Genomic DNA, 121,896 nt, shown 5'->3' on the forward strand with positions numbered 1-121,896 from the left:
CATCGCATAATGAGCAAGTTGTGGTAATTTGTGTTTTTCAAAGAGTTGGTTTCTTTAACTAAGTTGTCAAATTTATGTGTGTAGAGTTGTTTATAGTATTCCCTTAGTAACTTTTTGAAGTCTTCAGGATCTCTTTGTATCTTTTTTTTTTTCTTTGTCAGTTTTGCTAGAGTTTTAATTGATCTTTTGAAGCAACCAGCTCTTCCTTTTATTGATTTTTCTCTATTTTTCTGTTTTCAGTATTATTGATTTCTGCTTTTACCTTCATTACTTCCTTCTGCTTACATTGGGTTTATTTTGCTTTTCATTTTCAAGGTTCTTGAAGATGGGAACTTAATTGATTTGAGCCTTTTTTTCCTTTTCTAAGGTGTGCATTTATTTCTATAAATTTCCCCCTCAGCACTGCATTAGCTGTGTTCCACAAGTTATGTTATATTTTCCTTTTCAAAAGTATATATTTTTTATTTCCTTTGATGCTTCCTCTTTGACCTGTGGATTTAGAAATATGTTCCTTAATTTCCAAGTCATCTATATGATTTCAATTCTCTTATTGTTTAAGTGTGTTCTATGGCCCACTATATGGTCTGTTTTCTTGTATTTTCCATGGGCACTTGAGAAGAATGTATAAACTGTAGTGGGGTAGGGTGTGTAAACGTTGACTAGATCCTTTTGGTTTATGGTATTTTGAGTTCTATATCTTGGCTAGTTTTCTGTCCAGTTGTGTGTATTTGTTGCTTATTGCTACTGTAACAAATTACCATGCATGGGCTTAAAACAACATAAACTTATTATCTTCCACTTTTGTAAGTCACAAGTGTGTGACACATGACTCTGTGGGTTGAGATGAAAGTGTTAGCCAGCCTGTGGTCCTCCGTGGAGGCATTTCCTTGTCTCTTCCAGCTTCTGTGGGCTGCCTACACTCCTTGGGTCATAGTCCCCTTTCTGTAACTTCACAGCAGAAACAGAGAATATAACACTGATACCAGGCGAGAGGGGCTATGATAGCATTCCCACTTGCCCCTCTATGGCTGAGACAATCCAGTAACATCGTGTATGAGGAAAAGATTTAAGCATTATGACCTGCTATATATTTATACAGCACTAGATAAAAAGGAGTCATTTTATTATGATTATGTTAAGAGTAGACTCTTGAAGACTAAACACTGTCAAAGAAGGGGTGAATTTTGGACCCCATGATAAGGAGAAGGGGATGGGGTTCCTATAGGGAGTCAGAGAGGGACCCCCTCTCTGTTTAAGCTTATAAAACGTTAGTACCTACTTTGTGTTCCTCTTTGTGGTCTCTGCCCTGGGGGATCCCTTTACTTTGACGAATGTGTGGAACGGGTTAAAAATGCATCTGTTTCCATGTGTGATGTGAAGGACACTTAGGCTGACCCTGCAACTGATGGAAAAGAAATCTGTCTGGAGTCTGTATTCTGTAACCATGCGGGATTTATTGAAAAACAAAAGAATGTTGAGAGATGGATTTGGGGAACAGAGAAAACAGAGGGCAGAGACGAGTGGGTAGGAGAGGCATGGTATGGAGCATCCAGTCTGACACTCAGGCAGAGGCACATGTGACTAGCTGTTGACTGGAAAAGAAACCAAATATAAACTGGGCCCAGTAGGTGGGTGGAGGATTTTTGCTGCCTGAGTCAGAGCCAGCAGCAAGGAAGAGCACCAGCTTCTAGGTCTTGTTGCAGAAAGATGCATCCCGACAGCAGATAAGTTGCATCCTGGTTCCATGGGAGAAGAGGCTCATCGACGGGCACATATTCTCACATCCCTGAACCATGAATTCAAGTTTTCCACCTGAAAGAAGCAGAAACAGACTGTAGTGAGCGAGCAGAAGCCTTCATCCCGTGGTCCCCAGTGTCCTCATGCTGGCACGAGTGAGACCTCCCGTTCCATTTGCCTCTGCTAGGCCCTTCCCTCCCTCTGTTGCCCACTCCCTCTGTTGAGGGACCAAACAAACTACAAGGGAAGTCAGGCAATGTGGTTTACAGGATGGAAGTAACCAAGATCCCTTATTTTGGGGATGAGGGTAGAGAGGTATAGCTGTATACTCTGACAGTTCTGGCAACCTACGGGCACAGACTGGTAGACAATTGTTTATTCATTTATTCAGTATTTACTAAATACCTACCATGTGCTGGACATTGTGCTACGTGCTGGGAATATATAGCCATGAACAAGATAGACACAGTCCTAAGATTACAGTCAGCGACTCAAGGGGCAACTCCTGTTTCTTTAATAAGAAGAGATAGTCATTCTTCCTGCCTCCTTTTAAGACCTGCTGGGAAGGGACTCTATCTCTCCATCAGTAGAGAGATAAGGGTTTGAAAGGATAAGGTTTTGTTGAATTTCCAAGTTTCTGGGAAGCACAGCTTGATTCCTCCACAGGCCCCTGTCCCCTCCCTGCCACCCAACTACTCCCCATAAATACTCAAGTTGGTTGATGTGTTTGCTGGCAAAGATCGCCTCATGAAGTCCCCACTATACCTTCAAAGATCTTCTTTAACATGCACTGCTGGGAATTCTGAATGGTGCAGGATCCCTCTCCACGAAGACATTTCGCTTCACTATTCATATAAGAGCATGTGTGGCAGTTTATCGCTGGGCCTGAAAATTTAAGATAAGCCCTGATGAAATTCTCTTGTGTCGCTTTGAGTCACACCTCTGGGGATGGATGATGGGCAACTTGGAGCCTGGACACAACACATTTCATTTCTTGGTTCTTGTTGGGGATCTCAGGGCCCTGTGTCTCATAGAGCATATTCTTTCTTCTCTACCAGTGAAATCCCTTCATTCTTTCTGCGTCATCTATGATGTTCATTGCTGATGAATCCCAAATTTATCTCTCTGATACTAACTTTTGCTCCAATTCATATCCCCATTGACTTCCTGGGCATTTATAATTAGATGTCTATTTATAGGTCTGCCATGTCTAACAATAGGAGCAAAGGAGAACTTATTACATGACTGATGCCCTTTAGTACGCTCCTCCACACTCTCACTTACCCACAGGCACAAACCCTTGGAGTAAAATTTGACTAATAAGCTACGTTAGAATGCTCTCATTTTGCTAACCCTATAAAGTAGTGGTTCTTAACCTTCTGGCCCTTTAAATACAGTTCCTCATGTTGTGGCCCAACCATAAAATTATTTTCGTTGCTACTTCATAACTGTCATGTTGCTACTGTTATGAATCGTAATGTAAATATCTTATATGCAGGATGGTCTTAGGCGACCCCTGTGAAAGGGTCGTTGGACCGCCAAAGGCATCGCGACCCACAGGTTAAGAACCGCTGCTATGAAGAGTCTGTACCATTCTCCATTTTCAAGTTGACCTTTATGAGAAGGTTAGTTTGTCACAAAGGGCATTCATTCTCTTTGAAAGGCTTCTCTGTTGCCTTTTGGACTCTCTCCACTGCCAATTCCCTAGTTAAGGAAGCATAAGAAGTGAAAAAAAATATATATATCACTTTGGAATCAGACCTAAGTTTGAATCCAAGGTTTGCTATTTTTTAACCATGTGATGTTAGTCTCACTTCTCTCATCTGAAAATTTGGGGTACTACTATTTATGCAATGGGGTAAAATATGAAGTATTTATGTCTGGTAATAACTTAAGGCCTCAAACCTTGGATCTAGTTTTTAATTCCTCGAACAACCCATTTTTATTAAGAGCCAAAGGATTGCCACTGTCCTGGGAACTTATTTTTGGATCTAACAGAATATCTTCATGCTCTACTTTTTATGTTCAAACAAACAAACAATCAAACAAACAAACAAAAACACACACCAAAGCCACCAGCTTGGAAGCTAGATATTTCTCTCTTTTTTTTAAAAAATATATATTTTTATTGATTTCAGTGAGGAAGGGAGAGGGAGAGTGAGAGATAGAAACATCAATGATGAGAGAGAGAATCATTAATTGGCTGCCTCCTGCACTCCCCCCGTCCCCTTATGGGGACCAAGCCTGCAACCCGGGCATGTGCCCCAACTGGGAATCGAACCGTAACCTCTTGGTTCATAGGTCGATGCTCAACCACTGAGTCATGCTTGGTTGGGCTAGATAGCTCTTTACAGGGTTTGCAAAGCATTCTAACAGTCTGCTAAGAGGCAGGTTTAGCACGAAGCTCTTGAAGATTAGTCTTCCAGAAGCCTCTTCCATGGGAGCTGTGAGCATTTGTAGTCACAATTTCTTATGTAAAGTGAGGTTGGAGGGCCTGCTGGCATCTTGCATCTGTGTTATTTTTCTTAAAAGAGGACCTTCCTAATGGGTTCGCCTGTAGAGAGAGTCCCTGGGAGAACGGTTTGCAAAGTGTTTGTGAACTATATTCTCTCTTCTATACTCTTGGGTCCCTTGATGTGTTGCCTCCTTCCCAACCGAAGGCAAGGCCTGGCACCCATCAGACGTGGCTCACCTGCACTAGTTGCCGCTGGGCTGCCTGAAGGCTGTCCCCCCGAAGCCTGTTCACCCGAAGGCTGTCCCCCCGAAGCCTGTTCACCCGAAGGCTGTTCACCCGAAGCGTGTTCACCCGAAGCGTGTTCACCCGAAGGCTGTTCACCCGAAGGTTGTTCCTTGGCGGCCAGTTCAGTTACAGCTTGTCCACCGGCAGCTTGTTCAGCCGGAGCCGGTTCAGCCGGAGCGTGTTCAGCTGGAGCGTGTTCAGCCGGAGCCGGTTCAGCCGGAGCCTGTTCAGCTGGAGGTGGTTCACCTGCAGCCTGCACACCTGGAGGTGGTTCACCGGGAGCGTGTTCACCCGCAGCGTGCTCACCTGCAGCGTGCTCACCCACACCGGGCTCACCTGAAGGGTGCTTACCTGAACTGTGTTCACCGGAAGCGCGTCCAACTAAAGCGTGCTCGAATGCAGCCTGCTTGCTGAAAGCGTCCCGGCCTGCAGAAGTGTCAAAGAAAGCCTTGCGGTCTGAGGGGGTTGCAAGTGAAAAGGGCTCACCTGAAAATTGCTGGACGGAAGCTTGATGATTCAAAGAGCCAGGAGGCTCGTCCAGCTGACTTGGTGCTCCTGGGATGGAGAAGGAACAGAAACAAAAGATGAGGAGGAGGAGAGAATGCGTGTCCGGGGTAAAGACTACTTTCCTGTGGAGGAAGGGTCCTAGGCTTCCTGTGGGCCTGTATCGGGTAACGGAAGATATTACAGATGCTGGAGGAAGCCAGCTAATGATACACAACGGAATGCTACTCAGCCATAAGAAAAGACGGAAGACTGCCATTTGAGACAGCATGGATGGATGGACCTTGAGAATATTACGCTAAGTGAAATAAGTCAGTCAGAAAAAAAGTGAAGAACCATCTGATTTCACTCATCTGTGAGTTATAAAACTGAAACTTGTGGACACAAACAACAGTGTGGTGGCTGCCAGAGGGAAGCAGGTGGGGGGATGAAGGGAGCCTTATATATGGTGAGGGAAAATGATTTGCCTTTGATTGGTGGGCACACAGTGCAATATACAGATCTTGGTATCATAGAAATACACACTTGAAACCTACATGATCCTGTTAACCAATGTCACCCTGATAAATTTAATTAAAAAATAAATGTCTACTGAACACAAACATTACCAGATGGAATTAAGACACCTTTATTTGGCAATTTCAACCTCTTCCCCGCACTCAATCCCCTATCTATGTGGGTTGGAGACTCAAAGCAAAGTTGCTATCAATCTTAAGATAAAAACATCCTTTCCTTATATATCTGAACTGAGATTCCTTGTGACATAACATTTACACCCACTTCATGGAGTTGTCATGAGTAGCCAGGAAGATAAATTGTGAAATGCCTAGTCCATTGCTAAAGTGCTCAATTCATTTTAGTTTCCTCTCCTCCCCTTACACTGGGAATTACAAAACTCTTAGCTGGGCATTCTCTTCTGGCCAGTCTCTTCTGCCTTTAGTCCATTTCATCAATGACTGTAGACAGATATTCCTTAATTATGACTTTCATTTTATCGAGTGAAGCACCCAATAGAATTTGAGTATTACTCTTTGAATTGACTGAGTAACCTAGAGGAGGGAGAGCAAACTACAAGGACTGAGTTATTAACCTAGCCAAAAGCTGAGAGGAATTACAAGATCTTTCAGACAGGTAGCCTAAGGCCCCAAAGTCCTCTAGCTCTGTAATATTCTGACTCATTTATTCACTCTGAGTGATCTGGAGTCCTTAAAATCAATGACTTCCTGGAAAAACTAAGCTCATAATATGTGGATAAAGGAGGAAAGGTAAGACTTAGTAAGGCTTTTATTTATTTATTTTTTTAAAATATATTTTATTGATTTTTTTACAGAGAGGAAAGGAGAGGGATAGAGAGTTAGAAACATCTATCAGCTGCCTCCTGCACACTCCCTACTGGGTATGTGCCCGAAAACAAGGTACATGCCCTTGACCGGAATCAAACCTGGGACCTTTCAGTCTGCAGGCCAACGCTCTATCCACTGAGCCAAACCGGTTAGGGCAGTAAGGCTTTTAGGAGGTTTTTATTTTTAAAAGGCCGTTACAGAATTATCTGCTTGACTGGTTCTTCAATAGTTAACAGAAGCTTTAACAAAGAGATATTTCTACTATAGAAAGGAAGCTTGAAAAAGTACACTGATTTCTTAGTCATCCTCATAGTTTCTGAGTCACTGCTTTGCCGTGGGGCTGACATATATTACCACCTGGTAGCTATGCATCTATGTTTCTGAGTCAACCTTTGAAAAATCTAAAAAATCCAAAAACAAAATGTCGGAGAACTGACGTTACGGGAAAACGCTTTGTCATTTAACCAACAGCTCAGAGTTCATGGCCTCTCTCTTCTCCCGGAGGAAGAAGGAGGGAACACAGCCCGCCATGAATGTGGGTCCTAAAGAGGAAATACAGACACCTGGAAGGCAGGAAAGAGAGGTGGGCCAATAAACTCCGGCCCCAGCCCTGCTGTGTCCTGACACGGCTTTCTGGCACTTTTCATTCCCGCCTCCTTGTAGCTTTCCTTGCTACATTAACGGCACAAGGACCTCTTGTGTTCAGTTCACAGGAACAAGCCTTCATTAGACTTCCGTAGAAGCCTAGACCTATCTTCTCATCTCACGGAGCATCAAGTACAAGAATCGAGTGGCTGAACGAAGTAGGAACAGGCCTGGGCCACACCAGTGGGCTCCTCTGACGGTAAAGCCATAACTAGAAGGAGTCAGCTGGCTCAGAGTTGAAGTTGTTCAGCTTTTCCTCATTATCAGTCAGACTGATTTCGGTAATAAGACACCGGTCTTTCTTCTTCAAGGGCTGAAACAAACACCTTAAGATCTACCCGGAGCTAAGGTAGAGGACTCACCTCTGGCAGATCCAAGCAGATAAAGACTCATGAGCAAGAGAAACTTCATCTGGATTTTGGGAAAGAGGGAACCCTGGTGGAGGGCACCCGAGAGCTGTGAAGAGAAACTGAGCAGAAGCTCCCAGCGCTGAGTCACTGCTTCTGGGAGTTCTAGAACCTCAGCATCAACCCATGTTTGCTAACAATGGGCTGTGCTCTGAGGTTCTCCAACAACCCATCAAACTGTGCCAGTGCGGGTTATGCGTTTGCCACGTGCAAGGCGATGTGTTGGGGCCCTCTGCCCTATTTTTAAAAATCTTATTATCAAATAACATATAGCCTTTGTAATAAAATTTAAAAGCTATATCCTCTCTTCTTCAAGTGTTCTTGGGAGTGAAGTGTGGCTGACTGGTTATTTTCTCTTTGGCTCTCTAAATCAGCCCTTCATTGACTCTGTACCCTGTTATGCCCAGATTTCAAGATCCCCCAAAGAACGCCACCAGGGAGCCAAGTCCGATGCAAGATGCAAAAGAGTCTTTATTCGAGCTAGCTCGGGCTCCCCCACGCTTGCCGACGCAGTGGCAGGAAGCAGAGAGCTTTGTGTGGAGTGGGGTTTTATAGGGGGGTTGGAGTAAGGGGAGGAGAGGACTGTGGGCCCTGCCGATTGGCCAGGCGCAAGTCGGGGTCTTGTTACACAGGATGTGGTTGTATCTATGGCGCGCACTTCCCTTGATTATCATTGGTTAGTTTAAAGAAATCCTAGGTGTGGCTAGCAGAGGCTTGGGCTTCCGGGAAGAAGCTCCTTGCTGACCACATGGCTCTGCCCAAAAATGGAGGATTCGGGGCGAGATGGAGGGTGTAGCCCTCACCCTTTCATACCCCAGAAGACTGACCTCTATTAACTTGATTCCCTGAGTGCTGATTGGGTTTGGATTCAGATTGGGTTTAGCCAATGGAAGATTGGAGGGAGGAAACATACACATACACATACAGAGGGAGAGGGAGAGAAAGAGGGAGAGGGAGAGGGAGAGGGAGAGGGAGAGGGAGAGGGAGAGGGAGACGGAGAAGAAGAAAAGAAAGGAAGAAAGGAAGGAAGGAAGGAAGGAAGAAAGAAAGAAAGAAAGAAAGAAAGAAAGAAAGAAAGAAAGAAAGAAAGAAAGAAAGAAAAAAAGAAAAGAAAAGGAGAAAAGAAAAGAAAGAGAGAGAAAGAAAAGAAGAAAGAAAGAAAGGAAGGGAGGGAGGGAGGGAAGGAAGGAAGGAAGGAAGGAAGGAAGGAAGGAAGGAAGGAAGGAAGGAAGGAAGGAAGGAAGGAAGAAAAAGAAAGAAAGAAAGAAAGAAAGAAAGAAAGAAAGAAAGAAAAGAAAAGAAAGAAAGAAAGAAAGAAAGAAAGAAAGAAAGAAAGAAAGATTGAGATTGAAGTACTTGTTATTCCTATTCCTGCCATTCTTTCCATGATGGAGCTTCTGTTGAGTGTCCTCTCCTTCATGGTTCCAGCTCTCAGCCAGGCTATTGTAACATGTTTTTCTTCCCCTGCCCCCTTAGGCCTAAGGACAATGATAGTTTCTTTCTGTGCTAAAATCTGGATGCCCCAACTCCCTTCCCTTCCTTCCTTCCTTCCTTCCTTCCTTCCTTCCTTCCTTCCTTCCGTTTCCTTAACCCTGCCCACTTCTGTAAATAGTCTCATCATAAAGGTCTATATCAACCATGGTTTTGGCAGGAAGCAGATGGCAAACTGAAATGGGTAACGAGAGAATTTACATGCTATGGGCACAGAAAAGGGATCAACAAGGGATAGTGGAAAGCTGTGCCTTGAGCTCTATGTTCTTTCTCAGGAGTAGCCAAGCTGAGGGGACAGATGCAGTGAGGCATCCCCCTGGTATAAAGCTGGAACTTTGGGGGAACTGGGTGGTAGAGAGCCCCCAGCCTTCATCTACTTCTTCCCTGCCTGCCTCTCTTGGACCACAGTGTGCTGGATCTAGAGTAGATGATATTCATCACTCTATAATTATCTGTCCAGTGTGTGTTTCCTCCATTAGACTCTAAGCTCCTTGAAAGAAGGTTCCTGCCTGAGTCACTGTTGTATCCCCAAATATGCTTAGCAGCATATTTGCCACATTAAAGGTCCATAATACATTTTCTTCTGAATGAAGGAATGAATGAATTGCCTTTTCTGGGCCTCTCTCTGCCTCCTGGACGAGAATCTATACAGAGCATCTAGAATGGGCTGGCTGAGGATGCTGGGTCAGTTGGAGAAGCAGGATCACCAGGGGACAAAAGCTGCAGAGGAGGCCTACACAACTTGGCTTGAGCTGGAGGACAAAACTAGGATTTCAAGGTCAGAGGCTGGGCTCATTTGGAATAAAGAAGAGCAGGAAAAAACACGCTACCAATAGTTCCTTTCTTTCATGCGGAGTAAGTTTGGAGAAACCACTATGAGGTCACATTGAGTCACACTTTTGATGCCAGAAGCAGTGGAAATTAGTGGAAAGGAAGAGGTGCTGTGGTCTACACCACCCCCCAGTTTAAAGTTTAGCAGCACCCCTCTTTGCAATTAGTATTCCTTTCCGGGTCATCCCTGTCTCACCCCTCCCCCATATTGAGAGACAGGACCTTAAAGCCTGATTGTTCTCTCCTTAAACCCTGTGCTCCAACTTTTTCCTCCCTCTTTTTTTTTTTTTTTTTTTTTTTTTTTTTTTAGGTTGGCTTTATGGGACTATAGCCCAGTCCCACCCAGGGTGGCTTTCCCTGAGTTCTCCTTTGGAAATCTCTTTCCTATGTCCAGCAGCCTGGCACTTCTAAGCCAAACCTGTGAGTGTCTGAGCACACCGTATAAGAAAACATGATGATGGAGAATTCACTGTGGAACTTGGAGCTTTCTGGAACTAAGACATCCAGAGGTGCTCCAGTCCCCGCCTCCTTTCTCTCCCGATCTCTTTCGTCCTAATGTTCCAGTTCCAGTGCCCCTAAATGAACCCAAGAATCAGCCAGCTCAGCCCCTATAATGTTCGTGGCCCGGCTGAAAAAGGTGAGCTGGGCCAATCAGAGTCTTCTCCCAGGAATTTGCCGTTGAGTCACAGGAAGACAGAGATAATTTGCGAAAGATCATTTAGCCTTATGTGCTGAGGCCACTATTTGGGGCCAAAAGGAGGGTGAGCAAGCTGAGAAGTCCAGGAGACGGTAACAGAGAGAAAAGAACACAGAAGAGATGGGAGACACCTTGCCTCATTCAGTAAACCTTAACTAATGGGAAATTACATAGATGTCCACGCAGGGAATACCCACCACCCGGACTGGGCCACGTGGAGACCTGAACACATCTGTGACCTGAGATGGGGTTCTGGCTACACGGCCGTGCTAGTTGTAGTTATCTTGTAGGACTTCGGTTCTTACAGTCTTCCTCCCTATGTCCCTACTGCTCTTGTTCTGAACTCACTTTCCTCTATTCCTTCTATTTTGAGACTTCTGCTTACTCACAACTCCTACTGATACATAACTTTTGCTTACTCACAGTCTCTGAATGTTCATTACATCTGCTTACCCTTGACTTCTGAGGCGTGCCTTTGTCTATCTTTTGATCCTAGTGTGCGTTGTTGACTCTCCTCACATTTGGTTTTTTTTGTTGTTTGTTAATCTGCCCCCCGCGCCCCTGCCCCCCCAAGGATATTTTTCCATTGATTTTTAGGGAGAGTAGAAGAGAGAGGGAAAGACAGATAGAAAAATCAATGTGAGAGAAACACATTGATTTGTTGCCTCCTGCACGATCCCCAACTGGGGCCTGGGCCAGGGAGGAGCCTGCAACCAAGGTACATGCCCTTGCCCTTGACCAGAGTTGAACCCGGGACACTTTGGTCCACAGGCCGAGGCTCTATCCACTGAGCCAAACCGGCTAGGGCTCACATTTGGTTTTCAAGAGAGAATCTCAGTGGTAGACTCTCACTGTCATCTCTTTTGCACAAAATTCCAATGCCAGGCTACCTCGTAGGCCATTTATGTGATTCACATGGCCAGAATGGAGGGTATCTGTGATCCCTAGCATGGCAATCCCCATAAAAAGACCTAGGAAAGGGGTTGTAGCCATGGCAACCATTTTCAGGCTTCCCAAAAGTTAGAGGGGGCGAGGGTGCAGTAAAATTGGAAGGCATGTTGCTTCCCCTGGGCAGTGCTACCACCAGGACCTTCTGCAACCTGTCCCCACATATACTTCCTTAGGCTCATCTTTCTGCTCCACCCCCTCTCCATCTGCATCGCAAGCTCCCTCCCAAGCCACAGGCATACACAGCTGCCAGTGTTTTCCTGAGTATGCAGCACGCCTCTGCACATGCATGGTTCTCTCCTCTCTTTTCCTGAAATCATACTGCTCCACCTCATCTTCCTGATGAGAATGAATTCTCAACTCTTCACACACTCCCTGGTTCATCTTATCCATGCCAGTCACCACCTACAAATGGAGGACTTCTTGACTCTATCCATCTGGCCCACAGACACCTGGCACAGGGGCCGGGTGTGGAGGGACTGTGCTACGATGAGACTGTGCTGTCCCATGAGCTGGGCCTGGGCCAGAACTGAGGCTGCTCTCTGCAACCTCCCTTAGGGACTGATGGTAATCGACGTTCCTTCGGAGAAGTCAGCATCCCTTCCAGGCCTGCTGCTATGTGCTGGTTCCTGGAACAGGCTGTTGTCCTGACCTGGTCAAGCACGTACTAGTAATCTGCCCTCCGTGGTGACATTCCCATTCGGTACTAGTGCCCATGCCTGTCTCCCCCTTTACCCTATGTAACTTGCTGGCGTCCGCCGAGCGGTGCCAGGTTCCATTTTTTCTCCCATTCATCTAAGACACTCCTTGTATGTAATATTCCCTTAATAAACTCGTTAATGACCAGACTGGAGGGGCCAGACTTTTTTTTTCTTTCTTGTTTTTCCCTGCCCTCAACTTACCAAGGTAAATTTTCCATCTCAGGGCTTTTCCCTGGGTCTGCGTGTACAAACACAGGGTCAACCGAGCCTGTAGATCCGGGTTTGATTCTGCCATGTGTCCTCTGTCACTTGGGACCGATGACTTCCTTTTAGTTTTCTCATCAATAAAATGGAGATCATAATGACACCTATATAGGCCCGTGTTTGAGAGTCAGCCGGAAGAACCTTGTCTGGCATACGGTAATCTCTCAATGTCACGTGTCCTTCTGGGATGGAGTATGTGACAACCTCCTCAGACTTCAGAGCTGGGCTGGGGAGTGTTGTACCCTGTGGAGCTGGCCCCCCATTTCAGTGTGTTTCCTGTTCTTTCTTAAGCTGGGGGAGAAGGGCCGTGCAGAAGGGGTGGGAGGATGTATTTGCTCCTGAAGTCTGGCACTTGAGGAAGGGTGGACCCCACGTTATGATATGTGCCGAGGGCTGCAGAGGAGCCTGAAGCCAAAGCTACAAAACATGTCCTCCAGATCAGTGTTTTAAAATGACATTTATTGCCCTAGCTGGTTTGGCTCAATGGATAGAGCGTCGGCCTGTGGACTGAAGGGTCCCAGGTTCGATTCCGGCCAAGGGCACATGACTGGGTTGCAGGCTCGATCCCCAGTAGGGGGCGTGCAGGAGCCAGCCAATCAATGATTCTCTCTCATCATTGATGTTTCTATCTCCCTCTCCCTTCCTGACTAAAATCAAGAAAATATATTTTTTAAAAAATGACATTTATCAAGCGACAAACAAACAAAACTCTCTGTCTTATCTGAAATGCAGCCTTCCTGAAAAATAACCCTAAATATTCGGGGTTCAGTGTGTTATTAGCAACAGTCTAGGCCCGTGGTCGGCAAACTTCGGCTCACGAACCACATACGGCTCTTTGGCCCCTTGAGCGTGGCTCTTCCTAAGCCTTAGGAGTACCCTAATTAAGTTAATAACAATGTACCTACCTATATAGTTTAAGTTTAAAAAATTTGGCTGTCAAAAGACATTGCAATCGTTGTACTGTTGATATTTGGCTCTGTTGACTAATGAGTTTGCTGACCACTGGTCTAGGCGCATATCCATTCCCGTGAAATCAGGAGATTGCCATAGCTGGACTCACACGTTTAGGGACGAAGTCCCATAAGTAAGGAAGATCATGTGTCGTGAGCCCCACCCAGGTTCATCTCTCACCTGAATCTCCCAAGTCCCGGAGCTGAGTAAGGCAGCCACAATTCTCCCATTTAAGAGCTGATAGGGCCAGTGAGGGGTGCGGAACTCCATGCCCTCAGGTCCTGGGGAAGGGCAGCCCTCCCTCTGCCTCGGCTCCCATTGGCTGCTCGTCCCGTTATAAAGCTGGACAGATTCTCAGGGGTTGGTGCCTGCAGCGAGCTCTGTTTTACCTTCAGCTACTGCCCGGTCCTGGGATGGAGATGGGTACCAGCCTTTCACCGCGGCTGCTGTTGCTGCTGCTGGGCCTCTCTTTGCTTTGGGGCTCCCTGCAAGGTGAGCCCCTCCAGGGCTTCTGGGGGGACCCTGGGTACTGGGTCTAGGTGAGCAGACCCACAGGGGTGCTGCGGATCAAGGGGCATGGGGACACGAGTAGCAAGACATAAGGACCTATCCTCAACATCAGGGGTGACCGCAGGCTTCCCCCCACCCTACTGTCCCCCCCTCCCCCGCCTCGGCTTCCTCCCCTTTGCTTCTTCCACTTTGGGCCCCCACTCTGCTCCTCCTCCCTTTCTTCTTCCCCCTTTTGTCCTCATTTTACATAAGCCTCCACCTCCCTTCCAGCTCATTTCTAACCTTGATGCTCCCCAATTCCTCAAGCTTCCTTGCTGAGAGCCTTACATTTGAGTATAAAGACAGTCTTCTATCGGTGGACGGTGGACGGTGGTCGGTGGATGTGGGCTCCTACGGGGAGGACTGGGAGGAACGACATGGGCATTGCAGTTGGGGTCAGGCAGACTGCGGGGTAGAACTTGACCTGCTCCAGCAGCACAGTCCAACCCTGGGAGGTGAGGAAGGCCCTGTCTGTTCTTGGGCACAAACCCTGCACCCAGAGAAACCCATGCCTCCCCCCAGGTCCCTCAGAAGTCACCTGCTGTCTGCATGCATCAGGTGGGGCCGTCAGTGTCCATCATTGTCATTGCGCGGCCTGCGTCCAGGCCAGGGGCTGTGCTCTCCCTCCTGACCTGCAGGAGGTAATGGGCCGGACGAGCCTCATGATGTTGGTTTTGCCTTTTCAGGTCTAACTTGTTTCAAGTGTGATGTACTCAACGCCACTGGTGTCTGTGAGCGTGGGGAAGGGTCCTGCCAGGCCAAGGGCAGCCAGGAGTGCTTCCTGAGGAAGGTGTATGAAGGTAGGTGGGCCTGAGCCGCCTCCGGGTGCACTTGGCCCCACCTTGAGGGCGGTGGCTCTCTCAGGAGCCCTGGGGGCAGAGGCAGAGAGGGTGGAATTTTTTCCCCCTGAGAAGTTGGGCAAGTGTCTGGATCTGGTGCTGGATGGCCTCTGACCCTTGACCAGATAAAGAGACTTGTCAGGAGACAAGTGCTTGTGGGGGAGCCCCTGGGTCCTTGTGTCGTCCCCACACACACTCAGGGATGACAGGAGTTGGACTCTAAATTCTGCGGGAGCTTGTTTATGGTATTGATTTGGGGAACGGGAGGCCCTGGTGAGGGCAAGATTAGGGGCTGGGGGAGGGATGGCTCCTGGCAGTCTGACTTCTCAGAAGCAATGTGCTGTTTGCTTCTCCATATTCATTGAATCACGTATTTTTTTTAAAAAACAGTTATTTTTTGCTTCTTACGTGGCGAACACGTGTACTTGGAGGCCACAGATCAAAGATTCCTGTGTTGTTTTTTTTGTCTTTCTTTCTCTCCAGATGACAGGTTCCAGTATGGATACCAGGGCTGCAGGGACCTGTGTATCTCCATGTCCATCTTCAAACCAAATACTCTAGTGACTATCGAATGCTGCCATGACGTGTCGTTCTGTAACCGGCTTTAGAGACCTGGCCCCTCCTTGCTCCGATCTGCTGTTCACTAGCCTGGGCTTCCCATGTAGCCCTATTTTATACCCCTGTAGCCTCTCCCCGTCCCCAAACCTGCTCCTACTCAGCTACAGATGGAAGCTTTCCCCTGCCCCCGACCCTTGCTGCTCCCTCTCAGATCCTTGTCTCCTCCTGTTCCTCCCTTTCTCCCGCCCTTCTTCCCCCATCATTGGCTGCACATAGCAAGACCCATCATCCTCTTTTCAAAAAATATTTTCTGATTGCTTACCCCTGAATTAGGAGCTGATCGTAGAGCAAAGAATAAGATATGGTCCCTCCTGTCAATGAGCCTTCAGTTTAGTGGCTCTTATTCTGCCAGGTTGACCAGGGTCACAGTGGCTTCAATCTTGCCTCCCTCTTATTCACAGGTCTTAGGGCTGGAAGTTTTAAAAACACACACACACACACACACACACACACACACACACACATATTCCCTCTCTCTCTCTCTCTCTCTCTCTCTCTAAGTCTTTCCCCCTTTCTACTGTTTAGCTTTTCCCTAATAAATTTCATACATTATTTTGGTTGGTGTGCTTGGAATTTTTGTTTTTATGTGTGTTTCTTAATCGTCACCCAAGGATATTGTTATGCCCAGATTTCAAGATCCCCAATAGACCACCAGGGAGCCAGCTGAGTCCAATGCAAAAGCAAATCGTGTTTATTCAAGCCCGGGCTTGGCTCCCCTACCCTCCTTACTGACGCAGCAGCAAGTGGCAGATAGAGAGCTAGCCCGGTGGGAAGAGGAGTTTTATAGGGGGATGGAGTAAGGGGAGGAGAGGGGACTGTGGGCCCTGCCAATTGGCCAGGCGCAAGTCGGTGTCTCGTTACACAGGATGTGGTCATATCTATGGCGCGCACTTCCCTTGATTGTCATTGGTTAGTTTAAAGAAATCCTGGGTGTGGCTAGCAGAGGCTTGGGCTTCCAGGAAGAAGCCTTGCCGAGCACATGGCTGCCCAAAAATGGAGGATCCAGGGTAAGATGGAGGGCATAGTCCTCGCCCTTTCAGATATTTTCCCATTAAGTTTTAGAGAGAATGGGAGGGAGAGAAAAGTGGGAGGGTGGTGAAACATTGATGTGAGACACATCAATTGGTTGCCTCCGGCATGCGTCCTCAATAAACCCTGATCCAGGCTGGGGGTGGAACCGGCAACCCAGGTACGTGCTCTTGACTGGGAATCGAACCCCTGACCTTTCAGACCCTTCAGGCCGAAGGTCTAACCATGGAGCCAAACTGTTGTAATGTAGCCCGCAAATCACAGAAGGACACCTCAAGAAGTCGAATTAAAGAGTCACATTTATTGCAATCCGGGACTATGAGGGGCCATTCCCCAAATCTCATAGTGATAAGATGGTGGCAAAACCAGACTTATATAGGCAAAGATCACAAAGGTATCGATTACATCTCAAGGTTTGGAATGAGGAACCTGGTTTGCAAAAAAGCAGTTTACAGAAGCAGAATTAAGCATGTTAATTATAGTTTTGGGTCTCAGGGTCAAACACATTATCTAGAGCCCTGGGGTCTGGAATGAGGAACCTGGGTTAAACTTAGGCATGTCTCGAGACCACTGAGTTTCCAGGAATTCATTATCTAGAGCCATTGAGGTAATTTAGAGTAATTGCGCTGTCCTGGTCTTGGGACCACTGAGTCAACTGGAACGCATTATCTGTGGCCACTAAAACAATTTAGGATAATTGTGCTGTCCTATTTCCCAGGTACAGAAGAATGTGCTTTCTAAAACCAGTCAGATAACAATCAATGGGATATTCACATTACAATCAATAAGGCATTTAATCAAATGGGATGATTTATATAATTCAGAAAATCAAAATAACCTGTCCATTGTTAAACTAAGCAAATAGGTATCATGCTGCAAAACCAACTAGGGCTGTTTTTATGTTTTAACTGTATGAGTTAAATACAAATTCCATTTAGAAAAGTTTAAAATACTGGGAAAAGTATGTTAGTGTAGGTAGCTAAATATTCATAAAAGAAGGAAGCAAAGGGAACCAGATATTGAAAAGCCTAATGTGCTAGGAAGCTATAGCCTCACGCACTCCCCAGGGGACTCCAGCATTGCTCCCCCAAGGGGATGAACACCACTCCCTCCCCCATAAAAAGCTGGATGAGAAAGATCAACTTCTCAATCCCCCAGTCTACTCGCCCAGACTAGGGGGGGTTATGCCCAGATTTCAGGATCCCCAAAAGACCACCAGGGAGCCAGCCGAGTTCGATGCAAAAGCAAAAGAGTCTTTATTCGAGCTAGCTCGAGCTCCCCGTCCACCACACTCGCCGACGCAGCGGCAGGAGGCAGAGAGAGAGTGAGCTTTGTGGGTAGAGGGGTTTTATAGGGGGGTTGGAGTAAGGGAAGGAGAGAGGACTGTGGGTCCTGCCGATTGGCCAGGCGCAAGTCGGGGTCTTGTTACACAGGATGTGGTTGTATCTATGGCGCGCACTTCCCTTGATTATCATTGGTTAGTTTAAAGAAATCCTAGGTGTGGCTAGCAGAGGCTTGGGCTTCCGGGAAGAAGCCCTGCTGAACACATGGCTAATGGCTGCTGCCCAAAAATGGAGGATCCAGGGCAAGATGGAGGATGTAGCCCTCACCCTCTCAGGGGGGGAAGTGAGCACATGTACAACAGGAGCCAAGATGGTGACCACAGAGGCCTGTCTGTCTAGTTCAAGAAAAGCATCAGATTGGATAAGGGACACAGAACCGCAGGAGATCTAGGAAGTGTATTGGCTGGGGGAGGATCCAAGGGCAAGCCCGGGAAAGATTGGGAAGTTGATAGGTTACTTTGAAAAAGCAGCTTGCCCTTCCCAAGCCCAAGATAAGATAATCATCTTAACAAAGAAGTTCTCTCTCTCCCCGCTGCTAACACACACTTGCCTCATTCATGTGTGAGTTCTGGGGGCAGACTGTGCTGGCCTGAGCACAGTGCCAGCCAGGCACAGACTAAGCTAGCCGATCAGGACAGATATGGACTGAACCAATAATATAAAATGTCCAGACACCGGCCCTATTCCTGGGCCTGATGAAGACAAGATTGGACTTCTTTCAGAGCAGGATGGACGGAGTTGGGACATTGGGAACCTGGGGGCAGCCTTCTATTTTCACCCACATAAATCTTACCAACAAACCTCATCCTCCCTTGTGGGTTCCCGGAAATGCTTTCTTCAAGACACTGCAAGAACCCCACTTCTATCAGCAACAAGTAGACCTCACAACCCATCATATCACGCAAGGACTTACCTCGTTTACATTTTCAGATATCTTTCCAGGCTTTTAAAAGCTGAGGTAGGTCGTGATGTGTATCTCTGTGCATATTTAAATATAAATATATATACATTTACATATGTTAAAAATTATATCTTACTTTTTTTCTATGTTGCATCATGGATATCTTTCCAACTGCACATCTATAGTATGTTGCCATCTTTTATTGGTTGCATTATAGTGCATCCTCTGACCTATAAAATTTAGTTAACAAGTTCTTAAGTTATTTAGATGATTTTCAATAATATCAAGCTTTCACTCATGTGGGTATAAAACTGAAGTTCAGACACAGACAACAATATGGTGGTTACCAGAGGAAAGATGGTGGTGGGGGTAGTAAAGGGTAAAGGGGGCCAAATATATGGTGACAGAAGATGATTTGACTTTGGGTGGTGGGACCACAATGCAATATACTGATCATGTATCATGTGCACTTGAAACCTATATAATCTTATTAACCAACGTCACCACAGTACATTTAATGAAAAATAATATTTATTAAGTCATCATTGTCATACAGTAAGATTCATGCTTTTTAGGGGTACAGTTCTGTCAAATATGGTCAATTGTGTGTGTGTCTATGTTGTTTATTGGTGATAGATCTGATTATAATACAATTGGCAAAAAGGAATTTGCTTTTCTGTAACAATATTTTAAGATAACAGAATTACAAATGAAAATATTGTACCATGACTTTATAGAATCTTTGAGAGTTTTATATAATCTATTATACTCATTTTAGTAATAAAAATATATGTATACAAATACATCATAATTATTATTTATTTGGCAAAGCTTCCCATGTAGTTTTAGCATATCAAGTAAGTTTAATTAGTTTAGAATTTCTTTTTATAAGGAATGAGTGAACAAATCTTTGAGGTATTCCAGGGGCCCACTGGAATACCTCAAAGCTATTTCTAGCTTTAAAAGATTCTTTTAAATTTTGAATTCTGGGAAAGTTGTCAGACATACTTGACCAAAAATGATTCTATATCATTGTGAAACAACATTAAATTATTCATTTACTCAAAGTGGCAATAGAGGCATCAAACCTAAATATAAGTTAGCTATTGTTAGGATTGGGAATATATGGTGACAGAAGATGATTTGACTTTGGATGGTGGGACCACAATGCAATATACTGATCATGTATCATGTGCACTTGAAACCTATATAATCTTATTAACCAACGTCACCACAGTACATTTAATGAAAAATAATATTTATTAAGTCATCATTGTCATACAGTAAGATTCATGCTTTTTAGGGGTACAGTTCCCTCAAATATGGTCAATTGTGTGTGTGTTTCAACTCATTTCTGAATGAGTTGAAAAATCCTACACCCTAGGATCTGTATCAGAGAAGAAGTTGCTTCGGCATATGTCTGAGACTTTGTTGCCTTTGGATTCTTCTAGTATTTTTATGGTTTCCCGTCGTATATTTAAGTCCTTTATCCATTTTGAGTTTATTTTTGTGTATGGTGTAAGTTGGTGGTCTAGTTTCATTAGAATTCTTAACTCTAGAAACCTTAATTTCAATGACAACCAAAAAGTAGGCAATCAATATTCTGTAGATTGACAAATTTATAAATACATTTCATAACTTTAGAAACATAGGCTCATTTATCGGCAAATATATTCACAATTAAACATTTTTAATAAAGTACAAGATATATTCATTAACATCCAAATTTATTTCTTAGTTTTTCTGTAATAAAAACCAAATGTAAGTAAACTTAGACTTGTCTCGTAATTAATGTTTTTCGTATTTTTATGTTATTTCAAAATATGTAGATATTCAATAATTTTTTATTATGTAACTCATCTTGGAAAATTCTTAAGTTTCAAGTTACTAATAGATTTTGGAAAACTATGTTTAGGAATATATATTATATATATTATAACATAATTATCACTGAAAGTTTTTATCAAAAACCTTTTATTTTAATTCTAACTAATTATTAGTTCTTAATAAATCTGTGAGAGTCTAAAGTCTCTTACAAACTCAGAGACTGAAAATAACCACATAAGTGGTCTGAACATAAAAATTCCCAATTATAAGTGAGTCATGGCCTGGTAGTCACGTCTGAGGCCTGTAGCTTCCTTGACAAAGGTTAATCTTTACCTTCGGCGAGCCTTTCTGTTGTCCTTTTGCATCTAAGATATCAGATCTTTATAATTTCCGAGCATCTTTTCCAGACCCTTCAGGGCACAATAGCAGCTCCACCTCCAGAAGACAGATGCCATGCACAGTAGATTCTGGAGTGTGGGCTACGTGAGTAACTGCATGACTTTGCTGAGTTAACCAGGCACCTTCCTGTTCAGCCTGCCTCTCTAACAGTGGCAGTTGAATTCCAGGGGCCTCACAGTTCCCCAAGACTGCATCACCCCCATTATAACTGTGCAGAAAAAAGGGGTGAGGAGGAAGTAGAAATGAGGTAAATTATAAATAAACCCATTATTAGAGCTTCCAAGGATTACCTTACTGAAGAGACGCTGTTCTGTGCCAGTTGAAGAATGTAATAATGATGATACTACATAATGCATAACGTGATATTGGAAAGGGGCGTGTTATCCTGGGAGAACCTAGGAAAAGGGGGTGGGAAGGAAAGAAAAGAAGGGTCTGGTCAAATTTTCCTGTGGGAATGAATGCTCCACAAACATCCCAATGGTGTTTTCTAAGGCAAGCACAGTGGTGGGTCCTTTACTACGGAATTCTTTTAGCGTGAGGCACCTGATCTATCTAGGCTGCTCACATGGACAGAACTTCTCTGATGGATTTATGGGATGTAGCCCCACCAGAACTCAGGAGCAGAGCTTAGCTCCTGAGGTCCTCAAAGGGGCATGCCAGTCTGGATGCAACTTACCCATCAGGTTCACTCTGAACCAAGGGCAGTGGTACTAGTAATGCAGCTAATGCACTTCCTATTGGGTTGCTGGAGCCATCAACACAGTCACTTCAGAGAACAGTTGACATATCCTATATAATAAAAGGGTAATATACAAATCCACTAAGAGGAAAGACTGGTCGCTATGACACGCACTGACCACCAGGGGCAGATGGTCAATGCAGGAGCTACCCCCTGGTGGATAGTGAGCTCCCATAGGGGGAGCGCCGCTCAGCCAGAAGTAGGGCTCACGGCTGGGGAGTGCAGCAGCAGTGGTGGGAGCCTCTCCCGCCTCAGCGGCAGTGCTAAGGATGCCTGACTGATGGCTTGTATTAGTCAGACATACCCTGAGGGCTCCCGGACTGTGAGAGGGTGCAGGCCGGGCTGAGGGATACCCCCCCCCGCCCCAACCCGGTGCATGAATTTTGTGCACCTGACCTCTAGTCTTCTTATAAGGTTACAGGGGAACTAAGCTAGCAAATGAATCCAGGGTCAATTCATTCCCATTAAAGAAAGAACCGTCCCTTTGACCTTTGGTTGACTTTTTTAACTAGAGGCCTTGGCCTTTGCTGGCATAGATTTAACTTATGTCTCTAAGTCAGCGGTTCTCAACCTGTGGGTCACGGCCCCTTTGGGGGTCGAATGACCCTTTCACAGGGGTCGCCTAAATACATCCTGTATATCAGATATTTACATTACGAATCATAACGGTAGCAAAATTACAGTTATGAAGTAGCAACGAAAATAATTTTATGGTTGGGGGTCACTACAACATGAGGAACTGTATTAAAGGGTCGCGGCATTAGGAAGGTTGAGAACCACTGCTCTAAGTGGCCCATGCGTGATCTCAGATATACAAGTGGAGCCATTTCAGTCACACACCAGCTCCATGTTATTTGGCTGTAATTACATAGCCGGCACAGACATTGTCATCTGTCCTCAGAAGGATCCAGGTGGGTTGGCTCTGGGAACATTTCCTGGGCCTGGGTGCCAGCAAAACACCCACTGGCCAGTGTGCAAGAGGAAGCTTCTGCCCACAGCCCAGGAGCAGCTCGGTCCAGATCTCCACCCACTACCGTCTGCACCCCAGGGCAGCCTGTCCAGCCCTTCCCGGGACGCAGCTCCCTGCTCCAGGCCCCTCTGCATCTCCCTGCCATCCCGGACTGAGATGGACAAGCCTGTGCTCCTGCTGCTGCTGCTGCTGCTGGGAGGCTTCCCTTTCATGTTCTTCCAAGGAGTGGGTGAGGCCCTGGGCTAGCTGGGCAGGGGTGAGGACATGGGGGCAGGGGAGCACTCCCGGGATGATGATCTGTCCCCTTGAGAAGGAATGAGGTCAAGGATGAGGTTCTGGGATGATCACCAGCAAGGGTTTAAGGTCTCTCTCTGCTGTCCCACCCGAACTACCACTAGGGAAATGGTTCAGGTCCTTTCCAAATAGCCCCCGAGTGGGGTCAGTCACTCCCTTGGGACAGATTGGTCCTGGGGGCCCTTCTGCATTTGGGGCTTTGGGGCTGTGGGCTGCCTGGAATGAGCTCCAAGCTTTGCCCAATGGTTGCTTAAGACTTTCTCTAAAGCAGCAGCCTAGGGGCAGTGGTCTAGCTGGAAGAAGCAATTGGATGACTCCTTTTATTTTTATTTTATAAATATGTTTTTATTGATTTTACAGAGAGAGAGGAAGGGAGAGGAGAGAGAGGGAGAAACATTGATGAGCGAAAGAAATACCTCTTGGCTGCCAGCTGCAAGCCTCCCACCAGGGACTGAGGCCACAACCCAGACATGTGCCCCAACAGGGAATTGAATCAGGGACCTCTTGGTCACTGATGACGCTCAACCAACTGAGCCACACTGGCCAGGACTGGATGAGTTATTTTGAACCAATATTTTCACAGCTCTCTTTTCACGTCGATCCGTGTGTGCTTTGGATGACTTTGGTGCTGTGCTAGCAAATCTTTGGATACTAAAATCTGCCTCCTCATCTTCAAGCTGTGTAGTCCTTATGCCCTATCCATTTCCCCAGAGGCCCTGGCCCAGAGTGGCTGTACGTAGATGTTCTCATTGGGTTCTGCACAAGGCTACACAGCTAAAGGGAGAGGGTTTGCTTAGTGAACCTCTCCTAGATTTTATGAGCGTGTGAGCACAGAACTGGTACTAGGGAAAGTTCAGCCAGGTTCTGAGGGAACAAAAATTAAGGAGACACTATTTCTTAGAGTTTAGGGACAACGTTGGAAATTTCACTTGCCCCGTTAGAACCATATCTTTTCCCCTTATATCTCACCTCCCAGTATCTCCCACGTCGCCCGGCAGTAACATCTCATATTCTTGTTCAAAGTTTTTTATTTTTTTTTTAGAACAGCTTTCATGAGATATAATTCAGACCACGCAATTCACACAAAGCTAGTGTACCTTAAGTCATTTATCCTTGATGGCTTTTGAGATTCCCATGATCAAAGGCCCCATTTCCTTAAATACCGAATGGAAGTAATCCAGTGGGGACATTTCCTGCCCCAGATCATGTGTGGGAGAAGTATTTAGAGTCATGCTTTGTCCCTAGACTCCTGGGTCCTCAGGTGCTATAACCCACCGTGGTCCCAGCCCATTCAAGACCAGGCTCAACCTCCATGTCTACTTCTCCGTAGAGCCAGCCACATTGTGTATGGTCTGCAAGATTTTTAAGAAGGGCAAGTGTCTGGAAGGTAACGACACCTGCACTGTGGAGGAAGGCCCCGGATGCAGAACGCGGGATCTCTTCTTTGCCCACCTGAGAGGTAATGCTGTTGAGCCAGGATCTACGGTGTTGAGAGGGCCCCTGACTTCAGACACTGTGTTGGGCCTCTCCAGTCTGAGGAAGGCCTTGCCGAGAGGTGGTTGTGTCTGTCCTCTGGACCAGGCTTGGTGTGGTTGGGGAAGGTCCTCTTGAGCCCCAACCATTGTCCTCTGGCACTGAGTGTGAATTCCTTCTCTTCCAGATAGGTGGCGCTACAACCACACACAGTTGGACTGCTCTAATGAGTGTAGGGCTTGGAAGTTGTTCCGCGGGGACCTGAAGGTTTCAAGCTTTTGCTGTCAAGGTCAAGATTTCTGCAACATGTATCGAGGAAAATCGGTGCTTTGGAAGTCGCACTAACTGATGAATCCTTTGTCAGTGGTGCTGGCCACGGGCCCGCTCCTGTTCCTGGCGTCTCTGGTCCTATCTGCCTCCACGCGGGCTCCTGAAGAGCATGCCGGACCCTGCTCTCTCCTCCATGTTTCCCTCCTCACTTTCCTCCTGGCCACTGGCTCCTTCCCCGTGACACCAAACACTCTCAGCTCACCCTTGTCTCAGGGCTCTGCTTCCTGCACATCTGAGATCACCACCAGCCCCTCTCACCTTGCACATCCTGGTCTCTCACGATTATCACATTTCTCTGGCTGCCTGGCTGCCTGATCTGTAATCCTGCCAATTCGGAAGTGACTGGAATGTGCCCAGAAAAAGAGTGGGTTCCATCCTACACATCAGGCGTTTGAGGGTCAGAGGGAAAATTCAGGAAAATGTGTCCAAATGTCAGGTGGACAGAGAGGCCTCAAAGTCCAAGATGGTTCTGAACCCTGAGGCGTAATGATGGGATCATCAGCTTTAGATGCTACATACAAACTCGGGGCCTACTGAGAGCTTATGTTATGAGACTTAAGAAGGTTGTCCCATGAGAGGAAAAGGGAACGGGGGGAAGAATCTTAGGTCCTAGAGGCTGCCACCATAATAAGTGGGTGATGCCCGGCCAGTGTGACTCAGTGGTTGAGCGTTAACCCATTAACCAGGAGGCCACAGTTTGATTCCCAGTCAGGGCACATGCCCGGGATGTGGGCTCGATCCCCAGTGAGGGGCATGCAGGAGGCAGCTGAACAAAGATTCTCTCTCATTGTTGATGTTTTTATCCTTACCTCCCTCTCCCTTTCTCACTCTAAAATCAATAAAAACATATTTTTTTAAAAAAAGTGGGACCTAGCCGATTTGGCTCATTGGATAGAGCATCAGCTCGAGGGCTGAAGGGCCACTCGTTTGTTTAAGGCCAAGGGCAGGGGCACATGAGGGAGGCAACAAATCGATGTGTCTCTCTCACGTCGATGTTTCTTTCTCGCTGTCTTTCCCCCTCCCTTCTACTCTCTCTAAAAATCAACGGAAAAATATCCTCGGGTGAGGATTAACAACAAAAAAGTGGAGTTTCGACCTATAGTATGAACCAGGAGATCGCTATTCAATTCCCAGTCAGGGCAGATGCCAGGGTTGCAGGCTAGGTCCCCAGTAGGAGGCTTGCTGGAGGCAACCTATCAATGATTCTCTCTCATCACTGATGTTTCTATCACTTTCTCCTTCTCCCTTCCTCTCTGAAATCAATAAAAATATTTTAAAAAATTAAAAAGTGGGTGAAGGTCACTCTCCAAGAAGCCACATTACAGTGAGTTGAGAAATGGATGGACGATGATGGGAGGAAGTAGTGAGTATGGGCAACTCTTCCCAGAAGTTTTGGAAGAACTGAGGAAGTGAAATAGTATTTTTTTTGTAAGACGAGTGAGCTTAATATGTTTTTAGGCAAAGAAAGTTCTGTGTCTTCTCTTTAGTGTAAAATGGCTCTCATATAATGACTGTGAGAATACCTGCCACCATCTTATCATCTTTCTCAATGTACAGTTTAAAACTTCTCTGTCCAGCAAGAGTTAAGGGGTTACATAGGACAGGGCAGGATGGATGGGGGTACGAAGGGTTGACCTGCCCCAGGTAAAGGGGAACCCTTCACACGCTGTCCCAGGAACTAGCAGGCATGGGCCACAGGGAGGGGCCGGAGAGTCTCTGAGGGCGTCTACAGAAAGCAATCTGTTCTGCCCCGGATGTAACTGGATCTCGCATGAGGGGCTGGCAGTGGTCAGCCAGCGGTCACATCATGGAGCAGCCTGTCCTTCACAGGAGGGATGGGAGGAGTCAGGCATCCTACTCACAGCCTCTTCCTGGCCCCACAAGAACCATCAGAGCAAAGGCCTACCCATCCTTGCTCTATGTTGCATATTGTGCTAGAAACCTAACATTCATCCAGTATATAAATGTAGATACATACATTTCCTTACAGCCATTCTATGACTTAGGTAGAATGATTATCATTTCTCCTTAGTAGAGGAAATCTCTCCTCAATAGAGGACACTGAGATGCACAGAGATGATGTAACCTGCCATGGCCTCAACATTTTCAAATGCTGGACCCAGGCTTCCGACCTAGATCGGTCTGATATCTGAGTTTGTGCTCTGGCCAGGACACGCCCTTGTTGGGTCTGGGCCTGGACACATTACTGGCAGATCTGACGGGGGTTGGCGTGGGCCTGGAAGCTTGTGGTGGCTCCGGGTGCCCACTGTCTGGCTGCTGCAGAGAAAGAGGCTCCTACACAGGCAGAGAGATGGTGCCTGACGACCAAGTAGGTGGGCCATGTGATTTATTTCCTGGACTGGAACACTTAGGTAGTAAATGGGCACTTATTAATATTTAACTTGGAATAGAGGCATGGATTTGTCTAAATATTAGATCTCTGCCAACTTGTGAGTCTGGCCAGCACTCATGGGCACAGAATGAATTTAATACATGCATCCATCATGCTTCCAATTCCTCATTGACCTCCCCTAGACTCCCTACTTCAATTCTACCATTAAAAATGACCTTCCCATCCAACCTGCGGTAGAGACCTTATGGAATGGTGTTCAGGAAGAGTGGATGAAGGTAGGCCAGAACCCTTGGCGTCTCTCAGTGACCCATGTGTGGTATCAGACATGTAAATGGAGCCATTTCAGTCACACACCGACTCCATTTTATTTTGCTATGATTACATAGACATCACAGACCTTTATTAATAGGGCCTCAGCCCATAAATCTGTCAAAGTTTGTTCATTGTGAGCAGCCTAGATAGATCAGGTGCCTCTCGCTAAAAGAATTCCGTAGTAAAGGACCCACCACTGTGCTTTCCTTAGGAAACACCATCAGGATCTGTGTGGAGCATTCATTCCCTCGGGAATATTTGACCAGACCATTCTTTTCTTTCCTTCCCACCCCCTTTCCTAGGTTCCCCCAGGATAACACGCCCCTTTCCAATATCACGTTATGCATTATGTAGTATCTTCATTATTACATTCTTCAAGTTGGCACAGAACAGTGTATCTTCAGTAAAATAACGCTACGGAAGAGCAAATCAGCTCCTTGGAAGCTCCAATAATGGGTTTATATCTAATTTACCCCATTTCTACCCCATTCACCCCCTTGTTTGCACAGTTATGATGGGGGTGATGTAGCCTTGGGGAACTGTGAGAACCCTGGAATTCAACTGTCACTGTTAGAGAGGCAGGCTGGACAGGAAGATGACTCTGCGACTCAAAGTCACTCAGTTACTCACACACCCCACACTCCTCCAGAATCTACTGTGCATGGCATCTGTCTACTGGAGGTGGTGAGGGGAGCGCTCATGTGTGATCGCTCTGCTCTCCAGTGTGGGATGCAGCCAGACTCTCTGTCTGTGGGTGCTTGGCCCTTTCCCTCTCCTGGTGGCTGGCTGAGCCTCATGCACTCATTCATTTGTCCCATCAATCCTTGTTTAGCTGGAAATGCTTACCGTGTGCACAGCCTGACCAGGCATTGTGCCAAGTTCTTCTGATTTCCTGGTGAGTATGACTGTCAAGGTCTGTGTCATGAAAGGGTGTCTAGATGGAGAAGGAGAGAGAGAGAGAGAGAGAGAGAGAGAGAGAGAGAGATGCCCTGCACCCTGGAAAGTTTTCTCTAGTGTGCACTCTGCACTTTGGGATCTCTCTCTAGCTTCTTTCTCCTTCCCTTGACTGGATCTCCATGTATAAACACTCTGTTGGAGGCTTGGCTATTTGTAGTAGGCACGATCAGTGAGCTGAAGAGATTTACTTACAAAATATAAGTAGAAAATTTTAATAAAAATGGAGAAAAAATATTTAGAACCTGGTTTGTTCACACTGATGAAGAAGTGTCTGTACAAATTTTGAGCCTTCCAACCAAGTCCTGCAGCGATCGGCAAGAGCCGCTACCTATATACATCCTGCTTGGTGAACGTGGGTCTGTGTGTTGGCTACAAAGAATAAAAGAGTTGAACATAGTAGGAATTGTTTTATAGTTTGTAAAATAACATGGCCATCTAGCCATCTGTTAGGCCTCTATCCCTTGCTGTTCAGATAGTAAATGCAGTATATTTGATGTGTTTATGACAGACTGAAGGTGTATCTTAAATGATGTATTGTCTGATAGTAAGGGATGCAGATCTGGTTTATAGAAAGGACTAAGTAAGTGTTTTTTACTATGCATAACCAGGGCGGATTTTCAATACCAGTTTAGTACCGAGAGATGATAAAACACTCTACTTTCATCAAACAGGAGTCAAGGTCCTCTGAGTACTCTCTCTGACTAGTCCCAGACCGGTTCCTGATCTTGACACATTTTGTTCTTGTTTTAGCTATCACCCTGCTAGGTCAGTTTCGCAAAAACCCTTCACTTCGATATTTCATGTTTCCTCTTAGTGATGTTGCATGACTGACCCCCACGCTACTCCTTGGGTACAAATCTGCACTTGTCCTTGTAATCAGAGGTGAGATTGATCTCTCTCTCCTACTACCAAACCCCATTATCACCGGCCACTTGAATAAAGTCCACTTCACTGTCACTGACAAATGTCATGAATAATTTTTTCTCCAACACTGGGCCATGTTCCTAACTGTGAACACAATGGTGGAAGCATTGAACCTATGGGGAAAGCATCCTGAGCCCTGAGAGGGGATGTCGGCCAGTTTGTGGGCTGGCTTGGGCTGAAGGACGGGAGGGAAGATGGTCGCAAGGGGCACTGGATCTAGAAGAAATGGGCATTTTAGCACAGCCCTGTTCTTCGGCCTGGGCAGTGGGATGTCCAGACAGTAAAGGGTCAGACTAATGAGGGGTCCAGTCGATCTGGTCAAGAATCATGCCTCTATTCTTCAGGGGGCCAGACTCAAGAGAGCAGGAGGGGGCACCTAGAACATCCTCCGTCCTCAGAAGTATCCAGGTGGGTTGGCTCTGTGAACATTTCCTGGGCCTGGGTGCCAGCGAAACACCCACTGGCCAGTGTGCAAGAGGAAGCTTCTGCCCACAGCCCAGGAGCAGCTCAGTCCAGATCTCCAGCTCCTCCCATCTGCACCCTAGGGCAGCCTGTCCAGCCCTTCCTGGGACACAGCTCCCTGCTCCAGGCCCCTCTGCATCTCCCTGCCATCTCGGACTGAGATGGACAAGCCTGTGCTACTGCTGCTGCTGCTGCTGGGAGTCTTCCCTTTCATGTTCTTCCAAGGAGTGGGTGAGGCCCTGGGATAGCTGGGCAGGGGTGAGGACATGGGGGCAGGGGAGCACTCCCGGGATGATGATCTGTCCCCTTGAGAAGGAATGAGGTCAAGGATGAGGTTCTGGGATGATCACCAGCAAGGGTTTAAGGTCTCTCTCTGCTGTCCCACCCTAACTACACTCAGCAAAATGGTTCAGGTCCCTTCCAAATAGCCTCAGAGTAGGGTCAGTCACTCCTTTGGGACTGATTGGGGTTTTCTCCATTTAGGGTTTTGGGGCTGGCTGGGAAGGCCCTCAGAGGCAGAGCCAATGGTTGGTTGCTCAAGACGTCCTCTAAAGCAGCCACCAGGGGGCAGTGCTCCAGCTGGGAACAAGTCAACTGAAGGACTTAACTAGAACCAATACTTTCATGCTATGTGCATTGTCATCACTTAAATATGTTTGAACATCTAGTGAATTTTTTTTGGGTGGGGAGCTGTGGTAGTAATTTTGTGGGACTGCACCCCCACTTTGGAGCCAGCACGGTTGTTATGTCTCATGATATTCTAACAGATCTCTAGCTTCACGTGGATGTAAGCAGGTACTTTTATTGTACTCTGCACAATGACGCCAAGGTAAGGGGAGACCATGCCCTTTATTTTCTTTAAAAGTATTCTTTTAAATTGTTGATACTCTTACATATGTCCCCCACTTTTCTTCGTCTTCCCCCCTCCCCCTGCCTCCCCTCCTCCCCGTGTATTCACCACATTGTTGTCTATGCATATATGCATTTGTGTTCCTTGGCAAATCTCTTCCATACTTTACATCCCATGACTATTCTGTAACTGCCAATTTGTACGTCTAAATCCCTTCACCTTTTTCACCCATACCCCTAACTCCCTCCCATCTTATTCATTGCCATTTTATTGTCCATATTTTTATCTTTCTTTTTCTTTTTTAAAAAGTATTTTTATTTTGGAATTGTTCCTTTGTCTCCACAGTTTGTCAGCTTCCCTATGTCCCTGCCCCCTTCCCGCCCCCCCCCCCCCCATGTATTAGGTATTGCTGCTACATCTCCCAGACTTGGTAGAGTGACCTTGTGTAGTGTGTGTCCTGCAGGGCCCAGGGACACAGTGTCTCCAGTCACCCGAGCTGGGCATTCCAGGTGTGCCCCACTGTGGTTGTGTGCACTGTCCTGTCATAGTTGAGTCTTGAGTGCTGTTGGTGTCACTGGGACGGAAAGACCCCCACGCCAATGCTGTGAGGATTGGTTGCGACTATAACGAGGGAACTACTGCGCAGGAGTCGAACCTATGGAGCAGGGCTTGCTTTAGTGGGAGCTTTGGTGCTCATAGAGCCCATGCCTTTAGTGTGTCACTCATGGAGATAGGAGGGTGGTAATCTGACGTGGTATGAAGCTTTCCAACAGGTGCACTGGCTCAGGGGCCTCCCATGAGGTGCAAAGTCAGCCACCACTTGTGCCCTGCCTGGGGCCACCCAGCACAAGGGACAGGGCTATCTGCAGATGACTTCTACTTGTGTTGGGCTTGGAGGTTCCCAGGAGGAACTGAGCTGTGAACCAAGGCGGGGGAAGCTGCTAGTGCTGGGCCTGTGACCTTGCAAGAGGTAAGGGGTACACAGAGGACAGATGCTGCTAGTTTGAGAGATTTTAGGAAAGTCTAAAGCATGAAGCAAGAGAGGCCAGTTGTATGGAAAAGCCACTGGAAACAGCTTGGATGGGCCTTCAGGTTGGGTGGGATGGGTCCTCAGGGAATTACCTAGACAGGAGAAAATCAGGTTGATGGAGTCTCAGAAATGTCACCTACCAGTCTGCTCTGTCTGTGGGAGGGTGTCTCACAAAAGGAACAATGGCCTCTGCCAGTCCTTTCGTCTGTCAGAAAGCTACCCCCCAATTCTTGCCCTGATGTCTGATAATTCAGTTCCTCCCAGTATGTTCCTGGTTCCTTTCAAGCTGCTATCCCAGCACTGGAGCTCAGAGGGAGTGAGTCTAAGTAGTCTGTGCACTGGCCCTTTCAGAGGAACTGCCTGGGTCTCTGAGATCACTCATCCCACCAGCCACACACCCCTCAGGGTTTTAAGGGGACTTCTCTTGCTGGCACTGGAACCTTGGGCTGGGGGGTACGGGGGGCCTGGTGTGGGACTGGGATCTCTCGCTCCTCAAAATATCCCTCCTAATTTTAAATCACCACACGTGGGTATGGGGCCAGCCTGTTCTGCATCTCCATCCCTCTTACCCGTCTTGATGTGGCTTCTTCTTCAAATCCCTAGTTGTAGGACTTCCATTCAGCTCTATTTCAGGCAGCTCTGAATTATAGTTGTGCTGTCATTTAGCTGTAATTTTGATGTGGTTGTAGGATGATTTGAGTACTCACATTTACCTCCCAGCCATCTTGACTGGAAGTCTGACCTTTCACTTTATTTTTAATGGAATCAAGAACCTTGTGTTGAAGTCCCGTATACTTAAAGACTCAATGGACATCATCAGATGGGAATACCTTCAGGCTTTAAGAGTACACTAGAGGAGGTATTTTAGGCTGTACTTTACCCTTGAAATCCTCAGCCCTCTCATTGTCCTAGCCCACCTTGGTCTCATCCCATTCAATCCTGGGGTCAGCCCTCATTTCTATTTCCCACAGATCCGGCCACATTATGCATGGTATGCCAGAATTTTAAGCAAGGTCATTGTTTGAGGGGCAAGGGAAATTGCACCATGAAACAAGGCCCAGGATGCAGAACCAGAGATTTCTTCGTTTTCAATGAGAAAGGTAATGCTGTTGAGCCAGGCTCTACTGTCTTGAGCAGGCCCCCGACTGCAGACACCGCGTAGGGGCTCTCCAGTCGGAGAAAGCCCTTGCTAAGAAGTGGATGTGTCTGTAGCCTGGACCAGGCTTGGTGTAGTAGGGAAGTTCCTCTTACTTGAGTCCCAAGCATTGTCCTCTGGCACTGAACATGAATTCCTTCTCTTCCAGATGGGTGGAAGCACAATCACACCGAATTGGACTGCTCAGAATATTGTTTACCGATGTCTTTTCATTATGGGGACATGAAGATTTCATTATTTTGTTGTAAAGGTCAAGAGTTCTGTAATCGATATCAAGGAAAGGGACGAGAATACAAGTAATAGAATCAACGGATTCTTTGTGATGGTGATATCCACTGCACTTGTCTTTTCCCTGGCATCTCTGGTCCTAGTTCCCTCCACATGGGCTCCTGAAGAGCATGCAGGGCACTGCTCTCTCCTCCACGTTTCCCTCCCCACTTTCTTCCTGGCCCCACGGGCTCTCCCCCATGATGTGGAACACTCTCAGTTCACCCTTGTTTCAAGTCTCTGCTTCCTGCACATCTGCAATTCACCATCAGCCTTCCTCACCTTGCATTCCTGGTCCCTCACCATCATTGCATTTCCTTGGCTACCTGACCTCTACTCCCTCTCACTCAGAAGTGACTGGAATGTGCCCAGAAAGGAGTCAGGTTCCATTCTACACATCAGCAGTCTGAGGGGTCCGTGGAAAATGTGTCCAACTGGTAGATGGGCCGACAGGCCTCAGTGTCGGAGAAGGTTGCAAGGGCTAAGGCATGAAGATGGGATCATCAGCTTTAGATGCCGGGGGGGGGGGGGGGGGGGGATTTAGATGCTAAACTTTTGCATGCATTTCTCTTGTCTTTTGACCCCTTTTTCTTTCACCTTGTTGCGCTTCTGTCCTTATCCTCTTCCTTCATTCCATTTCCTTTATCAGTCTTGATACAAAAATAGAGAAAATTATTGTTGTGTTAAATTACTTATCAGCCCGGCCAGTGTGGCTCAGTGGTTGAACGACAACCTATGAACCAGGAGGTCACAGTTTGATTCCCGGACAGGGCACATGCCTGGGTTGTGGGCTCAATCCCCAGTGTGGGGTGTGTTGGAGGCAACTGGTTGATGATTCTCTCTCATGATTGATGTTTCTCTCTCTCCCTCCCTCTCCCTTCCTCTCTGAAATCAATAAAAATATATTTGAAAAAATTACTTATAAAATATAATCTTACATTTCTCAGTTATAAATTAAAACAAAGCGAGAAGGATATTTTGTGTCTCTTGTAGAACAAATTCTTTTTGTGTGATTTTTACGTGGTTGATTTTTTTGGGGGAACTCATGAGAGGACCTTTTAAAAATCTATTTTTATTTTCAGAGTGTCAAATGGAATTATATTTTATGGATTTACCTTTTTAAACTGAGGTCGGATATGAGCTAAAATGGAAGGCCATTTGGCTTAGCCACTGTGGACACAATCTAAATCGGGGCCTCTAAAACATCAGGAACAACGCCAGTCGTGATAAAACGTACCTCCAGCATTCCAGCTGACATTCAACTTGTCTAGATAGGTCTTGTTGTAGTAAAGAGAAGCCTGGGAGAGCCAGAGTAATGGAGGCAGGACAAGTAAGAGGCCTCTTTTATTTTAAAAACTGCCTTAACCCTGGCCAGTGTGGCTCATTTGATTGGGCGCCATCCCATACACCAAAAGACTGCCAGTTCCCTTCCAGGTCAGGGCACATGCCTGGATTGCAGGCTCAGTCCCTGCAGGTGGGATGGATGCAGGAGGCAGGCGGCTCTTGTTTCACTCTCACGTCGATGTTTTTCTCTCTGCCTCTCCTTTTCATCTCTCTCTCTCGCTAAAAAAAAAAAATCAATAAAAATATTTTAAAAAATGAAAATTGCCTCATTAGCCATCTTCTGATGGGCAATGTAAATCCTAACTACTGTTAACTATTCTAAAAAACACTAACCAAGTAATAGAAAAATTTTAAAAAGAATTAATGGGCTACACTCAATGATTTGCTTTCAGAAGGCACAATATGGAAAGGGGAAAAGTCGCTTTATTGTGGAGTCACCTGGCAAACAGTGTCAGCCAGGTGACCAAGGTCAACACCAACAGCAATACGGCAGGTGGACAGCATGTCCCTTTGACATGATGTGATGAGGATGGCACTTTGCCTCTGTGGTCCTCTCTTCATACCCACCACCCTAGTCGAAGCAGAAAAACATCAGATAAACCCAAATTGAGGGGCATTCTGCAAAATATCTGCACAGTCATCTTCAAAGTTGTCAATATCACAAAAACAACAACAGGCACAGTCCAGAGGAGGTGAAGAGACATGATGGGTAAAAGAAACACAGTTTCCTGGAAGAGAAAAAAGATACTGGGTGTGAACCGAAGGAAACCTGACTACCACACACTAGGCAATAATAATGAATATTTTTTTCCAGTTGTGACATATACCAATATAATGTGAACTGTGAGCAGTAGGGGAAACAGAGTAAGAAACTGCGTAAAATTTTTGTAAGTTTTCTGTAAGTCTAAAACAAATTTAAAATCCAAAATATTATGGAAAAAAAACACCCACCAAAGCAATGCTTAGAGATTAACATTTTACACGTTATGTGTGATGTGTGGACTTCTCATAAGCACGGATGCACACATGGAGATGTATACATATACACAGACATGAATTTTTATCCACATATTTTACGAGTATATTGAATGTTAACTGTTCTTTGGTGACCTGGGAAAGGCCACAGACAAAGTCTCAGACGCCTGATGTGTCTTAGACCAGCTTAGGTCTTGCTCCATCCTACCCTCTCACACTCCCTCACAGAGCAGCTCCTTCAGGGGAGGGGTTATGTCAGATTTCTTAGGGCTGAGAGATAAAAGAAAGAGTTGTCACACTCCAATACGACATTATGACTTTATTAAGGGAGCTTATATGCCTCACTGGGCAGCAACACAGCATGGATTTCCTCAGCACCACCCAGTAGGCATTAAGGGGTCAAGACAGGGCAGGATGGATGGGGGTACAGAGGGGTGACCTGCCCCAGGCAAGGGGGAAAGCTTCACACGCTAACCTGGGGAAGGGCAACAGCCTGTCCCAGGAACTAGCAGGCATGGGCCACAGGGAGGGGCTGGAGAGTCTCTGAGGGCGTCTACAGAAAGCAATCTGTTCTGCCCCGGATATAACTGGATCTATAGGGTGTTCCAAAAGTCACGCAAGAAGTAATTTTGATGGAAAACACAGGTTTATAATTAAAAATTGTAAATTTTTTATTGATTCGTAAAGTATACAGTATAGGGTTATGTATGGAATAGCACATCGGGTAAATGGCCTCCACGGCTTTGCTGGCACATATGCAAAGCTGTGGTTTTCATTGGTCTTCATTGTCCCTGCTCCGGCCATAATTGGTGCTTGGTAATGCTTATCAAATTGAAGGGATGAAATCAAAGGGGAACAGATATTAGAATCTGATTCAATAAACCAAGTAAAATTAGGCTTTTATTTCTTTGTTGTTGTTGTTAATGCTCACATAAAATTCAAATCTTGCGTGAATTTTGGGACATCCTATAGCAGGAGGGGTTGGCAGTGGTCAGCCAGCGGTCACATCATGGGACAGCCTGTCCTTCACAGGAGGGATGGGAGGAGTCAGGCATCCTACTCACAGCCTCTCCCTGGCCCTACAAGAATCATCAGAGCAAAGGTCTACCTGTGGCGAGCTGGCATGGCCATGGCATACTCAGCCCCACATTGGCCTTATGTGCCGCGCCAGCTCAGCCAGGTTCGGTGACCCTGAGAGGGGTGGTGAAGGATGGAGAAAAGACAGACAAGAGAATAAAAGCTGGGTCTGGGTGGGACGCTGTCCTCTCTGATGGAGAGCCTCTCTGATGGAGAGCTAGCGACAACGCCACGGCCTACAAGCCCTGTCTTTCTTTTATAGCCAGATTCCACGAGGCAAGTAAGGGCGTGGTCAAGATGTTTACAACATTTTGGTGGGTTTTGATCCTACTCAACTACATGCACCTGAACTCTATCAAGCCGACATCACTCAGACATGTGGGGCCACGTGTTTGGACCATAGGTTCAAGCTTACAATTCTAGCTGTTGGCTATCATTGTGCTGGGAGGGCTCTGCCCTCCAAGCTGGGACTTGCATGTGGCCATGAGAGGACTGTGCCCTCTCATTAGTCCATGGCTTGAACCTGTTCAAACACTGTAGCAGCTCTCCACACCTACCCATCCTTGCTCTGTGTTGCATATTATGCTAGAAACCTAACATTCATCCAGTATATAAATGTAGATACATACATTTCCTTACAGCCATTCTATGACTTAGGTAGAATGATTATCATTTCTCCTTAGTAGAGGAAATCTCTCCTCAGTAGAGGACACTGAGATGCACAGAGATGATGTAACCTGCCATGGCCTCAACATTTTCAAATGCTGGACCCAGGCTTCCAACCTGGATCGGTCTGATATCTGAGTCTGTGCTCGGCACGCCCTTGTTGGGCCCGGGCCTGGACACATTACTGGCAGATCTGACGGGGGTTGGCGTGGGCCTGGAAGCTTGTGGTGGCTCCGGGTGCCCACTGTCTGGCTGCTGCAGAGAAAGAGGCTCCTATACAGGCAGAGAGATGGTGCCTGACGACCAAGTAGGTGGGCCATGTGATTTATTTCCTGGACTGGAACACTTAGGGAGTAAATGGGCACTTATTAATATTTAACTTGGAATAGAGGCATGGATTTGTCTAAACATCTAAATATCTCTGTGAACTTTGAGAGTCTCCAGCAGTGGTTCTCAACCTTCCTAATGCCGTGACCCTTCAATACAGTTCCTCATGTTGTGGTGACCCCCAATTTCATTTTTACACATTGAACATAATTAAAGGATAGCGATTAATCACAAAATAACATGTAATTATATATGTGTTTTCCTATGGTCTTAGGCGACCCCTGTGAAAGGGTTGTTCGACCCCCAAAGGGGTCGCGACCCACAGGTTGAGAACCGCTGGTCTCCAGGAAGTCATGGGCACAGAATGAATTTTTTTAAAAAAATGTTTTTATTGCCCAGCCAGCATGGCTCTGTGGTTGAGCATCGGCCTATGAACCAGGAGGTCAGGGTTCGACTCCCAGTCAGGGCATATGCCCTGGTTGCAGGCTCCATCCCCAATGTGGGGCCTGCAGGAGGCAGCCGATCAATGATTCTTTCTCTCATCATTGATGTTTCTCTCCCTCTCTCCCTCTTCCTTCCTCTCTGAAATCATGTCTCTACTCTTCAGGAGGCAACCTCGATGGAGCAGGAGGGAGCACCTAGAACATCCTCCGTCCTCAGAAGTATCCAGGTGGGTTGGCTCTGTGGGAACATTTCCTGGGCCTGGGTGGCAGCGAAACACCCACTGGCCAGTGTGCAAGAGGAAGCTTCTGCCCACAGCCCAGGAGCAGCTCAGTCCAGATCTCCACCCACTACCGTCTGTACCCCAGGGCAGCCTGTCCAGCCCTCCCCGGGACGCAGCTCCCTGCTCCAGGCCCCTCTGCATCTCCCTGCCATCCCGGACTGAGATGGACAAGCTTGTGCTCCTGCTGCTGCTGCTGCTGGGAGTCTTCCCTTTCATGTTCTTCCAAGGAGTGGGTGAGGCCCTGGGCTAGCTGGGCAGGGGTGAGGACATGGGGACAGGGGAGCACTCCTGGGAGCAGGAATGAGGTCAAGGATGAGGTTCTGGGATGATCACCAGCAAGGGTTTAAGGTCTCTCTCTGCTGTCCCACCCGAACTACCACTAGGGAAATGGTTCAAGTTCCTTCCAAATAGCCTCAGAGTTGGGTCAGTCACTTCCTTGGGACAGATTGGGGTTTTCTCCATTTAGGGTTTTGGGGCTGGCTGGGAAGGCTCTCAGAGGCAGAGCCAATGGTTGGTCACTCAAGACTTTCTCTAAAGCAGCCACCAGGGGGCAGTGCTCCAGCAGGAACAGGTCACTGAAGGACTTAACTAGAACCAATAGTCTCATGGTGTGTGCACTGTCATCACTCAGATATGTTTGAACATCCAATTCCCTTTTGTGGGAGTTGTGGTAGGAATTTTGAGGGACTGCACCCCCACTTTGGGGTCAGCATAGTCGTTATGCCCCATGATTTTAAACAGATTTCTAGTGGAAGGCGGCCTTATGTAGATGATTTTATTCTATTCTGGGACATGACACCAAGGTAAAAATGGAGACATTTCACTTTATTTATTTTTTATTTTTTAAATTTTTCTTAAAACAAAACTTGTCATTCTATATATATATTTCTTTATTGATTTCAGAGAGGAAGGGAAAGGGGAGAAAGAGAAACATCAATGATGAGAGAGAATCATTGACCGGCTGCCTCCTGCACACCCCCCTACTGGGGATCAAGCCCCCAACCCAGGCATGTGCCTTTGGCCGGAATCGAACCTGGGACCCTTCAGTCCACAGGCCTACGCTCTATCCCCTGAGCCAAGCTGGCTAGGGCTCACTTTATTTTTAATGGAATCAAGAACCTTGTGTCAAAGTCCCATATACTTAAAAAAATCAATGTACATAACGTGAGGGAACATTTTCCAAGCTTTAAGAGTGTATTGGAGTGGCCAGGTGGCTTGGTTGGTTGGAGTGAAGTTCCCTGCACCGAAAGGTTGTGGGTTTGATTCCCAGTCAGGTCACATGCCTAGCCTGTGGGTTTGATCCTGCGGGGGCTGGGGTGCGGGGGGACTACATCCAGGAGGTAATCAACTGATGTTTTTCTCTCACATTGATGTTTCTCTTGCTCTCTCTCTCTCCCTTACTCTCTCTAAAATCAATAAACCTATCTTCAGGTGAGGATTTTTTTTTAAGCTGCACATATCGGAGGAGGAATTTGGGGTCAGACTTTTCTCTTGAAGTCCTTGGCCTTCTGTGTCATAGCCCACTTTGGCCCCAGCCCATTCAACCCCGGAATCTGCCTTCATGTCTATTTCTCCGTAGCTCCAGCCACATTGTGTATGGTCTGCAAGAGTTTTAATAAGGGCAAATGTCTGGAAGGCAATGGAAACTGCACCGTGTTGGAAGGCCCCGGATGCAGAACCAGAGATTTCTTCTTTATCAATGAGAAAGGTAATGCCGGTGAGCCAGGCTCTACTTGACTTCTTGAGCGGGCCCCTGACTTCAGACACCGTGTAGGGCCTCTCCAGCCTGAGGAAGTTCTTGCTGAGAGGCGGACGTGTCTGTCGTCTGGGCCAGGCCTGGTGAGTGGGGGAGGTTCCTCTTACCTGAGCTCCAAGCATTGTCCTCTGGTGATGACTGCGAATTCCTTCTCTTCCAGGTGGGTGGAGCCACGAGCACACTGAATTGGACTGCTCGGATCACTGCTCACCGGCACATTCCTATCATGGGGCCCTGAAGATTGTAACCTTTTGTTGTAAAGGTCAACGTTTCTGTAATAGAAATCAAGGAAATGAACGAGAATACAAGTTGTAGAAACCACCAGTTCCTTTGTCAGTGGCGATGGCCACGGGCCCTCTCCTGTCGCTGGCGTCTCTGGTCCTATCTGCCTCCACGCGGGCTCCTGAAGAGCACGCGGGACCCTGCTCGCTCCTCCATGTTTCCCTCCTCACTTTCCTCCTGGCCACTGGCTCCTTCCCCGTGACACCAAACACTCTCAGCTCACCCTTGTCTCAGGGCTCTGCTTCCTGCACATCTGAGATCACCGTCAGCCCCTCTCACCGTGCACATCCTGGTCTCTGGCAATCATTGTGTTTCTCTGGCTGCCTGGCTGCCTGATTGCTTCCTACCAACTAAGGAGTGACTGGAATGTGCCCAGAAAGGGCTTGGATTCTATTCTACACATCAGGGGTTTAAGGTCAGGGGACAACTCAGGAAAATGTGTCAAATGGAGAGAGAGAGCTCAGAGTTTAAGAAGGTTCCAAAGCCTGAGGCATAAATTTGCGATCATCAGCTTTAGATGCTACATACAAAGTTGGGATCTACTGAGAGCTTATGTTATGAGACCTAAAGAGGTTGTCCCAGGAGGAGAGAAGGGGACGGGGGTGGATGAATCTTAGGTACTAGAGACAACCACCTTAAAAAGTGGGTGTAGCAGGTCACTCCCCAAGAAGACTCATTGGTGATGGTCCCAGAAGCCACATTACAGTGAGTTGAGAGATGGATGGACGATGATGGGAGGAAGTAGTGAGTATGGGCAACTCTTCCAAGAAGGTTGGGCAGAACTGAGAAAGTGAAATAGTATTTTTTTGTAAGATGAGTGAGTTTAATATGGTTTTAGGCAAAGAAAGATTTATTTCTTCTCGTTTACATTTGTTTAATGTAAAAATCTTAGCGATGTGTATTTCTATATCTTTCTCCATATCTATAATAATAAAAGGTTAATATGCTAATTAGACTGGACATCTTCCCGGACCACCTTCTGGACAAAGCCGGGGCTGCAAGGGAAGCCCAGGTCCCGGGTGCCAGAGGGAAGCAGTGCAGCAGCTGGGGGAAGGAAGGCCTACTCTTGCACAAATTTCGTGCATCGGGCCTGTAGTATATACATAATGATTTCTGCTCATTTTGTTCATCTCTTGGCTTTTCTTTTTCTTTCCATCTCTTGTCCTTAGCCTTTTCTTTATCTTTTCCTTTGCTGTTTGCTATAGGAAAATGGAGATTATTTGTATTTTTTATTATTCATTGACTGTCTCCCACTCATAATTTAAAACAAACTAAATGGAATATTTTACCTTTCTTTTGGAAAGACTAACAAAATAAATTAAATTTATTTTCTGTGTGTTTAATTTAGGTAAAAATTTTTTTGAAGTCACCAGAAATAAACTCTAAAAATCAACTATTTTTAGAATATCAAATTTAAAATTTTTATAGATTTTTATCTACAAATCTGAGCTGAGAAAGGAGATAAAAGGGAAGACAGGTAGGATTAGCCATTGTGGGAGGCTTGTTATTAAATGCTAAAATGCCAACAACAACCCCTTTAAGATCAAAGCCAATAGAACCAAATATTGTAGTGTATATTAAGCTGGGTGTACTTATTATGTCTGATCTCATCAGAAAGAACTACAGATGGGTCATGATGATGGTGGCAGTATGTCCAATAAAAAAACAAAAAACAAAAAACCAAAAACCACAGAAAACAAAAGTTGGCAAGAATGTGGAGACATAAGAACACTTGGTCACTCTTGGTGAAATGTAAAATGGTGCAGCCAACAGCATGATTGTTCTTCAAAACATTAAAAATGGAATTGCCATATGATCCAGCAGTTCCACTCTTGGTATATAGCCACAAGGATTGAAAGTGGGTCTCAAAGAGATATTTGCACACCCCTGTTCATAGCAGCATTATTTACAATTGCCAAAATGTGTAAACAGCCCAAGTCCCCACCAACCAATGAGTGGATAAATAAAATGTGGTGTATACATGGCAATAAATATCATTTAGCCTTAAAATGAAGAAAATTCTGCCCGGCCAGCATGGCTCAGAGGTTGAGTGTCGACCTATGAACCAGGAGGTCACAGTTCAATTCCCAGTCAGGGCACATGCCGAGGTTGTGGGCTCAATCCCCAGTGGGGGGCTTGCAGGAGGCCGCTGATCAATGGTTCTCTCTCATCATTGATGTTTCTGTCTCTTTCTCCCTTTCTCTCTGAAATGAATAAAAATATATTTAAAAAATAAAATAAATATATATTAATAAATAAATAAAATAAAAATGACACATGGTACATCAAAGGTGAAACTTGAGAACAATAAGCTGAGTCAAACGAGACAGCCTCTAAATGCAAATACCGTATAATTCCACTTCTACGAGGGTCCTCCGGAGTCAAATTCACGGAAACAGGATGTAGAATGGCAGTTGCCAGGCGCTTGAGAGAAGAGGGGGTGGGGAGTTGTTATTTAATGGGCCTAGAGTTTTAGTTTTGCAACATGAAACATTGCTGGAGAGCTGTTTCACAACAATGGGAATTATACTTCACACTAAGAAACAGTACACTTAGAAATGGCTAAATTAGTAAAATTTATTTATGATTTACCATAATTCAAGATTTGGAAAACAAAAGAGGAAATGAAAGAAACACACTTTTACCCTTCTTTTTAAAAATCCTCACCCAACGGTATTTCTTCCATGGATCTTTAGAGAGAGAGTGGAAGATAGGGAGGAAGGGGAGAGAGAGAGAAACATGGATGTGAGAGAGACACATCGACTGGTTGCCTCCTGCACATCAGGGCTGGGGATCGAACCTGCAACCAAGGTACATGCCTTAGACCAGGAATTGAACCTGAGACCCTTTGGTCCAGGGGCCGACATTCTAACCACTGAGCAAACCAGCCAAGGTTACCCTTCTGAATAAAAATAAAAATAAGAGCAAAACAAACACCCAAATAACTCCTGGCTTTAATTACCCCCTCCACACTGCACTAATGACCAATGGGAAATCTGTGCCTATTGGCATCTCTGTATTCTTTGGAAAAATATCATGCAGGCCACGTGGCCATTTTTTAATTGAGTTGGTCTTTTTTTTGTTGCTGAGTTGTATGAGTTATTTACATATTTTTTAAAAATATATTTTATTTATTTTTTTAAAATATATTTTATTGATTTTTTACAGAGAGGAAGAGAGAGGGATAGAGAGTTAGAAACATGGATGAGAGAGAAACATCGATCAGCTGCCTCCTGCACGCCCCCTACGGGGGATGTGTCCGCAACCCAGGTACATGCCCTTGACCGGAATCAATCTGGGACCTTTCAGTCCACAGGCCGATGCTCTATCCACTGAGCCAAACTGGTCAAAGCTAAAATATATTTTATTGATTTTTTACAGAGAGGAAGGGAGAGGGATAGAGAGTTAGAAACATCGATGAGAGAGAAACATTGATCAGCTGCCTCCTGCACAGCCCCCTCTGGGGATGGGCCCGCAACCAAGGTACGTGCCCTTGACCGGAATCGAACCTGGGACCCTTCAGTCCGCAGGCCGACACTCTATCCAGTGAGCCAAACCGGTCAGGGCCCTATTTTTTTATATTAACCCCTTACCTGGGGAGTTGTTGTTTCATAGGGACAGTTTCTGTTTGAGATGATGAAAATGTTCTGGAAATGTATAGAGGTGAGGGCCAAACCGCAATGCAAATGTACATCACTGAATTGTACACTGAAAATGGTTAAACTGGTAAATTTTGTCATTTATAGCTTACCACAATCCAAACAATAACTGGCATTGTCTTGGTTTTCTGCTACTGCAACACTGAATTCTCTTTGATTTAGGATTTAAATCGTAATAGGACTGTGAATAATAATATAGTTACTTCCTATTGGGCAGTTAATAGGTGCCGGTCCCTACGTAAAGTCGTACGTTTTATCATTTGGTCTTCACAGCAGCCACACGAGGAAATTCTTCTCAGCCCAGTTTGCAGAGGAGGAAATGAAGGCTCAGGAAGCTTAGAAAATGTTCCCAAAGTTACATGCTACCCAGAGCCCAGGTCTCTCTGGGTGGGCAGAGCCTGTGGCCTACTTTCCTGCTTCCGTTTTCTTATGCTGAGTCGTTTCATGCCATCTCCTGGGAAGACGGAGCGGCGGGATTCAGACTCAGGCAGTCGGCAATCTCCTTCAGAATACGGGCTTTTTAACACTTAGGTCAGTGGTTCTCAACCTTCCTAGTGCCGCGACCCTTTAATACAGTTCCTCATGTTGTGGTGACCCCCAAATCCATTGCTACAAATTGAACATAATTAAAGCATAGTGATTCATCACAAAAACAGTATGTCATTATATATGTGTTTTCCGATGGTCTTAGGCGACCCCTGTGAAAGGGTCGTTCGACCCCCAAAGGGGTCGCGACCCACAGGTTGAGAACCGCTGGCTTAAGTCGTGCAGTGGCCAGAAAACTTCCTTCCCCCGCCCTCATCACCCAACCTGCTCCCAACCAGCCCTGAGAAGGCGGAGGGTCCCCCAGGGCAAACCCTGCCCTGCTGGTCAGGCCCTTCTTGTTTCTGGGACTCCCCAGACCTAGAAGGCCTGGTGGGATTTCAGATCCTATACATTTGATCCAAAATGTGGTCTATTTTTGAAAATGTCCCATGTGCACTTGAGAAGGACGTATATTCTGCGGCTTTGGGGTGAAATGTTCTGAAGATGTCAATTAAGTCCATCTGATCTAGTGAGTCATTTAGGATTGCTGTTTCTTTGCTGATTGTTTGTCTATTTATCCAGTGATGTCAGTGGTGTATTAAAGTCCCCTACTATGATTGTATTGTTGTCAATCTCTCCCTTGATATCTTCCAGGAGTTTTTTTTTTTTTTTTATGTATTTGGGTGCTCCTACATTGGGTGCATATATGTTTATCAGGGTTATATCCTCGTGTTGTATCGACGATCCCTTTAGTATTATGAAGTGGCCTTCTTTATCTCTTGTTATGGCCTTCACTTTGAGGTCTATTTTTTCCTATATAAGTATTGCTACCCCAGCTTTTTTTTTTTTTTTTCACTTCCATTTGCCTGAAAGATGGATCCTATACATTTGAGAGATGAAATGAAATGAAGTGACTTGGGAACCTTTGCCCGACTCTTCTCTGCCCTGCATCCCTTCCTTCTTAACGGGCCGCTAGGGAAACAGCCCATGGGCTGCCCTGCATCCGGTCTTGTTATTCATGAGAGTTGTTCTTGTCATCCATTCAGGGCCCCCAGATGTCCCAGGGCAGCTTCCCCCACTTCCTCACCCCACTTAGACTTGGGGTTTGGCCAGAACAGAAGAAACAGACTACCAGGCCTGGTGGGCCTCACTTGGCCCAGACGGCATTTCAAAGTTGTACCACAGTCCTTCCTCAGCCACAGTTCATTTCTCTTGGGCCTCTTGGCTCTCAAGACAGTGGGAGGTGGCGGGGGTGGGGGTGGGGGTGCGGTTGAGAGCAAAGGCTTTTCTGGATGTTGGGGTTTGTTCAGAAAGGATGGGCCTGGCGTAGTTGGGAGGAGGTCCCTGCCAGTCAGCTGAGTTGTAACTTCTCTGATATGAGGGGGTAGAATGGGACCTCATCCTTGACTGACAAGCTGTTGCAGTAGCTTTCATTGCAGCAGAGCAATACGTCTTTCCTCTTGTTGGTGATGCGTATATATTCCACACACCTTTTGGGGCAGCCCAGGGTGGAGTACTGGTAGACGTATTCTGAAGAGGGTGGGAAAATAGCAGAGAGGCCCAGGTTAGACTCGGGGTGTGCCAGGGAATGTGGCTGAGTGAGTAGCACCCCTCCACTCCCGTCCCCTTAGGAAGAGTCTGAGACTTGAAGACCCATCCACCAACGGGGTGGCCTTCTTCCAGGCTACCCCACTCCCACCCCCAACACCCACATGCATATGCAGCTATAATAGTTAGACTTGATTAGGGATTCAGTCCCTGGACGTCAGAGATGGATGGGATTTGGAGGTCATCCATTAAAACTCAATCATTGGCCAGCTGGTGTAGCTCAGCGGTTGAGCATTGACCCAGGAACCAAGAGGTCACCAGTTCGATTCTCGGTCAGGGCACATGCCCAGGTTGTGGGCTCAATCCCCACTAAGGGGCGTGCAGGAGGCAGCCAATCGATGATGTTTCTCTCTCATTGATGTTTCTTTCTATCCATCCCTCTCCCTTCCTCTCTCTCTAAAAATCAATATATATATATATATATATATATATATATATATGCCTAAGCAACCGTTATGACTGATCTAACGAATGACTGGTTGACCAGTTGCTATGATGAGTCACTGACCACGAGGGGGCAGACGCTCAATGCAGGAGCTGCCCCCTGGTGGTCAATGCGCTCCCACAGCCAACCTCCCACGGTCCCTCCCCGCTTCCTGCCGGCTGTCTCCAATCATGGCCAACCTCCTGCGGTCCCTCCCCCCCAGACCGAGGGACCCTACCCATGCACAAATTTGTGCACCAGACCTCTAGTAAAAACATATTAAACACACACACACAACTTAATCATTGTACAGATGAGCAATTTGAACTCAGAGAAGGAAAACCATGTGCCCTAGACCATCCGCTGAGTTCACGCTAGAGCTGGTGGGACTAAAGAATTCGAACTCCAGACCTAAGGCTCTTTTTGTTTGTTGGTTCGCCAGGCCAAGGCATAACATTCAATCTCCCATCCCTCCCTTCCCTCCAGCCCTCACCTCACCTCCGGTGTAATGTTGAGTGTACACTTCTCTGGTCTGGCAAGCAAAGTCAGGGTATCTGGATTTACAGGAACCTAAATTCTTTCTGCAGGTCTTGCCGACAAATTCATCGCAGGAGGTGCAAACTGGAATTCTCCTTGTAGGATCTGGACATTATGTGAGAACCGTGGGGTGAGGCCAAGGAACGCCAAATAGTTAGGGAAAGAGAAAAGGGCCCTGCTGCGGCGGGAAAGGACTTTCCAGGCTTCTTGTCCTCTCGGGAGACCCTCCCTGCACAGCCCACATTTATCTCAGGGAACCCGGTTCTTTGTCATGCAGGGTTACCAGAGAGCTCTCTCCCTTCTTTCTTTTCAGGCTCATCCTGCATCTGTGGCTTCTAGAGGGGACACTGAACTAGGCATTTTATTGCTGGTAGAGCCAGGTAAGCTTGTCTGAGAGAGAAGACCCAGGATCCCTTGGGGAAAAGGGAAGAGGGGGATCCCTATTCCAAGTTACTTATGAAGGCCTGGGGCTCAGTTGAGAGAAAAGGTGTATTGCTCTCTAACTTGCCCATGTACAGACCTCAGTGGTTCCTTCCCAGCCCTTCCCCTCACATCATCCCAGGAGTTACAGGCACAGCAGGGCCCCTCCCAGGAGGGTTTCCATGGTAGGGAAGGGAATTTGCAGCAGCCAAGGGCTCAGGGGCCTGGGCCCAGCCAACACTGTCCCTGCAGCTTCTGCTCCTCTTCCTCAGGACTTTCTAGGACATTACTCCCCGACCCCCTCCCCCTGCCCACGTTGACTCCCTGCTATGGGACTCACCGCCTGCAGAAGAGCAGCACAAGACCAGGAGGGCTCCTGGGAGCAGGAGGAACGGGAGCCAGCCCATATACGTTGGGAAAAGGATGATGCAGCAGGAAACCAAGCTCCAGGGAGGGCTCAGGGATGGTGTCCTAGACAGGCTGTGGGGTGGAGACGAAGCTGCATTTCCTCCCAGCCTCCCGCTCTTCCAGTTGCATCCTGAGCTCTACAAGGTGCCTTTCATTCCCTTGCATTGGGAGGCCCCGCCTCTAAGAGAGTGGGTGCTCGGCTTCCTCTCTCTATTCCTAGAGCCCACGCAGGGCCAGGACCAAGACATTTGCATATGAAAGAGGTGATCAAAGGAAGACTCTGGGATGAGTCACAAGCTCATCCCAGAAAAGGCAGGGGATCAAAGGGAAGCAGAGCTGGGAGCCACCTTCAGATTCCACACATTCTCTGCCTTGTCCAACCTTTGGCCACCTTTGGGTGTTCCGGACGAACTCTGTGTGAGGTTACCAACTAGTCCACTGAGCCCCGGTACCAGGCTCTACCCCACAGGCACACAAATGCGTGGCACACCCACGGATTGTGCTGGATTCCTTGATTCAGCCACATCGCCTAACACTGGGCTGGTCAAGGGGAGGACCATTCAAGTGAAGGTAAGAAAGGAGCTCACCTCAGATTCTCAGTATGTCTGATAAGAATGGAGTTGGAGACCAAAAATTCAGTTATCATTCAATAAAACATGTCTGGCATCATGCCCTCCCTCCGTGGCTCACGGGAGGAGCTGTAGCTGAAACTCGGTACCTACATTCCGGTGGAGACTGGCAGTGGTTCTGCTGTGGCCAGATAGGCCCTCCGATGTGAGCAGCAGGGCGAGTCCCCTGCTCCCATCCCACGTCCTCTAGGTCTGGGTGGCCGGGGTGGTTGATTCCTCAGTTCGTTCTGATGCAGGTCTTTTGAGGAAAACTCCGAGACCTTGACCCCAGGCCAAGGCAGTGTTATTTTTCTTTCTGACCCAAGACGTCACCATATCAGATTGTCCCAAGTGGTGAGCCAATTACAGGATAGGAAATCTCAGAGGAATATATACTATTAGTCCACAGCTGGGAGAAATTGGAGGCAGGAAAAGAAAGGAGTTCATTTACATTCTATTTTGCAACAATTCCATTTTTCCCCAGGCAAACAACCAGATTATATGTTAAGGAAACCATGGCACCTATTCAAAGGGAGGGGGGCTGCAACTTAAAGGTTGCAAGCCCCCCAACATGTTTTTTTTTCTCTCTTTATGCCCCTCTCTGCCCCTTCTGACAGCTCATTAAGTCCACTTGTTTTTCTTTCCCATGTCTCTTGACAAAGTTGTATTTCAGTGATGGCGAACCTTTTGAGCTCAGCGTGTCAGCATTTTGAAAAACCCTAACTTAACTCTGGTGCCGTGTCACCTATAGAAATTTTTTGATATTTGCAACCATAGTAAAACAAAGACTTACATTTTTGATATTTATTTTATATATTTAAATGCCACTTAACAAAGAAAAATCAACCAAAAAAATGAGATGGCGTGTCACCTCTGACACGCGTGTCATAGGTTCGCCATCACTGTTATTTGGACCATGACTAGGACACAATCCAAGTCTAAGCGTTAACTGCATTAGCCCGGCTGCTGTAGCTACCGTTGCTGGTCCCCCAGTTAGTTCCCTCGCTCTTTTTTCATATATTTCCGCCCCTTTGAGGATGAATTAAAAACAGTTGCCTTTGTCCAAGAAGCCTGTTCGGGGGTTCACTGCTATGGAACCCCATTCCTTTCCGAGAGTTTCGCAGTCCAGTCCTAATCAGACCAAAAGCTATTCAGTAGAGGAGTCAAACACCATTGACTAGAATAAGAGAACAACTTATGGAGAGTACAATGTAATGAATAGTAGGACTTGGCTAAGCAGAATCAAGATCAATGGCATTCTTTAAAGAGAGAAAGGTGCACGCCAAGTTCTAGAAGTTGAAAGCTATGTCACATATCAGAATCTTTTCTTAGAATGTCTTTATTTGGTTTTGGTATTAAGGTAATGCTGGGTCCATAAAATGAGTTAGGACACACTAACTCCTCCTCAATTTTCTGGAAGACTTTTTTGAGAATTTGTGTTATTCATTTTTTGTTTGTTTGTTTTTTTGTTTGGTTTGTTGTTTTTTTTGAGAGAGAGAGAGAGAGAGAGAGAGAGAGAGAAAGGAAGGGGGAGAGAGAGAGAAACATTGATGTGAGAGTGAAACATCCATTGGCTGCCTCCTACACACCCTCTACCAGGGATCGAGCTTGCAACCCATGCATGTGCCCTGACTGGGAATTGAACTGGCAACCTTTCAGAGGACAAGATAAATCATACTGGCCAGGGCAGTGTTATTCCTTTCTGAACTGTTCAATAGCGTTCACCTGTAAAGCATCTGAACTTTCCTTGTGAGAAGATTAATATCTTGAAAAGTATATTTCTTTCTTCTTGAGTGTCCTTCGGTAGTTGGAGTCCTTAATAATAATAAGCACCATGTGAGTGTGCTAATGCGAGGGTGGAAGATCATGTGTTTGCCAGACTGATGGGTGCCAGAGGGGAGGGGGTTTGGGGTTATAGGTGAAGGGATTGAGAAGTATAGATTGGTAGTTACAGAATAGTCCTGGGGATGTAAAGTTCAGCACAGGGAATATAGTCAATAATATTGTAATGACTATGTATGGTGTCAGGTGGGTATTGGAAATATTGGGGGAACATTTTATAAAGTATACTAGAGGCCTGGTACACAGATTCGTGCATCGGTGGGGTTTCTGTCCTGGCCTGTGGGGATTGGGCCGAAACCGGCTCTCTGACATCCCCTGAGGGGGTCCTGGATTGTGAGAGGTTGCAGACCAGGCCTAGGGACCCCACTGGTGCATGATCAGGGCTGGGGAGGGATCATAGGAGGGCCCCAGGGCGTGTTGGCCTGTCTGGTCCAGTCCTGATCGGCGGGACCCAAGCAGCAAGCTAACCTACTGGTCAGAGCATCTGCCCCCTGGTCATCAATGCATGTCATAGCGACTGATAGAATGGCCGAACAAATGGTCGGACACTTAGCATGTTAGGCTTTTATTATATAGGATGATTGTCTAACCACTATGCTGTAGACCTGAAACTCATACAAAATAATATTGAATGTAAACTGCAATTGAAAAAATTTAATATCTCAAAAAAAGATAATGTGTTTGCAGTGTTTCTAACAGAGCAGGTGCTTAGAAAATATATAGTCTTTATTATTGTTATCTTCTGAAGAGAAAAAGAACAGTCCCTGACTAAGACAAAAAAAGGTCACTAGATTAATTTCACTCAACAATCTATGCTATAGTCCTAGCTGGTGTGGCTCAGTGGTTAGAGTGTCAGCCCAAGGACTGAAGGGTCGCAGGTTCTATTCCAATCAAGGGCACGCACCTCGGTTGCAAGCTCGATCCCAGCCCAGTCAGAGCTCATGCAGGAGGCAACCAATCCATGTGTCTCTTTCACATCAATGCTTCCCTCTCTGCCCCCCTCCCTTCCACTCTCTCTAAAAATCAGTGGGGAAATATCCTCAGGCGAGGAATAACAACAACAAAACAAATCTGTCCCATAAAATGACAGGAATTCAAAAGCCCCAAATACTAACACTTTGGAAGAATAAAAGCATCAACATTGCACCCCAGGGGCTTTTCACCGCACCCCTTTCCTCTTTTAGAGATTATAATCTTTAAGCAGCCAGCAATCATTTTTTCTCAGGGTGACTCTACAGCTCACATATGGGTATAGAAAAGTCAGTTAAGTCGCTGCCACAGCTCAAGGGAACAGTGGGTGACTGGTTCTGCCCGCCCTCCATGGCTCACGGGAGGAGCTGTAGCTGAAAGTCGGTACCTACATTCTGGTGGAGACTGTCAATGGTTCTGCTGTGGCCAGATAGGCCCTCCGATGTGAGCAGCAGGGCGAGTCCCCTGCTCCCATCCCACGTCCTCTAGGTCTGGGTGGCCGGGGTGGCTGATTCCTCAGTTCGTTCTGATGCAGGTCTTTTGAGGAAAACTCGGAGAACTTGACCCCAGACTGTTTCCTCCTTGGGCATCCGTCTACCCAGTTTTTAGGTTTTGAAATGGAGGCGGGGAAAGGTTGAATGATTTGCCAGGGTCACAGTGCGAGGCGGCAGAACGGAGATTTCCACTTGGGCCACTAGCTATTTAAAATGTACATCATGGTGATTCGATACATATTGTGAAATTTGTACAACTACAAAATGAGTATCTTTAAAAGCGGATTATGACACGACCTCTCCCCCACCCCCAATCTAGTTAGTTAACACACCTGCCGTCTCACATTGCACTAAACAAAATAAGGCAGACAGAGAAAGACAAATAAAAACAGCAGCAGCAGCAGCAAGAGTAAAACTCATAGAAACAGAGATAGAAAAGTGGTTGCCAGAGACGGGGGTGAAGGGAATCGGAAGAGGTTGGTGTAAGGGCACAGACTCTCAGCTATAAGATGGATACAGTCTGTGACTCGAATGTACAGCGTGGTGACCCTAGTTGATAACAGAGTCTTGTAGAATGGAAATTTTGGCTATTTTCTCACCTTTGAAGTTATAGAGACCCGGCACTCCAGCGAACCCCAGCAGGGGGGTCCTCATCACAGCGTCTTTGGACATACCTGGCCGACTTGGGGGAGAACTTTTTTTGGGATGAGGGGGAGTGTGGAGGTATTATAAGAACCTCACTTCCTTATTCTATGGGTGAGCATACATTTTCAGAAAATTTCTAAGACATGGAGAGAGGCTATGTCCTCTTTCTCACCTGGCATTTTCAACACTTTGGCTCATGGTAAGTCTTTGAAATGATAAGAGCTGTGCTTTTTTCCCCCTTGAGTATGTTCATATCTGCTAAACGCACGGACACCCTTTCCCGTGTTCCTCACCCACCTCTGAATGGCACCTGGAGCTCCATCCTGCCTTGTTCTAATTAGTGCTCCTTGTTCCTTTCTCACCTGACTAAGCTCTTCACCCTTCATCTGCTGCCCACCTGGACCTTAATGATCAGAAACGAGCTCAGCTCAAGGCCCCAAGAAGAAGATGTTCTGTTCGCCTAACCCAGTGGTCGGCAAACTGATTAGTCAACAGAGCCAAATGTCAACGGTACAACGATTGAAATTTCTTTTGAGAGCCAAATTTTTTCAACTTAAACTATCTAGGTAGGTACATTGTTACTAACTTAATTAGGGTACTCCTAAGGCTTAGGAAGAGCCACACTCAAGGGGCCAAAGAGCCACAGTTTGCCGACCACGGCCCTAACCTTATGGGCTGACCCCAGGTTTCTCGGGAACTGCACACATAGCGTTAGTGCTCCTACCTCCTTGAGAGCAGAGACCCAACACTGTAGGTCATGACCAGTGGTGCATTTCTCTTGGGCCTCCTCCTCTCTCTCTTTTTTTAGAAAAAAAATATTTTTATTGATTTCCGGGAGAGGAAGGAAGAGGGGGAGAGAGGGATAGAAACATCAATGGTGAAAGAGAATCATTGATCAGCTGCCTTCTGCACGCCCCACACTGGGGATCAAGCCCGCAACCCGGGCACGTGCCCCGCTCAGGAGTCGAACAGTAACCTCCTGGTTCATAGGTTGACACTTAACCACTGAGCCACGCCGGCCTGGCTTTTTAGGTTTCCTTGAATCTCTGAGATGATGTTTTTCGCTGGTACTGGATAGTTCTCAGCTCTAATAGTCATCTAATGGAATACTATAGAGAAACAAAGCAAGCTTCATACGAAAACATGGATAATTTATAAAATGCAGACTGTTTGACTCCATTTATATTGATATTCAAAACCAAGCAAAAATATGGTGTGGTGACTATAAAACTATACATTTCGTAAGAGAAAGGATCATTTTCCCACTAGATGAGGAGACCGTGGTTAGGAAGGAGCACCTGCCGTGGAGGAGTTTTCTGTGGCCCCGGCGACACTCAATTCCTGACACGGTTCATAGTTATGTGTACACGTTAACACAATTTCAGATGTGCATTCGTGTTCTGCGCTCTTTCTTGGTATGTATGTTAGTTCCCACCAATATAAACATCCCACAGCTATACACACACAGGAAATAACACGGGGCATCTGCTTCAGTGAACTGGTCAGGGACAGTCTCTGTGAATACAGAGAGATTATTTTTATAATTATGACAGATGTAAGATTATTTTTATAATTATGGCCTATGTGATATTGCTTTTATAATGATGATATATGTAAGATTATTTTTATAATTATGACAGATGTAAGATTATTTTTATAATTATGGCCTATGTGATATTGCTTTTATAATGATGATATATGTAAGATTATTTTTATAATTATGACAGAGGTAAGATTATTTTTATAATTATGGCCTATGTAAGATTACGTTTATAATGATGATATATGTAAGATTATTTTTATAATGATAACATATGTAAAAACATGTCATAAACTTGCAGTACAGTGGGCTATGTGCCACGGTGGGAGTGCTGGCAGTTTGCAAAGAGGTCTCTGAGCAAGGCCTTCATGTACCATGAATTCACATTGGAGAGGAGAAGGGGAGTCCCGAATTCTATAGTACAGATTTTTGAATGAATCTCACTCTCTCTCTCCTACTCCCTTCCTCTCTGAAATAATTTTTAAAAAACTTTTTTAAGTAAAGAAAGGAATAATAACACTAATTCTCAAAAAAGTCTTCCATGCCAAAACCGGTTTGGCTCAGTGGATAGAGCAGCGGCCTGCGGACTGAGAGGTCCCGGGTTCGATTCCGGTCAAGGGCATGTACCTGGGTTGCGGGCATATCCCCAGTGGGAGATGTGCAGGTGGCAGCTGATCGATGTTTCTCTCACATCGATGTTTCTAACTCTCTGTCTCTCTCCCTTCCTCTCTGTAAAAAATCAATAAAACATATTAAAAAAAAAGTCTTCCAGAAAATTGAGGTCACCGGTGGGAAGAGTTCTTCTGGAGATAGCTGGGTATGCCGGCGGCATATTAAACGCACAGAACCTTTTATTTGTAACAGGACCAATGGCTAAGCTATTGGCTGCTCATTCTCCCTTGAATCCTAGACCTCCCTCCTTCGTCACTGCAATGGCCATGCTACCCTCTCCAGACCTCAGAAGTACAGGGAGGTGCTGTCTAGGGAACTGTGGGTGTTTTGAACAAGCCTGAGATTCCCAGAAAACCCTCAGGGGTGGCTAGTCTTAGGGTAGACAGGACGCACACAGGCTCCCAGAAACACTTCTCTTCTGTTCTTTATTGGATCTGCACGTGTTGTCTGAAAAGCTTCTGTTTTCACAGCCTTCACGATGGTAGAATTTCTCTGCTTTCAACAGGCCCCAGTAGCCCAGAGCTGTGCTCCTCCCTCGCCCGAGGGAAAAGAGGCCGCTCTGCTCTGACTGTTCTTTCAAACCCTGATGGAGAAGAGACTGTTCTTTCTGCTGGATCACTGGCATATGTCCTGTGGGTACTGGGACAAGCCAGGAGCCTGAGGCTAGCGGTGCCCATGGGGCCAGTGACTGTGCTTCTTCATCCCGTTGACTCGCCTCATCACCTGTGGGATCTGCCACAGCTGAGAGCTCTGTCCCCCGATCCGGTACTCACACCAGCCCCATTAACCTCTTCAGAAAGGTCCTTATGTGGAACTATCTGGATTAGCAGTAAATTTCAGGATATTTGGTTAAATCCCCTGTGGAGAGTCAATCTGTCTCCTTTAAAAGTAATAACTAGAGCCCTAATCGGTTTGGCTCAGTGGATAGAGCGTCAGTCTGCGGACTCAAGGGTCCCAGGTTCGATTCAGGTCAAGGGAATGTACCTTGATTGGGGGTGTGCAACAGGCAGCTGATTGATGTTTCTCTCTCATCAATGTTTCTAACTCTATATTTCTCCCTTCCTCTCTGTAAAAAATCAATAAAATATATCTTTTTAAAAAGTAATAACTAGAAAGCAAATGTCCATTCAAGAAATGTCATTTTTAGTATTTTGCCTAACATCGGAAATGCAAAGCAAAAATCCTAGCCCTGATCTAACAGCTTCTAATCTCACACATATGGACGCCACTGGAGACCTCCCTGGTTACTCTCAGTTGAGATAAACCCTGGCCTCACTTCCGGTCTAATTGCACGTCCGGAACGCTGTGATGGGGAGAGGGGCATCCTGATAAAGGGGCCGTGCAGACTTAGGTAAGGTCTAAAGCAACCCTGAGCACTTTTAAGTCATGGGTCTGAAATTTATGACATAAAAATAATTATTATGGGGTGAGCTAAGAGGATAAGAAAAAGGATTAGAGGCACTGAGAGAAGGAACAGAGTGGGCTCAGTAAGAAAATCAGGAGTATCGGCCCACGTGGATCAGTGGTTGAGCATCAACCTATGAACCAGGTTCAATTCCCGGGCAGGGCACATGCCCGGGTTGCAGTCTCGATCCCCGCTCTATTATTATAAAAAATATGGGGTGCGCAGGAGGCGGCTGATCAATGATTCTCTCTCACCATTGATGTTTCTACCTCTCTCCCCCCCTTTCCCTTCCACTCTGAAATCCATAATAAAAAAATATTTTTAAAAAGGAAAATCGGGCATTTTGAGATATTAAGGCTGGGAGTATGTGAGGAGATTTTGGGAGAAAAGTAAGTCAATGGAATGGGTTCATTAAGCAAAGAAAAGCAGTAAAGCAGGAGAGAGAAGTCTGTTCTTTAGGAGAAGTGGCATAATCACATCAGAGGAGGGTAATTAGTGAGGAGACGGTCCTGGCAGGCGCAGAAGGAGAGCCTGTCCGCCTTTCTGGTGGCTGCCATTGGCGAAAGAAATAAGGATGGAAGGAAAGAGGGAAGATCTCAAATTGTGGAAGAGAGGAATATAGAGAAACAGAGAAGACATGAAATGTCAGGGCGATAAGACTTAGCTTTGCACAGGACAAAAATCAGTCATGCCATCTGTGTGTGTGTGTGTGTGTGTGTGTGTGTGTGTGTGTGTGATGCACAAATACTTAATGGTGCTATTTCACAGCTTCCCCCGGGTTCTAGTTCATGGGTTTGCCTCTCTTCCTCCTTCTTCCCTTGAGGGAAGAGCTAGTGTGCTCTTTGGTAGGCAGTGGTAACTTCCAGTATGTCATGGCGAAAATCTCCTCGATGCATCACTCTTGTCCCCTGTCTCATCAGCCCACATCTGGCTGAGACCACCGCTCCCTTTGCTGTAGACCTACATTGTGCCCTAGGGCAGTGGTCGGCAAACTGCGGCTCTCGAGCCACATGCGGCTCTTTGGCCCCTTGAGTGTGGCTCTTCCACAAAATACCACGTGCGGGCGCGCACGGACAGTGCGATTGAAACTTCGTGGCCCATGTGCAGAAGTTGGTTTTTGGCCTGGGCGAGTCTATTTTGAAGAAGTGGCGTTAGAAGAAGTGGGGGGTGTCGGTCGGTCGGTTGGTCGGGCCGCGGAATACGCAGAGGGAGAGGCTCTCGATTCATGCACGAGTTGAGTGAGCCAGTCAGTCAGCAGTCTCATGTGCAGTGGTTAGTGCTAGTCGCGTCCACAAATCGAGCACGGGTGACAAAAGTACCTACTCGAAGCATAAAGTTACCTGTATTTTTCCAACCAGCTGCAAATCCTACAGGTATTTTTGTCATCAATTTAAGAATTGTAATTCTTTTGTGTTGGTGGCTTTATTACTATAAAATGAAACATTTTTTGAGGTGCCCTGTTTGAGATGGCTACAAAGAAGAAGCAAAGAAAAGTGGAAGACGAAGACCGTGAATTTAAAGTTGAATGTACCTACCTATATAGCTTAAGTTTAAAACATTTGGCTCTCAAAACAAATTTCCATTGTTGTACTGTTGATATTTGGCTCTGTTGACCAATGAGTTTGCCAACCACTGCCCTAGTGCAATCTGCTTCCTTCCAGGTGTTGTTTCTCCCCCTATATGGCTTTGCCCGAAGCATGGACACAGGCCTTACCCTCAATTCCTGGCAAATAACATCAGGGACTAAGTTGAGATTTCCATTATAGTTTGTCGAAGGCATAGGAATAACTGAGGGAAGCTAACAGAAAACATAGAATAAGATCCTGGCTATGGCTGTTCTTGAAATCCGCTGGCTCGGTCCCTCCATGGGACCTTGACATTCAGCCACCTACCTACCTGGACGCATAGTCCCTCTCAGACTTCAGGGAAAACCCACTAATACCCGGCCTGACCGCCAGGGGGAAGGACCAGCTGACCGCCCTCCAGGAGAAGTAATCCAAACCTTCTCTCTTCTAACAAAAGTCTACGTCTCACCCTGGCTGGGGTGGGTCAGTGGTTAGAGCGTTTGCCCATACACTGAAGAGTCATGGGTTTGATTCCTGGTCAAGGGTATGTACCTGGGTTTCGGGTTTGACCACCGGCCCTGGTTGGGGCAGGAGCAGGAGGCAACCAATAATGGATGTGTCTCTCTCACATCTCTGTCTCTCTCTCTCTCCTTCTTCCGCCATCCTTTCCAGTCTTTCTAAAAATGAATGGGAAAAATCTCCTTGGGTGAGGATCAACTCCCAGAGTGGGAAGCAGTTTCCTCCTCGACTCTCATCTCCTACCCTAGGGTTTGCTTCATTCCAGGATGACTGACAGCGGGGGACCACGCCCCTCAGGAGAATCCTCTGTCAGGGCCTCTGAGCCTAACCCTCCCCTTCTCTTCCCCATTCCCTAGAGCAGCGGTTCTCAACCTGTGGGTCGCGACCCCTTTGGCGGTCGAACGACCGACCCTTTCACAGGGGGTCGCGTAAGACCCCAAAACAGTAGCAACATGACAGTCATGAAGTAGCAACGAAAATAATTTTATGGTTGGGTCACAACATGAGGAACTGTATTTAAAGGGCCAGAAGGTTGAGAACCACTGCCCTAGAGGCATCGGCCATTCTGCCTTCCAGTTATCTGCATTCATGCTCTCCTTGCTTTAATGAGCACCTTGGTGAGGATGTCTGAGTCCTACCTGCCCAGCCCTGATCCACCCTGTACTCTCCACCGTGTGGAAGAAAGAAAAGGTCGTAGAACATGACATGGGACACCCTGAGTGGCAGGACTGAAATAAATCAGGGCCAGGATGTGTCTGTCCCTCTCCCGAAATGTGCCGAAAGGGAAATGACTGGTCCCTAGAGGCAGGAGAGTCTCCGAAGGACTTCCACAGTGTCCCCGCCCCTAGCCCTTCCTGGGGAAGCCCCACCTGGCAGGTGTATAAATAGGCACCTCAGCTCCTGCCCTAAGCTACTCCTCTCTCCCTCCACAATGGACAGGCCCCTCCTGCGGGGGCTCCCTGTGCTGCTCTGCTGCTTCAGAGGTGAGCCCCAGGGGTGACGGTTGGAGAGACGTGTGCAGGGTCCTGGAATGGGTCAGGGTTCCCACCACAGAGGTCCTCTTAGGGGAGCCCTGGGGCACCAGAAACTGCCATTCCAATGCCATGCCTTCCACCTCAGGGCATCATGTCCCTGGGATCTCACCAAGGCCATAGCTTCTGTCCGTGCCTCCCCCCTCCCCCTCCCCCCCCCCCCCCCCCCCCCCCCCGCCAGGAAAAAATTGATGGGTTATAAGGAATTGAGAGAATTTTCACAGAAGCTGGGAGGTGGGACTTGTTAAAACAAGGTCTGCAGAGAATGTATCTCTCTTCCCCCAACAGTACTATCTGGGTCACTTATGAACAGAGAATATGCAGGTGAGTAGAAATGGATCAGTAGTGGGGGAGAGGGAAGGTTAGAGGAGGGAGGAGATGAGAGGGGCAGGGCAGGCCTTGGGGATGGAAAGGAACCAGAGATAGACCCAGCCTTGGAACACCCGGCAACCTATTCCCACAGGAGGGGGCTGGGGTGGGAGCTGGTTTTAAGTTTGACTTCCTAACATGAACAGCAGCTGACAAGGCTTAGGGCGAGTTAATAAAGGACAAGGACGAGGGAAAGTGGAAAGGAAGATGTTCCAGGCACTAGCGGGCCAAATCCAAAGTGTAACTACTTAATGGCTATCAGATGCTTTTTCCTATCGTCAGCTTCCAGACAACACGTGGGTAAAAGCCACATAGGGTGGGTTAAAAAGAAGAGAGTGAGGTTTAAAAAAAAAAAAAAAAAACAAGTGTCTTTCCCTGTCTCCCCCTGATCTGCGCTGCGTCCTGGAAGAACGGGGAGGGGAGTCTGAGAGGCCCCATACACGTGAAGAGCATTCAAGTGGGGAAGGAGCTCGGAGGGGTCGTGAGATAGGTGTTCAGGCTCCGGAGGGACAGACATGGCCTAAGGTGGCTCCAGGTTAGAGAGAGGATGGACCCCGGGCCCGGCAAGGATGAAAAGGGCAGGTTTGCTTCACGTTCCATTTCTCTTTGCCAGCGCAGGCACTTACCAGCAGCACCTCTATATTGAAAAAAGCAAATTTTTTGGTGAGTATGAGGAGGACCTGAGCTGGTGGCCTCAGCCTTCGCTTTGTTCCTCTGTTTGTGTCTTTCCCCTCCTGTATTTGTCAGACTAAGGCTCTTGAGACCATAGGCCCCACAGCCTGTCTTGGCTTAACCTCTGCCGAATCCCAGCCTGAAAGGGGAGGTGGGTCCTCCCAGGGCATGCCAGAGCTGCTCTCGCTTCCACTTCCCTCCTCTCTGGTCCAAATTACAGACACTGTCCAGTGCAAGATGTGCCACATCAAGTTTCCGGGGCAGAGATGCTACAGAGGCAGGGGGATATGTCACGCCACACCGGAGGAGGCTTGCACGATTGGGAGGATTTATAAAAGTAAGTTGTGGGTTGCGGGGAGGAAAGAGGGGCGAAGGAAGCAGACAGGGAGGTGTCTGCCAGAGGAAAGAGGCGGGGCTCCTTTCACTCCCGGCGATCTCAGCTCTGAGTGGCTGGTACCTCCACCCCCATCATATGGCAGAATGAAACTAGATGAGGGTGACCATGAAGGAAGGGGTGGGTCTGTAGCCAGAGAGCCAGTATTTCGAGAAGCCCGAAGGGAGCAGGGGAGAGGCAACTGGCTGGAGAGCAGCTGGGCGTGGGGCGGGGAGGGCAGCTCCGTGTCTTTCTCTCTGCCTGCAAGTCCTCCTGGGTGGTTTTCAGCTGTGGAGACAGGAGCTTCGAGCAGCAGTAGCGACTGGCTTAACCGTTTGAGTCTCAAGCAGCGCAATCGCGCTGCTTGGTATTTCTCGACATAAAATAAAACAAGCGCTATCACGCTGTTTGGGTCTTTTCGTACTCATTTAGAGAAAGCGCGGTTTCGCTGTTTGGGATTCTTCGACAGTGTTTTTTCAATACCACCTGGGACTCAAACGAATCGTATGTTTTCTCGACATAAAATCTCAGCAGCGCGATCGCGCTGCTTGGGACTCAAACGGTTAAATAGCCCTCAATGGGTAAGACTAAGCATCGTGACTTCTCCGATCGCCTACCCTTCGTGCTCAGTGATCCCTTGGCATTTATCGGTCTTACTTACACCAGTGCTGATTCTCGATGGAAGCGGCGCTTTGGCAACCCCAGGATTGCTGCTGGCATTGTTTCTCCACCCCCAACCCTCTCTCCCAACTCCTCTGCCATTGCCTTCCGCCTGGGAAGCTTCCAGCCAGCAGCATCTTCCAATTCTCTCCATTTGAATAACACAGCCTTACACTAAGACCCGAGGTCGCTTTCCTGTGCCAGGGTGGTCTGGACAGAAGTTTCTGGGTAGGCGCCTCTGTGCTGATGTTTCTCCTCCCCCCTGCAGGTGACGGTACTCTGTGGTTGGTCTTCTCGGGCTGCCTGAAGAACTGTGCGAACGTGAACAACATCAGATGGAGCATCTACCGGGTAGAATTCCGGTGCTGCAGGAGCGCTGACTTTTGTAATGAACTCATCTAGAAATTCTGTGGCTCCACCTCTAGGGGGCATTGTTGCCACGGCCTCTTGAGAATGCTTTCCTAAATAAATACATTTCAGGTTGCAAACACATGGCTCTGTCTTCTTCATGGGTAAGAAAAAGCCCTTTCTCTTTTTTAAGTTAAAAAAATGTATCTTTATTGATTTCGGAGAGGAAGGGAGGAGAGAGAGAGATAGAAACATCAATGATGAGAGAGAATCATTGATTGGCTGCCTCCTGTACGCCCCCTACTGGGGATCGAGCCTACAACCTGGGCATGTGTCCTTGACTGGAATCAAACCTGGGACCCTTCAGTCCGCAGGCACTCTATCCACTGAGCCCCACCGGCTAGGGCAAGGTCTCCACTCTCAATTTAGTCCCTACATGGCTACCTGATTACCTGGCTAGGTAGGGCCATCATAACTGCACTCACACCAAACTGTCTCTCAAATCTTAGTGTCCACAAACTGAAATGCCCTCAAACATTTTCCTTGATGCTTTATCCCTATGCCTGCCCAGGTGTTCTAGCTTGATTCCTGCTCCCCTCCCACACACTCCGCCCCCCACCACCTCACCCCCACCACCAAAGAGCTCTCTACCAGAGAAAGATGTGGCTCACATTGCCAGCATATTGGGAAGCTAGAGTGAGTCCTCTTTTATCTCCATTAGACACTTCATAGTGAATGAGACTCAGCTACCCTCCTCTACTTCTTCTTATGACTGCTACCCTTTTCACTATCAGCTGGCTCTCTCACTCGCTGCCATTGTTCGAAGAGGAGAGCAAAATAAGGTCTGTGGGGAGGAAATAAAGGGAATGGGGAGTTGAAGAATGACCCCAAACCCAGGAGAGAGCTAGGATCCCTCGGGGAGGTTGCAATAGTTACTATGGTCGCAACAGAGGAGCTCTGTCCTCTTCTCAAAACCCAAGAAGTTGACGTCCTCACAGTTGGTCATACACGACAGTATTGAATAATAGTATATACTCTGCCCTGAGGAGGTGGAAGAGAGGGAATGCCACTGTAATGACGTTGTTTCCTCCTACCGTATTCCTAGGAACCACCTCTCTTCAGAGCCTCACTAATTTTTCCCTGAGCCCGGATGAGCCACCAAGCTGAGTCTCCTAACTACTGACCCAGATCATGTATTTCATTCCCTAACCAAGAAGGCACATCTGCTGCTTCGTCACTCACTGCTGTCTTCGGGAAAACCAATAATGGATGTGTCTAGGTGCCCCAGGGGCATTTGCCATCCCCTCTAGAGGTTCACCCCTTCCTTCCCCAGCCCATTCTCTCACACCCTCTGAGGGAGGGCAAAAGAACAGCGAGTGTCCAAGGGGGGGGAGGGGGAGGTGGGTCTTTCTCAGTCACACTGCACCCCACACTACCTTTTTTTGTGAGGATGTATATGTTCTCGATGGCACAGGACTGCTGGAACTTCAGGGTGCAGGAGTCCATGATGTCATAGCATAACCCAAGATGAAATTTCTTACATTTATAACATAGTACGGAAGGCTCTGCCAGACACAGAAAGAGGTGCTTAAGCAGAACGTACTCAGCAGAGGGTTCTCCAGGCTGGGGGGCTTCTCTACAGGAATGTACTGTTGCCTCATGGCTCCTACTCTTCCTCAGGCCATCGAATCCTTCAATAATCTCCGTGAAAGCTAACACGTACAGACATACATCAAATGTTGCGTATGATTTCAAAAGGTCAGAGTCCCTATAAAATTTATCTATGCGCCCACCCCAAAGATTTAGCCCCTTGTCAAGTCAAAATCTAGATGACTTTTGTCCAGTAAGGAGGAAAAGGGAGTAACAAAGGGGATTTTAGTCTCCTTACGGAAAGGAATAGACGAAATTGGTCTGGAGTGGACTAAATTGGTCTGGGAGAAGAGAAAAATCCTAGGACTCTATAGCAAGAATGTTTTCTAGCCCTCTCTGCAGATGGAGGGGAGGTTTACTTCTAAACACGTCACAAAAGACCTGTTTACCAAGGACTTCAGACTAGGCACGGTCGTACCTATGAAATACCCCTGAAGATCACCTGTGAAAAGAAGAAAAGTATTCCTTGAAATAATTTCACATAAATCTGCCCAAGTCCCAAAGCCAATTCTGGAAATCCACCCCCGCCCCCCGCCCCATGTCACCCATCTCCTAAGCAACAACCAGTGCCCCTCTGTTTTCAGGACTTACCATTATTGGTGCAGATCAGAGAGACCAGGCCCAGCAAAAACAGAGCAAACATCCTTGGACTTGGGTCGTGTGCACTTTCCTGAGGAACGTGCTGGTTAATCTCCTCCAGTGATCTGTCCTTGGGCACTTCTTCTAAATTATAGAATCATAAAAATTCCGAGACGGACAGTACCTCGATGTTCCCAGAACAAAACCACCCACCGGAGTCTCACTACCCCTAAGGCATCTAGTTTAAAATTCTCTTCAACAATGAGCCAACATCTATAATAATAAAAGCATAATATGCTAATTAGACCAGACAGCTGAACAACTTTCCGGACGAAGCTGTGACGAATTTCTTGCATCAGGCCTCTAGTATACATTGAGCTATGCAATAAAGTCAAATTTCTCTTTCACATTTTAACCTTTCAAATATATCAAGACAGGATTTGGACATCTTAGTTCCTTTTAGCTATTTTCACTAACCTAGTTGTTCTCTTTAGAATAATCGCAGACTTTTTTTTTTGTCTCACCTAATAAGCTCAGGATTCCAGGTGTAGTCTGCATGTGCGGGAGCATTGGGGTGCCCCTTCTGTGGTGTAGGGGAGGGAGACATCAGGGAAAAGGTAAGCCAACCTGAAATTTGTCTGGTTTGCTTTCAGGTGATTGGTTTTGTAATTAAATAATTACAAAATACAGACCAAATGACAATATCACAGGAAGAAAAGATCAGCGAACTAGGACACAAGTTAGTGGTCTCACAGACATTAAAGCTTTGTTTTAGGGACCACAGGTACATCAAGCAAGGCTGTTTATGAGGGCTGAGATGAGGGACACTCCAATTTGACTGTCTAACCAGGGAAGGTTTCCCAGAAAAAGAAGTGGTTGGACAGGACTTTTCGGGCTATCAATGTGCTAGCTAAAACAGGTGAGTAGGGCCCTGGCTGATGTGGCTCAGTTGGTTGGGTGTGGTCCCATGCACCAAAAGGTCTCCAGATCAATTCCAGACAGGGCACATGCCTGGGCTGTGGGCTCAGTCCCCTGTAGGGGACATACAGGAGGCAGCCGATGGATGTTTCTCTCTCACATTGATGTTTCTCTCTCTCTCTCTCTCTCTCACTAAAATCAATCAAAACTTTTTTTTTTTAAGAAGTGAGTAGGGACAGGCACCCAAAAGAACAGCATATGTCAAAGTACAGAGCTGTCAAAAGACCTGACACACTGTGATGGGAGCAGGTCATGCGGTTGCAGTGATATGGGTAAGCAGGAAACCAAGGCACAGAGGTGCATGTTGTTGGAGGTGATGGCATGTGGTAAAAAAAGGGGGACCATGCATTGGTCTTGCTGCTGAGTTCACTGTGTCCTAATCGTGTAGGAAGGAATTTCTCACTACCTGACTGTACGTATCTATTTGGTGACTTGCTTGACTCCTCTACTAGAACAAAGCAGGGGTTTGGTTTCATTGACCGCTGCACTCCCAGCATCTGGACGCTCCCCACAGAGGAGACACCCCATAAATACTGTATTTGTGGAACAAGTGAATAATGATTTTTCCACATCCTCTCAGGCATCCTTCTAGTCCATTTTTCACGTAGCAACCCGGTTATCAGATTGATTTTGGGGAAACTAAAATAAGGATGTAAAAAAGAAGCTCTTTTTACATTCCAGCTAGAGTCCTGAGATAGTAGGCGGCATGCATCTTGACACTTCAAAGTGAAGCGTTGTGTTACTTAGGAAGTTTACAAAGGCAATCATGAAAACCAGTTGGACTGTCCTGGGCCTTTTGGCCATCTTGGTTTTGGTATGGTGTCACAATTATGAACATGCCAAATATTGTTATACCGTACAGTCTAAATTAGTGCAGTTTTTGGAGGTCAATTATAACTCAATAAAGCTATGATAATTTTTAAAAAATAAAATGTAATGTATTTTTACATCCTCAGTGAAGAACAGATAGACATTGTGTGCCTCTAAATATGATACAAAGAAGAACACAATAGCACCCATGCAGTACTTCAGCCCAGAATGGACCATCTAACTCTAATCATGAGGAATTATCAAACACCCCCCAAATGAATGATGAATGCTGCATTTTAAAAGAGGGAGGACTGTTTAATATATATATATCACATCACGAAAGACAAGGACAGGCTGTAGAAATATTCCAGTTTAAAGGAAGCTGAAGAGACATGACAGCCCAGCTGGTCTGGCTCAGTGGTTGAGCGTCGACCTATGTACCAGGAAGTCAAGGTTCAATTCCCGGTCAGGGCACATGCCTAGGTTGTGGGCTCGATCCCCAGTAGGGGATCCCCCAGCAGGAGGCAGCTGATCGATGATTCTCTCTCATCATTGATGTTTCTACCTCTCTCTCCCACTCCCTTTCTCTCTGAAATCAATAAAAGCATATTAAAAAAGAAAAAAAAAAGAAATGTGCCAACCTTTTCAAACCAAGCTCTCTTTTTAGAAACTCAGATTAGCAGGTTGCTCATCTGTGGTATCACCAAGATCTCAGCCCCCATCCTGATGCCAAGAGAGACCATGAACACAAGGACACGATGTTCTGCTTTCATCTCCCCAGAGCAGGGCGAACGGCATCCATGCTGAGTGGCAGCTTCTTCGCATGGGAGTGCATTCATCTGGGCGCTGTGCCCCACTGACTCTCTCAGTTATGGAGACTGGAATCAGGTGAGATGGACACCTTCATCCGTTCACTTCTGCACTCAGTCACCATATGTTCAGCTCATCACCGTGTGCGAAGCAGAGTGCTAGGTCAAAATAACAGAATTGGTACCCATCCTCATGATGTACGTCATAGAGCCATAGAATGTTAAAGTTGTAAATGATCCTAAAAACGCTCGAAATCCCACTTCATAGATAAGTGGCTCGGTAGAGACACCATGAGTTGCACTGCAGTCAGCCACAGGTCTCCAGACTCCGAGGAAAATGCTATTTCTATTATACCACATTGCCTCTCCTAATAGGTTCTCATACCTATTCTCCCCTACTCCATGCTAACTGGAGAACAACATTGTTTTTAAGAGGAACTTGGATGGATGAGTTACTGTGGGAGAATGCAGAGCAGGTCAAAGGATCCCAGTGCCTGGGTGGAGTTGCAAAATTCCATAATCCTCCCTGGAAATAATACAGCAGAAAAGAGATTCAAAACTCAATGAGCCTTTCAGAAAGCATCTGCCATAGGGAGCCTTGAAGGAAGAAGAATGGGAACTGTAAACACTTCCTTGGCTATGGTTCTAGAGCAGCAGTTCTCAACCTGTGGGTCGCGACCCCTTTGGGGGTCGAACGACCCTTTCACAGGGGTCGCCTAAGACCATCGGAAAACACATATATAATGACATATTGTTTTTGTGACGAATCACTATGCTTTAATTATGTTCAATTTGTAACAATGAAATTGGGGGTCACCACAACATGAGGGACTGTATTAAAGGGTCGCGGCGTTGGGAAGGTTGAGAACCACTGTTCTAGAGTCATTGTCTTTAAACAGACAAAGCAGAGAAAACAAGTAACAAAGGAAATGCCCTGATAACCTTATCGACCCAGGCACCAAAGGCTCACGGGTTTGCCTGCTTGCTAATCCTTTGGAAAGTCCTGAGACATTCCATCCAGTTTGTAACATCCTCACCAGAAATATGGCAGAGTGGAGAAAAGACCTCACAATCTTTCTCTCCATTCTAGAATCAATTTTTTTCCCCAGACCCAATTCCCTCATATCTAAAGCCTATCTGGCTCTCGTCCCAGGCAAGGATGATTGTAAATTTGGGGGCATGTGAGCTCAGACCTTATTTCATGCAACCTATGCCTGATGTCTCAAAATGTCAGGCTTGATACGTTTTATTGGACATACTGTTCCTACAACTAAAGAGCATGTCATTGAGTTAGCTCAGTATGGAAGATTCTTGGGATCTCTAGCCAAAGTCCCATCAGCTCACTGACTGACAGGCTTAGCTTTAGAAAGCCACGGCTGGTCATCGTTTTCCACTGCTTGACCCCTGGTTAACCTTAACTGAGTTAACTTTCTTTCTTTTTTTAAAATATATTTTATTGATTTATTTTTCCAGAGAGGAAGGGAGAGGGATAGAGAGTTAGAAACATCAATGAGAGAGAAACATCGATCAGCTGCCTCCTGCACACCTCCTACTGGGGATGTGCCCGCAACCCAGGTACATGCCCTTGACCGGAATGGAACCTGGGACCTTTCAGTCTGCAGGCCAACGCTCTATCCACTGAGCCAAACCGATTAGGGCAACTGAGTTAACTTTCATAAAGATAGATACCTACATCATGGACAAAACTGGCCAGACTCACAATATACATTTGCTTAAGTTCAAGTTGTATCATTCTAGGGGGGATTTCATAGCCCTACAAATTTCACAGTCCCTGGCCAGGGAGCATGGATTTCTGGGAAGGTGAAGGAATTCTGGGCTGCGAATCACAAGTTCTAGGTTGAAGACCCAATTTGGTCATAGATGATACATCTTTTCATCTGATGTTCCTGTTTTTCACCCGCAAGGTAAGGAGCTAGGTGAGCTTTTCTGAGTTATGCACGCCTCTGCTCGCCTACATGGAAGTGTGTCTGGCACATAAATCGGTCATAAAATGTTTGTTGAATGTATGACTAAATCTCCAAGAGGCAGGGAATCGAGAGACCAGATAGGGTCTATGAACCAGAAAGTCTTGCTTTGAGGACTGGCACTATCAGTCACTAGATATGTGGCCTTGGGTCAGATACTAACCTTGGCTCAGTTTCTTCCTGTGGGAAATCAGAACAAGAGTTATAACATTGTAACTATAATGCTAATAATAATGACTATGATGGTTATATGAAAAAACAAAGTTGGTTTAGTGGAAAGCCCAGCATTTATCAGTGATCATTATTCTTTGCGGTGGGGTGGAGAAAAATGAAGTTGAGCTCCCCGTGGAAACCTTGTGTGATTGGTTCCCTTCTGCATGAATGATCCCTGCCCTGAGATGAAGGAAGTTTCCTCCCTGTAGCCTGGGGACCTGGCCTGGCAGGCCCTGGCTTCTTTTCTCCCGCGTCAGGATGGACAAACACTTCTTGTTGGTCTTCTCCCTCTTCTGCTGCATTGAGGGTGAGTCACACACCTGAGGAGTGGGCTCCAGAGATGGGACTTAGGAAGCCACCCCGCCTCTGTAACAGATATCCACGCAGGGCTGAGCCTTGAGTTTATTTATGAAGGAGAGGAGCTTAGCCTTCAAAACTCCCTTTGCTTCCAAGTTTCTGAACATTTCTTTTTTAAAAATAGAGTTTTTAACAGATTCCAGAGAGAGAGAGAGGGGCAGAGAGAGAGAGAGAGAGAGATAGAAACATCAATGATGAGAGGGAATCATTGATCAGCTGCCTCCTGCACGTCCTCCTCTGGGAATTGAGTCTGCAACCCCGGGCATGTGCCCTGATCAGGAATCAAACCGTGACCTCCTGGTTCATAGGTCGACGCTCAAGCCCTGAGCCATGCCGGCTGGGCATAACTTTCTGAGCTTTTCAACGTTCTGCCATTCCCCATCAGGGGCTCAAAACTCAATGGCTGCCCCTTCACACGGCTCCCTCTCTCTTTCCCTACTGTTCCCCATAATCCAAAATCCTAACAAGAGTTTCCTTGGGACATCCTTGCTATTCACAAGGGCATCCCTTCTTAGGAGAGCAAATGCTGGGTGCTCTGGTATCAGTCAGATGAAAAAATATGGTTCAGTCACCGTCTTAAATTTTTTGTACTTTTGGTTGCTCATCTGAGAAATGGGGGAAATACCGACTCACCAGGCTTTTGTGAGCATTAAATCAGATACAAGTTGAGAGAACATGGCCCAAATGAGATGCTCAATAAATACTACTTTCTTTTCTCATGGAGGTGTCCCAGGGAGAGGTGTTTTAAAAAGTTAAACCTGTATTTGGTTAGCTCACCCCACAAAGTATCCCCTAAAGCAGAAGTTCTCAACCTGTGGGTCGCGACCCCTTTGGGGGTCGAACGACCCTTTCACAGGGGTCGCCTAAGACCATAAGAAAACACATATAATTACATATTGTTTTGTGATTAACCACTATGCTTTAATTCTGTTCAATTTGTAAGAATGAAAATACATCCTGCATATCAGATATTTACATGACGATTCATAACAGTAGCAAAATTACAGTTATGAAGTAGCAACGAAAACAATTTTATGGCTGGGGGTCACCACAACATGAGGAACTGTACTAAAGGGTCTCGGCATTAGGAAGGTTGAGAACCACTGCCGTTGAGAACCACTGCCGTAAAACGTCACTGACTATGCTATAATTCATGAAACCTTCCCAAAGATTCAGTTTGAATTTCAAAATAACAGAGTATCTCACCTAACCATACCTAAGCAGCGAATGTCAGAAATCCCAGCATAGGAGCACTAGCTGGGGTGAACTGTTTTAAAGTGTTCAGCCTCATGAGCGCGCTCCTGTCTATCGGCAGTGCTGTGAAATAGGCCAGGCCAGCAGTAATCAAACCTTTTTTTTTTTAAATCCTCACTGGACGAATGAGGATATTTTTTCCATTGGTTTTTAGAGAGAGTGGAAAGGAAGGGGGAGGTAGAGAGAGAAACATCAACATGAGAGAGACACATCGATTGGTTGCCTCCCACTCGCGCCCCCACCATGGTCGGGGATTGAACCTGCAACCGAGGAGCGTGCCTTTGACTGCGGGTGGAACCTGAGGCATCTTTGGTCCTTGGGTCAATGCTCTAACCACTGAGGAAAACTGGCCAGGGCAAACCATTTTTAAGCTAGAAAAGGCAATGCCATGAAGGCTCATCTTTGCTCAGTTACCCAGGTTAGATTGCTTAAGTTGGGGCCAGAATCCTTTTATTCTCTTAACAGCATTTGCTCTGAGATGTGGAGTTGAGAGCTCTGTTTAATACCTGATGCCACCCGCTCTTCATCCACCTCCCATAGCCTGTGCAACCCCTGCCTGCTCCCCGGGACCTATAGATATCTAGCTCCTTCTAAGTTCATGCCTCCCCTTGGCCTCACACCAGCTCTGTACTCTCCAGTAGTGACACCGCTGAAGTGCGTAACGTGCCACCTTCACATGAACTCAGATCGTTGTAGAAGGGGCTTTGGTGTTTGTCTTGCTCAGAAGAGTGAGACATGCATGCTCTTAAATATCTACAAGGGTAAGTTGGAGGGCCGGGGTTGGGGGGGGGGGGGGTTGCTGTGAGATTCTTAGAACATTCTTGGGAGAGTACTTCAGCAGCTGTATATCTCAGACTAAGGCCAAGCTAAGAGAGGAACCAAAGTGCAGACGCACCTAGCTGGGGTCCCAGTGCACACAGAGATGATGATTTGGGACAATGAGACAGGAGGAAGAAGATGGCGATTCTATATTCCCAATAAAACTGACCAAACTCACTCCAACTCTGAAGACACTAAAGCGCTAGTTGCTAATCTTTGAGGGAAAGAGGAATGAAGCAGCTTCACGAAGAGCTGAGAGTCGTCAGGGAGCTCAAGCAACAACCCCATCAAGGGCCAGTGACCTCTACACCACCTGTCCAGGGCCTCTTGGGAAGTGTGTGCCGGGAAGCCATCCCTAACCAGACCCTGATGCCCAATTATGTTTCCACAGGCTGGGCTAGTGCCAGGCTTGACTTGTCTTCTGAGAACTTAGATCACTGGCTTATTTTCTATGTTCCTTCTTTATTGCAGAATATGAACTCCAGTTATCATATATGGTGTGTCAGAAGTTCTGCAGAAACTTGACATTTAATTACAACAATATGACTTACATTCATCACTGCTGCAGGTCTGATTATTGTAACATGAATCGCTAAGATATTTGCCATCCCGAGGCCTCGCTATAGAATGTTATTGATGTTTCTCCCTCTTCATACTTTGCCTATCCATGTTTCCTGCTTGGTCCATCCTGGAAGTAGCCCAGCTCTTGTTAATTCATGCCATCCTTCCCAGTGTCTCCAGCTTTTACGGATTTTTTTCTGCTATCTATGAGACATTCCATTGTACATACTAAGTGGTTATGGTACATGCAAAGGCAATTGGTAACTGAATATTAATTTTATGTCTCATTACTTTAATAAATCCTCTTATTACTAATATTAGTTTTTTTATTGATTCATTTGGTTTCATCTGGTACATACCCTTTAATTTGCAAAATAACTTAGTTTTGACTCTCCCTTTCAAGTGTTAAGTCCTTTAATTGCTTTATTTTGTCTAACTGCATTGGCTAATCTTTTAAAAAAATTTATTGACTTTATTGGGGTGACATTGGTTAATAAAATTATATAGGTTTCAAGAGTACAATTCTATAATACAAATCTATATATTATACTAGTACAAATCTATATATTATACTAGAGGCCCAGTGCACGACATTTGTACACTTGGGGGGGGGGGGGTGGTCAGGGGCGGGGGGAAGTCCCCTCAGCCTGGCCTGTGGCCTTTAGCAGTCAGGGAGCCCTCAGGGGATGTCCGATTGACAGCTTTAGCCTCTCCTGTCACCACTTCTGCACTTGCCAGCCATCAGCCCTCCTGTGGGAGCCCACTGATGACCAGGGCGCAGCTCCTGCATTGAACGTCTTCCCCCTGGTGGTCAGTGTGCATCATAGCGACTGGTTGTTCCGCTGTTTGGTCGATTTGCATATTACCCTTTTATTATATAGGATTGTGTGCTTACCACCCAAAGTCAAGTCTTCATTCATCATCATTTATCAACCTTTACCTTCTTCTAACCCCCCTCCTTTTCTCTGATAATCATCATACTGTTGTCTGTGCCTATGAATTTTTGTGGTTTTTTTTGCTTAATCCTTTCACTGTTTTTACCTTAGTCTTCCAACCTCCCTACCCTCTGACAGCTGTCAGTTTGTTCTCTGTATCTATGAGTCTGTTTCTATTTTGTTTGTTTATTTTGTTCATTAGATTCCACATATAAGTGAAATCATATGGTACTTGGCTTATTTCATTTAGTATAATATTATCCAGGTCCATCCATGCTGTCATAAAGGGTAAGATTTCCTTCTTTTTTACAGCTGAGTAGTATTCTACTGTGTAACTGTACCACAGCTGTTTATTTTAATCTCTCCCAAAGATATGTTTATTGATTTTAGAGAGAGAGGCTGGGAGAGAGAAAAACATTAATGTGAAAGAGAAACATTGACTGGTTGCCTCTCATACATGTCCCAACTGGGGATCAAACCCACAACCCAGGTATGTTCCCTGACTAGGAATCGAACCCACAACCTTTCAGTGTAGAGGAGGATGCTTCAAACAACTGAGCCACACTGGCCAGGGCTGTACCACACCTGTTTTACCCACTTATCCACTTGGGCTGCTTCCAAATCTGGGCTTTTCTCCACATCCTTGCTAAAGATTGTTGTTTGTTGATTTATTGATGATAGCCATTCTGACAGGTGTGAGGTGATATCTCTTTGTGGTTTCAATTTTCATTTCTCCGATGATTAGTGACGTTGAGCATCTTTTCATATGTCTATTGACCATCTGTATATCCTCTTTGGAGAAGTGTCTATTTTATATTCAGAGGTAAACAAGGTAGTGGTCACCATAGTTATAATGTTCTTGTGAGCTTCACTTGTTTTGGCAGCACTTGCTGCACTTCCCACAGTCCATTAACTACCCAGATAGGATCTAGGGAGAGAGAGATAGAAACACCAATGATGAGAGAGAATCATTTATCAGCTGCTTCCTGCAGGCCCCACACTGGGGATCAAGCCTGCAACCCCGGGCATGTGCCCTGTCCGGGAATCGAACTGTGATCTCCTGGTTCATAAGTTGATGCTCAACCACTGAGCCACGCCAGCCGGGTTCTGCCCATTTTTTAAATTATTTTTTTTGGTATTTTGGTGTTGAGTTCTTTATAACTTTTATATATTAATATCTCATAGAAGGTATCATTGGGAAATATGTTATCCTATACAGTGGGTTGTCTTTTCATTGTGTTGATGGTTTTCTTTGCTGTGCAAAAACTTTTTAGTTTGATGTAGTTTATTTTTTTCTTTTGTTTCTCTTGGTGAAGTAAATATATCCTTGTTAGGAGAAATGTTCGAGATTTTACTGCCGATGTTTTCTTCTAGGATTTTTATGTTTTCAAGTCTTATATTTAAGTCTTTAATTCATTTTGAGTTTATTCTTGTACATGGTATAAAAAGGTGGTCTAGTTTCTTCTTCTTTTTTACGTATCTGTCCAATTTCCCCAATACCACTTAATGAATATACCGTTTTTACCCCATTTTATCTTCTTGCCTCCTTTGTCAAATATTAATTGACCATAAAAGCATGGGTTTACTTCTGGGCGTTCTGTTTTGTTCCATTGATCTACATTTCTGTTTTCATGCCAGTACCATGCTGTTTTTATTAATATGGCCTTGTAGTATAATTTGATATCAGGTATCAGGATTCCTCCAACTTTGTTTTTCTTTCTCAAGACTTCTGTGCCTACTCAGGGTCTTTTGTGGTTCCATATCCTTTTTTTGGAATATTTGTCCTAGTTCTGTAAAATACACTATGGGTATCTTGATAGGAATTGCATTAAATCTATAGATTGCTTTGAGTAGTATGGACACGTTAGTCTTCTAATATATTAATTAGCTGTAGAGATACTGAACATCATTGTCTTATCCCTTATTTTAGCATGAAACCTAGTATTTCCCCATTAAGTAAATACTGGCTTTTGAGACTAAACTATAGATCATTTTATTATGTTAAATACACATTTATCAATTCCACTTTTGTTTTTTATATGACTGGATGTTAAATCTTGTCAAATGACTCCTTGTTTTCTATGGAAATAATCATCTGACTTTTCTAAGTTATTATAATTTATATTTTTTACACTGAACCAATCTTGTATCCCTAAAATAAAACTCACTTGGCAATGATGTATGGTATATTGCATCATCTGGCCCCAATTCTTCACCTTTCCTTTTGTCTACATCCTTTGACCTATAATTTTTCAATGTATTGCCATTATAGATGGGGTGACCTGTCCAGCCTGCTACCTCTAGCATTGGCCATATAACTTGCTTTGACCACTGTGGTGTTAGCAAACTTAATGTAAGCAGAGTTTGATGTACAATGAGCTTGGATCTTGCTCTCTTTGCTTCTGCCATTGCCACGAGTAAGATATATCTAAGCTAGTCCATGGGTCCAAGGAGAAGATAAGCTTGCAGAGCAGAGCTGAGTCACTCTACTCAAGGCCAGCCTAAACCAACCAAACTCTAGCTATCCACTAGATGTATGAATGAGTCTGCTCTGACTGAGTTTAGCAGAACTGCCCAGGTGAGCACTTGTAAAACTGTGCCAGGCCGGCAGAGCCAAGGGTTCAGTGAGCCTGAGGAGGGGCGGCGAAGGATTAAAGAAAAGGCAGACAAAGAGAATAAGCTGGGTCTAGGTGGATCTCCTGTGCCTGCCTGAGGCTACAGAGAGAGAGAGAGAGAGAGAGAGAGAGAGATCCAGACTGCAAGCTGATGCTTTATTTTATATTCAGAGGTAAACAAGGTAGTGGTCACCATAGTTACAATGTTCTTGTGAGCTTCACTTGTTTTGGCAGCACTTGCTGCACCTCCCACAGTCCATTAACTACCCACATAGGATCTAGGGAGTGTTATAAGGTCAAGCTTAATTATGCTAAGAGGGCTATGCCCTCTAAGCTGGGACTTGTTTGTGGCTTTGTCAACAGGTCAGTCGGGGGCTTAACCCTATAGTCACTCTGAGGCTTAACCCTATAGTCACTCCCTACATAAAACATTTGAATTCTTCAGACACAGAAAATAATTGCTTATTATTATTATTATTTTTAAAATATATTTTTATTGATTTCAGAAAGGAAGGGAGAGGGAGAGAGAGTGAATCATTGATTGGCTGCCTCCTGCACACTCCCAACTAGGGATCGGGCCCACAACTCGGGCACGTGCCCTTGACCAGAAGCGAACCTGGGACCCTTCAGTCCGCAGGCTGACACTCTATCCGTTGAGCCAAACCAGCTAGGGCTCATTGCTTATTATTTTAAGCCATTGAGTTTTGCAGTGATTTTTTTACTCAACAAAGATCACTGATCAATTCTATATCATCCTTTAATCTGCTATTGGCTGATATTTTGTTAAATATTTTTAAATTGATTTTTATAAGTGCTAGAGTATGCCCCACAAGCCCAGAGACAGAGTAATTGGCCAATACTCTGCCAAGTGCCCATCCTGATATACTTGGCTTTGGCCATGAGAGCAAGATAAGATGACCAGAAACATGGCAATCAAAGTGTATGTGGACACAAGTAGGTGTGATTGGCATAGTTTCCCAAAATAGTGGCAGACACTAAGCCTCTCATATTTGGTACGCTGACTATTGCTTTCACAGAAGACAGAATTTTCTAATTTCACATTGACTTTTTCAAGCGCCTGCTTAATACAAACCCTTCCCAGTCCTCACCAAATACCTCTTTTACTGTCCTCCCAAATAGTTCTAAAATCTCCTGTGATTTCTTGTCCCAATTTCTATCCAGTCGCTTTCTTCCTTCAGAAGCTCTACCAGAAAAATACTTTGTTCCCTTTGCCAAAAACGTTAGAACTCTGACTTTAGAACAGGGGTCCTCAAACTTTTTAAACAGGGGGCCAGTTCACTGTCCCGTTGGAGGGCCGGACTATAGTTTAAAAAAAAAGCTATGAACAAATTCCTATGCACACTGCACATACCTTATTTTGAAGTAAAAAACAAACAAAACGGGAACAAATACAATATTTGTATTTGCATGTGGCCTGCGGGCCGTAGTTTGAGGACCCCTGGGTTAGAACTTAAGGGCAAGTAAAGATTGCCAGGAGCTATCAGGTGGTAAAGACAGTGGAATCCAACCAGAAAGTAGAGATGGGATTCCTGTTACTGGAAACACTGACACAGGAAACATAGTGGTTCCATAGGTAGATCTACTGGCTTAAGAGGAAAGAGTGGGGTCTGGGGTTTGAGAAAATGTAAGATAATGTTGCCATCGGATAGGGGAAGGGCAAAGTTTGCTGAGAGATGTGGTTTAAAACTTAATTATTTTATTTTTTAACAATTCTGTCTACGTCATGTGACTCATATTCCCTTGTAATGTCTGGTATATCATTAGGGTCATTGCACCTGTCATCATCTGTACAGCAATATGTTTCTCTCAGGAGATCATGGAATACCTGGAACATTCCCTCTTCACAAGTTTCACATGATAGCGTTGTATAACGATACAGGTATCTCCCTAAAGAGAAGAAAAGCAAACATGATCACCTTGCTTCCTCTCGCTATCTTCCTAGCAATGACTTCTCTCCAGAACCTTGTCAGTTTTCTGTAGGTAGTCTGGAATGAATCCAGGGCTATGTCTGCATCTCATCTATGTCTCAGAATCAGCCAAAGACTTCTGCCTCCCACACAGTCTTCACCCCAAGTCTGTGTATGGCGAATCCCACTCTTCCCATTCTCTCCTGGTCTCCAGCCATACCTTGACTCCAAGAATTGTGGGCACCACTGGTAATATTTTGTGTCCCTCTCTAACCCTCACTTACCTGTAAGGCGATCATAAAAGTAAAAGTGATCTGTGCGACAACTCCTGTTTTGAAACGGTGTATGAATCTTCCAGCAATTTTTCATTTCTCGGTTGCAGTTCTGGCCGTCAAAAATTTCACAGTCATTGCAAAATCGAACCCCTAAAGAAAGATAGTAAAGCTTTAAAGCAGAGTTCCAGGGAAAGTGTTTCTACTTCAGAATCTCTCCGACCTATAAACATTTTTATTGAGGTGTGCAAACCTCACAAAAATAAGTTGAAGGCCTTCCCAACATCTGCCAAGGGTCCTTACTCTTTTGAGTAGGGAACAGTTATGACTCTTCATGGAGTCAAGGATATCACCCCTACCCAAGGCTGGGGCAGAAAGAAGACACAAGAGCAGTGAGTGAGAAGAGTGGAGTCAGGGAGGGCAGAGAGACAATGTGTCAAGAACTCAAGTAGGTCCCCGCTTGCTGCAACATTATTTATCCAAGGATGGCAAACCATACATTTTGTGGTCAGGACTCTGTCTCCTGTGAAGAGAAGAAGAAAAGTTCTCCATGAACCATTCTATAGCATCCCCAAGAGTCAAGTTTAGAAACCCCTTCCTTCTTTCCCATACATCCTCTCCCACCCCTCATTGCCTCCCTCACCAGGACTCACCCTCATCCATGAAGAGCACTATGAATATACCCAGCAGAAGCACTTGGAAAATCCAGGAACCCATTCCTTAGAAGTTCCCAGTGGGAGGTTGCAGCTTTATTTATTTCCATCGCCTGCCCTTAGGCATCCCACTAGAGTCACAGAATCATAAATTTCAGATCAAACCATCTGAGTCCTCTCTAATGTTCCCAGGAGAGGGTACACACTGTCTGTGTTTGCATTCCCCCACCCAGACACCACATTTCATTTTTATTAGATCCATCATAAGATAGTAATTAACACTGGTGTAGAATCTCTCTCCCTTGCACCTCTTCACTCCAGTGGTATGTCTGTTTGTTGGACCATGTCTCACTTCACATCTAGGTGACGTCCTTTCAGATATAACAAAGCTGGGGTCACCGTGCATCAGTGGGTTGCTCAGTCCCTTTCAGGTACCATGACCACCAGCGGTACTACACCCCTCACAAAGTAGGTCACCAAATCAGAGCCCAAGTTATGGTCTGACCTCCCAGTGTAGCACCATCTCTGAGGATGGATGAGACAGCCCAGGAAAATCGGGTGGTGGGAAGGGATGATCTCAACTTCAAGTTTGTTCATTACTTTTTTCCAAGGGAGACAAAGACCATAAGTAATTACAGTGGGAGAGACTTTCACTGAGCGTGATGGGAAGAAAGAGAAGGAAGTATTTAGATTAGTCACTAGAAAGGGGGTACAGAGGGAAAGGAGGCAGGGCTGGAAATGAGCCGTTCATCAGTTCCCCGCCTTTGCCTTACTTCCTCCGGGTGGTGCAATATATTTGTGTCATCCATCTTTCATTGAGTAAGTGTTAACTCACCAGGGAAGCTCTTCTCATATATATACACTTTCCATGTTTGCTTTTTCTCCAGAGTACTTAACCCAGTTTTCATTCTATAGCTTTTCCTTATGGATGTTTATTGTGTCTCTCTCCCCTCATAAGAAGGAAAGCTATACGAAGGCAAGAGTTTCACATGTTGTGTTCACAGCTCTCTCCTCAGCACTAGAGTAATGCCTCGCACAGATCGGCTAATCAAAAGTATTTGATGAATAAAATGAGTGGCTTGGTTAGTATGGTCAACCTGAGAGACACAAGAGGCACAAGGGAATGGTGCCCCTATACCGACAGCCCCTAACTCTAAGTTTGCAGGATAACATTCCTGGCCTCCACCTGGAGGTTAGTAGTCACTGTGGGGAAGACAGGCAGCGGTGACGGCAGATTTCCCTGTCTTGGGGAGAGAGTGAGTTTAGAGCCAGTTATCTGAGTGGGTTCATTCAGAGACATGCCACACACACGTGTGATGCCTCACATAATCTTCACTGTACACCGGGGGCTACCTCCCTGCTGTGACGGCAAACAAGTTCCTCTAGGTACGCACAAGGACTCTCAGAGGTCTATCTGATATGGTCGTTGGGACTTCAAAAACTCACACAAGGGCCATGGCAAACATTAAGACCCTAGTTGACGGTTGGGGTCCTGCCCCAGCAGGTCCAGGGGTTCCCAAGGGTGTGGACGGAGTCGGTGAAGAATGATTCTTCCCTGCAGCGACTGTGTCAAGCAGCAAGGATGGACCGGCTTCTGGCACTTTCCATCAAACATCTTTGGGCATGTTGTGCCCTTGTTCTCTTTGGATTCTCTGAACAACCTCATAGGTAGAAATAACTGACCTTGTCTTACAGTTGAAGACTAGGGGTGCTTAGAGTGAAAGTACTTTCCCCCAGGGAACAAGGCTTACATCGGTCTGATTCAGTGGCCACCATCTTTGCCCTACGTCTCACTCACCATCTGGAGAAGGGTTCCCAGGGCTGGAACTCTAGAGCAGCTCCACCCTGAATCGTCAGATGATAATAGGAAGCGAGGAAGGAAAAGCCAAAGGTCATCTCCATTGAAAGAAAAAAATCTCCCTCTGCCTGGCAGGGGCCACATTCATGAACAAAGCTCCCACGGAAACCAGGGGGCCTCACAGCCTGGCGGATGCGCCACTGCCTGGAGGGAATTCCCAGGGGGACCACCTCTGGGAGGCTTCCCTTTGGAATGTGTGAGACGTAGGCAGCAACCTTGGATATCAGTCCCAGAGGGTTTGCGCTCAGAACATCAGCTTATGCCTCCAGGCCAAGGACCCTTGGGTCTGGGAAGATGCTGCTGCACCTTGACCGGGCAACTGATAATGAAAATCTGGGCCTGGAACTCAATCTCCATACAAGCCAGGTCTCTCTCCTGTGTTTGCCCTGGTAGCTTTGACCAACTTTATTCTCTGAATGAAAGTAACAGAAATTTTGGAAATAAATCAAATTTATTAAGAAATAAATAAAATTCCCTTTATGCCCTCAAATCTGAGGGAGACAATGTGAACGTTTTTCCCTATCTCTGTACAGGATTATTTCTACATACATGTCAGACGTTCATGTTAACACACGCTACCACAGTTGACATCATACAGGCTGGGGCAAAAGTAGGTTTACAGATGTTCATATGGAAAGTAATACAGTAATTAATAATAATCCAAGAATAAACTCTGTTTTGCGTACTCACAACTGTAAGCCTACATTTGCCCATCCGTATATGTGCTATTCTGATTTTTTATTGTGGAATTTTCGCCTTTATCACTGTCCCTCCTTATCCCTCCTAGAATGTGAAGCCCAGAACTGAGAGGAGGTTCAGGAGCTGGTCCCCAAGTCACTCCTTTAAAATGGTCGCTACCTGAACCTACCTTCCAGATTCAGCCAGAAGCCTCAGCTGGCTTCTTAGTTTTCCAACACCTGTTACCCCAGGATCTTAGTGTGGGCCACAGACAGACCTCGGACACCTGGGGCCATCTCTGTCTCCCACGGTACAGGAACATGTGCTGGCCACCTGTTCTTTCCTCCCACCTCTGTACCTGAGCCCCCAGAAGTAGGTTCCCAGGCCTCTTCCCCTGGGGCCAGAGTCTGCATCTTCCCCCCTCCAGGCCTGGCTCCATCCCAAGGCCCTGCTGCTCTTTTCTAGATGGGGGCTGTAGGACATCCCGTCCCGCCCAGCGGCACAAACCTGTAACCCATCCCTTCTTGCGACAGAAGGAGGGCAATGGATTTGAGGCCAAATGAGGCTCCTTTGTAGTCAGTCTAAAGTTGGGTTTCTGTTTCCCCTGAAGGCGGACAGTGTAAGGGCATGAGATACAGGGAACAGTAAAATGAAAACAAAAATGTTCCCAAAGAAAGTTTCCTGCATTCAAAGGCATCCTCTTCAACCACTTCCGCAAACCACGAGCACAACCCCTGGCCCTGCGCAGCGGGGAGGGGGCCTGAGAGGGGACTCATCTGGCCCTGCTGAGTCACTGAGAAGACGAAGACTCCTTCTAGGACTGGGCTCTCTGAGAGCCCCATCCCCCAGGAGAAAGGCAGTGTGTGGTGTGAGGACGGTCATGTTTCTTCTCCACGGCATCTAAACTGCCTCACACCCACGCCTGCGGGAGAAACGGGGCTAGCCAACAAGTTCTGACACTTAGACCCAAGCTCCCTCTAGCAGCCTGGATCACACCCAGAACACTGCCCTGGGTGCCTGAGTCTCACCCCAGAAACCCCGACCCACCCTCTCCTCCTCCATGTCCAGCCCAATTCAGCCTCCTGACCTAGCCTTGTTCACCCTCCTTGAACTGCACTCCAGACCTTCTAGCCTCGGACAGCCCTGAAGGCACCATGTTACCAAGTGTGTAAGATACAGGAGTTGGGCACGGAAGCATCGCAGCCCCACGTCTTGACTTTGTGTATGAGAAGCCAGATCGAATCAAAATGTCACCACACTGAAAGGATGTAGGGAGATTCTAACCAGGTCTCAGTTGTCAGGTCAGGGAGACCATGTCCACAGGTGGGAGAAGTACGGGATGTGCATTTGGGGTCGGACCTGGATTCTGAGCCGTCACTTTTCATTAGTTCTCCTCCTACCACCTGCCGGCTGTAGGGGCTTAACTCGTTTCACATGGAAGAAGGGGGATCCATTGTGGGAAGGCCGGGACTAACAACAACTAACTTCTTCACAAGGATTCCTCCAAAGATTTTCTTCAGGACACCATCTCCCGAGGCTTTTCCCAGATTGAGTCTCAGCCTAAGGGGGACAGGGCTCGGAAGCCATTTCCTCATGCCCCAGGCCATCACCCGGCTCCGGCCTTACAGTCCGGAGCTCTAATACTAACCCACCGCACTGAGGACTGATGAGTACAGGGTGGGAGGCTCCTGCAAGACACCCCCAAGCAGCAGTTCTCAACCGATATCCGTGACTGCAGTCAAGTGGATGCTCTTCGCATGCCCTTCCTTCTACAGGCTGCTGGGACATGGGCTGGTCACGCTGGAGAAGTGGCACTGGAGGTTACACTGCTCCCTAGCTGCAGCCTCTGCCTGTTCTCGCCCACCCAAGAAAACCCACAAACAACGCCCATGAGGTTTCAACATTGGCCTCAAGTTTACACAAATTTGCTTTGAAAGTGCAGCGGGAAGAATGCAGGCTGGCACCAGCGAACATGACACTGTGGGATCCATTGTGTCTCTTTCCGCAGCCAAGACTGAGCTTGGTGGGTGCTCACCAGGGCTACCCAGTTAAAAAGCTGCGCGGTGGGGCTGAGTTGAGAACAGGAAACGCTTTGTTTTTCTTGTTTTCCATGAAAGCGAGAATAAATGTTGGAAACTTCAGCCATCAGGAGCCACTCTCTGAGAAGGTCACACACAGGGCCAGGGAGGACAGTGGGCATGGGATGAGGAAGAACCTGGCAGTGGGGGTGGGATGTAGGAGTGCCCTGATACTGGTTAACGGCTGGCAGGGCTTGGATTCGGCGTGTGTGGGCGTGGGCAGGAAGGTCAAGAACAGTGTCTTCTACAGTGACTTTTGAAGATGGAGGCTCAGGTTCAGAACAGATTGGTTTCTCAGATGAGTGAGCAGCCAGCGAGTTAAGTGAGCTCTGATTCACTGAAAGAGGGTTAGAGCTGTTGCTCTGCAAACCAGAGCAACCACAGACGGAGGCAATAGTCAAGGGATTGTACTAGTATATAACCCCAAAAGCAACTCGACTGAACTGTTAGGGCAGTGGTTCTCAACCTTCCTAATGCTGCGACCCTTTAATACAGTTCCTCCTGTTGTGGTGACCCCCAACCATAAAATTATTTTCGTGGCTACTTCATAACTGTAATGTTGCTACTGTTATGAATCGTCATGTAAATATCTGATATGCAGGATGTATTTTCATTGTTACAAATTGAACAGAATTAAAGCATAGTGATTCATCACAAAAACAATATGTAATTATATATGTGTTTTCCGATGGTCTTAGGCGACGCCTGTGAAAGGGCCGTTCGACCCCCCAAAGGGGTCGCAACCCACAGGTTGAGAACCGCTGTGTTAGGGGCTGTTCTCCCTATAGGTCTTCCTCCATCTCCATTCTACCAAATGCGTAAAATACAGGAGGAGCTGGGCACAGAGGCAACATAACCCAGTGTCTTTACTTTGTGTAGAAGAGACAAGATTGCATGAAAATGTCACCACATGTAAAGGTCCCTTATCTTAGGAACTTTCTGGAAATCTGAGTGACTCTCTAGCTGCCCAACTCCTAGGCCTAAGTAGTTTTCTAGGAGAAGGCATAAAGGGGCTGGTTCAGAATTATTAGAAAAGACGCTATTCCTAGACCAAGCCTGAAGGCTGAGTCACCTCTACCACCCGACCCTGCCACCTTACACTGTGCTTTGCTTTCCCGAAGGCCTGACCTGGAGTTCTCGCATATCTTCCTCTCTTGGGAAAAACAAAGTCAATTCTTCAAGTCTTCCCACAGTGAGTGAATGAGAGAGAGCATCGACGTCACAGCACTGTTTACAAAGGGACTCAGCTCTGAAGTGCTGTGACTGCGGCATTTGAAATGGTGCCCGGTGCACCAGGCATCCCTCCTTGGTCTAACTTGGTGGTGCTACTGCAACCTCTGTGCTGTCTTCCTGCCTGCAGTTTCTTGACCTTTCCGTCTAATTCATAACATGCCTCTTCCCCACTGAAACCAAGGTGCAGCAAGGGTGAGGTTAATGACAGTGTCCCCTCTGCTTACCTCGAAGCCAGAGGAAAAGACCTATTATTCCAGACAAACACCTTCTGCCCTAGATCACAGAGGCCATTTGAGATGCAAAACGGGGCCCATATCAGACATGGAGAAACTGTTAAGGGCCTGTTTGAAGATCTGACACAGAGGCATCTCCCTCTCCGCACCGTGACTGATCAGAGCCAAAGCGAAAAGTTTGTCATGTTGAAAGAAAAGGCTGGACCCAACTACAACGTTGAATTCGCTACCAGCTCTTGGTGGTTTAAATGATCCAAGAATCATTACTCATCACATAATGTGAGTGAGGAGTCTGCAGTTGCGATGTAAAGGCAGCTGAGGAATTTTCGGAGACTCTGGGTAAGTTTGATTAGAGAAGGAAATTACTTGCCAGCGAAAATGTTTCATATGGATGAAACCTCCCTATTCTGGAAATGAATTGCCTGGAAGGACTTTCATCCACATGGAGGCCACGTCAATGCCAGGTTTCAAGGCTTTTAAAGGACAGGATAACATTCTGGCTTGGGGGCAATGTTGCAGGCTACAGATTGAAACCTTTGTGATCTGGCACCGTGAGAAGCCCAGGGCCTTCAAGCATATCAATAAGTACACACTGCAAAGTGTACTATAGGAGCAGTAAAAAGTAATGGAGCCTGGCCAGTGTGGCTCAGTGGTTGAGTGTTGACCTATGAACCAGGAGGCCACGGTTCAATTCCCGGTCAGGGCACATGCCTAGGTTTTGGGCTCGATCCCCAGTAGGGGTTGTGCAGGAGTCACCGATCAGTGATTCTCTCTCATCGGTGTTTCTATTTCTCTGTTCCCTCTCCCTTCCTCTCTGAAATCAATAAAAGTATATATATTTTTAAAAAGCCATGGATGTCTCAGCTTCTCTTCGGATGCCCTCCTGAATTGTTATGCTAGTGAAATGGAGGAATACTGTTCCAAGAATAACATATCTTTCCTGATTTTATTGCTGATAATGCTTCCAAACATCTGGAAATAGAAGCCCTCCTAACTTTCTATCCGCTATTTTCTTGCGATGGGAAGGTGAAATGGGGTGAAAAATGACTATAACAAAAAATTATCAAATGGGCTTTAAGAGTTTATAACATCTTTCTGTTTATAATACTGGAAATATGACTTGTCTTTTATTTTTTATAGGAGAAAATGTTAAAGGTAATAATTGCTGACATTACCAACTTATCTAAGATCTTCAGTGAGTTTAGTAAAATTACTGAAATGGATTATTGTGTTTTTTTTAAAAAAAGATTTTTTTATTGATTTTAAAAGAGACTGGGGAAAGGAGAGGGAGAGAGAGTGAGAAACATCGATGTGAGAACAAAACATAGATTGGCTGCCTCCTGCATGCCCCCAACCGGGAATGGAGCCCACAACCAAGGCATGTGCCCAGACTGGGAACTGAACCAGCCAATCAAGCCACACCATTGTATTTTCAATGTCTGTAATTTAAGTTAGCGGGAAGGAGGAAAAGACATATTGGAAACATCAATAGATAAACATCACCAACATTTTTATCTAAAGAAATAGGCAGAATCAAATTGTCTGGAGAGACCATTTGAGTGATACCATCTGGAACATGGTCTTGCTTTATTAAGGAGGGGAGGGAAAATATTTGCAACCTTTTAATTTTGGAATGTCTAGGATTACAAAGTACCAAAACGAACACCAGATAGTACTTAAAAAATAGTGATCATTCAAGTTTGGTAAAATGAAATCTCTTATTTTCAAATAAAATTGTTTTCCCTTATTTCCTTCTTAGCCACAAGCTAACATGGAAAAGGCACAGTCATAGGTGTATTTATGCACATATGTAGAGACGTGGTTTGAAGACGTCAGTTATTAACTTTTTTAAAGAAAATATTAAAATTCCATTTCAATCAAGTATGCATGTTAAACGTTCCTTTCTGTGGTCTATCATTGCCAAAGATGCTTGTTGATGCAGAAATCTGCACTTTTACTTTTTAGTCATTGAAAATCACTGAAGACTTTTACTCAGGGGAGTGAATGAACAGATTGTTTTAAAAAAAAACCAAAAAAAAAAAAAAAACCTCCGGGAGCAGTAGAAAGGAAAAACTTAGGGATAAGGGTGCTGAAGGGATGGAAGACAGCTGAGGAAAAAGAAGTGTACACGTGACCGTGAGATGGAAAGAGCAGAAGACATTCTAAATGACTGATATCTTTTTTTTAAAATAAGATCTAAGAGATAATTGGAGAATAACTGTGAGATTTCAAAGTTGGGCATCAGTGTATGAGTTAGGACAGCAGAGAGAAAAGGCATTGGATGTACCTGCAAAATATTCCAGGAGATGTCCTATGGGACAATGCAAATTGCAAAAGAGCAGTCGGGTATATGACTTCGCAGAAGTGTGACTGACATGACGTGGCATTTGATGCTTATAGAGAAGGGACTTGGACCCTGTCCCACACTGCTGCTAAGTTTCAGACAATCATGCTTGAAAGCAATCTGGCCACAAACATCAAAATCCTTAAAAGGAGCAAACTCATTATACCAGGAATCATACTTCAGGGAATGTATAGTAGAAAAGTAATGGTGAATGGGTCCAGAGAATGAACTAATATCATTAACTTAGCTTGTTTATAGTAGCAAAATAATAGAAAATTACCAAATGTCTAGAAACAGGAAACTAATAAACCAAGATCCTGCCCGGAGCGGTGTGCTCAGTGGTTAGAGCGCCGGCGTATGCCCTGAAGGGGCGCGGGTTCGATTCCCGGTCCAGGGCCTGCATCTGGGATGTGGGTTCGCTCCCCACTCCGGGTCGGGATGTGTGCAGGAGGCAACCAGTGATATATTCTCTCTCTCTCTCTAAAGAGCAATGGGAAAAAAATATCCTCTGGTGAGGATAAACAACAAACACTAAGATCTTTACATATTGGAACACTTTGCTACTATTTAAAATAATGGTATAAAAATTATTCCCATATATGGGATGTGCCCTGAGACGAAGGGAGAGTAAGAGGTAACAGGGCCGCGGAAAGGCCTCCACGCGCGTCCGAGCCTTCACACAGAGCCCGCGTGGCAGACTCGGTGGACGGGCTGAGCGCGGAGGCGGGATCGGGGTCACGACTCCGCGTCGAGAACCCACCTGCCGCCGCCAACCCCGCAGAGCCGGGAGGGGGGAAGACTGATTCCGTGAAGTGGACGGGGCGCTGAGACCGCCGCAGACGGGGGCTTGAGCGTCCTCCCCTCCGCGTCCCGTTGGCCTGGCAACAAAGCGACGGTTCAGCGTTCGCGCTCAAACGCCGCGGGACTCGGACGCGTCCCCATCACGCGCCGAATCCCGAACTTCTTCCCGCCCGAGGGGAGGGACAAGAAAAATCATAAACCAATCAGAATATAGAAGTGAAAGGCGTTTACCCTCCGGACCAATAGGAGCGCTGAAAGGCGGGGCCGAGGGCGCCGGTTGGTTCTAGTGATTTAAACCTCGGCGTCCGGCGGTTGGGGCGTGCGCCGTGCGTGAGCGGGAAGTGCGCCTGCGCAGGCTGCGGGACGCCAACTGACACCTGCGGAGCTGAGGACCCGGGTGGCGAGCGGACCTCGGCGGGGCGGGTAAGCGGGACGGGATGGGAGAGGTGGAGTGGGGCCCGGAGGGCTGCCCGGCTCCTGGGAGAGGCCGGGGCTGAGTACGCGGAGTTGACTTCCCGGCCCGGGTACCGATGCCCTGGCGCGCAGTCCGGAGCCCGGACGTACCGTCTGCCCGAGTCCGCAGCTTTCTCAGATGCTCGTTGCGGCGACGCAATGGACTCTCGGCAGCCGGAGCCCCCCGATGTCACGGTGGCTGGGGTTCAGCGAGGTGGACGGGCCAGGGGTCGGGGGCCGGCGCAGCGAGGAAGCCGGCCTCCCCCGAAGCGTCACAAACAAACGACACCCAGCGTGGGCCAGGTGGTGGCGACTCGGTCTCTCTGTAAACTTGAGTGTAAAAGGCTGCTCACCCCCTCGTCACCCCTTTTTTGAACCAATAGGTGTCGCCCTGGGAGAAGCTTTTTCCCAGATGTATTAGGATCTGAAATCCAACCCTACGCCCTACCCTAGCATGAAAATAAACCTTCCCTCCGCTCCTGATAATACAAATTACACAATCTCATTGTTTTCATAAGTAAATCAAGTAATATTAGGTTCGTATAAAGAAGAGAAGAAGAAGATACTCGAAATTCCATCAGCCAAAAACAAAACAAAAAGCCTCACCTTTGGGTTTATTGCAAATGTATTCATTATGAATATATATTTACGTGGCTATACTTATACAAGTATTTTTATGTAACTGCATATTTTGAATATAGTAAAGCATATTCACTTAAAAAGCAGATTTCGCCTTAGTAATGTTTTAGGAACACATGTCCGTCAAATGTAGACATGCATTATCCCCTGTGATGCATGCGTGGTAACTCTTGCGTGCATTATGTAACCGAATATTAAATAACCAGTCCTGAAATGATGGACATGTGCTTTTTCAGTCTCTTGATCGTCATAGGATGGCATGATTATTCGTACGTATACTTGTTTGCATCCTTATCCCGTTTGTGGCCTTACAATAATTCCCAGAAGTGGATGATGGCTTAGAAATTATGGTGCAATTTAAGTTCGGATTCATAATGTCACATTTGCCCTCTAGAAACATTGGTATACCCCTCCCCACTCCACCCACACACTGACCAGCACTGGGTACTGACCAACACTGAGGTTGCTTTTTTCTCTCTACACTGACCAGCACTGGGTACTGAAAAATTTTCTAGAAGGATGTCTTTTAATTGCATTATTAATGAGACTAGAGGCCCAGTGCTCGAATTCGTGCACTGGTGGGGCCCATCCAGCTGGGCTGGGTGGAGAGGGGGAGCATGGTAGGTTGGCTAATGGCCCTGCCCATGATCGGGGTGGGGGGGCCCATCTGGGGCTGGGCCAGTGGCGGGGAGGGGCCCGGGAGATTGGGGGGGCCGATCAGGGCCCGGATTGGGCTGGTTGGCTGCCACAGTGTGCGTTATAGCGACTGGTTGGTCCAGTCGTTGTGTCTTCTGGCCGCTTGGCTTTTGTATATAGATTAAACATCTTTTTCTATGTTTATTATTTTTTTGGTAAATCATTTATCTTATTTTGCTGGTGTATATACCTTTTTATTTATTAGTTTTCTAGAGGAATTTAAGTGAGCGATTTTGAACCTGATACAAATATTTTCCCCAGTTGTCTCTTTGAATTACAGTTCTTTTTTAGATTATTTTTTTGTTTTGTTTTGTTCTAATTTTGTGGTACATAAAGCTGCATGCTTACCCTCCCCAAAGGTAGAGGAATTTGATTTAACTCTGCAGTAGCCTCCCTGTAATAGTTAGAATACTGACCCAATGTACCCCATCCACCCTTGGAATCCTTTCGCTTGACATTAGCTAAACCTGGGACACCAAATTGCTTAAGATTTTTGAAGAGACGATACCTTGGGGTATTCTGGTTAATACTGTCTGTCATTCTTGTCCTGGCCTATGCTTTCTCTGCTCGCCTGTGCTCAGCTGTAACAGGGGAGTCTGGCAGGACACACAGCAACCTCCTCTCAGTTTAGGAGGGCTGTCCTGAGTATAGGGCTGCCCTTAAAGGCACGAGAGGACAATTTAAGATGAAGAAAAAAATATATAGTCTGTAATTTTTCAAAATATAAACTGTTCTGGCCTCTATATAAGTTTCCTTATAAGAAAAAAGATTATCAGATCTTTATATTACAAAGAGTTTCTCTTTGATATAAAGAACTGACAGTTACCTGTGGGCCCTACTAAAGTTTGATTTTATTATTTGCAAATACCTACCCTCATATGTTCAAAAGGAATGGGAGTGTGGTATAATTAAAATGCAAATAAGATAACATGTTAGTCACATGTTAGTTAGCAGTGATTTTCAACTGCTGTGCCACAGCACACTGGTGTGCCACAAGAATTTTTAAAACATGCAATACTTGTTTCCTCAGGGGCACTGACCTCTTTTCTCTTAGATTGTAAAAAATAAATAAAAAAATGACAACAGCCAACACAATAGCAGTCCAGTGAGAATGAATAAAAATTATACCTATTTTTTGTCAGATCAGCAAAAAATATATTTTTTGGTGTGCCGCAGAATTTTAGTAGTTAATGTGCGCCAGGAGATGAAAAAGGTTGAAAATCACTGCTGTATAGTATAGCACACAAAACAATCTCTTTGGCCCTGACTGGTTTGGCTCAGTGGATAGAGCGTTGGCCTTCCGACTGAAGGGTCCCAGGTTCGATTCTGGTCAGGGGCATGTATCTTGGTTTCGGGCACGTCCCCAGGAGCGGGTGTGCAGGAGGCAGCCGATCGATGTTTCTCTCTCATCAGTGTTTCTGACTCTCTATCCCTCTCCCTTCCTCTCTGTAAAAAAAAAAATCAATAAAATCTATTTTTAAAAAAACCCCAACAATCTCTTTGGCTTTAGTGTTGGAACTCCTCCTCACCCAGATTCCTATTCCATTTCTGTCCCTGCTTTATTCTCTGCTTATCTTTTTAGTAGGTAGGTTTGTATTGCATAAACATTGAAATGGTGTACTTCTCACAAAGCTCCATTTTGTTTATGTATTGATTGACATATAAAATCTCACTGAAAGTTCAAAACCTATTGAAATAATCCCTTCCATTTTGTAGTGAAGAAAGTAAAATCTAAGCCCTACTTGACTTCTAACAGTTATTTCCCTACCATGGGTCAGAGACTTTGAATTTATGCAAACATTTCCTCATATAACTGAGGTAATTCTGCAAAGTTACAGTTTGGGATTTCTCTCTTGCGTCTATGATGATTGTCCTGAGTTTTTTCCCTATGGTAACCACCTAAAATAATGTCACTAAAAGCTTATTCTAGATTTGATATAGTATCACCTACTGGAAATGATTCACTTAAGACCTAAGACCTTGATCCTCTACTCTTTGCTTCTATAGACTCTCCCAAACATGACATTTTATTTACTGCTTTCTGTCCCATGTATAATTTCTTTAGAGTTGATTTTTAAAAATAAGGAGTAGTTTAATTTTTCTTTTTGTTTTTGTTAATCTTCACCTGAGGATATTTTTTCCCATTGATTTTTAGAGTGTAAGGGGGTGGGGAGAGAGAAGCATTGATTTGTTGTTCCACTTACTTAGGCATTCTTTGGTTGATTCTTGTATGTGTCCTGACAGGAGCTCAAACCTGCAACCTTGGCGTATTGGGACAACACTCTAACCAACTGAGCTATGGGCCAGGGTTCTTTCTTTCCAATTGCAGTTGATGTTCAATATTATTTTACATTTGTTTCAGGTGTATAGCATATTGGTTAGGCAATTATAATTTACAACGTGATCCCCCTGATAATGCTAGTGCCCTCCTGGTACCATCCATAGTTATTACAATGTTATGGACCATATTCCCTATCATCCCCACAACTGTTTTGTAGCTTCTTAGCCCCTTCACCTTTTTCACCCCGTTCTCCCACCCCCTTCCCATCTGGCAACCCTTAGTTTGTTCTCTGCATCTATGAATCTGTTTTCTGTTATGTTGTGTTCTTTAAATTCTACATAAAAGTGACATCATATGGTATTTGTCTCTCTGTTTAACTTATTTCACTTGCAAGTGGTAAGATTTCATTCTTTTTTTATGGCCGAGTAATATTCCATTGTCTATATAGTTTTTTTTAATCCACTATTGATGGGTACTTGTGTGGCTTCCGAATTTGGGCTATTGTAAGAAACTCTGCATATATCTTTTCCAATTAGTGTTTTGGATTTCTTTGGATATATTCCCAGAAGTGGAAATACTGGGTTATGAAGTAGTTCTATTTTTAACTTTTTAAAGAACATCCACAGTTTTCCATAGTAACTATAACAATTTGCAATCCCATCAACAATACAAGTTGACATATACTTCACTTTCTTATACTATTTAAATTCTAAATCCAGGACTCTCTCAGTGAAGTCTAATATGTCTGTGGCCTGCCCCCTACTAAGTTTGTGCACTTACACAGCATGTTTACTATTTGTTAGTATTGTTTTTAATTGTCCCATATGTTAGTTATGTTTTAGCTACCAGCTTGAGGATATAGAGCATATTTTTATACCTGGAGTTTTCAACATAGGTATGAACATGCTATTTGTTGGTTGGTAAATAAAACGTTGGATCTCATATAGTATAATCATAATTGTGGATAAGAAATACACTCTGCAGTGATGAAACTTGTTATACTGAGGCAGAAGGTCCGAGTTCATTTACTTGATGTTTATTATCATTTTGTTAATTCTCTGAGGATATTTTTTCCCATTACTTTTCAGAGGGAGAGAGGAAGAGGAGAGAGAGAGAGAGAGAGAGAGAGAGAAACACTGATGTGAAAGAGACATTGGAGGGGGGGGCAGGAAAAAACCCACAACCTAGGTACGTGCCCCACGACACTGGTTTGTGGACTGATGGTCTAACCCAGTGATGGCGAACCTTTTGAGCTCGGCGTGTCAGCATTTTGAAAAACCCTAACTTAACTCTGATGCCGTGTCACATATAGAAATTTTTTGATATTTGCAACCATAGTAAAACAAAGACTTATATTTTTGATATTTATTTTACATATTTAAATGCCATTTAACAAAGAAAAATCAACCAAAAAAATGAGTTCGCGTGTCACCTCTGACACGTGTGTCATAGATTTGCCATCGCTGGTCTAACCACTGAGCAAGGAGGAGGAAGAGAGATAGAAACATCAATGAAAGAGAAACATCATCGATTGGCTGCCTCTTGTGGATCAAGTTCGAAACCCAGGCATGTGCCCTGACCGGGAATCGAACCCGTAACTACCTCGTTCATGGATCGATGCTCAACCACTGAGCCACACCAGCCCAGCTCAACTCCTTATTTTTGTTGTTGTTAATCCTCACCAGAGAATATTTTTTCCATTGATTTTTAGAGAGAGTAGAAGGGGGGGGGGGGACACTTTTGAATAAATATTGTTTATAAGAAATATTTTGAGGGTTAATTATCAACTTAGAGAACAAGCAGAACCCTGCCTCATTTTCACGTCCCAGTGTGTGTTAGATGTGCTTTACATCTGAACGCTGGGAGTTCTGGCGGCCTCCCTACTTGTGAACCTCACAGTCATTCACCCAAAGTCCTTTTGCTTCTCTTTTCTTAATCTCAAATTAATGTTCTTCTCTGTACCCCTTACTACAAATCTAATCTAGGCCATCCATTTCCTTGATTACTCCAACAGCCTCCTAATTGGTCCTACTGTCTTGCCCTCTTCCAGTCCACAGTATACACAGAGCAATATTTGTGCTACACAATTCTGGCTTTTTAATTCCCCCCACCCCCACCCCAGTGGTTCCTCAAGATAAAAATCTAAGCATTTTTAGGAAGGCCTACAAGGCTCTGTGGATAGGACCCTTGCTTACCTTTCTAAACTATGCAAATGTTGTCATCTTAACTCTGTTCCCATCTGTTCTACACGATTCAGCTTGGAGATCTCCATCAGAGCTTTCCTTAAATCTCTAGGCCAGGGGTTGGTAAACTGCATGGCCTGTTTTCTTTATGGCCTGTGGGCTAACAATGTTTTTTTATATGTGTAAAATATTTTAAAAAAATACATACAACAAAGACCATTTGTGGCTCAGACAGCATTAAACTGTTAAGCTTTGTAAGAGATGCGGTGCCTCATTCAGTTAGGTCACTGTCAGGTAGTATTGTGCCTGGCAGTGCACACTGCACCAATTTATCAAATATTTGACTAAATTTTATTTTTTAAATTTGTCCTAGAAAACAAGACACCCGGGCATGCTCTTCATGCTAATTCAGATGGGTAGTGAATATCTCATTTGCTTTTAAAAAGGATAGACACTTGCAGGATCAGGTTTAATACATTTGAACATGAGGCACAGGTTTCCAGGTGTATGTAAATACATCTTTATTTTCCATCTGCTTTTTGCTTTTTCCATCTCTTAATCCTTTTGGACAGGAATGAATGCTTGATTTCCTGTTGAAGCTTGAACATCCTTAAATAGAGTGTATGGTCTTTTTGGTTTTGTTCTTTTAAGAGCTGATCATCAGAATTCTAGGACTTATTGCAGTAAATATTGTATTTCCTTTTTACCCACCTACCATTAGCTAGTTGTTGCCTCCTAGGTCCTGGAGAGTTTTCTGTGGTTAAAGGATGCTTTTAATTTCTGTATCAACACAGACTCTCTTTGTTGGTTTCTCTGAAATAGTATTTTCTTCTTCTAGTGTGTCATTACACTCTCTTTTGGCTTTTGTTTCTGTCTCATTGAATAAACGTGGGTATTCAATGCGTCCCCTACGTACGCAGTGCTGGATCCGGGATTCCAGTCCTTGGCATTTAGGACGATCCATTAGGGGCTTATATGTGCGCATTTTCACTCCTTCTACAAAGGCACTGGTCTGCTTTATGACACAGGGCTTAACATTTCTCCATTCTATTACTTCATCCGTCTCTGTTCCTGTAATATGTGAAATCAGTCATTACATGAATACTTTACCACAATAGAATCACCTCCAAACTTTATATAAATCTACCTCCCCATAACCATGTATAATTTTGGTACTGATAGTTTTACCCGTGGATTTCCCTATCATACCTGTCTCACAGGGCACAGCAACAGACTCGAGTCCTTGCAGCATACTATACAACACGTGAGTCTTAACAGCTTGATTAGCCCACTGTTGTTGTAGGTAGGTTATATTGAACTCCTGAACCTCCTGGTCATAGAGCCACTTGATATTTTCAAACTTACAGTCATACAGGACTAGAGGAAATTCTACAGCCATACTAGAGAGAAGACAAAACAACATGAGAATACATAGCAGCCATCCAACGGTTCTTGAAAAACAAGGTTAGCTGGGTTAAAAGGAGGGGGAAAACTTTGTCAATATTAATTATCTAATAGTTAAGAAAATACAGCACTATCCCTAACCTTTCACAACATTATAACTAAAAAACAAACAACAAACCATGGGGCAACTGCTTGGTCTATACTGGGGTACATTTCAATGGTAACAAGTCACCTATAAGTGAATTCACTTGGCTCCACCATATGGCTATAAAATTTAAAACAGCTGGTGGTATTTTTCCAAACTAGTCAATTCTGCATAGTATGAAGAAACTTAAACATTTCACTGCTTACGAATGAGTTATTGGTCTGTCTGACCTCAGCCTGTTCTCAAAAGGAAAGTTAGCTGTTTTTCCTACTTTTCCTACCATTTCAGAAACTGAAAATTAGGGAAAATTCCAAAGTAGTAGTATGATTACTCCATAATACAAAACAAGCAAGATTTAAATATGAATAGTTTGAATGCTTACTGTTTAACTTTAGCAGAACCTAACAATACTTCTTAACATAAATTCAATGGGGGTAGGGGGATGTAGAAATGAATGTGCTTTTATTTAAGAGGCCTGGTCCAAACACTATTTCTTACTCCTGGGATAGGAGTGTAACAGGAGAAAATTCAAAGATACCACTCCCTCTTACATGTTCATAACATTTTACATGTTAGACTAAAAACTTCATGAAGACTCAGTGACTTAGTTATTCAGACAATTGTGGGAATAGAAAGATACATTAGAATATATTTCAAAACAATATAAAAGCAATGGCTGTTTTTAATATATATTTATACTTAAATTTACCTGTATTGAGGTTTCTGGGGATTTTTCTCTATGTTTAGCAGCTCATCGATAATCTCTGGCTTCTCCATTCCTTGGCCAATCAGAAAAAGGATAGCCATCATACAGCGGACTTGATGATAAAGGAACGCCTGGCCGGTCACTTCAAACTGACATAACTGAAAAGGTTCTTGCCATCTGTCCTCAGCCAGACTCTGGCCCACTAGCTGTACTTGAGCAGACAGAATAGTCCTCTGAAAATTAATCACTCCATTGGCTACATCCATTTTACATAAGTTCCTAAAATCATGTGTGCCGACATACTTCTGAGCTGCACAGTTCATGGTTACAATGTCTAAATCAGCACGAGGGAAAAAGTAGCGGTAAGTCCGCTCAAGACAACTGAACCTAGCACTGAAGCTGGGCTCTACAGGGGCCCAGGCCAATACGCGGATGTCTGGAGGGAGCACCCGATTGAGAATGTGAGTATAACGGATCTCTTTGGCATCATCGTTGACTTCATCTTTTAAATTAAAATCCTCTGAATCCCTGCCCTTCGGAAAGTGAGAACGAAGGTCAAGAGAAATCACCTGTGGAATTAGAGAAAGATAATTTGTTAGAGATACAAACAATGAGTCCTCAGTATGTACACCTAGAATATATTGGTATCGCTTGCTTTGAGAAACAGCTTAGTGGTCCTTACCTGCCCAAAGGCACTAACTCCTTTGTCTGTTCGCCCGCACCGGTGATACTTGGATGTCTGTCTGCTTTCTACTAGCCGAGTCTTCGTTAGAGCCTCAAACAGTTTCTCCTCAATAGTGTTGTCTGTGTTTTCCTGACTGGCAAAGCCCTGGTATCCCCAGCCCAGATAGGCTATCTTTAGGGCTACATGTCTTTGACCATGAGCACTGAAGTCAAATGCACGCTTAGCTTTTCTAGCTCCTGAAGAATTTTCTCTAGCATTTGAGTCCTTTGTGTTGGCCTGTTCTTTTTTAAGTCTTTCTATCTCCTGCTCTAGTTCTTGTATTCTTTTTAGGAGTTGGTCAGTCTGGGTTCTGTCTGTGTCATTTTCAGCCATGATAAGACAACTCCAGGAATAAATGAATCATAAGGGTCCGCACTACCTGAAAAAAGGGTAAAAAGGATACAGTTTTAGTGTTGGTTCCTTTGATCATGTCAGTAGCTTTCAATTATGTTCAAATAGAATCTAAGAGTTAATTTAATGCCTTAAGTAGACTTTTGCTTTGCCCAGGGATACAAGATTACCTTGATTATTAGGGTTGACCATCCACAGGTGATATTCTTTTTCATCTGTGTAGCCAATTTAAAGGGGAAAAGGAAAGTAGTATCAAATGTTTGGCTAGCATTGTTAAGGTTTCAATCGTCAGAATTTAGGGAAAATGACTGTAAATGTCATATCTCTATTCTGTAGCTGAGATGATTAGGGACTGTTGTTACTGATATTTTCCCCCTAAAACATTTCCTTTTGACTTCTCATTACATGTGTTGAATCTTTCCCATCAAAATCTGTTGATATGGCCCTGGTGGTGTGGCTCAGTTGGTTGGAATATCATTCTGTACACCAAAAATGTGGCAGGTTTGATTCCTGGTCAGGGCACATATCCAGGTTGTGGGTTCGATCTCTGGTCATGGCACATGTGGAAGGTAACCGATCAATGTTCTCTTTCTTGCCCTTCCTCTCTTTAAAAGTTTTTAAAAAGAGAGATCTTTTGATATGGAATATATGTCTACTGTGAGTGTCTATCGCTTTCCAGTATCAGATAAAACTAGTAGCTTACATGTCCTGTCATCTAATACGAATTTCTGTCTTAAAGGTGGTACAATAGAAGCTAGCCTGATTGAAGAAATTTGTCAATGATTGTACTTTATATTGGAAGTAGAACCTGGAGTCAAGATTTTCCCACTTTAAACCATTTTGATGGCAGAAAGAAGGTAATTAAGCATCGTGATCCTTTTTTAAAGTAAAATTTAATGCATGTTCTGAAAAAAAAAAATTATCTGAGGACAACTGTACTACATCCTTAAAAATGGTACTAGATAATCTATGACTGCTGGCTATTTTAGGTAATAGAAGATCATCTACACATCTGTACTAAGGCTGACTATGTAATTTAAGTCTGGGTAGCTCGTTTTGTTTTTTGTCCTTTGAGTTTCTATATCTATGATAGATTAAAAGTTTACATTTAAAACATATAACTATAAAAGTGCTAGAAGAAAACATGAAATAACTGTTAAAATCTTAAGAGTGGGAAAGGGCATTTATGCTTGCACAAGTATGTAAAAATTTGTAAGATACACATTGTAACATTCATTTTTTAACAACAAAAGACTGTAAGCCTACAATAAATCAATCATGGACTAGCTGAAAAATTACAGTACATCCATACATTGTAATTCTATGCAACGTACTAGCTGTGTAATCTTGGGCTAAGGTATTTCATCTCTCTGACTCTGTGAAAAGATAATCACAGTACCTACCCGGTTATGAGGATTGCATGAATGAATACTAGTATAAAGCACACAGAACAGTGTTGGATACATGAAGTGTCCTTCTCAGTACAAGTTACATAATGGTCATTAAGCCCAATGCCCTACATCATGTAATCTTAAGCTTTTCTTATGCTAAAACTCACCTGTCCTGTCCTGTGAGCTACTAAAGGTGGCAAGGGCTAGCAGGCAGTAGAAAGTAGGAGTGAATAAGAAGAGGGTGGAAATGAAAGCAGGATTCTCCAGCCCAGCTGGTGTGGCTCAGTGGTTGAGCATCATCCTATGAACCAGGAGGTTAGGGTTTGATTCCCGGTCAGGCACAAACTGGGGTTGTGGGCTTGATCTGATCCCCAGTAGGGGGCCTGTAGGAGGCAGTCGACCGAACATCTCTCATCATTGATGTTTCTCTCTTTCCCTTCCTCTCTGAAATCAATAAAAATGTATTAAAAAAACACACAAGAGACCAATATTTGAATGTTTTAAAAAATAAAGCAGGGTTCTCTAGAACTCAGTTAATGCTCCTGCAAACTGTTCCCATACTATCTTGTACTAATCTGTAATATCTAACTATTACAGTTATGATTGCCTTAGCTATTTTTCATTTCACTGACAAAAAGGGAGTGAACAGTTTTTGAGATAGAAATTTATTATTAGAAAACTGATCAGTGTTTTCTCTTGCAGAAGGCCCTCCAATGTGAGGGAAGCAATGGAGGAACTCATGGGACCTAGTGGACAAAACTGGGCCAATATGGATCCAGAAGAACAAATGTTAGCGGCTGCTACAGCTTTCACCCAGATTTGTGCAGGGCAGGGTGAGGGAGATGTCAGGAGAGAAGCCTGGCCTACCCAATATGATGCTTACAGCAAAGCTTCAGGAACCCAATATCCCTACAGCAAAGCTTCAGGAACCCAATACGATCCCTACAGCAAAGCTTCAATAACCCCAGGAAAGCAACATGCTCTTCCCATGCAACTGCAGTACCCACATGCGAAAAGTAACGTCACCTCAGAAACAGTCTCAGAGGCCTCCCAGAGACTCCGCAAGCCAGTGATGAAGAGAAAGGTGCTGCGTAGGAAGCCCGATGGGGAAGTATTAGTGACAGATGAGTCCATTATCAGTGAATCAGAGTCTGGTACAGAAATTGATATGGATCTCTGGGCTTTAAGACAAAGGCTGATGAACCTTCAGTTCCCGAAAGACAGCGAGTCCCCTGTTGATACTTCAGAAAAACTTAATCTACCATATGAATACCAAGATCAGCTCAATGGCTATCTACAAAGAGAAGGAATGGGCCCTCCAGCTTATGAACAAGACCTGATAGTTGCCAGCCGACCAAAGTCCTTTATTCTCCCAAGGCTGGACCAGTTAAGCCGAAACCGGGGCAAGATAGACCGGGTAGCCCGCTATTTTGAGTACAAACGAGACTGGGACTCCATGCGATTACCTGGTGAAGACCATAGGAAGGAATTACGCTGGGGTGTCCGAGAGCAGATGCTTTGTCGAGCAGAACCCCAGTCCAAGCCTCAGCACATATATGTTCCGAACAATTATCTAGTACCAACTGAAAAGAAAAGATCTGCCCTTTGTTGGGGTATTCGTTGTGACCTTGCAAATGGTGTCATGCCCAGGAAGCTTCCCTTCCCTCTTTCTCCGTCTTAAGTCTTTTTTTTTTTAACCTCTCACAGGATTGTTTGGGATAACATGGCATTTTATATCTTTTATTTAAATAGAAACAACTAGAAAGACCATGGTACATTATAGAGTAAGGACTTCACCCATCATTGGTTTTTCCTAGGAATATATCACACTGGTATCAGGTGCCACTTAACTGCCAAATTACCACTCTCAAACCCAGCAATGCAAGAGAAGTCACACCAGAGGAAGAAAACACCTGGTCTCTACTGTCAGATTAGTAAGCAAAGTCAGCTAACACTGTTTCTGCTCTATATTCTCTTTACCTTTGACCAGCGTGAGTTGCTGTTTTTAATAGTGTGTTTTTAAAGTTGCTGGGCATTAAGCTTATCCATTAAAGAATTTTGGAAATTTGTGGACTTGACCTCGTTTTTACTTAAATACTTGCCAAAGTAAGACGATCTCAAACCTGGGTTATAAGTTTGCTTCCAGTTGTACTCCCCATCATACTCTCATCGCCTAAACAATGCGAGCCAGAGGGAAGGAACAAAACCTGCCCTTCACACACAAACCTAAAGGAAAGAAGAAAGGAACAGCACAGCTGTCCTCTATTAGGAAATCCAGAGAACTGTATTAAATATCTTTTTAATAGGTGCTCAACAGCCGCACTATTTGACATACAGAATTCTAGCGCAAGCTTTGTTTCAAAATTATTGAAATGTTTTGCCCGAACTTTTATAAGGTGCCACTGAGGTTGTCTTAGAAATATGCCTGTCACTTGATGGCTATTCCCACTCTGCAACAGAACTTCAAACTGCTAACATCTGGAACTAGATGCAGACAAAAAAAGTGAATCTGATCTATTTGGGTACAAACCAAAACACTAATTCTGCTCGCTTACATTGGATCTTCATGTTCTTGACTAATCCAGGGGTGGGCAAACTTTTTGACTAAGGGCCACAGTGGGTTCTTAAACTGGACCGGAGGGCCGGAACAAAAGCATGGATGGAGTGTTTGTGTGAACTAATATAAATTCAAAGTAAACATCATTACATAAAAGGGTACGGTCTTTTTTTTTTTTTAGTTTTATTCATTTCAAACGGGCCAGATCTGGCCCACGGGCTGTAGTTTGCCCACGGCTGCAATCCAATGAGGAACATCTACAAACTGAAGATTGTCTATTTTAACATAAGACAAGAGTAGTGATAGCAGAAATAGTTTGCTAGTTCAAAGAAAAACAGCTATGTGACAAAAATGAATAACCTTGACCTATCTGCTAAAATACATTTTCTCCTTAATGTTTAAGCTACACCATTCATTCACTCAGTTCCACCTCTAGGCATTTGTCAGCAAAATAATCAGTGACTCAAAGACATGTACTGCAAGTAAGTAAAAACTGCAAGCCACAATGGTGAGGTTATTGAGTAGAACATAAGTCAATGAGAATCATGGGAAGCTAATGGGAAATGCAAATTAAGTGAAAAATTATGCAGTAGAATCTCAGTCTTATACTCCCCCCCCCCCCCCCCAACAGACACACAGCACAAGGAAAGATTAAAACCTAACACTGGGTAGTGAGATTAAAGGTAGTTTTTATTTTCTTTAAATCTATATATTTTTAAGAGTTAAACGCCACATATTTTTATATGCAAATTACAGCAAAATGCTCAAATGATTTACCTTTATATATCTCAAAGCCCAAATCGGAAAGTTTTCGAAGTGATTATCTAGTTCAACCCTTTATTTAACCAAAGAACCAGTCCAAAGGGTGTAAGCGCGGAGTAATGAGATTTGTGGCTAAAGGAGGAGGAGAGCCCCAGACGCCTGAGTCAGTACAGCGCTTTGTCCAGGACATCACACCCTTCTCAGGGTAAAGTACAGTTCCCGAGGACACCTAACACCGGAAGGGGGCTGCCAAATGACCACACACAGGTATTCGTGCGTGCGCCACGCATTGCCAGTAAGCACTAAAGCAGTCATTGTGTTGAACTTTTTTAAAGTTAAAAAGATTTTAATCTCGAAAATATTAGTAACTAGTGGAGTAGTAGAAAGGGCATTCCCATGATAAATTTAACTCTAAATCAACGAGGGAAGGAGGGGGTAATACCCACAGGATCAGAAAACCGGAACCTCTGATCACTAATATCGGAGAGCAATCCCCCAAACGACCCGAAAAATGTCGCCATGCCTTCCTCCCACCCCACAACCTACCGGGATCCCGCCCAGTACCAGCATTTTGTTTTATGAGCAAACAACTCTCACCGAGGCAGCAGAGGCTTCACTCCACAGTCCAAGGACCCGCTAAGAATCGAATTCAAGTAACAGCTCCTCCTGTGGCGAGTTTCCGCGAGGAGCTCCAAGAAGCACTAAACACACACACAGGTCCCACTCCCGTAAACCAGCACTTTCCTGGAAAGATCGAGGTATGAAAAGAGAGCGGGGAAGAGAGAAACGTCCAACTACTTGTCCATTCGTCCGTTCCTCTTCTGTAGGACCCAGAAAAAAACCCACCCCCCACGCCCCACGTTTACATTCCGATCGTGGGCCAAGAGGCTTTTCGCGAGACAGGAAGCTGTCAATTTGCGTTTCCCGGGCGCGCTCGGGGGCTCATGGGAGTTGTAGTCCAGCTTTGTGGGAAATGTAGTTCTAAGAGCTGGGGTGCAAGCTTGACGTGGAAACCAGCCTAGTGTTTCCCACCACCGTTTCTCCACCTCAGGCCTGGCATAGTACAAGAACAAAGAGACAAATGGTAGTGCGCTAAAATAATAGATCAGTAACCAAAGGCCTGCCACCTTTATACGAAAATTAAAAGAACCCGGCTCTGGCTCAAGTATATACCTATTTAAATTCGTAGAAAGTTACCACTGCGAGACAAAACAAGAGGAAAAAGAAAACAGACAAAAAAAAGTTTACTACTAGAACCCAATGTAAGAGCTGAACAGGATTTAACAGCTGGGAATCTGGCTTCAGCACCACGGAGAGAGTGTAACTAGGTTTTTCCAGGGACTGATCCAAATCTCAAGATTCCAGTTAGAAAAAAAAAAGGGGGGGGGGGGAATCTGGTTCTTTTGTCAAAGTCCAGCAGTCAGTAGAAGGATTATATCCCAGATTATGCGGTGCCGGGAGGAGGTGGTGGCTGTACCACGAGGGACAGGTTTCCCAGGATCGCTTTAGCTAGGGCTCACATCAGAATTAGAATTACAACGAACATAAGCCGGTCTCTGCATCCACCGCGCTGGACTTCAGTTGTCAGATGAAACGTACCCTTTTTGACCATCCATTTTCCCAGCAGTTCAGAGCCTTTCCGACTTCTTGTCACCTAGAAGCGGAAATCTAGGGGGAGGGGGTGAGGGAGTCGGGGCGGGGGGGTGGGAGCTTGACGCGGGGCGGGGGTCCAGCCTGACTACCTAGGAAATGACCTGGGGAGTGAGTAATGGGGTGAGGGACGTAGGACGCCCCCATCAGTATGAAGATTGTTACTGCTCAGAACCTCAAGCTGCGGTGACCTTATCCGAGCTCAGCCGCGGGCGCGTGTCCCCTGCGACGGCGCCCCTCCCCGGCTTCAGCACCCGGCGCGGTGCGGGGCTGGCCAATCGGCAGCCGGGCTGACACTGTTCTCCCGCGGCCCCTCCTCCCCCGACCTCCCCGGACCCCCAACCAACCCCGCTCCTCCCGGGACACCGCCCCCCCGCTGCTCCCGGGAGCCCAGGCGCCTGCGCCGGCGGTGGTCGCGGCACGTGAGCCGGCCCCGGAGGAAGCCCATTGGCCGCTGGGCGCCGTCCGCCCTGCCTCCCGCGCTGGACGCACGTGCTGGGGTCGGAGCGGCGATCGCAGCCATGGCGTCGTCACTTTGGGGAGGCGAACCGGGGGCGGCAGAGAGCGAGCACCTGAACAGCCACGTAACCGCCACTAACCCGGAGGGCAGAGGGGCGGGGGCCGGGGCTGCACTCCCAGGGGAGATCTGCGGGGCGGGGGGTGGGGGGGGGGGCGGCGGGACTTGGGGGGGCAGTGGAGTGTCCAGTGGTGGAGGGGAGAGGTGGAGTGGCAAGGACTTGGAAGAAGACCCCGGAAAAGGAGACCCAGAGAGAGACAAGACCTTTGGATTGAAAGGGCAAAATGAAGACACCTGGCAGCCCCGGGAGGGCAAGCAGGTGGTAGTCCCAACCCGACCCCGAATTTTCTCCTCTCCCACTTGGATCCTTAAGCCTCGCTAGCTTCCTCCCATTCATCCACCTACCAACGCGCTTTCCTGCCACCATCCTTGGGTTGCGTGCGATCCCCCAAGGGACTGTCACGCTTAGAGTGGAGGGGCCGCAGAAAGTCTCCCCCAGTTTTAGGGCAACTCATGCAGAACTGTTCCCGAAAGGAATCTGCACCTACCATTGCACAGGAAGCAGTATTGGGTGGTCTTTCCTGCGTCCCTTCCAGCTCCTGTTAGGGGTAGCATGGGGCTTCTTGAAGCCCTGCTTGCTAATATCGGTTGAAATCCGTGTCTTTCGCTAGTTTTCAAACCTCATCCACCCCCGGAAGAACCTTCGGGGAGTTAAGAATACGACAGTCCCAAACCTAGGTAAGTGCTGTAGGGTAAAGCAGATTGTTCTCAATGAAAGACAGATGCGTTCCTCGTGTCCCTGGCAACTGATACACATTTGGCTCCCTTAACTTAGTATTCCAGGCCCTCCAGTCTTTTTTTTAATGTAATTTTTTTTTTTTTTTTTTACTGATTTCAGAGTGGAAGGGAGAGAGAGAGAAACATCAATGATGAGAGAGAATCATTGATCGGCTGCCTCCTGCATGCCCCCTACTGGGGATCCAGCCTGCAACCCAGGCATGTACCCTTGACCGGAATCGAAACTGGGACCCTTCAGTCCATAGGCGGACGCTCTATCCACTGAGCCAAACCAGCCAGGGTTCGAGGTCCTCCAGTCTTTTTACCAACTCCTCCCTTGGACAACCCTTGCTGCCAGCGCACGCTGTGAAGTCGGCCAGAGAAGTTGGGATAAGAGACTTTACATTTCTGCTCAGCACTTAACCTTTACACCTGTTGTTTCTCTTCCACCCTTTTTAGATGATTCTATGAACAACACAGAAGAAGATGAAGTAGATGTAGGTAGGAGATAAATCCATCTGCCTGTATCCACTAGCATTCTGCTTCAGCCACTCATGGCTGTCATAATGTGAACAATGTATTGGAGAACTGTCGTTACTTCTCTGTCTTTATAAGGAGTGAATAAAAGGAGAAATACTAGATTAGGAGTGGGGACTATTTCTAGAGGAAGCTGCGATGGGAAATGTAGGAATAGGCTGTCTTAGCGGTCGGCAAACTCATTAGTCAACAGAGCCAAATATCAACAGTACAACGATTGAAATTTCTTTTGACAGCCAAATTTTTTAAACTTAAACTATATAGGTAGGTACATTGCTATTAACTTAATTAGGGTACTCCTAAGGCTTAGGAAGAGCCACACGCAAGAGGCCAAAGAGCCGCATGTGGCTCGCGAGCCGCAGTTTGCCGACCACGTGCAGTTAACCGCTAAGACTTTCCAGCCGGCAAGGAAAAATTAGGTCTGGTGGTGAGGGATGTAGACTTGCTTGAAGTTAGAGGTTGGTATAGCAGCCGAGCATAAGAAACTGGGTCCTCATGAAAAAAAGGAATTCTCAGTGCTGTGTCATTTTTTCTTTTTTTAGAAGAAAGAGTAGGAGCAGTTGCTTGATATACACAGAATGGAGGGAGCAATTATTAGCTGTCATTTAGGAAGCCTGAGTCCCCCCCTGCAGTATCCCCTTTTTTATTCTCCCTTTTGTAGTGGATTTGGCTTCCAGTTCACTCTTAAACAAGTTAATCCGACAGTCCTTAGTAGAATCCAGTCATCGAGTCGAAGTCTTACAAAAGGATCCCAGCTCTCCACTCTACTCAGTGAAAACATTTGAAGAGCTACGGCTGTGAGTACTTTCTTTTTTAAAAAATATATTTTATTGATTTTTTTCAGAGGAAGGGAGAGGGATAGAGAGTTAGAAACATCGATGAGAGAGAAACATCGATCAGCTGCCTCCTGCACACCTCCTACTGGGGATGTGCCTGCAACCAAGGTACATGCCCTTGACCGGAATCGAACCTGGGACCTTTCAGTCCGCAGACCGACACTGAGCCAAACCAGTTTGGGCAGGCTGTGAGTACTTTCACTATTGGTGGGAAGATGCTGGGAAGCATAGCACAGAACAAACTCACCTGCTAATAATAAAACCACCAGGATCTCCTTTGTGTTTAATCAAATATTAAAATAAAACGCATACATTTTGCGTGCAACTAAAATATAGCTCAGAGGGGAACACTGGGATCCCTGCATTGTTCAACAAATTGAGAACGTTTGTTTTTTAAATATATATTTTTATTGACTTCAGAGAGGAAGGGAGAGGGAGAGGTAGAAACATCAATGATGAGAGAGAACCATTGACTGGCTGCCTCCTGCACGCCCCCTACTGGGGATCAAGCCCGCAACCTGGGCATGTGCCCTGGCCGGGAATCGAACCCTGATCTCCTGCTTTATGGGTCTGCATTCAACCGCTGAGCCACACTGGCTGGATGAGAACATTTCTGATGGTAAAACATTTTCATCTTGCTGTGCTAAGGGAGACAGCTAAGCCATATTACTACTTCTCTGTAGCAGAATACAGATAGGGGAACACTGATGACCCAGATACCCTCCCCCACCCCTTTAGATGAATTATAAGCTTTTCTCTTTCTAATTATATTTAGTTTCAAATGGCATTAAAATGAATATCTTTCCCAAATGGGTGTGCATTTCTTAGGGATTTGTCAGTTGGCATTAAGGAAATGTAGTTTACCGATATGGACTTACGTAAAGAGGAAAACTCCAAAATCCCAGTGTCCAGACATTTTCTAAACGAGAGGAGAAGCCTACCTATGATTAAAAGCTGGCTGAGCATCCTCCCGTGCCCCAAAAGGTTGCCGGTTCGATTCCCAGTCAGGGCACCCAAAAGGAAAAAAGTAATCTACCAACTAACCTGCCAGTTAAGCACATCAAACCGTGTGTGCTATGGAAGATGGAAGTGTTCCAGCCCACTCCGCTTTTCCTCTCTCTAACATCTGTCATGAAACCCCAGGGAAAAAGCACTTAAAAATACTGGCTCAGAAGGATGAGGTGATAGTGTCTTCTGCTCTGAGACAGAATTGACAAAAGAACCACCTAAATAGCTGGCCAGCGTGGCCCAGTGGTTGAGCGTTGACCTGTGGGCCAGGAGGTCACGGTTCGATTCCCCGACAGGGCACATGCCCGGGTTGCAGGCTAGATCTCCCTTAGGGGACGTGCAGGAGGCAGCCAATCAATGATTCTCCCATCATCGATGTTTCTATCTCCCTCTCCATTCCTCTCTGAAATATATATACACACACACACACACACACATACACACATCCATACATACAGTGGGGCCTTGACTTACGAGTATCCAGACTAACGAGTTTTTTGAGATACCAGCTGTCTCTCTGCCGATTTTTTGCATTAAGTTGATAGAGTAATTTGAGTTAACGAGCTCCTTAACGAGCTTGGTCTCGGAACGAATTAAACTCGTAAGTCAAGGCCCCACTGTGTGTGTGTGTGTGTGTGTGTGTGTGTATAAATTATATATATATATAAATATATATATATTTATTTTTTAAGAATCACCTGAATAAATTTGTCTTCTCTGAAAATAGCGGTTAAAACATCAAAACCTGTCATTCATTGAGAAGAATTAAATAATAAATGTCACGTAGTTTCCTGCTTATGTGGGAAAGAAAACTCTTTCTGGCAGATTGACATACTTCTGTCAGACGAGTTTTTTCCCTTACACTTGTTTCAACGGAAAGTCCTATGACTGTCCTCATCTTAGGCTTATGACAGAGCTCCCTATTTTGGGGGTCCGCCTGTGCAGGCATGATTGTATATGTTTGGGGGTTGAGGGGAAAATGATATACTTCTAAATCTTTCGTTGGAAGCTCAGTTACCAGGGGGCTTGCTTTAGAAGGGCACCTCTCAAGTTTGCATTTCTGAGGCTACTCACCGATCCTGGACTGTTAAGTGTTCGATTTTTTTTTTTTTTTTTTGACAGAAAGGAAGAGTTGCTAAAAGGGATCTACGCAATGGGGTTCAATCGACCATCCAAAATCCAAGAGATGGCGCTCCCTATGATGCTGGCACACCCGTGAGTCTCCGGGTGCCGTGTTCCCGCCGGGCCATTGTTAGTCTCTGATAGTCAGTCTGTGCCCAGCGGTCTCCTCTTTCCTACAGACCCCAGAACCTCATAGCCCAGAGCCAGTCTGGAACAGGAAAGACAGCTGCCTTTGTCCTGGCCATGCTGAGCAGGGTCGACACCTCAGAACCCTTCCCACAGGTAAGGAGAGGCTGCGAGAGAGACGGGATTGCTTTCGTTGTCAACGAGATTTCAGTAACAGACGATATTGCTGGAATGAGATGATATTGAGAATAGACATTCTTTCATAACATTGTAGAGTACTGGGACAGGGTTTGTAGTGTAGTTTGTTTCCAATCCCAGCCCTCTCCTTACCAGCTGAATGTCTTAGACAAGGTAGCACATCTCTCCGAGTCTGTCTCGTCTGTGAAGGTAACATCTAGAAAGGCCTGGATTGTAGTTGTTCTGTTCACCCTGAATCCCAACACCATGCACAGCGCCTAACTCGGAGAAACCACTCATTAAGCACCGAATGAGTGAGCGAAGGAGTGAGTGAATGAGTGACTGAATGGATGAACGAATGAGTGAATGAATGGATGAAGACTCACCTCACAGGATCGTCCTGCAGATTAAATGAATAGTTTCATTTTTAGCACCGTGCTTGGTAGGAGGTGAGTATTCTGCCAGGGATGTAGTCAGATCCAGCAGGGAACGTTCTGGAAAGTGGCAGAATTTTCACAGCTGGCAGGCGGCGATGAGGACCCCACGCCAGCTGTGATTTGTTGTGTCACCCTCTTTTTTGATTGCCAGCCTCCTTTCATTCCATTCTGACCCCACAAAAAAAGTGTAACCCCGTAACCTGTGTGTCTTCATGACCCTTCAGGGAGGGGGACCTTAAAGGCAGCTGTCTTTCCATCCTTCCGCTCCTTCTCCCCTCCCACACTCAGCATTCACCTCACATTGTTGAGCCGATAAATTGGATTTGATTCAAAATATTTGTATCCAACCCAAACCTCCAGTTTCCCTTCTGTGCCCCTCTCGGTACACATTTCAATTGTGTGTGAAATTTGTGCGATGGCTTACAGGGACCCCCTTCGCTCTCCCTCACAGTGCCTCTGCCTGGCTCCTACGTACGAATTGGCTCTGCAGACTGGCCGTGTGGTTGAACAGATGGGAAAATTCTGTGTGGATGTTCAAGTGATGTACGCCATTCGAGGGAACCCAAGTATGTGCCTTGAAGCTGGTCTTGGCCGGTGGTGTCAGCCCCGAGTCCACCGCTAACCAGCATGTTCTATAACATCTCTGCTTCCGTATCTCTAAAGTGGGGCCCGAGAGGCACCTGCTCACCGGGCTGGTGTCAGAGTGAAGCGCAGGGATATGGACAAAGCGCTGTGCACACGCCTGGTGCCCGAGGACCCTCATGGCCACTGTTTCCGCCTCCTGCAGGAGGACGCGTTTGCATTTTCTTTTCTCTGACGCTCGCTTGTTTGGCGCAGGGCAGCTTTTACTGTTTAACTTTTTCATTAGAGTATTGCATGTGGGTAAGCAGGAAAAATACCTTTAAGACACAGATTAGGCCAGGGGTCCTCAAACTTTTTAAACAGGGGGCCAGTTCACTGTCCCTCAGACTGTTGGAGGGCCGGACTATAGTTAAAAAAAAAAAACTATGAACAAATTCCTATGCACACTGCACATATCTTATTTTGAAGTAAAAAAACAAAACGGGAACAAATACAATATTTGTATTTGCATGTGGCCCGTGGGCCGTAGTTTGAGGACCCCTGGATTAGGCGGTGAAAGTGAAAGTTGTTCTTCCTTGTTCCCCAAAACTTGCTTCCAAAAGGAACTACAGTTCTGTTAACAGTCTTTTGTGGTGGTTTTCTTAATATATTTTTATTGATTTGAGAGAGGGAGAGAGAGAGAGAAACATCAATGATGAGAGAGAATCACTGATCAGCTGCCTCCTGTACACCCTCTGCTGGGGAGCGAGCTGCAACCTGCGTCTGTGCCCTGACCGGGAATCGAACCGTGACCTCCTGGTTCATAGATTGATGCTCAACCACGGAGCCACACCAGCCGGGCAATCGACCTATGTTTTGTGCTTTTTTTTTTAGAGTGTTTACAAAAACCGGGATATTTTTTTCATAACGGTCACACACTTCCATGTTTTGGGCATCTTTCCATATCAGTCCATGTCGCCCTACTTCATGCTTTTGACCAGCTGCATAATACGTCATCACTTATTACAGGTGACCTGCTGATAGACAGGGTGCTGGTTTTCCATGCGGGGAGGGTGCGTGGGGTTTTCACAGCTGTGCCGGTATTTCTCCAGGGTGGGTGGGCTTGCTGCGGGTGGCTTTTTAAATGAGTCAGATATGCAGGGTATTATCATTGCCATAAAACTCGGGAACGTATGTAAAAACTCTGGGCATTTCAAAAGCACAGTGACCTCAGGGCTCGCGCTTGGGCAGCCCTGAGGCCAGTGATGGCGAACCTATGACACGCATGTCAGAGGCGACACGCGAACTCATTCTTTTGGTTGATTTTTCTTTGTTAAGTGGCATTTAAACATATAAAATAAATATCAAAAATATAAGTCTTTGTTTTACTATGGTTGCAAAGATCAAAAAATTTCTGTATGTGGCACGGCACCAGAGTTAAGTTAGGGTTTTTCAAAATCCTGACACGCCGAGCTCAAAAGGTTCGCCATCGCTGCACTTAGGCAATGCACGTGGGGTCAGAGTCCTGTGTGGCCTTGCCCTGCGCCGTGGGCTGTGCCTCTGAAGGAGCCCTACAAACCCTCCTCTCCCAGTTCCCAGGAGCGTGGACATCACCCAGCAGATTATCATCGGCACTCCGGGGACTGTCCTGGATTGGTACTTCAAGCGGAAATTAATTGACTTGAGCAAGATCCGTGTGTTTGTCCTGGACGAAGCAGACGTGATGATCGCCACACAAGGGTTCTCAGATCAGAGCATTCGGATCCAGAGGTAATCCGCACCTCCACCCTCCCTCCCTGGGTCTTTTGTCCAGAGGAGAAACTGCCTCTGTCTGCTGCTCCTGCTTGGCTTACTGCTCAGTTCCCCACCTCCTTCACCTTTGAACAAAGTCCCCGCCTCCTCAGGGCCCTCCGGCCGCTGTCATTTCCCACCTTCCTTCCCGACTGCTCTCCTTGTGCGCCCTGGGCTTACGTTAGAGATCAATCCATAGACAGGGTTTTGCTCCAGAATTTGCCAGTATTTTTTTTTAAATTGGGAGCAAAGTCCTAAAGAGAATTTGTTGAAATCTGATAGAGCTACTGGAAGGTTGTGGTGGGCAGGTAAGGGCATAGAGAAGACATAACTGGGATCGGGAGCCTAGTAGTCTAGTTCTGACTTTGCCTGTAATGTCTGCGCTCTTCCTGCTGCAAACGCAGTTAGTCGTGGCCGCTGCTGAGAGCTGGAGGCCCTGCATGGATAGAAAGCACGTGTAAATTTTGCTCTCGAGCCCAGCCGGTGTGGCTCAGTGGTAGAGTGTGGACCTGCACCCCCGGTCAAGGCACATGCCCAGGTTGCTGGCTCTATCCCCGGCTGGGGAGGCGTGCAGGAGGCAGCCGATCGATGTTTCCCTTTCATCGGTGTTTCTATCTCTGTCTCCCTCTCCCTTCCTCTCTCTCTAAAAAAAAAAAATCAATAAAAATATATTTTAAAAAATTTTTGCTCTTGAGCTTCACGCTCAGTCTATGTGGTTTTCCAAAGTCTGGGTGGCAAGGAGGAGCAGGACGAGTTGCTCTGTGCGTGGAGGTGCCGCTGGCTGTAGGCACACCTGTACGCTGACCCCCTGAGCAGGTGTGTGGGGGGGTGGAGGAGGCAGCGCTGGTGGCAGCAGGCACGAAGCGCTTAGAGCTGCCTCCCCGGGTGAGTAGCACGGGTGGCAGGTCACAGCCTCCTTCCCGTCCCTCTCACAGGGCTCTATCCTCCGAGTGCCAGATGCTTCTCTTCTCGGCCACCTTTGAGGACTCCGTGTGGCAGTTTGCGGGGCGAATCATTCCCGACCCCAATGTTATCAAGTTGCGGAAAGAGGAGCTGACCCTGAACAACATCCGGCAGTACTACGTGCTGTGCGAGAGCCGGAAGGACAAGTACCAGGCGCTGTGCAACATCTACGGCGGCATCACCATCGGCCAGGCCATCATCTTCTGCCAGGTGCCTGCCGAGACACGTCTTCCGGGGCCCCGCCTCCTCCCTGCAGGCCGAGCGGGCACGGCGGCGCCCAGAGTGCGGTGTAGCCAGGCTCCGTGCTCGGCACTTCCTGTACATGGTGCAGTTCAGTGTCCAGAGCAGCTCTGAGTAGAGATGATGTGTATTTTGTGGGTGGAGCTGAGGAAGAATAAGTAATGGGGTGGGACTTCTGTATGTTACAGCGAGGGCATCCTTGTGTTAGAGGGGTGGCTTCTGCCCCTCCCTATGTGGGCTGATGTTGATGGTGGGGTTTCCCCAGACACCCTTTGCCAGATTAAGAATGTTCTGCCTCCCTCCCTAGCGTGCTGTGAGCGAAGCAGCCACTCAGCTCCTCACTGCTCACATCGAGCGCCTTCTGTCTTCATTTTTATCTTTTGCTCCCTGACATCCCCGGTGTGCGTGTGTTCCTTTTACTTCCTCACTCCCACGTGGACACTGAGCCCCACGGCAGCAGGGCCCCATCTGTCTTGCTCCCCTAGCCCTGCCCTAGAGTGCTCACCGGGCCCTGGCCCACACTGAGGGCGCGTTTGTAGGATAAAGGAAAACTCAGCTCTGCCACAGGCCAACCATGAACCTGGGGCAGGGTCCTCATGTCTTCAAGGTTGTTTTTTTTTTTTTTTAATTTTTTTAAATATATATTTTATTGATTTTTTTCAGAGAGGAAGGGAGAGAGATAGAGAGTTAGAAACATCGATGAGAGAGAAACATCGATCAGCCGCCTCCTGCACATCTCCCACTGGGGATGTGCCCGCAACCAACGTACATGTCCTTGACGGGAATCGAACCCGGGACCCTTCAGTCCGCAGGCTGACGCTCCATCCACTGAACAAAACCGGCTACGGCATTTTTTTTTAATTTTTAAAAATGAAATGAGACAACTACTTTGTCAGTTTATTGCGTGTAAAATTTTTATTTTATTTTAAAATAGATTTTTATTGATTTCAGAGAGGAAAGGAGAGGAAGAGAGAGAGAGAGAGAGAAACACCAATGATGAGAATCCTCCATCAGCTGCCTCCTGCACGCCCCCCACTGAGGATCAAGCCCGAAACCCGGGCATGTGCCCTGACTGGGAATCGAACCATGACCTCTGGTTCATAGGTCAACGCTCAACCACTGAGCCATGCCAGCTAGGCTACAGGTAAAGATTTTAGAAACATGCCCGGCATGCATGGAGCACTTGGAGAGTCTGACGTAGTCATTATTACGTCATCTCATGTTGTCATTGCACCAGCATGTGCGGGGCATGTCTCGCATCCGTTTCGTGGCTGAGGAGCCACAGCTGAGAGGCTGAGAGGATGAGACCCTTAGAAGCGCAGAATTCCAAGCCACACGCTCGTTCCTCCAGGCCAGCCCTTCCCGGCTCCGGCCCGCACCCATGGGCGTGGTGAACACAGCCCGTCTGCTTTAACTCGGGGGGCTGTGCCGGGCTCTGCTTTCTCATGTAGACTCGTCGAAACGCCAAGTGGCTGACTGTGGAGATGATGCAGGATGGCCACCAGGTGTCTTTGTTGAGCGGAGAGCTGACCGTGGATCAGCGGGCTTCCATCATCCAGAGGTTTCGGGATGGGAAAGAGAAAGTTCTTATAACCACCAATGTCTGTGCCCGAGGTACGTGTGTGTGTGTGTGTGTATGTGTATTTAAAGCCAAGTTTGTTGAGGTATAATTTATATCTGATAAAATTCACTTTTACGTATATGGTCCAATACACAGAATACAATGTACAGTTTACAATATATGAGCTTTGACAAACATACAGAGTCCTGTACCCATCGCTGTAGTCAAAATACAGAACATTGGCCGTCTACCCCTCAAAACTGAGCTGCTTGTAAGTCAGTCTCTGCCACTACTGGCCCCTGGCAACTACAGGTCAGATTTCGGTCTCCCTCTTGTCTCTTCCAGATACCATACAAATTAAATCTTACTCTCGGCAGCCCTTGCGGCCCACTTCTTCCACCTGCCATAATGCTTTGAGTTTATCAGAGCTGTTACAGGGATCAGTGGTTCATGCCTTGTTCTTGCTAAGTGGTCTTCCACCGAATGGATGTACCACAGTCAGTGCGTCCATTCATCCGCCGATGGCCACTTGGATGGTCTCCAGTGTGGGGCTACTTTGAATAAAGCTGTAATAAACACGCATGTGTAGGTCTCGTGCAGACGTATGTTTCCATGTCCCTTGGGCAAAACACCTAGGACGAGGATTTCTGGGTCATGTGGGAAGTGCATGTCTAGCTTTACAGCAGTGGTTCTCAACCTTCTGGCCCTTTAAATACAGTTCCTCATGTTGTGACCCAACCATAAAATTATTTTCATTGCTACTGTGATGAATCGTCATGTAAATATCTGATAGGCAGGATGGTCTTAGGCGACCCCTGTGAAAGGGTCGGTCGTTCAACCGCCAAAGGGGTTGCGACCCACAGGTTGAGAACCGCTGCTTTACAGGAAAGTGCCAAGGTTTTGTTCCCGAGTGCCTGCACCATTATTCATTTGCGCCAGCAGCGTAGGAGCGTTCCAGTTGCTCTGCATTCCTGTCAGCACTTGGTGTTGTCTTTTCCATTTTAGCCTTTCCAGGCCACGTTGTGTGGTATCTCGTGCTTTTAACTTGTGCTCCTAGTGACTAATGACGTTCATCTCTATGCGTTTTCAAGAGCAGGGACTTCCCACTTCCTTCATCCCTCCTGTATCCTTGCCCAGATCCCCCTCCTCAGACCCTGCTCCCTAATTCATTCTTAGTTCAGCAAACAGAACGGAGGACCTGCCCCGAGGGCTGAGCTTGGCGCTTTGGAGGAGTAGCCCGAAGAAGGCTGAGGTCCCTGCCTGGACCCTGGACTGTCTAGGCCAGTGTTGTCTTAACAGAAACGTTGGTATGGATGGAAACGTCCTGTTCTGTGGTGCCCACTGTCTCTCCTCTTCCAGGGATCGATGTGAAGCAGGTCACGATTGTGGTGAACTTTGACCTCCCTGTGAACCAGTTGGAGGAGCCAGAGTATGAGACCTACCTCCACCGCATCGGGCGGACCGGACGCTTTGGGAAAAAGGGCCTCGCCTTCAACATGATCGAGGTCGATAAGCTGCCGCTGCTCATGAAGATCCAGGACCACTTCAGTGAGTAGCACCAAACCCGCAGGAAGGGGGCTGGGGGCTGGGGGCCTGCGCACGTCGGCAGTGACGAGGCGGGGCGTGGACCCCAGTCCCGAGGAGGGGACAGGAGGGGACAGGAGGCTTCCGAGGCGCAGAGTTCCCGCTGTGAGACAGTCGCTCCGCACGTGGTCATTAAGTAGAACGCCTTAAATCTGTGTGAGCTCAGGTCTTTATACGCTATTGCTCATTCTGGGATCTGGAGCCGATTTTCATGTCCTGGAAAGAACCAACCTAAACCAGGTAGCAACGCTGTGGAGAGCGTACTCTGTCCCGGCTTCCTCTCTTACATTTTCTCCCCTTTTTCTCGCCCCACCTACCAGCCAGGACAGCCCTGCGTTCTGAGGCCGGGGGCCCTTCCCCCGGCCCCGTCTCAACTAGGCCAGCTCTGGGCTGGCAGGGTGATGTCCCTGAGATGGCCCCTTGTCAGTGACCCCCGGGCCCCGAAGCCCATGGGGACGCTGGGGAGCAGGGGAAGAGGAACCTCTCACCGTTTAGGACGGTGCCCCTTACCCTCGGTGAGAAGCAGTGGGCACCCCCCGGGGACACGCACAGAGGCACACGTGTGCAGTTTGGAATGTAAGTGTGTAAAGGGTTTGCAGACGGCCCTGTCCAGTCAGCTCAGTGGTCAGAGCGCCAGCCCAGGGACCAACGGGTTTTGGGCTTAATTTCCAGGTAGGGGTATGGACTCGATTGCAGGTTCGATCCCTGGCCCTGGTTGGGGTGCATGTGGGAGGCAACCAGTCGATGTGTCTCTCTCACATTGATTTTACTCTCTCTCCCCTCCTCCCTCCCTCCTACTCTTTCTCTAAAGATCAGTGGAAGAAAACATTCCCGGGTGGGAATTACACACACACACACACACACACACACACACAATAAAGGGTTTGCAGACTGGCCGCAGCACATCCGTGGACCCTTCAGGGACGCTGACTCAGCACCCTGTGTTAGGGTAGGGGCAGGGAGAACCATTCAGATCCACCGTGGCTGTGTGAGCTCCTGCAGACCTCGTCTGGGGAAGTGACTCAGCGGAGGAGCCTTCGTCCCTCCCTCTCCCTGTGGCCACCACTGACCCCTGGGGCTCAGCAGACCCCTTCCCGCCCCTCGCATGGGCCAAGGCCTTTTTCTGCCCCCTGGTACCCAGACCTGGCGCTCTGTTGCCTGGCGCCTAGGATGCTGCTTCAGGGGATCCCAGTGGCAGCTTAGATGCCAGCCCCTCCTCTCCTGAGCTAGAGAGCGCTCCTGCCCCCAGGCTCTCCACACAGGGTGTCGCAGGAGCGCACCTTCACGGGGGTCCCCGTCTTCAGAGTCGAGGTGCCATCCCTCCTCAGTGCTGCAGGGGTCCCGGAGCGGGATGGGGGGACATGGCATGCGGCCCGGGGTCAGGCTGGGTGCCCCCTTGTTCTTTCAGACAGCAGCATTAAGCAGCTCAACCCGGAAGACATGGACGAAATCGAAAAGATCGACTACTGAAGGGGGAACCTGGTCGTTTGTGACAGGTCCCCGAGGGGCTTAAAGGCAGCTTTTTATGTTGAGGCTTTTTTCACAGTGAAATTGTTACCTTTGGCAAAATAAACGGGAAGCCTTCCTTTTAAAGACCCGAAGTCTTTTTGAAACCACGTCGATGTGAAACACTGGAGATTTTTTTTTTTTTAAATAAAAAGGCAGCAGTATCTCCTACTCTCATCTTTTCCTAAGGCAACCGCCCTTGTGTGGGCTCCTGGGGTGTTTTTGGATTTCGTTGCAGTGGTTCTCAACCTTCCTCATGCCGCGACCCTTTCATACAGTTCCTCATGTTGTGGTGACCCCCAACCATAAAATTATTTTCGTTGCTACTTCATAACTGTCATGTTGCTACTGTTAGGAATCGTCATGTAAATATCTGATATGCAGGATGTATTTAGGCGACCCCTGTGAAAGGGTCGTTCGACCCCCCAAAGGGGTTGCGACCCACAGGTTGAGAACCACTGGTTTAGAGCATGAGCAGACAGATCATCCCTCCCGTGAGCCTCTCACGACGCCACCAGGTGGCGGCAGAGCTCCGTTTGGCCGTGCTGGGGATTGGAGCTGGTAGCGCATGACAAGCCGCACGTGGTCAGTCCCCTCGGCAAGCACGCTGGGCGCCACACACACACACACACACACACACACACACACACACACACACTCTGAAACCTTTACAAAGTAAAGCAATGTGGAAGCGAGAACTTTCTGCTTTTCTGATGTCTTATCTGACATACAGAATTCAAAAGGTTTTCCTATTTTGCTCCTGAATGCCTTCAGGGTAGAGAAGGTTTCATCCTCCCTCGGTTACTTAATGGTCCCTGGAATGTGGCCCCGCAGAGGCATTGCTTACAAGCAGGCAGGTGGGGTGGGGTGGGGAGGAGGGGGGGAGGAGCCTTTTTTAAAAAATAAGGTTTCAGGGAGCCCGAGGTTTTGCTTTTAAGGACTGTATTACAGGATGTGTCTCAGAATCCCGGACATTTCCCTGCAAGCCCCAGCGCGATGCGTTCTATTTCTCACATTTGCTCCTCAAAAGCCAACCCGGGCGCTTGAGAAAACGGGGACACGGGTGCTCCCCCAGCAAGCCGGAGCGGGTTTGCAGCCGGAGCCGGGCCGCTCTGTCCCAGACCGCCCCCGGCAGCCTCACCCCGACGGGGAGTAGATATATACCTACTCAATATATCTCTCTCTCGATATATTCCACATGCACGTCTCCCTGCCTAGGTTTTATCCCCACGAGCAGGACGTGGAAATACACGGAAGTCCCTCCGCAGCACTGTTTCTTGTGTACCCACCTGCTCCCAAACGCCAGGGAAAGGGAGATGCAGTGCTATCGTCATCTCAGAACTCAGAGTCCAGCAGCAGAGACGGGATGAGCCAGGGTTACCAGGGACGGTGTGCAGGCCGCAGTGGAGCGCAGAGGAGGGACGCCTGCCACCCTCTGGGCAGCTTCCAGAGGGCACTGCATCTCCTTACACCAAGGGGACTGCGTGGGACTCATCACGCCTTCTCACCGCGCGGGGTGCCACCCCGTTACCCGCCACGGGTCCCCCAAGGCGGTGCTCCAGACCCGGCTCACAGCCAGGATTGCCTGGAGAGCTCGGGAGAAGCACAGAATCCTCCCCCCACACACGATCGGAGGACAGAGCCCAGACACGCACGCCTGTGACGGAGCCCCAAGCGCAGGCAGAGCAGCAGGTAAGAGAGGAGACACGGAGGCAAAGAAGGCCCGTGACGGAGTCTGCAGCCAGCGGGGCCACCCCTCTGAATGTCCACCTGGGTTCTCCTTACCCTGCGTCTCTCGGCCGTGGTCAGCCCTGTCCACTCAGTACGCACCCCCGGCCCAGTGCCGGGCACACAACAGGCGCTCAGGGAATGCTGTTCTTTTAAAAAATAGACATTTTTATTGATTTTACTGTTTTGTTTATTATCCTGACTCCTCCCATCAGAATGTAAGTCCCATGAAGACAGGGATCTCGGTTTTGTTTTTCTACTGTGTCTCCAGTTCCCAGACACACAATAGACATTTGATAAACATTTATTTATTTTTTTAAAAAAATAGTTTTGTTGATTTCAGAGAGGAAGGGAGAGAGAGAGAAACATCAATGATGAGAGAGAATCGGCTGCCTCCTGCACACCCACACTGGGGATCAAGCCCGCAACCCGGGTATGTGCCCTGACCGGGAATCGAGCCGTGACCTCCTGGTTCATAGGTCGACGCTCAACCCCTGAGCCACCGCAGCCGGGCACGAAAGTTGTTCTTGAGTGACTATTCCTCGGCATCTCTTCGTCCACCACCATTCTCCCCGGAGGCTGTCCGTCCTAGAGTTGAACCCCGGTTATGTGGTGCAGGATGAATGAACTTAGGAAGCGTGTTGGGCCGCTTTGCAGCCTTACCCTGTGAGAACGAAGTTGGACTTTTCCATCACGCTCAGCTCAGCTCGGCGTTGGGGGGGCGGGGTGTGTGTCCTAAATAAAACTGTCCCCCTCCCTTTCCCATTCCGATCTGAGAGACTACCAGTCACCCTCACAGCATCTTCGGTCATTTCCACTGGGCGGCTGTTCCCACGGGGTCTGCAAACAGCGGGCATTCCTCCGCCGTGCCCTTTGCCCCCTCCTCACATCCCTTTGTCTCACGGCCCAGGAGCCCCAGAGCCCCGTGTCCTGGGTGCCACAGCTGTCTCCACACCAACTGTCCACTTGATGTATCAACAACCTAAAGACTGCTTTGCAGGGGGCAGCTCCTGGCTCGGAACTGCAAGGGCTCATCCGACGGCCTCGATGGCCTGGCCCAGGTCTTCTCTCTCCATCGAGGCCGCCCCAGGAAGGAGCCCATGGAGACGTGGAAGAGCCGATGACCTCAGCGCATCTGTGTGTGGCTTCATCAGCTGTGTGTTCCTTGGCACCGAGCCCTCAACCAGACCCATCGGGTTTGTCTTGGCCCGTGCGGCACTGTGAGCGCATTGACATTCACGGTGACGTGGGGCAGGCTGTGATTCCCAGGGGAGCCTGGGAGGGAGCCCCTGGCCTGGCCCCTGCGCCATGTGGGGTGCTGGCTCTGCAGCAGCCATGAATCATGGGGAAGGCCAGGCATCGGCCCTGGCCTGGTAGGATGTTTGACAGCCCTTCTCAAGAGGCGTCATTGCTTCTGGTCACGAGAATGTGCGGACGCCACTCAGCACAGCTCGGCCTCAGGAAAGCTGTGAGCGATCTGCACATGGGCTCCACAGAGGATTGGGGGGGGAGGGGAGCAGCACCTCTCCAGACACTGGGGAGAGAGGCCCATTGTGGCCAGTCTCAGTTTTGCTCAATTTCCTTCCTTTTTTTTTAAATATCTTTTTTTTTAGTGATTTTAGAGATGAAGGGAGGGAGAGAGAGAGAGAGAGATATCAATGATGAGAGAGAATCATTGATCGGCTGTCTCCTGCACGCCCCACACTGGGGATTGAGCCCAAAACCTGGGCATGTGCACTGACAGGGAATCGAACCGTGACCTCCTGGTTCATAGGTGGATGCTCAACCACTGAGCCACACCGGCCAGGCAAGTCTCCTTCCCTTTGATTCAAGGAGGGCCCGGACCCAAAAGAGGACCTGAGTGGAGATAGCACAGCCGCTGGCACAGAAGCTGAGGTGCCAGTCCAGAGCAGGGACCGCTCCCCGGGCGGCACTCTGCCCTCTGAGATCCAGGGCCTGCGTCGCTCCCGCCTGCTGCTGTCCAGACAGCCGGTGCCTGCTGACCCCGAGGGCACCTGGCCCCAGTGGGTGGCCACATGTCAGTGTTCGAGAGCGACCAGCTGAAGGGTCGGGTCCTCTTAGGTCACACGCCTCGCTCCTACCCTCCAGCACTTTATTTTGTTGCCTCCTGATACCTCCTTTATCATACTACATTTCCGCACACCTAGGCCCATATACTAGGGTTCTGTGTCTACTTGATTCCAGCTTATCCTTGTGCCAGTACCACAGTTTTAAGTATTCTTGTTATGGGATGCGTATTAAGGACTTCTTCCTCCTCTTGGTTACTTTAATTCTCTCTTTATTTTTTAAAAATATCATTGCCATTTTTATTTCCCAAAGATGGATTGCAGGTCCATGTTATCAACTTCCCAAACCCTCTGGCTTTTCATTTGACTGCATCCACTTGGCAGGAACCATGTATTCAGTCCAGACGTTAGTTTGTGGGGAAGTGATTGCTTTAAAACATTTAATCACCTGGTAGGCTCTTTCCTGACTCCGAAAAGTCAGGAGGCAGCCTGGGAGCAAAGGCACAGACGTCGGCACTCGGGGCCTGGAGGCCGCGGGCGGAGGGGAGGTTCCATGGGGAGGCGGTCTCAGCCCGGTACCAGGGTGGGCCCTGTGGCCCACGTGCTGCCTCATCTCCCAGAGCGAGGGCAGTGGTGTGTCTGGGAGGGGCCCAGAGACCAGGTGCCAGCCCCCTCCAGTGTCACTAGCCTGGGCTGTGCCGGGACGAGGTCAACCCACCTGCCACGGCCTCGTCTCCCAAGGTCCCTTCCAGCCCTCAAACCCCTCTCATCTCTGCTTTGTCTGGTGGAGCCATGAACGTGTGTTCCTGCCTCACCTGTAACGGACCCTGAGGTGGGAGCAGAGACCCTTCCTAGTCCTGCTCTCGGCTGGGCCCAGCACCCAACCCCTGGCCAGCACCACAGAGGTGTCCCTGCCGTGGGGAGAGGGAAGGAAGGGATTGTGCACCGGCTTATGGAAGAGCCGTGTCTTGCCGAGGTGGCTGAGAGCGCCCACCTCAGCCTGCAGTGTGCACAAAATGCGGGGGTCCAGTTAAACCGCAGCTTCAGGGGAATTGGCCTGGGCGGCACAGGCTCATTGCCTGCAGGCCACACCCGGTGAGAATTCTTGGCTGAAGAAAAGGGGAGGTGAGGGCACAGGCGCCATGGGAGTCCTGGTCGCAATTATCCTTTAAAAGTATGTGGATAGCCCTGGCCCGTTTGGTTCGGTGGATAGAGCATCGGCCTGAGGACTGAAGGGTCCTCGGCTTGAATCCGGTCAAGGGCACGGACCTCGATCCCTGGCCCCCATCGGGGTATGTGCAGGAGGTCAACCAGCCGATGTGTCTCTCTCACTTCAATGTTTCTCTCTCGGTGTCTCTCCCCCTTCCCTTCCACTCTAAGAAAATGAATGGAAAACTGTCGTCGGGTGAGGATTAACAATACAGATGTGTAGAGACAAGAAACTTGGAGGCACAAAACCATCTGACACATTAGAGAGACAGTAAGGCG

At 46.5% G+C, this 121,896-nt stretch overlaps 7 protein-coding genes and 1 non-coding gene across 11 annotated transcripts; 5 read left to right on the top strand and 3 right to left on the bottom strand.

The window, feature by feature from the left end:
* Positions 1-1,543: 1,543 nt before the first annotated feature.
* On the bottom strand, positions 1,544-7,380 carry ACRV1 (acrosomal vesicle protein 1). The gene is made up of 5 exons (XM_070399714.1): positions 7,332-7,380; positions 4,737-5,032; positions 4,454-4,586; positions 2,503-2,622; positions 1,544-1,812 (listed from the first exon to the last, which is right to left on the bottom strand). Exons 1-5 carry the CDS (start codon positions 7,378-7,380, stop codon positions 1,688-1,690), a joined length of 723 nt encoding a protein of 240 aa, XP_070255815.1. The 3' UTR covers positions 1,544-1,687.
* Positions 7,381-58,803: 51,423 nt separating this feature from the next.
* On the top strand, positions 58,804-61,379 carry PATE1 (prostate and testis expressed 1). Its single transcript, XM_070400158.1, has 3 exons — positions 58,804-58,855; positions 60,165-60,281; positions 61,246-61,379. Exons 1-3 carry the CDS (start codon positions 58,804-58,806, stop codon positions 61,377-61,379), a joined length of 303 nt encoding a protein of 100 aa, XP_070256259.1.
* An 850-nt stretch (positions 61,380-62,229) lies between these two features.
* PATE2 (prostate and testis expressed 2) lies at positions 62,230-63,618 on the bottom strand. The gene is made up of 4 exons (XM_070399289.1): positions 63,567-63,618; positions 63,394-63,417; positions 62,762-62,890; positions 62,230-62,366 (listed from the first exon to the last, which is right to left on the bottom strand). Exons 1-4 carry the CDS (start codon positions 63,616-63,618, stop codon positions 62,230-62,232), a joined length of 342 nt encoding a protein of 113 aa, XP_070255390.1.
* Positions 63,619-68,607: 4,989 nt separating this feature from the next.
* On the top strand, positions 68,608-71,375 carry PATE3 (prostate and testis expressed 3). Its single transcript, XM_070400160.1, has 3 exons — positions 68,608-68,656; positions 70,599-70,721; positions 71,251-71,375. The coding sequence occupies exons 1-3, from the start codon at positions 68,608-68,610 to the stop codon at positions 71,373-71,375; spliced, it is 297 nt and encodes a 98-aa protein (XP_070256261.1).
* A 15,945-nt stretch (positions 71,376-87,320) lies between these two features.
* HYLS1 (HYLS1 centriolar and ciliogenesis associated) lies at positions 87,321-100,635 on the top strand. Its single transcript, XM_070399434.1, has 3 exons — positions 87,321-87,391; positions 97,290-97,407; positions 98,644-100,635. Exons 2-3 carry the CDS (start codon positions 97,394-97,396, stop codon positions 99,620-99,622), a joined length of 993 nt encoding a protein of 330 aa, XP_070255535.1. The 5' UTR covers positions 87,321-87,391; positions 97,290-97,393; the 3' UTR covers positions 99,623-100,635.
* LOC138998236 (small Cajal body-specific RNA 11) lies at positions 89,299-89,436 on the top strand. Its single transcript, XR_011469105.1, has one exon. It is a non-coding gene; the product is annotated as a small Cajal body-specific RNA 11 (non-coding RNA).
* On the bottom strand, positions 93,717-102,134 carry PUS3 (pseudouridine synthase 3). 2 transcript variants are annotated; one of them, XM_070399433.1, is made up of 6 exons: positions 101,858-102,134; positions 96,721-96,765; positions 96,158-96,578; positions 95,479-96,044; positions 94,430-94,620; positions 93,717-94,291 (listed from the first exon to the last, which is right to left on the bottom strand). In XM_070399433.1, the coding sequence occupies exons 3-6, from the start codon at positions 96,530-96,532 to the stop codon at positions 93,981-93,983; spliced, it is 1,443 nt and encodes a 480-aa protein (XP_070255534.1). In that variant the 5' UTR covers positions 96,533-96,578; positions 96,721-96,765; positions 101,858-102,134; the 3' UTR covers positions 93,717-93,980. The 2 variants fall into 2 exon arrangements, with proteins under 2 accessions (XP_070255534.1, XP_070255533.1); XM_070399432.1 differs by lacking the exon at positions 96,721-96,765.
* A 1,290-nt stretch (positions 102,135-103,424) lies between these two features.
* Positions 103,425-116,817, top strand: DDX25 (DEAD-box helicase 25). 3 transcript variants are annotated; one of them, XM_070399310.1, is made up of 12 exons: positions 103,425-103,494; positions 104,099-104,165; positions 104,664-104,705; positions 105,403-105,538; positions 107,708-107,800; positions 107,887-107,989; positions 108,899-109,013; positions 110,601-110,778; positions 111,735-111,972; positions 113,454-113,616; positions 114,923-115,111; positions 116,556-116,817. In XM_070399310.1, exons 1-12 carry the CDS (start codon positions 103,432-103,434, stop codon positions 116,615-116,617), a joined length of 1,449 nt encoding a protein of 482 aa, XP_070255411.1. In that variant the 5' UTR covers positions 103,425-103,431; the 3' UTR covers positions 116,618-116,817. The 3 variants fall into 3 exon arrangements, with proteins under 3 accessions (XP_070255411.1, XP_070255414.1, XP_070255413.1); XM_070399313.1 differs by lacking the exons at positions 104,099-104,165; positions 116,556-116,817 and adding an exon at positions 115,959-116,044 and having other exon boundaries at positions 103,440-103,494; XM_070399312.1 differs by lacking the exons at positions 103,425-103,494; positions 116,556-116,817 and adding an exon at positions 115,959-116,044 and having other exon boundaries at positions 104,091-104,165.
* Positions 116,818-121,896: the final 5,079 nt, after the last annotated feature.

Source organism: Myotis yumanensis, unplaced genomic scaffold (assembly GCF_028538775.1).
Source record: "Myotis yumanensis isolate MYYU_CA2020_CCGP unplaced genomic scaffold, mMyoYum1.0.hap1 SCAF_19, whole genome shotgun sequence".
NCBI lineage: Eukaryota > Metazoa > Chordata > Mammalia > Chiroptera > Vespertilionidae > Myotis > Myotis yumanensis.

Bases quoted from the DNA above. Each gene is read 5' to 3' on its own strand.
- ACRV1 (XM_070399714.1), bottom strand. From the start codon at position 7,380: ATGAAGTTTCTCTTGCTCATGAGTCTTTATCTGCTTGGATCTGCCAGA. The intron at 4,587-4,736 runs GTGCAGGCTGCA...CTGGCCGCCAAG, and splicing joins CCGGTGAACCACCTCCAGGT to GAACAACCTTCGGGTGAACA. The intron at 2,623-4,453 runs GCAGCCCAGCGG...TTAAATTTTCAG, and splicing joins TTCGGGGGGACAGCCTTCAG to GCCCAGCGATAAACTGCCAC.
- PATE1 (XM_070400158.1), top strand. From the start codon at position 58,804: ATGGACAGGCCCCTCCTGCGGGGGCTCCCTGTGCTGCTCTGCTGCTTC. The intron at 58,856-60,164 runs GTGAGCCCCAGG...TCCAAATTACAG, and splicing joins GCTGCTCTGCTGCTTCAGAG to ACACTGTCCAGTGCAAGATG. The intron at 60,282-61,245 runs GTAAGTTGTGGG...TCCCCCCTGCAG, and splicing joins GATTGGGAGGATTTATAAAA to GTGACGGTACTCTGTGGTTG.
- PATE2 (XM_070399289.1), bottom strand. From the start codon at position 63,618: ATGTTTGCTCTGTTTTTGCTGGGCCTGGTCTCTCTGATCTGCACCAAT. The intron at 63,418-63,566 runs GTAAGTCCTGAA...TTCTTTTCACAG, and splicing joins TCTGATCTGCACCAATAATG to GTGATCTTCAGGGGTATTTC. The intron at 62,367-62,761 runs GTAGTGTGGGGT...CCACCTCCTCAG, and splicing joins ATACATCCTCACAAAAAAAG to GGCAGAGTATATACTATTAT.
- PATE3 (XM_070400160.1), top strand. From the start codon at position 68,608: ATGGACAAACACTTCTTGTTGGTCTTCTCCCTCTTCTGCTGCATTGAG. The intron at 68,657-70,598 runs GTGAGTCACACA...TGTACTCTCCAG, and splicing joins CCTCTTCTGCTGCATTGAGG to TAGTGACACCGCTGAAGTGC. The intron at 70,722-71,250 runs GTAAGTTGGAGG...TCTTTATTGCAG, and splicing joins GCTCTTAAATATCTACAAGG to AATATGAACTCCAGTTATCA.
- PUS3 (XM_070399432.1), bottom strand. From the start codon at position 96,532: ATGGCTGAAAATGACACAGACAGAACCCAGACTGACCAACTCCTAAAA. The intron at 96,045-96,157 runs GTAAGGACCACT...CTAATTCCACAG, and splicing joins GAGTTAGTGCCTTTGGGCAG to GTGATTTCTCTTGACCTTCG. The intron at 94,621-95,478 runs GTAAATTTAAGT...TCTTCTCTCTAG, and splicing joins CCCCAGAAACCTCAATACAG to TATGGCTGTAGAATTTCCTC.
- DDX25 (XM_070399310.1), top strand. From the start codon at position 103,432: ATGGCGTCGTCACTTTGGGGAGGCGAACCGGGGGCGGCAGAGAGCGAG. The intron at 109,014-110,600 runs GTATGTGCCTTG...CTCCTCTCCCAG, and splicing joins CGCCATTCGAGGGAACCCAA to TTCCCAGGAGCGTGGACATC. The intron at 111,973-113,453 runs GTGCCTGCCGAG...TTTCTCATGTAG, and splicing joins AGGCCATCATCTTCTGCCAG to ACTCGTCGAAACGCCAAGTG.